The 144,179-nt window shown below is 45.1% G+C and overlaps 2 protein-coding genes and 1 long non-coding RNA gene across 4 annotated transcripts in view; 1 reads left to right on the plus strand and 2 right to left on the minus strand.

Moving 5' to 3' along the window:
- Positions 1-8,501: 8,501 nt before the first annotated feature.
- YAE1 (YAE1 maturation factor of ABCE1) lies at positions 8,502-38,640 on the minus strand. 2 transcript variants are annotated; one of them, XM_030193890.1, is made up of 3 exons: positions 38,560-38,640; positions 25,066-25,187; positions 8,502-10,234 (listed from the first exon to the last, which is right to left on the minus strand). In XM_030193890.1, the coding sequence occupies exons 1-3, from the start codon at positions 38,578-38,580 to the stop codon at positions 9,799-9,801; spliced, it is 579 nt and encodes a 192-aa protein (XP_030049750.1). In that variant the 5' UTR covers positions 38,581-38,640; the 3' UTR covers positions 8,502-9,798. The 2 variants fall into 2 exon arrangements, with proteins under 2 accessions (XP_030049750.1, XP_030049749.1); XM_030193889.1 differs by lacking the exon at positions 38,560-38,640 and adding an exon at positions 37,872-38,409.
- On the plus strand, positions 38,404-66,649 carry LOC115463421. Its single transcript, XR_003941031.1, has 5 exons — positions 38,404-38,470; positions 63,378-63,446; positions 63,539-63,589; positions 66,077-66,141; positions 66,613-66,649. It is a non-coding gene; the product is annotated as an uncharacterized LOC115463421 (long non-coding RNA).
- A 73,296-nt stretch (positions 66,650-139,945) lies between these two features.
- LOC115463419 (transcription cofactor vestigial-like protein 4) overlaps positions 139,946-144,179 on the minus strand; it is an 11,254-nt gene continuing 7,020 nt past the window's right edge. The window contains exons 3-5 of the mRNA XM_030193888.1: positions 143,716-144,013; positions 143,117-143,237; positions 139,946-141,203 (exon numbers count right to left, since the gene is read on the minus strand). Coding sequence (XP_030049748.1) covers positions 140,980-141,203; positions 143,117-143,237; positions 143,716-144,013 — 643 coding nt within the window. The 3' untranslated portion in view covers positions 139,946-140,979. The remainder of the gene's footprint in view (positions 141,204-143,116; positions 143,238-143,715; positions 144,014-144,179) is intronic.

Genomic DNA, 144,179 nt, shown 5'->3' on the forward strand with positions numbered 1-144,179 from the left:
TATTTCCCTCTGCAGAATGCAAATAAATTCATATACTTTCCACAATGTGATTTTCCGGATTTAATTTGTGATGTGCTATCTCTCACTGTTACCAATAACCTACCCTTCAATTATGGGCTGCTCATGTCTTTGTCAGTGGGCACACTTACAAAATCAGCAAGGGATCAAATACTTATTTCCACCACTGTATGTCCCAAGGTGGCCCCAGGCTCCACACACTTGGGGCATTCCCCCCAGGGAGAGAGCCCCTCCATTTGAGTTTATAAGAAAATTAAGCCAAGTGTACCTTTCATCTGCTAACCTGTACTTCAAGTTGGCTGCATCCCATAGGAACAACGTCACAGTGGAGGAGACAAGATGGATGATGTAAAAAAACTTCTTCTGGACTCAAAAAAGTTCACAGCAAAAGTTTATTGAAACAATCTGGACTTGGCACAGTTACAACAGTACAGCTTGGCCATGTGCTCGCTCTTAAAAGCGTGTCTGTACGTGCCAGCGCATATGTGCGCGAGAGGAACATAATTGGACCATCATTGACCGAATAAGTACCAAAGGGAATCTTGAGGCAGGCCGGAGTGGCTGAAACACGATTCGTGTCGAGTCCAGACTGTTTCAATAAACTTTTGCTGTGAACTTTTTTGAGTCTAGTAGAAGTTTTTTGACATCATCCATCTCGTCTCCTCCGCTGTGACGTTGTTCTTTGGATTTTCCAGTGCGGAGGTTTGTTTTCTTCTGGGTTTGTTGCACCCCATAGAAATAAGTTCACATCTGTGAACACTGTTTTTTCCAATTGATATTTCTCATGGCTCCAGCAGCAGCAAATGCCTGTCTTCCCCTCACCCTCAATGACAGAAATCATTGCATGGAAATTGAGATCGTTCATGTGCTTGTGTACTTATGGCCTCCCTGCGGTTTCCAGTTTATATTTACTCTACCTTCTCAATTAAGACCACATTCTAACACTCAAGTCACTGCAGTGGGCTGTCAGAATGGAAAGCTTCAACTGTGCCCTTTCTAGGGCAGAAGGCATTGCACAGAGGAATCATCTAAAATAGTGGTTCTCAACCTTTCTTCTGTTGTGACACACCTGACAGATTGTGTTTATGTGCCAGACACCACTAAACACTAGTTTTCAGCTGAACGAGAAAAAGAGCCCAAATATCATTTTACTGTAGTTAAAAATGATAGAGAAATATATACTATTCTTAACAGAATTCTTTTTGTAAATTATTGAAATTTAGTTATTACATTTTGGGGCCCATTTTCTAAAGGGCGTTAAGCATATAACGCATGGTTAATGCACTGAAACAGGCTACTGTGTAACCGCATTAAGGGGTGTTGTGTTAGTTTGCTTGTTTCCACGCGTTTTGCTGCACGTTACAGAATTTTTCAGAATATTTCTGTCGGGGGTGCGACATAGACAGAGTGGGCATTGAAGGGTTAACTAGCTAGCTCATGATACCACACGATAACTGGCTAACACACTGTTAACACAGGAGCACTTAGGGGCGAATTCTATATATGGCGTTAAAAAAAGCATTACTCCATAAGCCGTGCTTAAAGTTTGGTGTGGTTTGTACAATGGTGCTTACGTCCGGGACTTCAGCCTAACTTTAGGCGTGGCCATTTGCACCAAGTGTACATGCCTAAATTAGGCGCGTAGCCCCATTATCCTATAACAGTGCGCATGAGTGCTAGAAATAGCCCCATTGCGCCCAATGACCCTCCCATTTCTGTTATTTTTTTTTTACTTATGCGTAAAATTTAGGCACGGATCCTGCGTCTAAATTTATGCACTTCAGTTTCAATTAAATCTAATTAGTGCCAATACCTGCTTGTTAAAAAGTAAATCATTGGCACTAATTGGCTCATTATTCAATTAAATTGTGCGTGAAAATTGAGTGTGCACAAATTGGCGACTTTTATAGAATTAGGGGGTTAGTGTCTTAAAAATAGAAGGTGCTAAGTGCTTCTGTGTTAATCTGAACATTATCATATGACCTGCAATAAAAAATAGTGGGAACATCCCTTCTTGATGCAGCGTTAGTTCTGAGCTTGCTGCATGTTAAAATTCTGCGCTATAGTGTGTTAAACCCAAAACAACAAGTTTGAGTAGAAGGACCCCCTTTATTTTTTCTCATGAAACAATTTTAATGTTCAATTCATTAGTGAGAAATCTGGGACTGATGTATTGCAGTTTTTCCATTTGTAGTTAAATAGTTGACAAATTCACAATAAAATTATTGTCAAAATGTCTCCTTGTACAAAGCGGTGCTCCCGATTTAGCACGCACTAAATGCAAAGAAGTCCATGAAAACTGAATGGGCGTCTTTGCATTCAGCGCACTAATTGATAGTGTTGCTTTGTAAAAGAAGCCCAAAATCAGTAATTTTTTAAAAATCTTTCTGGGGTCTATATAGAGTAGACCTAGGACGTTTCTCCTAACAACCTGCCACACAAACAATTTTCTGTTTATCACCTCAGTAGCACCAGAACAAAATCTCTCCATTAACAGACGCTGTACTTGTCCCCACCTCATCCTAAAGTCCTCTGGGGGACACTCACCTCCTCTTTTACCCCCCCCCCCCCATCCTTTCCTTTTCAAAAACTCCTGTCCTGCCAGTTCTCCTTTGAAAATTTACTTTCTCTACCCAATAATTAGAGTTGGCAGGAGGAGGAAGAGTCCAGCAAGGGGAGGGAGGGGTGTCGCTGAGGCCATCTCCTTCCCCACAGCCAGCAAAGCCAGTACCCTAGTCCACAGGGGAGGGTTGGAGGACTCCATATTTCTGGATCAGGCTGGCAGCAGTGATCACAGCTACATGGGAGAGCACAGGAGCAGCACTTTGCCGATTGTCAGTGGGGAGGAGTGGGAGAGGAAACCTACATTTCCAGCTTGGGCTGGTGAGGGGTGAGGGAAGCAGAAGTAGGGAACAGGTCAGGGCCGGCTGAACACAGTAAGCAGGGTATGCATGGCGGGGGGGGGGGGGGGCGCAAACATTTGAGGGGCACCAGAAACTACCATGCTTACCCTGCGCTACGGCATTCCCACCACACACTGATCACCGCCACACGTTTTCTGCAACAGAGGTTACCATAGAATGTGGATGGAGCAGTAGCAGCCCAGCACATGGAGTAGAAGGCCACCACAGCTCCTTTCCTATGACCACTTCTGCTTGCGCCTTGATGTCATGTTCCTCGTACTTGTGTGCCCCCACCATCCATTCCTGAGTCGCTGCTGCTGTTACCGCTACCACCAGTTGTGTGCATGGGGCCAGAAGGAAGCTGGTTTGGTGCTACAAGCTGGCTATTGCTGCCACCCTGGCCATCTTGCTCATCCAGGGCCTGGTGGTGTGGAGCTTAAGCAGTCTGGAGGATGAGAAGGGGGAGATGAGGGAGACTCCTGGGCAGCAAGGACAGTTCGGGGTGTGGGGACCTGGGGAAGGTAGTCAATGCAGGTGAAAGCTGCAGAGTTGGTAAAACTTTGAAGCCCTTTACTTATTCCCAAATGAGTATGGTACAGGGCTGAGAGGGTTAGTTCATTACCCCTGCTAACTCATCCCTATGGCCTAGATTTACCAAAACGCAGTTCTGCTTCAATGTGGGTTATTTCCCACAAGCCCATTTTCTGCAGTAGGTTCTATTACTAATCCTGCATGTTAATGGTATTACTATGTGGTAATGCAATAGCACACTTTAGTAAATCCAGTCCATGATGATCAAGTTGGATGATAGCAGAGTGGCAGGGGGAGGAACAGGAGTCTGGTTTATCAGCTTTCTTTTTCTTGTTTGGGTTTTTATGTGGGAATCTATATGGCTGCAGCAACATGAGCCTTCATAGCCAACTAGCTGGAGATTTTCCCCCTATAGTTCCCTTCCCCCCCCCCCCCCCCCCCCCCGCCCCAATCTCACAGCACCAGTGCTTGGCTGTGGGGGTGGAGTGAAAGCCCACAAAATGACTTTCTGGGACCCACCTAAGTTAGACCCTGAGTTTAGCCACTAAGACAGACGTGGACAACCACAGTCCCTGAAGGCCACAACCCAATCGGGCTTTCAAGATTTCCACAATGAATATGCAAGAGATTGATTTGCATGTACTGCTTCCATTGTATGCAAATCGATCTCATGCATATTCATTGTGGAAATCTTGAAAACCCGACTGGGTTGGGGCCCTCAAGGAATGTGGTTGCCCACCCCTGCACTGAGTGGTGCTACGATGATTGAGAGTCTCTTTAGAATCTGTATAACACCAGACTTCCCAAGGCAAATTACAACACTTAAGATGAACCCATCAGGAAACAGCATATCCTCACGAAATTTGGCCATGTATTACTGTATTGTACAGAACAGTGTAGAAAAAGGAGTATAAAATACAGCCTTTATTAGTGCTGTTTCCATCAGCTACAACAATGTTAAGCAGTTTTAGTGATATTCAATTTTATTTCATGACTAGTGCAACAAAGCCCGTTTCATCAAAAATGAAACGGGCCCTAGGAAGGCTCTCGTCTAAGCGATTCTTCCCTCCCCTCCATGTCCCATGATTCTGACCTCCCCTCCATGTGCAGCTATTCTCCTCTGCCCTGCCGTCCCCTCCATGTGCCACAATTCTCCTATGCCCTGCTGTCCCCTCCATGTCCAGCGATTCTCCTGTTCCCTGCTCTCCCCTCCGTATCCCAGGATTCTGGCCCCCCCTCCATGTCCAGCGATTCTCCTCTGCCCTGCCCTCCGTGTCCCACGATTCTGGCCTCCCCTCCATGTCCAGCGATTCTCCTGTTCCCTGCCCTCTCCTCCATATCTCAGGATTCTGCCCCTCCCTCCATGTCCAGCGATTCTCCTCTGCCCTCCCCTCAGTGTCCCGCGATTCTGGCCTCCTCTCCATATCCAGTGATTCTCCTCTGCCCTCCCATCCATGTCCCGCGATTCTCCCCTCGCCACCCCTCCCCTCCATGTCCAGCAATTCTCCTCTGCCCTGCCCTCCCATCTGTGCCCCACGATTCTCCCCTCTCCTCCATGTCCAGCGATTCTCCTCTACCTTGCCCTCCCGTGTCCTGCGATTCTCTCCTCTCCTCCCATCCATGTCCATCGATTCTCCTCCTGCCCTCCCCTCGATGTCCCGCGATTGTCTTCCCCTCCATGTCCAGCGATTGTCCTGTGCCCTGCCCTTCCATCCGTGTCCCGCAATTCTCCCCTCCACTCCGTGTCCCGCGATTTTGGCCTCCCCTCCATGTCCCGTGATTCTCCTCTGCCTTGCCCTCCCCTCCCATCCGTGTCCCATGATTGTCCCCTCGCCTCCCATCCCTTTGAAATCCAGCAATTCGCTTCTGCACTTCCCTCCCATCTATGTGCAATTGTCCTGTGCCCTCCCCTCCATGGCCAGTGACTCTGACCTTCCTGCCGCCCTGCCTGTAAGCCATCTTACCTAAGGTCGGAGCGGCAGTAGGCAGGCTGGGCTTGCGTCGCCTCCAGCGTTCCCTCTCAGTGTCCCGCCCTCCTCTGACGTCATTTCGTCTCTACACAAGGGCGGGACACTGAGAGGGAACGCTGGAAGTGAGCTGACGTCACCAACATGTTACGAACCCAGCCAGCCAAAGAACCTTGAGGTACAAATTATTATATATTTATTTCTACATAAGGGAAGCTTTCAAATAAATTAAAAAGCCGTCGAGTAAAAAAAAAAATCTTTTGTTCTTCACCTTTTAAGGCACTGGGCTGAAAAACGGGGCGGGGTTGCAGAAGGGGGAGGGAGAAGAGAGAAAGAAGATTCTGGATGGGGGGGGGGGGGTGGCAACTGATAGTTTGCAGGGGGGCGTCAGAGACCCTAGCACCGACCCTGGAGCAGGTAACAGGGATTTCAAGTACCTGGCTCCTTGCTTTGCGCTCTTGCCCAGCCTGTAGGCACACATGATTGTTAAGGAAAGCAGGGGCTTGCTACGTCACATTTTTGATGTCGCACCTCTCAGTTCATAGTGACACACCAGTGTGTCCTGATCCACTGGCTGACATTCATTGATCTAAGAAAACAACAAATCAAGCAAAAGATATGCAGAATTCCAGACTGAAGTCATAGATGTTAAAAGCCAAAATAATTTATTAGGACCCTACACGGGCCGTGTTTTGGCCAAAAAGGCCTTCTGCAGGGGTCTCTTCCCCGCAAGGCTTCCTGCCGCTCCTCCAGCTCCCGCGACGCGTCCACCAAGCTCCGTCCACAGCTTTCGAAAAGGACTTTTTTTTTTAAAACTCTCCCCTTGCTTAATTTTAATTAGAATATCTAAAGCAGGGGTTCTCAACTCAGTCCTTGGGATATCTCAAGCCAGTCTGGTTTTCAAGATATCTGCAAAAAATATGCATGAGATTAAATTTGCATAAAATGGAGGTAGTGTATGCAAATTTATCTCATGCATATTCATTGTGGGTATCCTGAAAACCAGACTGGCTTGGTGTATCCCAAGGACAGGGTTGAGAACCCCTGATCTAAGTTAATTTTCCTGACTCATTTATTAGCAATTCAACATTGGGACCAACTCTCCTCACCCTGTAATACCAAATGATGTTTTCCACTCTGATCCAGAAGTCATTGCTCAGCACTCATTTTAGTAGTGCAACCCCAACAGAAATCTGAACATTATTTCAAAGTCAGCGTGTGCTAAGAGCACTAAGATCCCTTTCTGGCTGCCTGCAGCGCTTTCACAAGGAGGTGAGAGGTGCTGTCAGGTCAGTGCAGGGGGCCCGATACAGAGGGGGGAGGGAGCGGCGGCGAGGAGGGTAGCTGGAAATCTCGCCTTTTTTAACGGGCTTAACAGCTAGCTTTTCCATAAAAGAACACAGTGAGTTCACGGTCTACCTTTCGTTGAGATTACTTTGAAGTTGGTTGAGAGCCTTTAATTAGCTATTAAGTAACCTCAGGTACAGTGGGGGAAATAAGTATTTGATCCCTTGCTGATTTTGTAAGTTTGCCCACTGACAAAGACATGAGCAGCCCATAATTGAAGGGTAGGTTATTGGTAACAGTGAGAGATAGCACATCACAAATTAAATCCGGAAAATCACATTGTGGAAAGTATATGAATTTATTTGCATTCTGCAGAGGGAAATAAGTATTTAATCCCTCTGGCAAACAAGACCTAATACTTGGTGGCAAAACCCTTGTTGGCAAGCACAGCGGTCAGACGTCTTCTGTAGTTGATGATGAGGTTTGCACACATGTCAGGAGGAATTTTGGTCCACTCCTCTTTGCAGATCATCTCTAAATCATTAAGAGTTCTGGGCTGTCGCTTGGCAACTCGCAGCTTCAGCTCCCTCCATAAGTTTTCAATGGGATTAAGGTCTGGTGACTGGCTAGGCCACTCCATGACCCTAATGTGCTTCTTCCTGAGCCACTCCTTTGTTGCCTTGGCTGTATGTTTTGGGTCATTGTCGTGCTGGAAGACCCAGCCACGACCCATTTTTAAGGCCCTGGCGGAGGGAAGGAGGTTGTCACTCAGAATTGTACGGTACATGGCCCCATCCATTCTCCCATTGATGCGGTGAAGTAGTCCTGTGCCCTTAGCAGAGAAACACCCCCAAAACATAACATTTCCACCTCCATGCTTGACAGTGGGGACGGTGTTCTTTGGGTCATAGGCAGCATTTCTCTTCCTCCAAACACGGCGAGTTGAGTTCATGCCAAAGAGCTCAATTTTTGTCTCATCTGACCACAGCACCTTCTCCCAATCACTCTCGGCATCATCCAGGTGTTCACTGGCAAACTTCAGACGGGCCGTCACATGTGCCTTCCGGAGCAGGGGGACCTTGCGGGCACTGCAGGATTGCAATCCGTTATGTCGTAATGTGTTACCAATGGTTTTCGTGGTGACAGTGGTCCCAGCTGCCTTGAGATCATTGACAAGTTCCCCCCTTGTAGTTGTAGGCTGATTTCTAACCTTCCTCATGATCAAGGATACCCCACGAGGTGAGATTTTGCGTGGAGCCCCAGATCTTTGTCGATTGACAGTCATTTTGTACTACTTCCATTTTCTTACTATGGCACCAACAGTTGTCTCCTTCTCGCCCAGCGTCTTACTGATGGTTTTGTAGCCCATTCCAGCCTTGTGCAGGTGTATGATCTTGTCCCTGACATCCTTAGACAGCTCCTTGCTCTTGGCCATTTTGTAGAGGTTAGAGTCTGACTGATTCACTGAGTCTGTGGACAGGTGTCTTTCATACAGGTGACCATTGCCGACAGCTGTCTGTCATGCAGGTAACGAGTTGATTTGGAGCATCTACCTGGTCTGTAGGGGCCAGATCTCTTACTGGTTGGTGGGGGATCAAATACTTATTTCCCTCTGCAGAATGCAAATAAATTCATATACTTTCCACAATGTGATTTTCCGGATTTAATTTGTGATGTGCTATCTCTCACTGTTACCAATAACCTACCCTTCAATTATGGGCTGCTCATGTCTTTGTCAGTGGGCAAACTTACAAAATCAGCAAGGGATCAAATACTTATTTCCCCCACTGTATGTTGCCATCTTTACCAGGTACAGAGGTCTCTTTGCACACAATTTGGCAGATGCTTGTAAAAATGGACTCTGGAATTACTAAATGTTCTTCGGAATTATCCTCTTTGGTTATTACTGTTGGGCAATTGTTTCAGAAACAAGAAACTACAACTCAAAAGCTGCAGCATGATATATCAGAGGTGCAGATCAAGATTCAAGAAAGAGAGCACGTGATTAGTGGGCTGCTAAAGAAAAAACTTATGATGCACAGAAAATTGGAGCAAGTCACAAATGACCTCAGACATTTAAATTTACAAATTTGAATTTCCTTAAGGTTTATGGACAAACTTCAATGATTACATGGAAGAATTTTCTGCTACAAGTTTTTGGGATGGAAGATACATTTTTTTCCTCCAGTTAATATGGATTACTATTTGCCTCAGAGAAGTATCAGGTCTGAACTTAACAATCAACAAGTTCTTGATATTTCTGCAATATTGGAATCTTCTGTTGAGGAAATATAGGAAAGAGCTACCTTAGTGGTGAGCTTCACCTTTGCGCAAGATTTAAATGCTGTTCTGAGACTATATTTTCACAATCCGAATTTGCAGTATCTGGGACAAAGAATATGGATATATACCCTGATGTGGCTAGAGCCACACAGGAGAGACATAAACTGTTTCTAGCCATGTGGCAAGAAACAATTTCCTTGGGTGCCTCATTCTTTTTACGATATCCCTGTAAATGTTTGGTAAAATATTTGAATGTTCAGTATATATTCTTTTTACCAGACCAAGAAGTTGTCCATAGCAACCACTGTACCAGTTGTTGAAGCTTAGTGAGGGAAGTAGGTAGCTGTTAATGCCTTTTTTCCTTTCTCTTTTCTTTACTTAAGTACTCCAGTTATACCAACTCTGCCCCAGTTTGTATTGTGGGCTAAAGAGAAATACCAAGGATTTTGGATTTTTTTCCTGTGATATTATTATCCTTTTGGTTATTACTTTTTCCTGTAATTTCTATGTTTCTGTAAGCAAGATTACTTGTGATGATTATGTTTAAACTTTGTAAATAAAATCATTAAAAAAATAAAAATAAAAGGCACAGTTTCCTGAACTGTTTGCTACATGCTCTGTAATGAAGTCAGGTATCTATTTCTGAGTGGTTTTAAAAAGGATGCTTGTAATCCAGAACCCCTGCCCCTTCCCCACAACTACAGCTCCTGAGAAACATTGACAGTGGTTTCAGATGCTGACCATGGACCAGTGTGATGTACATTTTTAGACAATGCTCTCTCTCCCTCCAATCTTTAGAAACACGAGCGTTAGTTTTCTAGTTGTTGGACTTGCTGTACTACATCCGCTGATATGCTCAGCTGCTCCATTAAGCACGCAGTCTGCTGAATGAGCCAGTTCAGATTCTGCTCGGCACCTTTGCACTCTTCCGTCATCTTGTGACTTTCTGAATTGGGAAGCGCAGCCTCGGCACTGCTCTTAACAGAGTCCGCAGCAAGGGCAGGAGCCTGCTCGTTGAGCACTCTGTCTTCAGACCCAGTGCGCTCTTCCTGCTGTGCAGTGTCATTGCTCAGGTCCATATCCTGGACGGCATCCAACAACTCCGCAGGCTGAGGCTGCTGATTAAAGGAGCTGAGACGCCGTAACACTTGCTCCTCATACCGTCCAACAGCTTCCAGCAGGCTGCTTATGCGGGCTAGAAGAGCACAGCCAGTTTCTTGAAGGCGACACCAGGATAGCAAGGCACTGAGGAATCAAAGATAAAGATGAGTGTGAAAATAATACTGACATGATGCTAAAAGTTAATCTTCTGTCAAAAAAAAAAAAAGAGAAGGGGGGGGGGGGGAATAACTCAGGCAAAACAATTCAATAAAATAAATAAAATATGAATCCACAGCAGCTCAGAAATCTGCACAGCAGAGGCCATATACTTTCATGGGGAAAACAGTGCTATATAAAGGTTACAGAACTGGCTGCTGCTTTTTGGGGACATATCACTACAAGTATGTAGCACTTACATTTGATGGTGAAGATAGGATACCCCTCCAAATATCATTATCACGGCAGTTTTGCACTTTAGATTTCTTCGCAATTCCCCATACAAACAGACCTGGTCTACCATATCAATTGCCACAATTCAGGCTTCCAGATGGAAGACCAGAACTGAACCCACAGGTATATGGGAGGGCAATTCTGTGAAAGGTGCCAAGATGGCACCTATCTGGAGCCTGTTTTATAAAGGAAAGTAGATGCTTACTTTCCTATACAGAATATTATTGAAAAATTATTTCTTACCTGATAATTTTCTTTCCTTTACTCACAGCAGATGAATCCAGAGACTTGTGGGTTGTGACCATCTACAAACAAGTTCATCTAAAATATAAAAATGCAGCAACAAGTTCCAACAGAAAGAACTAACTGACAGGAACCGCCAGAAAAACGGTGGGCCTCTGGATTCACCTGTTGCAACTAAAGGAAAGAAAATTATCAGGTAATAAATAATTTTTGTTCCTTAGCATCAGCAGCAGATGAATCTTGAGACTTGTGGGATGTAGCAAAGCAGTCCTAAAGAAGGGTGGGAACCTGTAGTTCCCGCGGATGGCACCGATACTGCAAAAGATGCAACCGACCGAGTGGAGACATCCAAACAGTAGAGTCTGGAGAAGGTATGCAAGGAAGACAATGTCACCACCCTATGTATTTCCTCCAGGGAAAACAGATGGGCTTCCACCCAGGAAGTCATGACAGCTTGGGTAAAAGGTGCCCGGAATCCGTCCGAAAGAGGTTTACCCATTAGTAAACATGCAAACTAGCCTCCTTCACCAAGCAAGCTAGCATGGCTTTGGAAGCTACATTACCTTCCGAGGTCCCGAGCAAAACATGAATGAATGATCTGACCAATGGAGCTCGTTGGTCACTTCCAAATACTGTAGGAGTATATGGCGAACGTCAAGGAAGTGGGAAGAAACAAAGGTTGGTTGAGATGAAAGGCAGAAACTACTTTAGGAAGAAAAAAAGGTTGGTTGAGATGAAAGGCAGAAACTACTTTAGGAAGAAAACATGAGATGTGTGCCCCGTCACCCCTTCAGGAGAAATCTGGAGGATCTCAACAGGATGAAGGCTGGAGTTCCAAATTATGCTTGGACTGATACCTGGATCTCTGATTAAAACTAGGCTGCCCTGGACGATAGCACCTGGTATCTTTAAAACAAGGGCGAGCCTGACCCAAACGGAAAGACAGCTTAGACTTGTCCTCAGGTAGACGCTGAGTCTTTGAGTCACCCAGATCTTTCACCAACTTCGCTAAGTCCTCACCAAAAGGAAAGACAGCTTAGACTTGTCCTCAGATAGACGCTGAGTCTTTGAGTCACCCAGATCTTTCACCAACTTCGCTAAGTCCTCACCAACCAACAGCTTGCCTTTAAAAAGGGAGCTTAACCAGTCGTAGGTTGAAGCTGCATCTGCCGCCCAGTGGCACAACCACAGCAAATGACAGGCTGTGACAGCCAAAGACATCTGCTTGGTCGACGCCTGAATCAAGCCATACAAGGAATCTGCCAAATATGCCAGCTCCATCTCCACATCTGGCAATTCAGGAGGAGGCTGACTGTCGAGACTTCTGGAAGGAATCTGAAATCTGTTGCACCCAGCTAAGGCACGCCCTAGCAGCACACGAGATGCAGATAGCCACCTGCAGAGAAAGAGAACTTCTGAATTGTCAGAGGAAGGCTGTGTTGCATCCACCAGTTAAGGCTGAGTTTGACTTGGAGGGTCCAAGAAAGATGGAGACCAACAGCTGAGAAGGAACCCCTAAAGTGGTCTGATGTGGAATCTAGTCCATGGAAGAATATCCAAGATAGAGGCCATTGCACCCAGAACTTGAGCATATTCCCAGACTCCAGGACCTGGTAGGGAAAGTAGAATCTGACTTGGGTGTAAACCTTTTGCTGATGAACAACAGGAAGAAATGTCTTCCCTAAGCCTACGTCGAATATCACTCCCAGATATGCCAAGATTTGTGTTGGAAACAACTGACACTTGGTAAAATGGAATACAAATCCTAAGGACTGAAGAAGAGTAGCTACCTTGGATGAAACTTGCAAATCAAGCAAATTGCGAGGTATGGATGAACCTATGATCCATCCTTGCGAAGGAAGGCTGCCACTACCACCATGACCTTGAAATAATGTCCTTGATGTGGAAAGGCTGAATGACAGGATGATAAATTGATAATGTTTACCAAGGATTGCAAATCACAAAGTTTTTTGTGGGAAGGTGAAGTAGGAATATGAAAGTACACTTCCTTGAGATCCAGGGAGGTTAGAAACTCTCCCTGATGGTCTGAAACTATTACAGACTGCAATGTGAAATGTTGAACCTTTAACACTCTGCTGACTCTTTTGATGTCCAAACCCAGGTGAAATGAAGCTCCCTTCTTTGGAACTACAAAGTAAATGGAATAACTTCCCTTTCCCTAACTGCAACTGGGGACAGTCTCGACTGTGCCTAAATGAAGAAGTGTTTGCAAGGTGACTTGAACTGCTTGATATTTGGGCTGGAGTTTGCATGGAGATTCCAAGAAAAAAGCTGCAGTGAAATGGGAGAACTCCAGTTTGTAACCTTGCTTTAGTATTTTCAAGACACATTGGTCTGAGGTAATTCTGGTTCACTCCTCATGGAACCTGGAGAGGAGTCCTGCTATTATAAAACCTGAGGAATGAACCAATACCCCATCATTGGGAGATGCCGAAGGCAATAGTAGACCTAGAGTTGGAAGCTGAGTTCTCTCTGTCAGCATGAAAGGCAACTTGTCTTTGTTGAAGTGGAAAATGTGGGAGAGAGGTTCTGGAAGCCAAATTTAGGCTCTTAGGTAGAAAGCTCAAATCCAGATCCTCTAGGGTAGCATTTTCTGAAATGCTACCTGTTCCACGCACAGGGCCGAAGAGACAGGCAGAGCTCTGGAGTCTCAATGCGTGGATAATGGTGCAGGGAGGAGGGTTTTAGATTTGTTAGGAACTGGGCAACATTCTGGGGAAGGGGGAGCCTATTCCTAAAGGATGGGCTCCACCTTAACCAGGGTGGGACCAGGCTGCTGGCGTCGGCTTTTAAAAAGGAGATAGAGCAGCTTTTAAACTAGAAATGGGGGGAAGGCCGACAGTCGCTCAAAAGCGCATGGTCCGGGATAAGTTATCTTGCAAAGATACCTCACAAACAGGGAAGATAGGGTTTCTGGATAGTGAGGTTGCGCAACAGACCGTGGTAGGCCAGGTGCCCTTAAATACAACTAAAGATCAGACAAAAGATGGCAAATCAGTAGTGTCCAGTACTAAGCATCATGCAAATAGGAACAACAAACATACTTTGAAATGTCTATATGTAAATGCTAGGAGTCTAAGAAATAAGATGGGAGAGTTGGAATATATTGCACTAAACGAAAAATTGGATATAAACAGGCATTACTGAGACCTGGTGGAAGGAGGATAATCAGTGGGACACTGTCATACCGGGGTACAAAGTATATCGTAGTGATAGGGTGGACCGGACTGGTGGAGGGGTAGCATTGTATATTAACGAGAGCCTTGACTCAGATAGATTACAAATTCAGCAGGACACAAATCACACCCTTGAATCATTGTGGGTTGAAATTCCATGTATAAAAGGGAAAAGGACGGTGACAGGAGTGTACTACCATCTGCCTCGCCAGGATGAGCAGGTAGACGCAGAAATCATAAAAGAAATCAGAGACGCTAACAAAATAGGCAATGTGATAATAATGGGTGACTTCAATTATCCAAATATAGACTGGGTAAATGTAACATTGGGACACGCTAGAGAGGTACAATTCCTTGATGAAATCAAGGACAGCTTTATGGAGCAGCTGGTGCAGGAGCCGACGAGAGAAGAAAAAATTCTAGACTTGGTCCTTAGTGGATCGCATGATCTGGTGAGGGATGTTATGGTACTGGGGCCGCTTGATAACAGTGATCATAATATGATCAGTTTTGATATCAACCTTGAATTAACTATATACAGGAAGTCAAATACGTTAGCGTTTAACTTTAAAAAAGGAGACTATGATAAAATGAGAAGAACGGTGGAAAAAAAACTTAGGGGGACAACTGAGAGGGTAAAAACTGTACAACAGGCATGGACGCTGTTCAAAAATACCATCCTGGAGGCCCAGGCCAAACATATTCCACAAATTGGAAAAGAAAGACGGAACTCCAAAAGACAGCCGACCTGGTTGAAAAGTGAGGTGAAGGAAGCTATTAGGGCTAAAAGAAATGCTTTCAGAAAATGGAAGAAGGAACCGTCTGAAAATAACAAGAAGCAGCATAAGGAGTGTCAAAGCAAATGCAAGGCGCAGATAAAGAAGGCCAAGAGGGATTACGAAAAAAAGATAGCATTAGAGGCAAAAAAGCATAGTAAAATAATTTTTCGGTATATTAAAAGCAGGAAGCCGGCAAAAGAATCGGTTGGGCCGCTGGATGACCGAGGGGTAAAAGGGGCGATCAAGGAAGACAAAGACGTAGCGGAGAGATTGAATGAATTCTTTGCTTCGGTCTTCACCGAGGAAGATTTGGGTGGGATACCAGTGTCGGAAATGATATTTCAAGCGGACGAGTCGGAGAAAATTACTGACTTCACGGTAAACCTGGAGGACGTAATGGGGCAGTTCAGCAAACTGAAGAGTAGCAAATCTCCTGGACTGGATGGTATTCATCCTAGAGTACTGATGGAACTGAAAAATGAGCTTGCGGAGCTACTGCTAGTGATATGCAATTTATCCTTAAAATCGAGCGTGGTACCGGAAGATTGGAGGGTGGCCAATGTAACGCCCATTTTTTAAAAAGGTTCCAGGGGAGATCCGGGAAATTATAGACCGGTGAGTCTGATGTCGGTGCCGGGGAAAATGGTACAGGCTATTATTAAAAACAAAATTACAGAGCACATCCGAGGACATGGATTACTGAGACCGAGTCAACACGGCTTTTGTGTGGGGAAATCTTGCCTGACCAATTTACTTCAATTCTTTGAAGGAGTAAACAAACACGTGGACAAAGGGGAGCCAGTTGATATTGAGGCATATTTTCAAAGCACTTAGCCTTCCAAAGTTCCATAGGTTTCTATGGAACTTTGGAAGGCTAAGTGCTTTGAAAATATCTGGATTTTCAAAAGGCGTTTGACAAGGTACCTCATGAAAGGCTACAGAGGAAATTGGAGGGTCATGGGATAGGAGGAAAAGTCCTATTGTGGATTAAAAACTGGTTGAAAGATAGGAAACAGAGCGTGGGGTTAAAAGGGCAGTATTCACAATGGAGAAGGGTAGTTAGTGGGGTTCCTCAGGGGTCTGTGCTAGGACCGCTGCTTTTTAATATATTTATAAATGATTTAGAGATGGGAGTAACTAGCGAGGTAATTAAATTTGCTGATGACACAAAGTTATTCAAAGTCGTTAACTCGCAACACGATTGTGAAAAATTACAGAAGGACCTTACGAGACTGGGAGACTGGGCAGCTAAATGGCAGATGACGTTTAATGTGAGCAAGTAAGTGCAAGGTGATGCATGTGGGAAAAAAGAACCCGAATTATAGCTACGTCATGCAAAGTTCCACGTTAGGAGTTACGGACCAAGAAAGGGATCTGGGTGTCGTCGTCGTCGATTATTATTATTTATTGCACTTGCATCCCACATTTTCCTACCTCTTTCCAGGCGCAATATGGCTTACAAAACATCATGGATAATGGAAATGAGAAGAGAATAGATATTTGGTGTTACAGAAGGATGTTGGATTGCATGGTAATGGAATGCATTAAAGTAATATAATAGAAGGCATTATTAACATTTCTGGATATATGTATGAGTTTCACATGATTTGATCTTTGTGGTATATCTTGTCAAAGATATGGGTCTTTAGTAGTTTACGGAAGTTGGTCAGTTCATAGGTCGCTTTTAGGTTGCGTGGCAATGCGTTCCAGAATTGCGTGCTCATATAGGAAAAGGTTGATGCGTGCATTAATTTGTATTTTAGACCTTTACAGTTGGGGAAATGAAGAGTAAGGAATGTGCGAGATGATTGTTTAGCATTCCTGGGTGGTAGGTCTATCAAGTCTGACATGTAGGCTGGGGCATCGCCATGGATGATTTTGAGGCATATTTTCAAAGCACTTTGGGAGGCTAAGTTCCATAGGTTTCTATGGAACTTTGGGAGGCTAAGTGCTTTGAAAATGAGCCTCTTTATGTACTAGGGTACATACGTTCTTTGAGTGGGAGCCAGTGTAGCTTCTCTCGTAGGGGTTTTGCACTTTCGTATTTTGATTTTCCAAATATGAATCTGGCCGCCGTGTTCTGGGCTGTTTGGAGTTTGAGTATTTGCTCCTTGCAGCCAGCGTAGAGTAAATTGCAGTAGTCTAGATGACTAATGATTGTACCAGATTACGGAAGATGGTTCTTGGGAAGAATGGTCTTACTCTTTTTAATTTCCACATTGAGTGGAACTGAAACCTTCTGCTCAGTGTGCTGCTGCGGCTCGGTAAGCGAATAGAATGTTGGGTATTATTAGGAAAGGTATGGAAAACAGGTGTGAGGATGTTATAATGCCGTTATATCGCTCCATGGTGCGACCGCACCTAGAGTATTGTGTTCAATTCTGGTTGCCGCATCTCAAGAAAGATATAATGGAATTGGAAAAGGTGTAGCGAAGGGCGACTAAAATGATAGCGGGGATGGGACGACTTCCCTATGAAGAAAAACTAAGGAGGCTAGGGCTTTTCAGCTTGGAGAAGAGACGGCTGAGGGGAGACATGATAGAGGTATATAAAATAATGAGTGGAGTGGAACAGGTGGATGTGAAGAGTCTGTTCATGCTTTCCAAAAATACTAGGACTAGGGGGCATGCGATGAAACTATAGTGTAGTAAATTTAAAACAAATCGGAGAAAATTTTTCTTCACCCAACGCGTAATTAAACTCTGGAATTTGTTGCCGGAGAACGTGGTGAAGGCGGTTAGCTTGGCAGAGTTTAAAAGGGGGTTAGACGGGTTCCTAAAGGACAAGTCCATAAACCGCTACTAAATGGACTTGGGAAAAATCCACAATTCCAGGAATAACATGTATAGAATGTTTGTGGGAGGGGGGTGCGACTGCGAGCATGGGTGAATGTGTGTGAGATTGTGGGGGTTGTGGAGGCCGTGGGTACTTGGACTGAGAGGGGTTGGGGATGGTGGAGGGAGAAAACTAAAAACAAGAACAGGAGGGAGTGACGCAGATGTTATGCTCTGTTATGTAGTGATAGGTCACAGAATTTGTACTAGAATTTAAGAAGTTAAGTGGCACTGATGTGCTATACAGATAGAGCAATGGATTTGTGAGATTTTGTATATTTTTATGTATGTATATATATGTATGTGTGTATATATATATATATATGTATATATCTTGTGGTGTGCTACTGTTGGTTTATGATTATATGGTTGCAGGCTGTGTTTATTCCTCTTGTCAATAAAAATTATTATAAAAAAAAAGAATGTTTGTACATTTGGGAAGCTTGCCAGGTGCCCCTGGCCTGGATTGCCCGCTGTTGTGGACAGGATGCTGAGCTCGATGGACCCTTGGTCTTTTCCCAGTATGGCATTACTTATGTACTTATGTACTAAATGGTAACCCTGAAAGTTAGATTTGCCTGGCCTGTAGCACTTGGCCTCAAGAAACCTAAGACAAGGCTGAGAGGATTTAAAAGTATCTTTAGACTTGCCCTCTGGCAATTTCTGAGACTTGGAGTCCCCTGGGTCTTTACCCAACTTCACTAGATTTTCTCCAAACGGAAGTTTATCTCTAAAGGTTAGCTTGCTAAATGTGACTTAGAAGTCACATCAGCTGTACAATGCCTAAGTCAGAGCTATCTTCTTGCTGAGAAGGTCAATTGGCTGGTGTGGCCATGCACTAGAACTGGCTGGCATATTGGAGCTAAGTAGTGTGGCAGAAAGTCAGAGCTAGATGGTATAGCAGAATATGGCTGTTTGTACCACTGTGAATTACTGATGGCAAGCTGCAGTGGGACTTGAACCAGCAACCTCTGTGCTTTCTCAGCTGGCTGCTTTAACCATTAAGCTATTCCTCTACATTGAAGTAACTCTGTAATATCGCTAGCTGTCCACTACAGTGAAAAGGTGCAAAAGTGCAACAGAAGCATTTAGAGACACTACAGCTAGTGGTACCACTGATACAGCAGTGAGGGGCTGGAGCTGGTATGAAATAGTTTGGGCCAGTGACAGTGTGTAATATCAGAGAGCAGAGCTGCTGTGGCAAACCAACACAGCTAACATTTAGCACTGTAGCGTAGTGTTAGCTGACCCAGCCATGCAATGGAGCTGCTTATCAAGACAAGCAATATGGGAGAGAGAAATAAAATAAGCCCCAATTTAAATGGAGCCGACTTCCACAGCTTTTAATATGATGCACAAACCAGCCTTGAACCTATGACCATCAGGTTGAAAGCCAGCCACCTTCCAGAATAAAACTATTTTGCTGTAAATACTGCACCTGAAGAAAATGCCACCATGGCAGCACTGAGGTTCCATGGTTACCATGGCGACCAGGAGAGATATGGGAAAAGTGTACTAACCTCAGAAAATAACTCAATATGTAACATTTCTCACAGAAACATGGAGCCAACAGCACTAAGCCTAACTCTAAACGCCTTTGTAAAGGTGCTAAAAAAGGAATACCTGTACTGTCAATATAAATAGAGTTCTGGTAACAAACAAAATAAAAGTTCCACAAAAGAAGTGAGGGAAACTTTAAGGATGTTGGTTTTTTTTTTTTTAAATAAGTAACTGCCTTCTGTGAAAAAAAACTAAGGGGACTCTAGCTCTCTAAATGAAAGGTATTGAACAATATGAGAACACCAAATAGGCCCTGTCACAAAATGCCTAGCCACCCGCCTAGGGTTACCCCATGGTCACTTAGGGGGTCTATCCCCAACACAGCTCAAGTCTACCTGCACCTTGTGCTCTACACTAGCACCCTCCTCCCACCAACTGGGTCACAACTGCCTCTGGGCAAGTCTCCCGCTCTCCAATTATCCTTAGTGATTTCTAGGTTACTGGAGCCACACTCCCAGTGGTCCCACAGTTCCCAGAAAGCACTCACAAACCCAGCACACAAATCACCAGGATTTTTTTTATCAGTCTAGACAAACAGGGCGAACAAACAATTGTTTATTCTCTTATAAAATATTGAACAGTGGAACAAAATAGTGCAATTGGCGAACAATAACAGGTAACTGAAATATGGATCATTTATAACACAAACTAAACACTTCCATACTTCCTAGAAAGTACCTGGGGAGATCAGGACATATATCTGTTCAGAGAGCTTCAGCAAACAGATCTCTCTCTCCTTCTCCCAGGCTGAAAATGAAGCAACAGCCAGCATCTGCTGGGTAATTTCAACCTCCTGGCCAATCAGAGCCCAGAATAGTCAAGTTTCAAATAAAAACTGGTTATATCACTACAGGAACTTCCTATTATCTGTTGGCCAACTAAAAGAAAAAGAAGTCTGTCTTCGTCATATTGTCATATTTCCACTGGAGGTTTTGACAGCCATTTTGGATGGCTTGAGGTATGTGACAAAGAATGAGTGGGCATCACTTCTGCCTCACTAAACACCAGAGACCTCTGGTAAGCCCAGGGACTGGGTTGGGGGGTGGAGGGGAGTGAAGTGGCCAGTCGGGGAAGAGTTGCCTTAAAGATTTGGGGCAGGAAGGGGAAGTTTTAACCTTAGGGAGGCTGCCATATACCAGGCTCTTGCACATACATGAAGGACTCCCCTGCCGGGGGATAGGGAGTGCTGCTTGGGCAGGATTTGTGTGCCTTGAAGGGGGCTGGTGTCAGAGGGGGTGGGGTGACGGTACTGGGGCCTTTAGGAGAGGAAGTGGCAATTTTAGAAAGCTGCTGCCACGTGTTCAGGGGAGGGGTGGAATCAGTGGTGTGCTGGAAAATTTTAACAACAGATTCCCTCTCCAGATGCAGCCAACCCTGCAATTTGGGGGGGAGGGGGGAGGGCTGGGGTGGACTAGGGGGGGCAATTCATTCCTCTCTCTCCCTCCTGTGCGGGCACACTAGGCATACCTTTGCTGGTAGGGACGCTGAGCCCCACCAGCCAAATAAATGGACTACCGTGTTTCCCCGAAAATAGGACATCCCCCGAAAATAAGACCTAGTAGAGGTTTTGCTGCAATTGGTAAATTAAGGCCTCCCCCGAAAGTAAGACCTAGCAAAGTTTTTCTTTTGAAGCAGGGCCGCCGAGAGCCGGACAAGACCGCCACCCCCACCCGAGGTCACCCCTCCACCCGAGATCGCCGGGCCCCCCTCCCCCCGCCCTCCCGGAACTAACCTGAAGCGCCTCCTTTCACCTTCGCAGCAAGCAGCAGCAGGGCAGGCCACTCCTTCCTTCCGTGTCCCGCCCTCGCCTGACATAACGTCTGCGAGGGCGGGACACGGAAGGAAGGAGTGGCCTGCCCTGCTGCTGCTTGCTGCGAGTGCGAAGGTGAAAGGAGGCGTTTAAGGTTAGTTCCGGCCGGGAGCGAAGGAGGGCGGGTGGAGGGGGGGCGACCCCGAAGTTTCCCCGAAAAATAAGACATCCCCTGAAAATAAGACCTAGCGCGTCTTGGGGAGCAAAAATTAATATAAGACAGTGTCTTATTTTCGGGGAAACACGGTTACCAACACTCCCTGCTGTTTGCTTCTGGCTCTGAGCAGCATGCCAGGAATTTTCACACATACTTGCACGAGAAGTCCTGGCATGCTGCTCAGAGCCAGAAACAAGCAGTGGAGAGCAGTGGTTGCCCATTTACTTGGCTGCTGGGGCTCGGTATCCCTGCCAGCAAAGGTAAAGCATTTCTGAGATACCAAGGGAGGCCCTTCTTAAAGCTGGAGATTTACCATCACTCTGCTAGAGATTGAAGGCCAGTGAGTGAGGTTTTTCTTGTGGGTCCCAGCCATGTCTAAAACCAGTTGTGGCAGACGCACATTCCAAAAACTGGCATATTCTAATCAATAAATAGAAAATACAATTCTATTTTCTACCTTTGTTATCTGGTCATTTTATTTTTCTTATTATGTTGGTCCCAGTCTCTGGTTTCTGCTTTCCTCTTTCTTCTCTTAACTGTTTTGTCAGAGTCTCCTTGTCCATTTGTCACTTCCTTTCTCTTCATGCCCACCATCATTCTTATCTCTGCATTCCTATCTGACCCAGCATCACCCCTGTGTCTTCCCACCATTTTGAGCATCTCCCTATTCTTGCCCTGCCCAACATAACTCTTTTGTGTCCCTATGCCCCCCGCCACATACCAGCATCTCTCCTTCTCTCTTCCCTCCCCCTGCACCCCACCCAGGGGTCTAGAAAGTATTCCTCTCTCTTCCCTCGCTCCTGTTCTGTCTCCTCTTTGCAGGGCCAGCATCTCTCAGTCTTCCTGCTTTGTGGGTCCTGACACCACTCTCCTGTCTTGTCCTTCCAATCCTCTCCCCAAATCCAGCACCTTGTCCTCTTCTCCCTGCCCTCTTTCTTCCTCATTCTCCTCATTGAATCTTTCTTCCCTACCTAACCTCTCTTCCTCCTTGCTCCCCCCCATGCAGTACATCTCTCCCTCCCTACCCATCCTGATGCAGCACCTCTCTCCCTCCCTACCCATCCTGATGCAGCACCTCTCCCTCCTTACCCCCCCCCCCATGCAGTACCTGTCTTACTTGTGTCGTTGCCCATTCCCCCAATGCAGCACCTCTCTCTTTCTCTGCACCCCATACAGCACCCGTCTCCTAGCCCCCCCCCATGCAGCATCTCCCTCGTTGCCGCTCTTGATGCAGCACATCTGTCCCTCCCTCCCCCCATGTAGTATCTGACTGGCTGGCTGGCTCCCTTTTTGCCCCCCCTTCCTGAAGCAGCTCCTCTCTGCTCTCTCCCTCTCTGTCCCCCCCCCCCCCCACCCCGCACCTCCTTTTTCTAAGTTCTGCAGCCGCCGCAATTAATTTTTTTAAAGCAGTGTTGGCACACGTCAGCAAGAGCAAGCTGCTTCAGCCAATCCTAGGGGCCTTCCTTCAGCATGTCTCTCCCCCGAGGGCTGAAGGAAGGCACCCAGGATTAGATGAAACAGCCTGTTCCTGCTGACCTGTGCCAGCACTGCTTTAAAAAAAATAATCGTGGCAAAAGAAGATAAGGTAAGGAGGTGTAGAGGAAGATAAAGAGAGAGAGTGTGTAAGTGCAGAGAGAAGCTGCATGGAGGGCGATGGTGGGGATGATGCCCGAGTGAGCCACAAGGGAGGAGGAAAACGCCGCCAGGAGGGGACCCGAGTCACCTGAGTCCAAATTTTGGGAGCTGGTTGAAGTAGCTACTTTAACAGCCGCTTCCAAAATTCTTAAAAAGCTAACAAATGGCTCTCGTGAGCCAGCTCCAGCACACCACAGGGTGGAATGTACATTTTGTTCCCCATGAGCAGCTTTCTAAAATGACTGCTCCCTCAGTATGTGGAGGGACTTTAACATGCAGTCCTCTTGTAAAATTGTTTGGGAATTCCCACATCCTGATTTGAATGTGTGAATTTCCCTCTCCACATTCTATCTAAAATCTGCCTCCAAATCTATGAGTGCTGCAGTTTTCTTCACTGACTCCTATGAAGACAAGGTGGAATGTGCACCGATGTTCCAGGTTTCTTAATCTTAGTTTCTGCCTATACCCTGCACATTTTTCGATAGGGAACCTGGGTGACTTTACAGGTCCAAAGTAGGCTAATGAGCCTCATGCAGTGCAAAACAGTAGCTAATGCATTTAGGAGCTCTGGGTTGGTGGGCCTCAAATGCTTCATTGTCCAATGTGTTGCTTTTTCACACAGCTCCTGCTCCAGCTCTGAATGGTAGATATTTAACATATGTTGAGGGGCGTTTTCGATATGATGTCTAAATCCAACTTTGGACATTTTGCTGAAAATGCCCAAACATCAAGTAGTGAAAATGCCCATTTTCAAACCAGAAAAACGTCTTTTTTTTCTTTGAAAATGACCATTTCCTAGATGTTGTTACACTTATAGGCTCATTTTCAAAGCACTTAGCCTCCCAAAGTTCCATAGAAACCTATGGAACTTAGCCTCCCAAAGTGCTTTGAAATATGCCTCTTAGTATGTATATCTTTATGGACCATTTTCCAAAAAAAAAAAAAAAAAAAAAAAAAAACAGTCCCAAGCGAAAAACACACAAAATCAAGCCATTGGGGTAGGAGGAGCCGCTTTCCTAGTGGGGTACTGCAGTAGACTTCACATAAAAGGTCCTAGGGGCACATCTTACCATTACCCCCTTATATTGTATGATGAGCCCTTCAAAATCCATGAAAAAAAACTACTGTACTCAACTATACACCACTACAATAGCCCTTATGGCTGCAGGTGTCACCTATATGTGGGTACAGTAGTTTTGGGGTTTTTTGGTGGGGGGGGGGGGGGGGGGGCTGACACTTTCCACCATAAGTGTAATAGAATGGATAATGGGGGCTACCTTCTCTACAGTGCACTGCATCCACCACTAGGCCCAGATCCTGCCCTTGACATGCCCCCTTGTGACATGAATGCACTTCTGACGGACTTCATAGAAAAACATCTAAAAATTGTTTTTGCAAATATCAATTTAGATGTTTTTGTGAGAAAAACGTCCAAATGCAGATTTATGCCACTTTTTGGAAGTTTTTCTCTTTAGAAAATGAGCCCCATCCTCGAATATAAACCAAGATTTTCTGGCCAAAAATTGCATCTTAGTTTATATTCAAGCCTTCCTATGGTGTCCAGCATTTCTCCCCTCCCCTGTGACATTCCTCCATTCCCTTCCCCTCCCCTCCCCATGCTGTCCCTCCTCTGCCACCCCTCACTGAACCAAAAGAGAACCCACTTCCTCCTTCCCTCCCTAAACTGAGGAAGCCCCCAAGCCTACCGTATAATCCTGGTGGTCTAGGAGAGTTGGGGCAGAAGCAATTGCTCCTGCACCTGCGATCTTCCTCTGTAAAAATGGCTGCTGTGACTTCCAGTGGCAGTCTTGCAAGATTGCCACTAGAGATCATGGCAACCATTTTGGGACTGGAGCCGGAATGGGCAGGACTGCTGCTGGAAGTCACAGCAACTACTTTGTCTGAGGAAGACAGTATGGACAGTTGTGAGTGAGGATCACTCCTGCATCAACTCTCCACTAGACCATCAAGACTACACGGTAGGCTTGGGGGGATGGGTCTGAGATGGAGGCTTTCTCAGTTCAGATACCATGGGAGAGGAGAAAATAGTTAACATTTTCCCTTTTTTAAGGGGAAAAATGTTATTTTGGTTAATATTCAAGTATATATTGTAACTAGACGGTCTATTTTTTTTTTTTTTTACAGTTATTCATCTCTGTCTCCTTTATAGCCTCAAATCAGATTAACAGAGGCTGGAAAGGAAATAACCTGCCCACCTTTTCCACTTAGCAGAATAATTTATGCTATACAGGGTGATAAGGTACAAAACACTAATATTCCACCTTCATCTCATAAATCCGAGAGACTCACCTAAGGGTCCCTCGCAGCTGTCCACTTTTAACCATCAGCTGTGCTCCCTGTTTGTAACCCTGATTAAAGCCTTCCTGAAGTGAAGCCTCCTTTCCAGCATCTACTCCATCTCTGTAGCCTTCCTGTAATTCAGATCACAGAAGATGGCATTAATGCTTTCTGTAGTGTTTACACAGAATAACAAACTTTTGATCCAGTCCATGGAGTATTGTGAGGTGGTACTATATAACTTTGTAAGTCTAAGTGCTTTGCATCTTGTATTGTCTGCATTTTTATTCTTTCTAACCCAACATATGTTGAAAAGAAATTATACATAAACAGTCAAGAAATTTCCAGTTGGTAGCCCAGAGTTTAGAACAATTGAAACCGGACTATTGTAATAGTTTGTATCTTGGTGTCTCAAACACACAGTGTAAAGCGCTCCAAGTACTGCAACGTTCTGCAGAGCATTTATTTTTTTGGGCCAAGTCATTTTGATCAGGTTTCTATTTCTGTGAGCTCGCTACACCGGTTCCCTGTTTTGTACTGGGTGCATTTTCAGCTTTTGGTCCTTATTTTTAAGGCTTTGAATGGGATGGCACCTGATTATTTTAGACCAGTGCTGTAGTTTTCTGTACCTCAGCATTTATTGAGATCAGGAAATATATGGCAGATTGTGTAGGGTTACCATATTTGCAGAGACAAAAAAAAGAGGCCACAAAAAATAAAAATGGTTGCTACTTTTGCTAAGGAAATATTTAATCATAGCAAATGTGTGAATGGCTTTTAGTTAATAAACACACATCAAACAGAGATTGACTTACAAACTTCCGGATTTGAGTTTGACCGAGTCTGAGCCCAAGCGTATTTATCAAAAGAGCGGATATCCCTCAACAACTTTGGCTGCATCACATGTAAAAAATGTATGTGAAAATCCTGTGATGTAGCACAACCCACCGATCCATTACATGGCTGCTGGATGACATCACAGTGTTTTAGACTCACTAAGGGGTTCTTTTATAAAGCTGTGGTAGAAAGTGGCCTTAGCGAGCCCTTACGTGGGTCTTTCCCACGCACTAAGACCATTTTTACTACAGCTGATTTTCTATTTTCAGAATTAATGGCCACGTGCTAATGTGCACCACCTATTTTGTAGGTGGTAAGGGCTCATGCACTAATGTTAATATATGGCTGTGTAGATGTGCTGATTGATTAATACAGAAATGCTCACTCTCCATCCCCTCTGCCAAAAATAAAAATATTTGTGCACATTTGGAACTTACTATGGGGACGCTTTAGCGTGCCCCATGGTAAGTCCTTTTAAACCCCAATAAGAACATGCTAATGCTTATACCACGTGCTTAGTAAAAGGACCCAGATGTAATACTTGGTTTTTTTTTCTTTTTTTGAGGGGGTGGAGGGCACGAACATGAGTTAATGACAGAAACTGTGCATGTATTTGGTTGTGTGTGTGTGTGTGTGGGGGGGGGGGGGGGGGGTTGGGGGTCTGCTTAAAGAATAAAATGCTTGAATTGAAAAAAAAAAGTGCTTGCCGGGGATAATACGAATGGTTATTGCTGAAGCCAAGAAGTGAGCATATTTAAGATTTTCTAGCAGCATGAGCCACTCCAGATGTTTCTAAGGGATCTTAATTAAACATCCCTGAATCTTTCATCCATAAGGGCATCAGTAGCAGGCTCAGGAGATTAATTAAACTCATCATGCAAACTGAAACGTTTTAAGAAAGCCAAGGCCAAACTGGGAAACATAAAGACCTGCACCAGTGCGCTTCCCAGTCGTGCACAGAAGGAAAGAACGGCATCTTTCTCCCTACCTAGATCTACACAAGCGAGTCTAGTTTGTATGAAGCAAGGAAGTTAGATAAAACAGCAGATGAAGTGATGGCAAAACATTGAAGCCAATTAGGTCAATTTCTGTTTCCCCTTCCCCGCACAGGCATCATCAAAGTACACTCAAAACAAAGTAAAAAAAAAAAAAACAACAACCCTATGAGCTGATGCATCCACGTTGTCATTCTTTATTGCTAGTAGCATTTTAATTTAATCTCACTTATATTTTCAAACATGCCAGCTTGTGCAGTATATGGATGTACAAAGAGGAAGTATAATAGTAACTTTTCCTAGGTAGAGTAGTAATTTACTACTACTACTACTACTACTATTTAGCATTTCTATAGCGCTACAAGGCATACAAGGCATATTTGTTATAAAATCGTAATCAGTGTGTCATTTGGAGGGGCTGGTAATAAGGACCCTAGAACTGTTATATTCGTGCAGAGATTTTTTTTTTCTCCTGGTAAGGGGCCACTAAAACAGATATCATGTTATGAGAATCAGCTGCTCAACATTTGAGTTTCCATCTATTTATTTACATATTTATGACATTTATATCACACATTAAACATGAATTAGGTTGAAATTTCCCGTGCCTACATCAAAAGAAAAAGATGGCATGTGAGAACTTGCTCCTTTTGTTTTGTGAATTGCAGTAGTATATTACAAAAATGCACTTGATATTTTTTATTACTACTGTTTAAAAAACAGATATTGAACAAGGGCAGAGCTATCTTCATGCAGAAATCCAGAGTCAGTCTAAATGTGCCAACATTGTCCAGTTCAGCACACTGCCATCAAGTTCATACAAAGTTAATTATGTTCAGTAGAAAATAAGGGTCCTGTTTACTAAGGTGCACTAGCATTTTTAGCGCATGCTAATGCTAGAGACACCCATATATTCCTATGGTGTCTTTAGCATTAGCGTGTGCTAAATTTTAGCGCACACTAAAAATGGTAGCGTGTCTATAGCACAGCTTAGTAAACAGGGCCCTTAATCTGTTGGCTCAGGCTGCTCGCTACATGAATAGTCCATCATTATTGCTACCACATATTACATATTACGGGCATTTGCTTTAAACTTTGATTGTTTTAATTTGTTTATCCAGACCTTGCATGCACATGGTTTTGCTTTTTAAACCCAAGGGTGAATCCTAAGGGTGATTGAACGATTAGGTATAAACTGTGTTTCTGAGTTTAGTTGTTTTGGACTGCTTTGGGTCCTGCTGATCTGTACATCTGCTGTCTGGAATTTTGGAAGATGGAAATAAGAAAATAAAAACTAAATTTTGGATGTACACTGTAGAAGTTGTTTACTTTTGCAATGTGATGGATGCTTGTTCTGGTGTGTGCATGTGATAATCTTTAAAATAACTGCCTATACTTATGGCTATGATTTCTGAACATGTGGCATTATTAAAGGACAGACTTTTAAATGCCCAGTTGGGTATATATGCTAATCTCAACTTTGTTAAATGTTTCAGACATATCCATCTATTTGTTCCTATGATATAATTGAATTATATTATTCTGTCTCACTGTATTTTGAAATGTAAGCCACATTGAACCAGACTTTGCTTGGGCTAATATGTGATATAAATATAAATAAATAAAAACTTTATCCTCCACATTTTAAGACACTGCCTGTCCAGCTGGATGGTGATGGCACAAGGAAAGCAAGTTTGGTCCAGTGAAGACTAACTTAAAATAGCCTGTTTCTTAGCTGGGCTCTAGTATTACAATATTGAAAATGTGATCATACCATGCCTCTGTGGTCATGTTCCACTAATAAGTTAAACAAATAATTGGATTTCTTGAAAGGATTATATAAACTTTGGAACACAAACATACATACTTGTTTATTCAATATCACAATTCCTCATGTACAGTCACAAAGGAATGTTATAGGGTGGATGTGCTCACAATGAGCTCCTTTTATTATTGACCAGATAGATATAAGAGTTTTCATTTTTGGCACAGTATAAGTCATCACAAGAACAAAATATAAGAAAACCAATGGACTACATTAGGGGTTTATAGCCCATTAAGTTATTTTTAAACAAAAGAGATCTGAATGAAACAAAATACTGTATTTTTATTTTGACTTAGAAAAGCACTTGCCCCTGAAACATGTTCAAAAAACAGAATAAAATATTTGTGTATCTAAAAGATAAACTTCTACAAAACAGATGAAGATGTGATTCCATGTGCCCCAATGAAAGAAGAGTTTAATTCTACTTCCATTTAATTTCAATATATTCCATAATTTTTATAACACCAGGCTTTCCAAGGCAGGTTACAACCACAGTTACTACTACTACTTAGCATTTCTATAGCGCTGCCAGGGTTACGCAGCGCTGTACAAGTTTAAAATGAAGCCATCAGGAAACAGGATATCCTCACTGAAATTTGGCCATCTGTATTGTATACAACAGTGTAGACAAATGAACACAAAATACCGAGTTTATAATTGCTGTTTCTACCAGCTAGAATAATTTTTGAAGCTATTTTAGTGATATTCAATTATTTCATGATATTTATATCTACACATGGGACACTTTCAAATCTCTATATATAAAAGGCACCACCAACCTACGTTCTAAATGAAGCCTCCAGCCGGAAGTGTGAAGGGGGAGAGATATCCGGTTTCCCCATGAATGTCTGCCCCGCCCTAGCTCTCTCTGTAACACAAACAGTGAAGGAAAACACAGCAAAGCACGAAATCAAATCGCTCTCTCTGTAACAGTGAAGGCCTCAGAGGGGGGAGGAGAGAGAGGGCAGAAGCCCTCACTATCTCTGTAACACAAACACAAGAAACTTAACACTGAAGGATTCGACTCCCAGGGGGGAGGGGACAGACAGCACAGGGGAAGGGAGAGAGGGCAGAGGGCAGGGACACACACACACTCCCACATGCACACAGAAGAAAACCTTGCTAGCCCCCGTTTCATTTGCATCAGAAACGGGGCTTTTTTACTAGTTTATTATTAAAAAGCTGTCCAATAAGTACAAAAAAAAAAATATATATATATATATATATTTTTTTTGTCCTCCACTTTTTAAGGCACTGCATATCCAACTGAAACAGCTTTAGACTTGTTACAGATGGACCACGCACAGGTAGTCCCTTATTTCTAATAATCTTTTGTTCTCCGAAGACAAGCAGGCTGATATTCTCACAAGTGGGTGACATCACGTCGGCCCCGGAGTATTTTAAAGCAAAATCTAAAAATCTCTTTAACGGCGTTCCGTCACACGAGCGATCGCACCGCGCATTTGCGCACACATCTTCCCGCTCGCCGTGCGGACACGCCCCTCAGTTCTTCTTTTTCCGCGTCTGAGGAGACACGGAGTTCGTTAGTGCTTCGTGTTTTCTTCAGGTCCTCGGAGTTAAATCTCTTTTTTATTTTACCCTTTTGGGTGTTATTTTTTTCATGTACTTTCTCATGGCAGGCTCATTATGGCTTACATATACAGGTACTTTTTGTACCTGGGGCAAGGAAAGATTAAGTAATTGCCAGAGTCACAAGGGGCTGTGCCTGAAATGAGAATCAAAACTTATAGGTATTTCTTTTTTCTTATTAAAGAAGAGTGTGCTGGTAAATTGTTATCTGTGGGCTCTCTCTCGCCAGCAAAGTAAAAGAGAATTTAGGAGGCCAAGCCCACTTTTTAGGATCCATTTGTTAAAGTCCCAAAATTCTTAAAAGCTTAACAAATGGCTCTCGAGAGCTGTGAGAGCCTGCTCCAGCACACCACTGACTTTAAACCTTGTACCCGCTGCAACCGGATGCATCGAGTGAGTGTCCACCCGCCTCGGCGCCTCCTGCTTTGCAGGTCATTCGGGCACATCGGCGGACATGTCTTGGGCCGGATCATCTCCGTGAGAAGTGCAAGTAGTGTCTCAAAATGACTAGACGTATGCTACTTGCCAGGGATGCCCAAAGGAGATCAAATTTTGAGTCCAATAGAGACCGATGCACGCTGGGTACAGTGATGCATCGAGTGGGTCTCCACCTGCCTCGGCGCCTCCTGCTTTGCAGGTCATTCGGGCGCATCGGCGGACGTCAGTACCATCGGTGCCCAGAGCTTTGCTCCCTCTGTTATGGAGGTATCCTGGCATCTGACTTCGGTCAGTGCCGAGAGTGTTGCTCCCTCTGTTATGAAGGTATCCTGGCATCGGACGTCGGTACCATCGGTACCATGGGTACCATCGGTACCAGATGTCATGGGTACCATCGGTACCGGGTATCATGGGTACCATCGGTACCAGGTATCATGGGTACCATGGGTACCAGGTATAATCGGTACCATCGGTACCAGGTATAAGGTACCAGGTACCATCAGTACCATGGGTACCATTGGTACCTGGTATCATGGGTACCATCGGTACCAGGTATCATGGGTACCATCGGTACCAGATGTCATGGGTACCATCGGTACCATGGGTACCATCGGTACCAGGTATCGTGGGTATCATGGGTATCATCGGTACCAGATATCATGACTATCATCGGTACCAGGTACCATCAGTACCATGGGTACCATTGGTACCAGGTATCATGAGTACCATCGGTACCGGGTATCATGGGTACCATCGGCACCGTCGGTGCCATGGGTACTATCGGTACCATCGGTCTCATCTCTGTTATGGACACGCAAGTCATCTGGCAGTCTGGTATCGATTCCCCAGCATTTCCAGATTCTGCCCTCGGCTTCGGTACCATGGGTACCATCGGGTGTCATTGGTGCTAGCGCCTCCTGCGGCATCTAGCTTTTCACCTGGGATTAGATCTCCTTCACCGATGCTGCCTCCGGTATTGGTGTTCGCAGCCTACTGGGTCGATTCTCCTTCACTGGAGTCGTCTGGAGAGTCAATTTCTCGACCCCGTCGTAGAGGTTACCGCGCCTCCATGTCGGACGGGTTTGGATCTGAGCTGCTCTGTTTGAGTTGTTAGCTCAATTCAATGATGGCTCATCTGATGAACCCCAAATAAGTTCTGCAGCCCCAACTGCCCAAACCGACTGTCGCGTCGGCTATCCTGCTGAAGGCAGTAGTGAGATGTGAATGTGTGGACTGATGACCACGCCGCAGCCTTGCAGATCTCTTCAATAGTGACTGATCTTAGATGAGCCACCGACTCAGCCATGGCTCTAATTTTGTGAGGTGAAGGTCATGGGGTTTTCTCTGCTGAGAATTCTCTAGATCTTCTATCTGTCTCGACATTACAGTGGAGATTGTGAATCAGCCCAAGGCCTCAGATGCTTGAGGTCCTGGACTATCCATCTTCACCTAAGTCTTCTACCACAAGAAGACTGAATCCCAGTATCGGATCCACGAGGAACCCAGTTTCATTAGGCCTCAGTTACCTCATGATTCCGCGGTGGTGGATTCTGCTCTCAGAACATATAGGAGTTCTAAAAACTTGCCCCCGGGGCCAGAGCATACATCCTTAGCCTCTTTTGGGAGAAAGGCATACCAGGCTGGCATGATCGCGTCCAAAATCGAGTCCTGCCAGATCTTTATGAGCATTCCCACCGGAGTAAGCTAAACCTTTTCACCAGGTGGTCGCAGGTTCCTGTCCAGGGGCATTTTCGACACTTGTAATGTAACATCTAGATTTCTGCTCTGGGTATAGTGATGCGCAGACTCTCATGACTGCGTGCCTCTCACCTGGAAGAGGGGACTCAGCAGAAAATTGTAGATATTTTGTGCATACACTTCCTCATCTCGGAAGTTCTTTAAAGGGAAGAGAAGTTTTCCTTGTGCCTTAAGGGATCGTACGTATACTCCTGCTTCTCGACAGCTGGTTCAGGCTATGCCACAGCACGCTCTTTCTAGTCAACGGCGTGCACCTAATCAGGCCCCTGCAGCTACTCCGCAAAAACCAGGGACGGGTTTTTGACTGGCTCCAATTCAGCATAGCCACCATTTTAAAAAAAAATGTCCGTACCGGCCAGTCTGCCTGTCCTTTAGCTTCCATCACAAGTGGGTACTTGCAGAGGAACTCTCCGCCTTTCTCAGCGCCAATGCAGTCGAGCCCGTTCCACCAGGGCAAGAAGGGTTGAGATTCTATTCCAGGTGCTTCCTTGTGGGTTGCTTCCCATCATAGACATAAGGGGCCTAAACAGATATTTGGTTCAGGATGCTTTCCCTGGGCATCCTTCTTCCCATACTTCAGGAAAACGATTGGCTATGCTCTCTGGACTTACAGGATACTTATACCCAGTTTGCGTCCAGAGTATGTTTTCCTAGTGCCTGGCTGTTGTTGCAGCGTCTCTTCATGGACTGGGAGTGCATGTTCCCTTATCCCAATGATTGCCCGTCTCAACAGATTACAGCTCAGTAAATATTGAGACTTCTAGGCACATGGCTTCCACAGTTCAAGTAACTCCTGTGTTTTATCACATTTTGCATAGGTTTGGGGTTGTTTTTCACTGCACTATTTAACTCCACTGCTAACAGAAACCTTGCTGATCATTGGTTCACACTCAGTGCTCTCCCTCTGGCAACTCTACCTTGCCCGTTGGAAACACCACGGTACTTGCAACTACTCCTGTACTTGCAACTACTCCAGCAGCCTACACAACGCCCCAACAGAACACCACATTAACACGTCTATTTGGAAGTACATCCCTCCACACAATCAAAAGGATCAGTTCCATTGCCACCAGTAATACCACCCCCTTGGCAGACACACCTGCCGCGACAGACTTTTCGGCTGGCAATCTTACAGTGCCAATTGAAAATTCTGCGACTACTCCTGTCCTCACTGATTCTCCTATTCTGCATCCTACAAGTGTTCCCAATAATAACAGTAGCTCGGACCATATTATCCCCATTTCTACAACTACTTTTGAGGATAATATTACCTTGCCTGAACTGCGACCCACCCCTCCTCCTTATCCTCGGGTGCCTAATAGTGACGTTCCTCCTCCCACGAATACTACCTTAACCACTCCAGATATCAAAGTCCCAGCTACACGCCCTCCCAGATAGCATTGCCGGTTCATTACCTTCAGAAGGTTTCCCACTTAGTCCAACACCCCTATTAATTGTTACAAGCCCCCATATGAGCCAGATTGACCCCCTGCATAGTTTGCCTGGATATTGGGATCCAGCGCCCGACGATTGTATTCTTTGGGATCCCAATTACAGATATCATTTGTTGTGTGAGCCATTATTACACGCCTCAGGTCCTGGACCCGCCAGAATTGTACAATATCTTGCCTCAATACTTCACAACGCAGTGACAGTAAAGGTTGCTCGAGGTACTCTTCCATTTATTAGACCTCAGACAGGTGAAGAAGTTATCTTTTGGATTGTCACTTATAAGCTCTATTGTACGGATTGGTTGCCTTGGCTTTTCGTTAGAAAAGTCGGGAACAGACTTCTTGAGAAGTATTGCATTTCACCAGACGGCAAAGGTTCATTTGCCGCAGTCCATTTACACCCGTGACATATCAATATATGTCCCATAGAAGACTAAATAACCAGCGTTCACCGCCACAAACAGTCCCTTCCCTTGAATCCCCACCGCTGTCACCTTTCGATTTAGGAGATTCAATAGTCCCTGAACCCCCGAACCACTTTTCAGATCCTCGAGGATTGAGATATCCCCACTGGGACCCAGCTCCAGAAGACGATCCCAGTTGGGATCCTTTCACCCGGTATCATACGTTGTGTGAACCCTTACTTGAGAGTTGGACGTTTGGCCCCAGCCGAATTGTTATTCATATCCTGGAATTGTTTGGAGGACGTTTAGGTTTACAAGTAGAGCAGACTGAAGTGCCCCTAGTGAGACCAGAAACTGGTGAAGTAGTAGATTTTTGGTTAATCACATACGCTGTGCTTAACACCGATTGGATACCTTTTCTACTCATTAGAGAGGTAGGATTAGGACCTTTGGAAGTTTTCGCCCTTTTTGAAATAAGTAGTTCCACCGAAAAAGGAGCTATTAGAATTTACCCCCCTTATACAAGTGACCCCTAATGATATATCAAGCCTTGGTGTATTTTGGAATAGTGATTGTTGTAATTGCAGCTCTTGCCAAAACCCTAGGATTAATTTTGTTACTTACTTTAGTGATTAGCCGTCAATTGCCATTCTTACAGTCCTGATACAGTGTTTAATCATGAAAACTACCAACATGATGTGCCTAGTCCTCCTGCTGTGTGTGTTCACCATGCCCATTGTACAAGGAACACAGAGTTTAGAAAGTTTTCTGCAGAAAATAATACCCAACTACAAAATAACACTCCCATGGCACATTTACACATGACATCCGCTCAGTGCATCCTAACTTCCCAGTGGTATCAAGTTCAGGGTATCTAGAGGATGTGACCCAACTGTTCACCAGTTTTCGGAATTCCCTTCAGAGGTGGTCAATTCTCTCCATTTTGATTCTGGGGCGTCCCGTCCAACTTCCTCAGCCACAAAAGCTGCTGACGAAGGTTGCATCCCTCCTGGGGTCGGCAATCCAACCAAATTATTCTAATTCAACCAAACAATCGGGTTGCGATGTACTCGATAACAAAGGGGTACTGGATCTTGCCCTCTGAGTCAGGATGTCATGCAGATGTAGCGGTGGGCCCGCCAACGCGGCATGTTTTCTCCAAGCCACTTATCTAGTTGGCGTAAACAGCAGTCTGGCCGACAGGCTGAGCAGAATAATGCTACAGTCATGGTTGTTGAGCATGGATGTAGCTCGAAAGATCTTCCGGGAGTGAGACCCCCTCAGTGGATCTTTTTGCCACTTAGTCCAATCACAAAGTCCCTCAGTTCTGTTCCAGGCTGCAGGTTCATGACAGGCTAGCATCGGATGCCTCTCTCCTTCTTTGGGGGACAGGCTTTCTGTATGCGTATCCTCCCATACCTCTGGTGGAACAGTCTTTGCTGATTCTCAAGCAAGATTGTGGAGCCATGATTCTGATCGCTCCCTTCTAGCCGCGTCAGATATGGTTCCCTCTTCTTCTGGAGTTGGAATGTTTTCCACTTCTCTTTACGCAGAACGAGGGGGCACTTCTACATCCCAACCTCCAATCTCTGGTTCACACGGTCTGGATGTTGAGAGTGTGAATTTCGTTGAGTCTTCCAGAGAGTGTCTCCCGAGTCTTGCTTGCTTCCAGAAAAGATTCCACGAAGAGGTGTTATTCTTTTTCATGGAAGAGGTTTGCCGTCTGGTGTGACAGCAAGGCCCCAGATCCTGCCTCTTGTCTTTTACAGACCTTGCTTGAGTTCTTTCTACACCTGTCTGAGTCTGGTCTCAAGACCAACTCTGTCAGTGTTCATCTTCGTACAATAAGTGCTTATCAACGTGTAGAAGGTCAGCCTTTAGCTGTCCACTTCATGAGAGGTTTACTTCTCCCCCAATATTGAGAGAATTCCTTGTATGTGTCTAGGGGGGGCATTTCTGTTGGGCTCTTATGCTTCGATCAAAGCCCCTATCAATCCTTCTCCAGTATCTTGGGGTCTCAATGTCGTTTTCATCCAGCTGCTGAAAGCTCAATTCGGGCCACTGGATTCCTGCCATCTGAAGTATTGGACCTGGATGGTCATTTTCCTTGGTGGCTGCTCCTTCAACTCATAAGGTCGGTGAGCTTCAGACTCTAGTAGCTCAAGCGCCTTACCTTGCTTTTCATATTAACAGAGTAGTTCTCCGCATGCAGCCAAAGTTCTTACTGGCGGTGGTATTGGAGTACCATCTGATCCAGTCAATTGTCTTGCCAACATTCTTTCTCCCTCATCTTACAAGCCCTGGCGAAAGCAAGCTGCGCACTTTTTACGTGGAGCGGACGAGCCCCCTCAGGTAGTCCGCCCAGTTGTTTATTTCTTTTAATGCCAATAGAGAGGAGTTGCTGTCGGAAACCGCACCATTTCTTCTTGGCTAGCAGACTGCATTTCCTTCGTTTTTGTCCAAGCTGGACTGACTCTAGAGGGCCATGTCATGGCTCACAAAATTAGAGCCATGGCTGAGTCGGTGGCTCATCTAAGATCAGTCACTATTGAAGAGATCTGCAAGGCTGCGGCGTGGTCATCAGTCCACACATTCACATCTCACTACTGCCTTCAGCAGGATAGCCGACGCGACAGTCGGTTTGGGCAGTCGGGGCTGCAGAACTTATTTGGGGTTTAGGATCCAACTCCAACCCTCCTAAGCCCATTTTTGTTCTGTTCCAGGCTACACTCATTTAGATGTTTCTTCTTTTCAGGTCAATTTTTATTCTGGCCTCGCCGTTGCGAGACTCAATTGACCACTGTTTGTTGTGTTGTGTAACCCTGGAAGCTAGGGATACCCCACTTGTGAGAATATCAGCCTTCTTGTTTTCGGAGAAAGAGTAGTTACTTACCTGTAACAGGTGTTCTCCGAGGACAGCAGGCTGCATATTCTCACAAACCCTCCCACCTCCCCTTTTGGAGTTGTCTCCTTCATCTTTTGGATTTAACTGAGGGGCGTGTCCGCATGGCGAGCGGGAAGATGTGTGCGCACATGCGCGGTGCGATCGTTCGCGTGACGGAACGCCGTTAAAGAGATTTTTAGATTTTGCTTTAAAATCCTCCGGGGCCAATGTGACGTCACCCACTTGTGAGAATATGCAGCCTGCTGTCCTCGGAGAACACCTGTTACAGGTAAGTAACTACTCTCTATTGTTTTGGGTGTACTAAAACGGCGGCAAGCTCCGCCTACTGGCTTCAGCTCATACACTGCACTAGATAGTTTCACTTCGTCTCCTGTTTTATCCAACCCCCCTAGGCATGAAGTATCAACATTCCTAAATTAAACTTTGCCTAATCCCGTCCAAATGCATTTCGTGCACATAATGTCACCGATACACCCAGACGAGGGCATAGGAACAGCCCAATAAAACCTCCTTTCAGTCCTTTGGGAACAGCTTCCCGAATGCTCGACGGCGCAACACAGGGAGAGCGGGACACAGACATCTGGGGTACGGGGCGGGACTTCCGGCGCCGTTTACCTTGGCGCGTTGTTCCATGACGTTCGTCCATTCTCGCTGCGCTACCTGTAACTCGTTCGCTTCCTCATCGAACACCTCGTCCCTGCACGTGCCTATCCCGGCAGCACCAACCCAAGCCATGGTGGATGCAGCAGCCAGTAGCGGCGGAAAACCGTACGGAGCACAGGAGGGAGAGACAGCTGGAGTGATGCCTTGCTTTGCTGTTGTCACTTTCCTAATTCCTATAGGTCTACTCTTGACTCCTCCTGCTGCAGGGAGGGGAGGGGTGGGCTTGGAGGCGGGTGAGATATAGACAGAGTCCAGCCAGCCCACTCCCTGCCTCTCCTCCTTGGTTACTACGTCACAGGGGCCCACTGTTGAAGACTTACAGTGGCTGTGGTGCTGCTGATACAATAACAGGCCTCGTTGTACGATCAATGAATCCAAAACATGAACCACTTCTTCCCTATTCACCCTAAGATTGCATGGCAGCCACAAAAATACGCATTCGAACCCTGTGCCTGCAGCCAATCAGATGTTTCTGAGAGTTCAGCCCCGCCCCGGGACAACGCTGTCGCTAGGCAGGAAAATGATGGAGTGAAGCTTGCAACGCTCAAGGGGTATGTTGAAAAGTTTGTAAAAGAGCTCTGTGTCGGCTGCTGGTACTTCTTTTCAAAGTATAAATCGGCATCCCCCCCCCCCCAACTACCTTCCAGTTCAGTATTTCCATTTCCTCCAGAGAGAAGTAGGGGAGATTCAGGTACACTTGGTGACATCTCCTTAAGGATAGTGGATGTCAGAGCTGTTCACTAACAGAGGATTTTGGCTTATGGGCACTGGCAGGAGTTCCTCTGCTTGGTGCAGCTTGTTTCTGGCTTCTTAAAGCGGACACGTGCTATAATATCCAGAGAGTATAACTTCAGTACATCAGCACACACCAGAAGTCTCTTTTCTTTCTCTGAAAAGTAATTTTATTGGATAAATGTAGCTAATTTACTCACCTTTCATAGATTCTCAGAAGTTGTTGCCCCAAGGCAAGAGACATTGTAGTTTTGAAAACTGGGGGTGGAGGTGGAAATTTGAAGAGAAAGAAGCTTTATGGCAGAGTTGTTAGAGGAAGCTCAGGAAGATTGTTCAGAGTTGTGTAATATTGCCAGGTAAAAAGGCAAGTTCACGGAAGCAGAAAGCTGCACCTGAGTAGGACAGAGTGACCAAGAAGAACACACACTAGGCCACAGGGTGAGGTAAAGGGACCAATAGGGACAGAGCCTGAGATCAGGTTGCAGAGGAGGTCATAGAGGGCAGGATTTGATTGGAGAGAAAGGTCATACATATCCTTGCTGACCCATCAGAGCAAAGAGATAGAGATCATCAGGAAGTAACAGCAGATAAACAACTCAAACAAACTGGGCTGAGAGAAAGAGGACGTCTTTGCAAGAAAAATGAGCACTTGTAGCAAACCTTATACAAACAAGCAGAGGTGGCTGCAGTATATATGAGACACTACATTATGCACAATGCATTGCTCATGTATCAGAACAGGAAGTGACTACATCACTAAAATCTTAAGGGGAGTGTCATTAAAGGTATTGAACATTTTAGAGCTATGCTGTAAAAACTAGTATAAGGCTGTTGGTGCTGGGGGCAGAATACAGCTGTTTCTGCTTATCTCAGCTTTACCTTCTGTTCCTAGGCAGTCGTGCTCTCTCCTTCTTACACTCTATCTAGGCCTGGCTACTCCGCACACTTGACTACAGTAAAAAAAAAAAGTGAAATGAAAGATAGTCTCTTATATTTATTTATTTATTTGTGACATTTCAAGCCCACATTATTCCAAAAATTCTTGAGTTCAATGTGAGGAAATCTGAGGAAAGTATTTATTTCTTGAAAGGGCCCACAGAACACACCATTATCTCAGCCTACACCCTGTGCTCAGAACCTGTTAGCAGGGCTCCTCAGTCAATGTTGTGGACTTTGTTCCCTATGCCTTCACAGCCAGCCCTGGATCACTCTGGCACTACTCCTCTGAACTCCATCTAGAACATCATTGGGCACCCTACCCTTCAGTGTATTCCTCGCCCAGCTATTGCCCTGAGTCAATGCACTCCGACTCTCCAGATGTATAGTCCAATCACAAGAATGATGTGGGCTCCTGGCGTGTGGCCCAGCTCTTTCCATAGCGGACAGAAGAATACTTGAACCTTTGCTTCCTATCAAAAAATCTCCAGAGTGCTGGAACTGATGCCAGTTCTGAACTAGGAAACAAGTGTGATTTCTTCACCATACTCAAGTCATGTTGGACACCCACTAAAGAAGTCCTCGCTCTCCCAGTTCACCAAATCCTCCAGGATCTGTAGCTGACAAATTGGCTTATGGTCAGAAGCAGAGATACACAGAGCATAAGCAAAATGCATCCTCTCGACTTACCATTAGGGCTGTACCAAATATTCGTATTCAATTCAGCCCTGAATAATGCCTCAAATACATTATTTGTGATTTAAATTTCAATATGAATAACCAGGGCTCTGGCAAGCAAGCAGTCACATCTGAATAGTGGGTTCCTGAGGATCATCTCCACAGGATACCAACTGAACTTCACTCAAAACCCACCCAGTTAGTGTTTTCTACCCTCAGCGAACACCCTCCACATTACATTCCCATTCTGACTGCGCTCAACAATACAGTCAAACAAGTGCCCATCCACCAACATAGCACAGGGTTTTATTCCAATTTCTTCCTCATCCCCAAGAAGACAAAGGGACTCAGACCTATACTTGACTTTCAGGTACTCAACCACAAGTAAGAAAAATTCAGGATGACTACCCTTGTTAATATTTTGCAATTTCTTGAGATCAATGACTAACTAGCCTCCCTCAACCTCAAGGAAACTTCCTTAGCGTCCCTCTGGACCGGCCCAGAATTGGACTGATGGGTTGTGTACGCCTTCCAGCAGGTGGAGACTGAGAAAAAAGTTGTGACTCTAGCCAGCCAATAAGAGCCCTTGCCAGCTAGAGAAAGATCCAGTAATCTCAGTCTCCAGCAGGTGGAAGGTGGTGAGCCCTTCAGTCTCAGTCTTTTCTATACTTTTTTCTCTTTTGGTTAACTTTTTAAGTGTTGATATGCTTTTTGTAGTCTTTTTTTGTATGATCAGATTCATGCGCTAGAAGCTGAATGGGAATATAAGAGCATAACTGGTTGTCTTTCTTGGACAGACAGTAGGTCCATCACGCTCAGAGTCCCGCCTCCAATAGTAGCCACTTCTGCTCCCAGGCAGTCCATTGAATATCTGGGTTTTGGTTTAGACACTTAGTGCTGATTTTTGCAGCACTATCCAGTTAATTCTCTTTGATTTCTGATTCCTTTGGGGGGTTTTCCCCAACAAGTCGCCTACCAGTAAGGTTCTGTATTGACGCAATTTCAGGTGTTATAGCATTTTGGCATACCTCTGTTTTTATATGTCTTACTGCTGTCACACGCATGCTAATTAGTACTCCTGCTCACAGCAATGAAGTTGTGCAGGTTTAGTCTCTTCTCCCTGTTGGCGCTTCTTGATGGGCCCAGACTTCTTCGGCTCAGTGGGTCTTGGAGAGTATTCAAGTAGGGTACGCGTGATTCGCTCTCCCTTTGCTGGTGGTTTTCCGCAGAATCTCCTTACCGGGTGGCAGCAAATTCCGGGGCCGTCAGAGCTTCTCTCTGCAGGGTTCTGCATTTTCAAACCATTTCTCCTGTCTCTTGGGAGGATCAGTGTCAGATCTTTACTCCATTTGTTTTCTAGTTCACAAGAAAGAGGGTTCTTTCCGTCCAATTTTAGATCTCTAGGCGGATAAGCTAGACCTTTAGGTGCTCTCTTATCGATTGATACCTTTATGGCTCGTTTATTATTTTAGTGCAGTCAGGGGAGTTTCTGACCTCTCTCGATCTTACAGAGGCCTACTTTCACATTCCTTTCGTCCTGCACACCAACGTTTACTTTGTTCTTTTTGTTTTGCAGGGCTAGTCCACCATTTTCAGATGGCGTCTGTTCCTCGTGCCTTTTCTAATGTCAGAGTAGTTGTGGTGGCGGTTCTCTCAACGGAGCCCATTGTAGTGTATCTTTATTCGGACGATTGGTTGCTGGTACAGTCCTTGCAGTCCCTAGGTTGGGTAGGCGATGTACAGAAAAGCAGTCAATGTGCAGAAAAGCAGTCGTCTTCTTTCTCAGTTCATTGAGTATTTCGGGGTCAGGTTTGACACAAGGCAGGTTCGCATGCTTTTCTGTCGGCCCCAGTCACCAGGTTGCAGACTCAAATTTGTCATTTTGGGCTGATTTCCAACCCGCCAGCAGTAGGTTCTCTACAGGTTTTGGTAGCGATCTAGGCGGTGACTGGACCTGGACTCAAGTGACGTATTGTCAGCTCACTCTTGGTCGAGGTGGATTTCAAGGCTTGCTTTACAAGAGATCAGTCAGTCTCGTCGGCAGAGGGTTGTCTGCTGCCTTTAGAAGCTATTTGTAAGGCAGCGTCTTGGTCGTCTCTGCATTCTTTTTTCTGAGCATTACCGTTTGGACGTTCTCGGTCGTTGTCAAGTTGTTTTAGATCACGCATTGGTCCCTCCCATATTTTCACTGCTTTCATACTTACCATCAGTCACATTCTGGGCCGGTCCGGAGGGACGCTAAGGAAGGGTAAATTAGACCTTACCTGCTAATTTGCTTTCCTTTAGTCCCTCCGGACCCGCCCAGATCCCTCCCTTCAGATATCGGTGTTTGTTTGGAGCGGTGTTGTTAGTTTCTTGATCTATATAGTAAAACAAAAAAACAAAAAAAAAAGAAGAAAAATCTTTCTGAAATGTTCTCTATGAAGGACCATGATATGTTTGAAGGCACTCACCCGTTGTTGGCAATGTGCCGGTGGCTGCTCAGGTTTTTGGATGCACAGGTTCTGTGTTTTTACTATGGTTTTCCTTCTGCTTTGGTACTTTATTACTGGATCTTTCTCTAGCTGGCAAGGGCTCTTATTGGCTGGCTAGAATCACAACTTTTTTCTCAGTCTCCACCTGCTGGAAGGCGTACACAACCCATCAGTCACATTCTGAGCCGGTCCGGAGGGACTAAAGGAAAGCAAATTAGCAGGTAAGGTCTAATTTACCCTTATAACTACATCCCCATTCACACTAGCCACTTGATAAAAGCTTTTACCACTTTTGGAAATGCAATCAAGCTGTTTGTGGAAGAAAGTCTGAACATTCCAGGTAATGTTCACTCTCTTCCTTTGTTCCAGATTCGACTACTGGAAGGTTGTTCTTTGCAGTAGACAGAAAATCAAAGAAGTCTTCACCTCTAGTAGCAGTCTTTTCCTTGGAAACTCACTGTAACTCCTTTGCAAATGGAACTACACCACTAGCTCTGACTTCAATCTCTGTTGCAGCCACAGCACAAATGAGCAGCTGTATCTTCTTATTAGAGAGCTGCACAGGAATGGAAGAAATTGCCATGGGATTCCCATGGGAATGTAGTCAAAATCTCTTGGAGCACCAGAATGTGTCTGGGAACATAAGGAGAGAGACAGTTGGAGTGCTAGAATGAGGCTTGGAATGCCCAGAGAGGCAACTGGAACACTAGACTGAGGCTTGGAACACTCATTGGTTGAATAGTGAATGCCATCCAAAAAACATCAGGAGGCTGTTTGGATTGGGAGGAAACAGAGGGCTGTGTGCAAGTAAATAACAGTGTTGACTCCTGCGGGTACGGGTGTGGATGGAGGGGAGTAATTGTAGGGATAGGTGTGGATGGAATGAATCTTAGAGGGTATGGGTGGGCTTGGGTTAGATTCCATTGGGGATGGGCGGGAATGGGTGAAATTTCTGTCCTCATGCAACTCATTTCATTTTTGTTCTGGTAGATATTGCAACTTGATCTTCGGAACAAGTTGCAAGTCATCTTTGAATACTGGACCAAACTTTGAAGCAATTCCTTTTGTCAGAGTTGTGATTAGTGGCTACGTTGTCTTTCCAAGTTGACATCATCAGCCAATCCCTGTAATTTTGATCAGATTCCCATTATTGTGGGGATTACACGTCCAATACAGCAGTTATTTTCAACTTGAAGAATATCAATTGCGGCTCACAGTGGCTTCATGACACTGACATAGTTCCTCAGCAACACCATCTTAGTGTCAGTCATCAGTTCTAGTCCTATATTTTGTGGATGCTGTCATGTCTTCTCCACTCCAATTGTAACTAGTCGACTGATGGTTCAGAAATCTGAAACCTACCTTGTTCAGGTTGGATTGAGGAATGTAAGACCAGTCACCTCTTCAACAACATTTGCATGTTTGGTACTTCAGTTGACTACGTTGCCAATGGCCCTGTCAAACATTTTGTGGAAAGCTTTTCGTGCTTCACAGCTCTTGCTTTAACAGCACAGATGTGGAAAGTCTCCATTAAGGAGGTGGTAGAGACACAAATGATGATGGAATTCAAAAAGGCGTGGGATGAACAAAGAGGATCTCTAATTATTTTATTTATTTATTTGTTGCATTTGTATCCCACATTTCTCACCTTTTTGCAGGCTCAATGTGGCTTACATAAAGCTGTAGTGGCAATCGCCATTTACAGAATGAGAAATACAAGGTATTATAAGGTTTAGGGTACAAACAGTATTAAGATAAAGTAAGTGTATAAACAGTTCATAGTAGGTGTAAGAGAGTTCACTTAGTGACAAAGTAATTGAAGTAAACAAGTATAAAGAGTTCAATGTTATCGTGTTCTGGTAGAGTTTTGAAGTCAGGTCATTTATGAAGGATCATTATGATAAGTCTTTTCGAACAGGTTGGTCTTTAGTAATTTCCGGAAGGCTATCAAGTCGTACATTGTTTTTATGGCATTTGGAAGTGCATTCCATAGTTGTGTGCTGATGTAGGTGAAGCTAGATGCATATATTGATTTATATTTAAGTCCTTTACAACTGGGGTAATGGAGGTTCAAGAATGTACGTGATGATCTTTTTGTATTTCTGGTTGGTAAGTCTATTAGGTCTGACATATATAACGGGGCTTCGCCATGAATAATTTTATGAACCAGGGTACAGACTTTGAACATAATTCGTTCTTTTAGTGGAAGCCAATGCAGTTTTTCTCTAAGGGGTTTGGTGCTTTCATATTTCGCTTTTCCAAATATGAGTCTGGCTGCAGTATTTTGGGCAGTTTGGAGTTTCTTAATGACTTGTTCTTTGCATCCAGCGTAGATGGAATTGCAGTAATCCAAGTGGCTTAACACCAATGATTGCACCAGTCTGCGGAATATTTCCCTAGGGAAGAAAGGTTTTACTCTTCTGAGTTTCCACATTGCATGGAACATTTTCTTTGTTACATTTTTCGTGTGATTTTTTAGTGTAAGATTTCGATCAATTGTAACTCCCAAAAGTTTCAGACTGTCCGAGACAGGGAGGGTGTGGACTGGGGTATTTATAGTGGTGTATTTGAGCTTGTAATATTGCGATGAAAGTATAAGACATTGTGTTTTTTCTGCGTTGAGCTTTAGTTGAAATGCATCCGCCTAAGAATTCATTATTTGAAAGCTGTTATTGATTTCATTTTTGATTTCTGCTAGATCTTGGTTAAACGGAATGTAAATCGTGACATCATCAGCATAGATGTATGGATTGAGGCCTTGATTGGATAAAGATTTGACCAGTGGAGTCATCATTAAGTTGAAAAGGGTAGGTGAAAGCAGTGATCCCTGGGGTACTCCACATTCAGGTTTCCAAGGTGATGATGTAATCGAATTTGAAGTCACTTGGTATGTTCTTATGGTTAGGAAGCCATTAATCTAGTTCAATACGTTTCCTCCAATACCAAAGTATTCTAGAATGTTCAATAGTATATTATGGCTAACCATGTCGAACACGCTTGACATGTCAAATTGTAAGAGGAGAATATTATTGCCTGCTGTAAAATGGAAGTTATAAAAACCTAAACTGAAATGGCTGCATGTGTGTGGATGTGTCGAGTGATCTTAGATGGCGACTCCGGCTGTGATGAACTACGGCTGATAAGGGGCGACTTGTATTGTCTGTGTCTCATATGTGGCAATCTGGTTTAGGATGGGCTGGAAAGGGCTTAGACAGAAACTTCAGTGGCTGGAACATGAGGACAGTGCTGGACAGACTTTTACGGTGTGTGTCCAACAAATGAGTATAGACTGGAGTGGGCTTCGACAGCACCTCCAGCTGTTGGAGTATAAGTATAGGGCCAGGCGGACTTCTATGGTCTATGTCCAAGAAACACCAAAGAAAGACCATAATCAAGTATATAATATCACTTACTATGTTATTATTAATCCTTGCTGCTCCCGGGCTGATGCGCAGATCTCAGCTCTGACACAGGCATGAGTATCAGATGTCACCTGACCTAATGACGCATGCACGTGGCAACCTCTCAGCACACAGTGCCAGTGAATCAGAGAAAAGTCTTACATGTGCGCACCAGAGTGTTCCAAGTTCCAGCTTCCATTCCTTCCTTACCTGCAGTGCTGCAGCTCGGAGACTGAGAGAGCTGTCCAGAATTTTTTTAATGTAACCATTAAATTCTTGTGGGACTGAGTGGGGACAGGTTAAATTCTTCCGGTGATGGGTGGGGACAGGTTAAAATCTTGTGGGGATGGGTAAGATTCCAGCGGGAATGGGCGGTGATGCGTAAGATTTCTGTCCTCATGCAACTCTGTAGTTGGAGTCAATGTCATCAATGCATGAGTCATCTTCGACTGCATCAAACAGATTCAACAGCAGCTTCAACCACTTTTGACTCAGGAAGTGACTGGGTGGACTCTGTTGAGCATGCACTGCCATCCTCTTCATTGCCACCAGCGTAAATATTCAGAAGATGCAAGGCTTTTGTAATATTTGCTGCATCGTTACTAACGCAGCAAATAATCTTAGTTGTTATGTGGAATTTCATGAACAGTTCAGCCATCATATCAGCAATCTTCTCCCCAGTGTGGAAATGTTACAGTAGTGTCTCCTTGCTTATGTAATAAATGGTCATTCCAAAAAAAACTGTGCTTGTGGCTTCAAAGATCTGCTGTTGCTGAAACATATTCTACCTGTTGTAATTCTGTAATAAGCAAGTTCTTGTGAATGTCGTACAGTTCATTTAAGCTTTGTTGTTAGAGTGTGTCTAGTTGGAAGTTGGACATCAGGGATATATTGCTGGCAAAACTTTAAGAAGCCGCTTCATTCAACTGTTGCAAGCAACATCAGCTGGACTTAATTATCAAACTGATTCTATGAAATAGTTCCTTGTATGGGCAGAGTGCTGTTGAATGGAACTTGAATAAATGTTTTCGCTGTTTGCTTTGATTGCTTCGATTGATCACCTCCTTCAGCACTCCACTTCTTGCCATTCTTTCTTTCTATTGTTGACTGCATGGCCTTGAACCTTACATAATATGACTGGGACGTTGTTCCTGTTTTAATGCAATGTTTTGCACATAAGTTAATTTATGGAAGTTAGACTAAACATTCTTAGTCTCACTGAAGAGAATATAATGCATATTTCACTGAAGAGAATATAATGCATAAATGAAAGCATGCAATTAAGGGAGAGATTACGTGATTTTAAATTTCATTTTTACTTTAATTTTTACATAACAACTGAATTGGAACAGGATTAGACTTAGATTTTTAAATCATTTGTCAGTTAGTTATAAATCACAGCAGCATTTTAACAAATTCAGCAGTTGGTGAAATATGTGCTGCCTTCACATTTTAACCTGCCATACCACTGCCATATAAATTAGGGCTACATGTTAATCACGGTTAATGCCACAATTAACACAATTATTGATCACAATTTAAAAATTTAATAGCAGGGAGTGCTGACAAGTATGGACGCCTGGTCCTTCAGCTCTTGTCTCCTTGCTTACAAATCCTGGGATTACAAGCTGTCGACTTCCCTTGGATTTCCAATTTCCTCCTAAACATCTTGGAACCAACATGGCAAACAAAAACCTCAAAGTAGACGCTAGCAGCGTCCCTCTTCCTGCATCCAAGGGACTCAAGCAGGCACCACAATCTCTGACAAAATTGCCCTCAGACCCAGACTCTGACATCACCCATTACACTATAATAGATTAACTCCTTTTGATGAAGGAACTCCTTCACGACAACCATGACTCTATTATTGAGTGAAACAAGACATCTCAGAACTAAAGGCTTATCTCGAGCACTCGCCTTGATGCTGTTGAATCCATGTGCACCATGAACGCAGTGGCCATTTCTTCTTTTCAGCGTAAATCCCGGGAAATTGAATCCCTGCATAAACAGCTAGAGGACCTCAACAATCGGTCCTGAAGAAACAACCTCCTCATACTGGACATTCGCGAAGAAGCAGAAGGTAAAGACTTGATTGCTTTCCTTGAAACCTTCCTCCCTAAACTCATAGATATTACCTTTGTTAAGCCCATAAAAATTGAATGAACTTGAGATCTGTCGACACGCTCCACTAATAAAAATATCCAAGATCAATTGTACTCAAAATGCTTCGTTACCTGCACACTTTGGCTATTCTGCAACAAGCAAAGCTGAAGTCCCCACTTACTTACGACAGGACGAAGATCATGATTTTTCCAGATCTTAGCAAGACAACTGCCCAGAAACGCAAAACGTTCCTGGCAATGAGAGACCATTTTAAACACTCTGGTGCCCAATTTGGCCTTCATTATCCCGCCACTATGAGAATCACACTAAATAATTTCACCTGTTCCTTCGACAAACCGAAAGCCCTCCAGGGATACCTTGAACTATCAACCATATTATCTCCCTGTTTCAACTTTGTGCCTTATTTACTTTTCATACCCGGATTCTCTTCTGCTTTGTTGGTACTTTCTCATTCTAGCATGCTTAATTTCATCATATTGCACGTATTTATCAGCATGTATGCCGATAAGGATATGAATCTTTTGTTAATACTGACCTGTCTAATAATGTTCCTTTTGCAATTGTTTTATATGTGCCTCTTGATATTTAAATACATTCAATTTGTTATCATTCTTAGCATTGACAAATGTTGCATGTGTTATTCATTTTGCACGTCCTGTTATGCACACTTAGATCATGGGCACTATGTCATCATAAAGCATATGTCTCCTTTAGTCAACTTTTTGTTTGTGTTATATATTGTTCTGCTTGTTCCCTTAGTATAATGTGTTCAGCTGAAGGAAGTCAGACTCTCCATTTCTTTCTGGCCTCTGCCAAATGGTAAAGCTCCTGGAAATGATGACCTCAATGTAGAATTTTATTTAGCATTTTCAGATATTTTAGTTCCAAAACTATCTCAACTCATTAATCCTTCATGACTCCTCCCCTAAAGGTTCTTTTTTAGAATCCAACATAGTGGTTATCCCTAAACCTGATAAAGATCACACCAAAGTCGAAAATGATAGGTCTATCTCCCATATTAACATTGACAATAAAAGCTATGTAAAAATCCTATCCCTCAGACTCCAAAAGGTTTTGCCCCTTCTTATACACTGAGATCAAAATGGTTTCAGCCCCAACTGCCTTCCTAACAATAACTCCAGACTATTCTGGAATATCCTATCATATGCCATCTCTTCCGCTGATCCGTATATTACTATTTTTTTTTTAGACATGGTGAAGGCATTTGACAGGATAGAATGGGGTTACTTATTTCACTCTCAAATAGTTTGGTAACAAATTTCTCTCTATGGTGCAGTTCCTATACAATAATCCCCAAGCCACCATATCTGTTAATGGGACAACTTCTCTCCCCTTATCCCTTAAAAGAGGTACCAAACTAGGATGATCACTCTCTCCCCTATTATTTAACCTGGCCTTCCATATCATCAAGCTGATCAATCCATAGACTGGTGGGTTGTGTCCATCTACCAGCAGGTGGAGATAGAGAGCAAACTTTTGCCTCCCTATATGTGGTCATGTGCTGCCGGAAACTCCCCAGTATGTTCTCTATCTCAGCAGGTGGTGGTCACACACAGCAGCAGCTCTGGCTAGGCCTCCAAGCCTAATTTTTAGGTTTTGTTGAGTGCCTGGGGTTGAGGGCTCTTTTGAGCAAGTGCAAACCTGGTGGTGCCAGGTCCCTCCTTTTCTCCCCCCTCCCGCTGGCTCCGTTAAAAAAAAAAAAAAAAAATTTTGAACGTCTTTAAAGGCGTTTATTTCGACGTTTATTTAAACGTTCATTGCAGCTACTCACTGGGACACCAGGTCGTTGCAGCTCGGAGCGGCAAGCAGGTAATTTTTACCTTTTTATAGCGGGCAGGGGGTTCCCCGATTCTTCTCCTCGTGGCATATGGCGTCGGAGGGCGAGGGCGCAAAGGGTCGCTCCCCGGATCGCTTGAGCGCTTCTAGAGGGGATGCGGGGGTCTTAAAGCCTGATTCGCCCTTGTTGGGTGACAGTTTTGTGACCGATGAATGTCCCGGTCCTTCCTCCGGCATGGCGGTTTTTCCCGCCATAAACGCCCATCCCCCGCTCCTCGCCTCCGCCATCTTGGCCGGCCACGCGGCTCGGACGGCTTCTTCGTGGGCCGCCCTTGAGGTTGGAGACAATGCCATGAACGCCCTTAATTTGGGCGACGGCACAAAAGCGGCTAAAGTTAAGCGCCGTTCTTCCCGCGCGGCTCCTTCGCGGAGTGTCGCGCCGGACGCCATTTTGGATGCGCAGCATGTATCTCCCCCGCTCTTGCGAGCGCCGGTTGAGGGTGCGGCTAGGGCTGTGGCCCAGGCTGCGGAAGTGCACAGTCTGGGGGGTTTCACCCCCGAGTTTGTTTTGCTGCTGCATCAGGCCTTCCTCATGCAAAACGCTGCCCCTGCTCCCTCGTCTGGTAAAGAGGTTGAGGTTCCCAGAGGTAAACGCCCTCGGGTTGATTCCCAGGCCTTGGAGGACTTTGTCTCCTCCAATGTAGATGAGGGCAGCGTGTCTGAGGTCTCCCAACGGTCCTTTGCGGATTCCTTGGAGGAGACGGATCCCCGCTCGGATGGAGCGGATGACCCCTCTGCAGCGCGGCTTTTTAGCCCAGAGGATTTGCCCAACCTGTTGATACAGGCCATGGACACTTTGAAGATTTCCTCTCCGGAGGACGTCTCTCCCTCAGCCCCTGTTGGCTCTGCCATTATGCTGGGGACGAAGCGCCCGCCTAGAACCTTCCACGTGCATGATGCCATGCACACCTTAATTTCGGCTCAATGGGATGTCCCGGAAGCGAGCCTTAAAGTGGCTAGGGCTATGTCCCGCCTCTATCCTTTGGCTGTGAGTGAATGTGAGGCCTATCTGTGGCCTACCGTGGATTCTTTAATCACTGCGTAGACTAAGAAAACGGCGTTGCCGGTGGAAGGTGGCACGGCCCTAAAGGACGCCCAAGACAGAAGATTGGAGGCGACCTTAAGGTCGTCCTTTGAGGCGGCTGCTTTAAGTTTGCAGGCCTCAGTTTGCGGCTCCTATGTGGCCAGGGCGTGCCTGACTATGGTGCAGCGGGCTTCCCCCTCGGATCATTCCTTGAGGGCTGATTGGCCGGCCCTGGAATCGGGCTTAGCCTATTTGGCAGACTTGCTGTATGATGTCTTGAGGGCCTCAGCTAAAGGCATGGCTCAGACAATCTCTGCGCGGCGGTGGCTTTGGCTGAACATTGGTCTGCTGACCACGCCTCTAAATCCCGCCTGGCTAGATTGCCTTTTAAAGGCAAGCTGCTCTTTGGGGTCGAGCTGGACAAAATCGTGACCGATCTCGGCACGTCTAAGGGCAAGAAATTACCAGAGGTCAGGGCTCGGGCTAGTACTCGTCCCGGTACCTCCAGAGGACGGTTGCAGGAAGCCCGTCGGTACCGCCCGGGCAAGTCGGGTTCCTCTGCCCCCTCTTCCTTCAAGAGGAATTTCTCCCCCAAGCAGCATTCCTTTCGCAGAGACCGCCGTCCCGGAGGTGCTCCCTCCGGTCCTTCCCCAGGGTCTCGTACCCAATGACGGGACCTTGGTCCACCCCCCAGTGCAGATTGGAGGACGGCTGTCCTCGTTTCTGGGCGAGTGGACCACAATAACTTCAGACGCGTGGGTGCTGGAAGTCATCAGAGACGGCTACAAGCTAGAGTTCTGCCGACCCTTAAGAGACGGGTTTGTACTCTCTCCCTGCAAGTCTCCGGTCAAAGCTGTGGCAGTGCAGCAGACCTTGGACAATCTGATCCGCCTGGGCGCGGTCGTTCCGGTGCCAGAAAGTCAGCTTGGCAAGGGACGTTACTCCATTTACTTTGTGGTACCAAAGAAAGGAGGTTCTGTCCGGCCTATCCTCGACCTCAAAGGGGTCAATCGGGCCTTGAAAGTGCGGCACTTTCGCATGGAGACTCTCCGCTCTGTTATAGCAGCAGTGAAGGCAGGAGAGTTCTTGGCCTCCTTGGACATCAAGGAAGCGTACCTGCATATTCCCATCTGGCCTCCTCATCAACGCTTTCTGCGTTTTGCAGTCCTGGGACGACACTTCCAGTTCAGAGCCCTCCCATTCGGGTTGGCTACTGCTCCGCGGACCTTTTCCAAAGTAATGGTGGTCATCGCGGCCTTCCTACGAAAGGAAGGGGTACAAGTCCATCCTTATCTGGACGACTGGTTGATCCGAGCCCCCTCTTATGCAGAGTGCGGCAAAGCTGTGGACCGGGTAGTTGCTCTTTTGAGCTCCCTGGGATGGATCATCAACTGGGAGAAGAGCCAGCTGCGCCCGACTCAGTCCCTGGAGTACCTGGGAGTTCGATTCGACACCCAAGTGGGCAGAGTGTTCCTGCCAGACAATCGGATTGTCAAACTTCAGGCTCAGGTGGACCAGTTCCTAGTAGCCTCTCCTCTTCGGGCTTGGGACTATGTGCAGCTGTTGGGCTCTATGACGGCCACGATGGAAGTAGTGCCCTGGGCCAGGGCTCATATGAGACCACTTCAACACTCTTTGCTGCAGCGCTGGACTCCGATGTCGGAGGATTATGCTGTGCGCCTTCCCTTGGACCCAGCAGTGCGCAAGGCGCTGAGCTGGTGGATGCAGACAGACAAGTTGTCTGCGGGAATGCCTCTGGTGACCCCAGAGTGGATTGTCGTCACGACGGACGCCTCTTTGTCGGGCTGGGGAGCCCACTGCTTGGGAAGGACAGCGCAGGGGCTCTGGTCTCCTGCAGAGGCAAAGTGGTCTATCAACCTCCTGGAACTCAGAGCCATTCGGTTGGCGCTTTTGGAGTTCATCCCGGTACTGGTGTTGAAGCCTGTACGGGTCCTGTCGGACAATGCCACGGCGGTGGCCTATGTCAACCGCCAGGGAGGTACCAAGAGCGCCCCTCTAGCCAAGGAGGCTATGAATCTTTGCCAGTGGGCGGAAGCGAACCTGGAGCAGCTTTCAGCGGCCCACATTGCCGGAGTCATGAATGTCAAGGCGGACTTTCTCAGTCGCCATACCTTGGAGCCCGGAGAGTGGCAGCTATCTGCTCAGGCGTTCTTGGACATCACGAAGCGCTGGGGCCAGCCGAGCCTAGATCTGATGGCGTCATCGGCCAATTGCCAAGTGCCGCGCTTTTTCAGCAGAGGACGGGACCCTCGATCCCTGGGAGTAGATGCTCTTCTCCAACAGTGGCCGACACAAGAGCTCCTCTATGTGTTCCCGCCCTGGCCCATGTTGGGCAGGGTGCTAGACCGGGTGGCAAAGCATCCCGGCAGGGTAATCCTGGTGGGTCCGGATTGGCCCAGACGTCCCTGGTATGCGGACTTGATCAGGCTCTCAGTCGACGATCCTCTGCGGCTGCCAGTGGAGCAGGGCCTGTTACATCAGGGTCCCGTGGTGATGGAGGATCCCTCCCCCTTTGGTCTTACGGCCTGGCTATTGAGCGGCAGCGTCTGAGGAAGAAGGGCTTCTCAGACAAGGTCATCGCTACTATGCTGAGAGCGAGGAAGCGCTCTACTTCTACTGCTTACGCCAGGGTTTGGCGTATCTTTGCAGCGTGGTGTGAAGCAGGCTCACTTTCTCCCTTCACTGCTCCAATTTCTTCAGTGTTGGCGTTCCTGCAAGAAGGTCTGGAGAAAGGCCTGTCGCTCAGTTCCCTTAAAGTCCAGGTAGCGGCTCTGGCTTGCTTCAGGGGCCGCCTGAAGGGTGTTTCCCTGGCTTCGCTGCCAGATGTGGTGCGCTTTCTCAAGGGAGTTAATCACCTGCGCCCTCCTCTGCACTCAGTGGTGCCTGCGTGGAATCTCAACCTGGTGCTAAGAGCATTGCAGAAGCCGCCGTTTGAACCCTTGTCGAAAGCAGTCTTTTTGGTGGCTATCACTTCAGCCAGAAGAGTTTCCGAGCTCCAGGCGCTCTCATGTCGAGAGCCTTTTCTGCAGTTCACTGAGGCAGGAGTGACTATTCGCACAGTGCCTTCCTTTCTGCCCAAGATTGTTTCTCGCTTCCATGTGAATCAGCAGCTCTGTCTCCCTTCCTTTCGTAGGGAGGACTACCCAGAGGAGTACTCTGCTCTTAAATATCTGGATGTGAGACGAGTCATCATCAGATACTTGGAAGTGACCAATGATTTCCGGAAATCGGATCATCTGTTTGTCCTGTTTGCAGGTCCTCGTAAGGGTCTGCAGGCTGCTAAGCCTACAGTGGCAAGATGGGTCAAGGAAGCCATTGCAGCGGCTTATGTGGCCGCGGGGAAGGTGCCGCCTATCCAGCTGAAGGCTCACTCCACGAGAGCTCAGGCGGCCTCGATGGCAGAGGCCGGATCCGTCTCCTTGGAAGAGATATGCAAGGCGGCAACTTGGGCTTCGGCTCATACATTCTCCAAGCATTACCGTTTGACTGTGGCTGCACGGGCGGAGGCCCGGTTTGGAGCTTCAGTGTTGAGGTCAGGGATTTCAGTGTCCCGCCCTGGGTGAGTACTGCTTCGGTACATCCCACCAGTCTATGGATTGATCAGCTTGATGATATGGAAGGTAAAATTATGTATCATACCTGATAATTTTCTTTCCATTAATCATAGCTGATCAATCCATAGCCCCTCCCAGATATCTGTACTGTTTTTATTCTGGTTGCATTTCAGGTTCAAGTTTAGTCTTCAGTTACTTCAGTAAGACTTCGTGTTCAAGTTTTTTCACTTGGATTCTTCAAGAGTTGAGACGAGTTTGTGTTACAGTGAGCTGCTGCATTCCTCTCCCCTCCGTTTTACGGGGCTGGATTGAGACTTAAAATTCTGCCGGCACTCCCTCCCGCTTCGTGCGGTTGTAGGGCAGCTTTGTACCCCTCCCGCTTCGGCGGTGTTAGGGTCAGTCAGCTCCTCCCGCGGTTGCGGTTGCAGGATAAGCCAGATCCCCCCGCATCGGCGGGTGTGGTGTCCCTCCCCCGCTCCGCGGGGATGAGCTGGACGGATTCCCCTCCCCCACTTGTGTGGGGATGAGCTGGGTTAATTCCCCTCCCCCGTTTGGCGGTGGTGAGCTGGGCAGAGTGTCCCTTCGTGGGTGTAATTCTCTAAGTGCTGAGTCCTGCGGATGGAGCTTTGATATCGACATACTGAGGAGTTTCCGGCAGCACATGACCACATATAGGGAGGCAAAAGTTTGCTCTCTATCTCCACCTGCTGGTAGATGGACACAACCCACCAGTCTATGGATTGATCAGCTATGATTAATGGAAAGAAAATTATCAGGTATGATACATAATTTTACCTTAGAGCCTCTTGCAATGGCCATTAGATCTAACCCCTCAGTATGGGGAGTCTGTATATTTGATGACAACTTTAAACTCTCAATATATACAGATAATAGATCCTTTATACCACAGTGGACTCCATCTCCTACCTACTAACTTGCATAGACTCCTTCTCAAAAATCTCAAGATACAAAATTAATTGGACCAAATCTGCAGTTATGCCCCTATCCCCCTACGTTCTTAAATATCATCTCTCTCTATTTCCCTTTACTTGGGAACTATGGAAAATTAAATACTTAGGTATTTGGTACAGCAGCACTACTGATAAAACGATCAAATTAAATTCCTCCACCATACTGAATATCACTTCCTCCTTGCTAGAAAAATGGTCCCCTCTGTACCTCTCTTGGTGGGGCAGAGTAGAGGCAATCAAAATAGATTTAGCTCCTAAATTAAATGTTATTTTCAGTATGGTCCCCTTCTCCTTTGCACCTAAGAAAATGGATAGCAAAATTTCTAAATTCTTATGGTGTAACAAGTCTCCTCGCATTGCCATACAAAAATTTAATATGACCAAAATCAATGGTGGCATTAATTTACCAAATTTCAAAACCTATCACGTTTAGATTGTCTCAAGCAGTACTCTGGTATCATCATGCAAATTGATCTGATCCCCCAAGATGATTACTTTTTGAAAAGCATATAGCACATCCATACCCTCTCCCCCTTCCTACCTCCATGAACAAATATAAATATCCTGAGCATTTAGGTTTGCTTCAGTCTACTGTTTCTGCTCTTAGAGAATGTAGCAGTACTCTCAAACTGACCAATATGTCTTCTCAGTTGACTTCCCTCTGGTTTAGTTCCCAAATTAAAAATAAAGAGTCCTTTATTAACTGGCCTACCTGGCGTGACTGTGGTATCAACTTCTTTCAAATGACATTTTGCTACCCTTGGAAGTCTTGAACTCTTCACATGCCCTACTCCTTGATCAGCATGAGTTATGGTCTCAGCTTACTAAAGAGGTGTCCTCCTTCCTTAGCACACCCTCAGAACCCCTTCTTAAACAAGATCTCTCCTCCTTTTGTCAGCTAATATGCATGTGTAATAAAATGACCTCCAAAATTTATATACAAGAATGTTTATTTAATCCCTCCAAAAAGATTGGGAACGCCTGGGAATCCCAATTTTATTTGTCTGCAGATGCTGTGAACCGGAACCTATTTTGGTCCAAAGCAAATCAACCAACTCTGTCTACTAGAATCTCACAATACTCCTTTTTCATCCTTCACAATACATACTGGACTCCAGCTAAAATATCTAAAGTTACACGTGGAGTTGCATTTTAGAAAGAAACGTCCAAGTTGCGATTTGCACGTCTTTGCAAAACAGTGAAATCCAGGGGCGGGGAAACCCATATTTTTGAAAAAAAGATGGACGTCCATCTATCGTTTCAAAAATACTGTCAGAGATGTCCAAATCCTTAAATTTGGACATCCCTAGATTTGGACGTCCCTAGACATGGACGTTTCTGACTTTTGGCGATTTTCGAAACCAAAGACGTCCATGTCAAAAATGCCCAAATGCAAGCCATTTGGAGGTGGGAGGAGCCAGCATTTCTAGTGCACTGGTCCCCCTGACATGCCAGGACACCAACCGGGCACCCTAGGGGATACTGCAGTGGACTGCATAAAATGCTCCCAGGAACACAGCTCCCTTACCTTGTGTGCTGAGCCCCCCCCCCCCCCAAAACCCACTACCCACAACTGTACACCACTACCATAGCCCTTACGGGTGAAGGGGGGACCTAGATGTGGGTACAGTGGGTTTCTGGTGGGTTTTGGAGGGCTCACTGTTTTCTCCACAAACGTAACAGGTAGGGGGGTATGGGCCTGGGTCCGCCTGCATGATGTGCACTGCACCCACTAAAACTGCTCCAAGGACCTGCATACTGCTGTGATGGACCTGAGTATGACACCTGAGGCTGGCACACAATATTTTTAAAGATGTTTTTTTGAGGCTGGGAGGGGGTTCGTGACCACTGGGGGAGTAATGGGAGGTCATCCCCGATTCCTTCCGGTGGTCATCTGAGGCATATTTCAAAGCACTTTGGGAGGCTAAGTTCCATAGGTTTCTATGGAACTTTGGGAGGCTAAGTGCTTTGAAAATGAGCTTGCTGGTCATTTTGGGCACCTTTTTGTGCCTTATTCATAATAAAAACACGTCTGGGTGAAAACATCCAAGTGTTCGTCAGGGACGGCCTTGATTTTTTTGATTATGAGTCAAAGACGTCCAAGTGCTAGGCATGCCCAAGTCCCGCCTTCACTACGCCTCCAACACGCCCCCTTGTAATTTGGACGTCCTTGCGACGGACTGCAGTTGGAGACGTCCACATTCGGGTTTCGATTATACTGATTTGGATGTCTCTCAGAGAAGGACGTCCATCTTCCAATTTATGTCAAAAGATGGATGTCCTTCTCTTTCGAAAATGAGCCCAATAGTCACCTTCCACCTACCTGTTTGTCCTGCTTGTCCCCAGAAGGTTCTCTCAAACACCTACTGTTCCACTGTCCTAATGTCAGCACCTACTGGTAAAGAATATCCTCTCTCAATAGACTCCAAAGGGGTCTTTACAAAGGTGTGCTAGTGTTTTTAGCGCACACAAAATGCTAGAGACACCCATAGGCATATATGGGTGTCTAGCATTTAGCGCATGCTTATTTTTAGCATGTGCTAAAAACACTAGCGTGCCTTTGTAAAATGACCCCTTTCACTACAATCACAGCGTTTTTATGAGATCCCAGAATCTAGCTTGCATACATTTTAACAGTTTCACCAGCCAAGCTCTTTTTGGAATTTTATATCAGTTGGTGACCCACTGCCCCTTACGCAGCCATTTTATACTGACGAAACATGGCCGTGTCCGGCATTATATATTAAATTTCTGGGAGCTTTTAATCTATTAATAAAAACTGTGTTTTTTTTACAAGGTCTGCCTTGATGTTTTATCTTCCATATTGGATTTGGCAGACCACCTGCCTTGCTGCTTTTTGGAATCATCTTTTTGCCATCTGGTTATATGAAGAATCTGCTGCACGCAAATCCCATTGCTTTTCTCACTTCCAGAAATTATAGATACCTTTTGGTAAAATTCAGAGTCTATATTCTCTCAGCTCTGGTCCTGCCCTCATTTCCTTTCGGAAACAGGAAATGAGGGCAGGACCAGAACTGAGAGAAGGGAAGACAGAAGCGCCAAGCCTGCACGCTTTTCACTGCTGCTGCCGCCATAACCCCGATGAGGTAAGATGACTTACAATTCAGAGGGAGGGGGGCCCTGGAACTCGGAAGGAGGGGGGCCCTTGAACTCGGAGGGAGGGAGGGCCTGGAACTCGGAGGGATGGGCCTGGAACTTAGAGGGGCAGTCCTGGAACTCGAAGGAGGGGAGGAAGGCCTGGAACAAGGAGGGAAGGAAGGCCTGGAACTCGGACGGCGGGAGGAAGGGGGGGGGCCTGGAACTGGGAGGGAAGAAGTGGAGGGGGACGGGGGAGGGGAGAATGCACCACCTGTAAAATAAAATGCCAGCACCCCCAATCATTTTGAAAAGTTGGCTCCTATGTCTCTGAGACCTGGTGGAAGGAGGTTAACCAGTGGGACACTGTCATACCCGGGTACAAATTATAGTGATAGGGTGGATCGAATTGGTGGAGGGGTAGCTTTTTATGTTAAGGAGGGCCTTGAATCAAATAGATTGAAAATTCTGCAGGAAACAAAACACATCTTGGAATCCCAATGGATTGAAATTCCATGTGTAAAGGGGAAAAAGACAGTGATAGGAGTGTACTATTGTCCGCCTGGCCAGGATGAACAGACAGATCTAGAAATGTTATCAGAAATTAGGGAGGCTAACAAACTGGGCAACATAAGTACATAAGCATCGCCATGCTGGGACAGACCAAGGGTCCATCGAGCCCAGCACCCTGTCAGCGACAGCGGCCAAAAGAATAAGCAATTTGTCCCGCCCATCCTAGAAATACTGTATTCCCTCGTCCATTCAATAACATTCTATGGCTTTTTCCTCCAGGAAGCCGTCCAACCCTTTTTTGAAATCCGCTGTTAACCATCTTAACCACCTTTTCCGGCAGCGAATTCCAGAGTTTAAGCTTTGCGTAAAGAACATTTTCCTCCGATTCATTTTAAATTTACCACACTGCAGCTTCATCGCATGCCCCCTTGTCCTAGTATTTTTGGAAAGCGTAAACAGATGCTCCACATCGACCCGTTCCATTCCACTCATTATCTTTTAGACCTCTATCATATCTCTCCTCAGCCACCTTTTCTCCAAGCTGAAGAGCCCCAGCCTCTTCAGCCTGTCCTGATAGGGAAGCCGTCCCATCCCCTGTATCATCTTTGTCGCCCTTCTCTGCACCTTTTCCAATTCCACTATTAGGCATATTTTCAAAGCACTTAGCCTTCCAAAGTTCCATAGAAACCTATGGAACTTTGGAAGGCTAAGTGCTTTGAAAATATGCCTCTATGTCTTTTTTGAGGTGCAGCGACCAGAATTGAACACAATACTCAGATTGAAAAAGAAAGAACTGACTTTGATAATATGACTCCTAGAATTGATACATTGGAACAAGGATTAAAGAAAATAGACAATGTTCAATCTTTAATTTTGAAAGATGTTTCTGAGACTTAAATCTGAAAATTTTGAGAATTACACTAGAAGCCAGAATCTTCGCTTTATCAATTTTCCTTTTATACCAATGGTAAAACCTGGGGATATGTTAAAAAGATATCTACAAGAAAATTTATGTATACCAGAGTCAAATTTACCACCTTTCACAAAGGTATTTTATCTACCTCAAAAATTAATGGAACAACAACAACCACAAGAGGGAAAAAATTTAGATATTTCTGCTCTCTTAGAGACATCAGATACTGAATTAGCTACGGCTGCGACCTTACATAAGTACATAAGTAATGCCACACTGGGAAAAGACCAAGGGCCCATCGAGCCCAGCATCCTGTCCACGACAGTGGCCAATCCAGGCCAAGGGCACCTGGCAAGCTTCCCAAATGTACAAACATTCTATACATGTTATTCCTGGAATTGTGGATTTTTCCCAAGTCCATTTAGTAGTGGTTTATGGACTTGTCCTTTAGGAAACTGTCTAACCCCTTTTTAAACTCTGCCAAGCTAACTGCCTTCACCACGTTCTCCGGCAACGAATTCCAGAGTTTAATTATGCGTTGGGTGAATAAACATTTTCTCCGATTTGTTTTAAATTTACTACACTGTAGTTTCATCACATGCCCCCTAGTCCTAGTATTTTTGGAAAGCGTGAAAATACTAGGACTAGGGGTTGCAACCAGTGGCGTTCCTAGGGGGGCTGACACCCGGGGCGGATCGCCGATGCGCCCCGGCCCCTGGGTGCAGCGCCCCCCCGGAACAGTGCGACGCCCCCCCTGGTGAAAGGAACCCCCCCCCCGGGTGCACGCTGCTGGGGGGGAGGGTGCCGCGCGCCTGCCGGCTCTTCGTTTTCATGCTCCCTCTGCCCCAGAACAGGAAGTAACCTGTTCCGGGGCAAAGGGAGCATGAAAATGAAGCGCCGACAGGCGCGTGGCACCCCCCCAGCAGCGTGCACCCGGGGCGGACCGCCCCCACCCCACCCCCTTGGTACGCCACTGGTTGCAACCGTAGCTTTACCTCCAGATAAACAATGGCTATTCCAGATGTTTTTCAAACATAAGGAGAAACCATTTTTGGATTTACGTATTTCCTTATTTCCAGATTATTCAAGAGTGAGCAGAAGTTTTCAACGTATCATCAACGACGACACCTAGATCCCTTTCTTGGTCCGTGACTCCCAACGCTGAACCTTGCATGACGTAGTTATAGTTTGGGTTCCTCTTTCCCACATGCATCACTTTGCACTTGTTTACATTAAACATCATCTGCCATTTAGATGCCCAGTCTCCCAGTCTCGTAAGATCCTCTTGTAGTTTTTCACAATCTTCCCGCGATTTGACTACTTTGAATAACTTTGTGTCATTGGCAAATTTGATTACCTCACTAGTTACCCCCATCTCTAGGTCATTTATGAATATGTTAAAAAGCAGAGGTCCCAGCACCGATCCCTGAGGGACCCCGCTAACTACTTGCGAATATTGACCTTTTAGTCCTACTCTCTGTTTCCTATCTTTCAACCAGCTTTTAATCCACAGTAAGCCACTACCTCTGATCCCATGTCCCTCTAATTTCCTCTGTAGTCTTTCATGAGGGACCTTATCAAATGCCTTCTGAAAATCTAGATACACAATATCAACGGGCTCACCTTTGTCCACATGTTTGTTCACCTCTTCAAAGAAATGCAGCAGATTGGTGAGGCAAGACTTCCCTTCACTAAATCCATGTTGACTTTGTCCCATTAGTCCATGCTTTTGAACGTGCTCTGTAATTTTGTTCTTGATTATAGTCTCTACCATTTTGCCCGGCACCAACGTCAGACTCACTGGTCTATAATTTCCTGGGTTTCCTCTGGAACCTTTTTAAAATATCGGCGTTACATTGGCCACCCTCCAATCTTCTGGTACCACGCTCGATTTTAAGGGATAAATTACAAATCAATAATAGTAGCTCTGCCAGCTCATTTTTTAGTTCTGTCAGTATCCTAGGGTGAATACCATCCGGTCCAGGAGATTGCTACTCTTCAGTTTGCAGAACTGCTCCATTACGTCTTCCAGATTTACAGATATTTCAATAAGTTTTTCCAACTGTTCAGCTACGAATACCCTGTCCGGCACCGGTATCCCACCCAAATCTTCCTCGGTGAAGACCGAAGCAAAGAACTCATTTAGTTTTTCTGCTATTTCTTTGTCTTCCTTGATCGCCCCTTTTACACCTCGGTCATCCAGCGGGCCAACCGATTCTTTTGCCGGGTTCCTGCTTTTCATGTATCTAAAAAACTTTTACTATCAGTTTTCGCCACTAACCCCCTCCCACCCTCAAAAAACATCTTTAAAAATCTTTCATGCCAGCCTCTATGCCAGCCTCAAATGTCATACTCAGGTCCATCACAGCAGTATGCAGGTCCCTGGAGCTGTTTTAGTGGGTGCAGTGCATTTCAGGCAGGGGACCCAGACCCATCCCCCCCTACCTATTACACTTGTGGTGGTAAATGTGAGCCCTCAAAAACCCACCAGAAACCCACTGTACCCACACCTAGGTGCCCCCTTTCACCTGTAAGGGCTATGGTAGTGTTGTACAGTTGTGGGTAGTGGGTTTTGGGAGGCTCAGCACACAAGGTAAGGGAGCTATGTACCTGGGAGCAATTTCTGAAGTCCACTGCAGTGCCCCCTAGGGTGCCCGGTTGGTGTCCTGGCATGTCAGGGGGAGCAATGCACTACGAATGCTGGCTCCTCTCATGACCAAAGGGCTTGCATTTGGTCGTTTCTGAGATGGGCGTCCTTGGTTTCCATTATCGCCGAAAATCAGAAACGACCAAGTCTAAGGACGACCATCGCTAAGGACGACCTAAATGTTGAGATTTGGCCGTCCCCGACTGTATTATCGAAACGAAAGATGGACATCCATCTTGTTTCGATAATACGGGTTTCCCCGCCCCTCCACCGGAATGTTTTGCAAGGACGTCCTCAGCAAAACTTGGGCATCCCTTTCGATTATGCCCCTCTTTGCAATTAATGTCTTTTTTCATTTTTTAAATTTATTTATGCTTATTGTTAATGCGGATATGGCATTCCTATTCATATGTATGGATCATATTATATTGTGCTAAGTAGCAGTGTGGTGACTTTAGATTTTTAATTTTTATGCTGTGACCTTTGACCGCTTCACGCTTTATAATTGGTCTTTTAGTGACTGGGTTTTCATGCTTTCAAGCTTATAAGCTGTCTGACTGACACTGCCATCGTGTGTTTTTTTCTGGTAAGTTTTGTACTTTATTTGATACTTTGCTGCCATCTTCTGGCTTGTTGTACTTGGTCTCAAAGGCTGATTCAGTTTTCTTTTTGTTTCAGGTAAATCATGGTGGTGATACTTGGGATATGTCCAGGTCTCCACACCATTTGGTATGCATGGTGTCTTTTCATTTATTTTATATAGACACTAGTAAAAAAAGGCCCGTTTCTGACTGAAATGAAACGGGCGCTAGCAAGGTTTTCCTCGGAGTGTTTATGTTTGGGAGAGTGTATGTGAGAGTGACTGTTTGAGAGTCAGAGTGAAAGTGTGAGTGTGTGAGAGAGAGAGTGAGTCTGGGTGTGAGTGTGTTTGTGAGAGAGTGTGTGTGTGAGAATAAGAGTGTTTGCAAGTGTGTATGTGAGACACAGTGTGAGAGAGAGTGTGTGTGTGTGGGCGAGAGAGAGAGTGTGTGTGAGACACAGATTCTCTGTGAGAGTGAGTGTATGAGACCAAGCGAGTGTGTGAGTGACTGTGTGGCACATAGAGAGTGAATGTGATACAGTGTGAGACAGAGTGTGTGAGAGTGAGAGTCAGAAAGAAATTGTATATGAGAGAGAGAGTGTGAGCCGTGGCCTCCCAGTCCATGGCCATCTGTCCCCTGCCCCCTCCATTCATCCTTTTCCAGCAATTCCCCTCTCTCCCTGAGCCCTGCCCTCCCAATCCATGGCTATCCATGTTTCTCTGTCACCTGCCCCCTCCATTCATCCCTATCCAGCATTTCCCCTCTCTGCCTGAGGCCTGTCCTGCAATCCATATCCATCCATGCCCATCTGTCCCCTCCATTCATCCCTATCCAGCAATTCCCCTCTCCCTGAGTCCTGCCCTTCCAATCCATGGCCATCCATGCTCCTCTGTCACCTGGCCCCTCCATTTTTCCCTATCCAGCATTTCCCCTCTCTGCCTGAGGCCTGCCCTGCAATCCATATCCATCCATGCCCATCTGTCCCCTCCATTCACCCCTATCCAGCAATTCCCCTCTCCCTGAGTCCTGCCCTTCCAATTCATGCCCATCCATGCTCCTCTGTCACCTGGCCCCTCCATTTTTCCCTATCCAGCATTTTCCCTCTCTGCCTGAGGCCTGCCCTGCAATCCTTATCCATCCATGCCCATCTGTCCCCTCCATTCATCCCTATCCAGCAATTCCCCTCTCCCTGAGTCCTGCCCTCCCAATCCATGGCCATCCATGCTCCTCTGTCCCCTGCCCCCTCCATTCATCCCTTTCCAGCAATTCCCCTCTCTCCCTGAGCCCTGCCCTCCCAATGCATGCACATCCATGCTCTTCTGTCCCCTGCCCCCTCCATTTATCCTTTTCCAGCAAGTCCCCTCTCTCCCTTCCATGACCCCCCCTCGCATCCATGCTCCTCTCTCTCCCATGTTCCAGCCTGGGCCGCCCTCTTCCCCCCCCCCCCCTTCGCATCCATGCTATCGTTTCTCCCCTGCCCTTACTACTACTACTACTGGCCACCCTCTTCTCTCCCCCCAACATCCGTTTTTGTTTTTTTTCTTCATTTTAAATTTACCTCCGTGGCGGTTCCGGCAGCGAAGCGTCAGGGAAGGAGGCGGCGCTCCCGACGTCTAGCTTTCCCTTCGCTCTGTTCCGCCTTCTTTTGACGTCATCCTTGACGTCAGAAGAAGGCGGAACACAGCGAAAGGAAGGCTAGAGGTCGGGAGCGCCGCCTCCTTCCCTGACGCTTCGCTGCTGTTTTTTTTTTCCGCCCTCGACGTCATGACGTTTGACGCGAGGGCGGGGCAGCGAGTCTTCGTCAGTGGCTTCACCACCACGAACTTACGAACCGTTCTGAGAGTCTGAGTGACTTCAGAACGTTGTCCTCAGAACGTTGAGGGAGCGTTTTATTATATTAGATTTGTGATTATATTTCTACTTGTTGTATATCTAGTTATTATATTTTATTGATTATGCATGTCATAGTTTTTATGTATTATATATATCTTTAGACTTGTGTTTTTTAAATTGCATTTTTATACATGTGTTAGTAATATGTATGTATGTATTTATGTTTGATTATAGCCCCTGATGCAGCCCATATGAGGGCAAAGCACAGCCTGTGTCGGGCATTGTTGGTTTATTAACACTACAGTACAACAGGGATACCTATATTTTTTTAAAGATATTTTTAGAGGTGTATGGCGCAACGAGGTCATTTTTAATGCTGCCTTCTATGTTACAATATTGTGTAATGCTTTTTAAAGATGTTTTTTCTGCATTGGAACCTTGTATATTTCCAAAAGAAATTCTTTTACACTGTCACATTGCATGGGAAGTTGTCTATTTATTTTTTTTCATTTTGTATTAATTATTAATCATTTGTTTTTCTATGTAACACTACAGTCACCTCTTATAAACTTCCTTTATAAGTAAATGGGCAATTTGGAATTTCTTGTGGCAGTCTCTGCACTGAATAAAGGAAATAATGTTTGCATTGACTATGGCACATATTTTACTGATGGATTCATTTTATATTTTACCTAAGGGAAGTTTTTTGTGCACACTATATTTATTGATATCTGGGGATAGGATACTCTCATGTTTTCATCTTCATAAAATGATTAAATAATCCTCCTTTGTTTTATACTAGGCAATATGCCATAACTTCGTGGTTCATTTCCATTATTCCATATTAAACACATAAGAACCATTCTGGTAAGATCATTTCATTATCGCTTCTCTGATCAGGCAGTAGATTCTACTTTCTACAATATTTCAGTTCACAATCTAATCAACTTGTTTTAGTTTTTTGTCTAATAGTACTGTTTTTTGCTATTGATTATGAATTTGATGAGATTATTGCTTTTGATTGGTTTTATTTGACATGCAGATGATGTTATCTGTTTTTTTGTTTTATTTTGTGAAATTGGCAACTTGCCTGATCTTGCTCTAAGTATGTTATCGTTTTTTTACGTGATTTTAATTATCAAACCATTTAACTTGTTCTAGTCCTCTATTGTCAAATTTTAATGTTGTTTTGATTCTTTTGTTTTTTTATGAATTTGATGACTTGCCTGTTGGTTTTATGTAAATGTTTGTCAGCAATATATATACATTTTTACATTTTTATATATGTAATGCCTGTTTTAATATTCATGTTCATTTTTTATATGTTTTTTATGTTAGACCCCTGAAGCAGGCATTTGTACGCTGAAACATGGCCCATGTCGGGTCATTTTCAGATTAAAGGACGACCGTTATCTCTATCCTGAAGGCCCAGTGTTGATTTTTTTTCTGTTTCTGTTTATGATTGTTGGTTTATTAACCATTAATAAACTTATTTTGGACTTTGTTTGTCTGTTTTGCTCCTTTTTGTTGCCATCAGAGTTTGCAGAGAGATCCTGTCTCCGTCCCCGCTCCTGCAGTTTCTGTCCCCATCCCCGTGGGCTCTGTCCTCATCTGCAGAAGCCTTGATTTTATATTTAAATCTTTTCATTAAAGTATAAAAAGGAACAATATGATGTGCAACTGTTGTTTATAAATCACAAATAGAAAACAATAATAACAATGAGCAACTATAATAACCCCACCACCACCATCACCTTCTACCCTTCCAACCCAACAATAGCTGACTTCTACTACCCTAAGGAATCCTAATCCACCCTGTTAAAATATCCAGGAGTACAAAATACAGCCCGTTCTGCATGCCCTAGCAGGGGAAAAATATGCCCTATGAAGCACTGTTATGATTTTTTAATCTGTAAATGAATAAGTTAACAATCTCAGGATTCAGTCTAGCTCTCCTGTCTTCCACAGTCCTTTCTGCAATAGAAGATGTCTTCTTAGATGATGTGCTGGTAGCAGGAATTTCTCCGAGGACAAGCAGGCTGCTTGTTCTCACGACTGGGGTTGACGTCCGCGGCAGCCCCCACCAACCGGAAGAAGCTTCGCGGGACGGTCGGCACGCAGGCCACGCCCACCGCGCATGCGCGGCCGCCTTCCCGCCCGTGCGCGACCGCTCCCGCCAGTTCCTTTTTTTCCGCGCCTGGAGAGAGTCGTGCTTTGCCGCTCTCTCTACTTCAGCCGCCGGACTCTTGCGATCGCGTATACGCGGATCGCGCTTCGTTAATTTAATTTAATTTCCTTTTATTATCTTTTCTTTTACAAAAAAAAAAAAAAAGACTGCGCGTGTGGAGCACGCGCTCCCCTTTTCCCTCGCTTCTAGCGGGGACGCCTCGTTGCGGCCTAGTGGCCGCTCGGTCGGCTAGTTTTTTCGTGGTGTGATTTTAGCCACCATTGCCGACTTTGACTTCGCCGACGCGATTTTTCCGTCGATGTCCTCGAAGGTCCCGAGTGGATTTAAAAAGTGTGGTCGCTGCGGCCGGCCGATCTCGCAGACCGACACCCACGCTTGGTGCCTCCAGTGCCTCGGGCCGGAGCACAATCTCAAGTCGTGCGCGCTGTGTCTCGGTCTCCGGAAACGGACTCAGGTTGCGAGGCAAGTTCTGCGGGACCGTCTTTTTGGAACTTGCGCCGGCCCCTCGACGTCGACCTCGACGGCATCGGTATCGAAGGCCGGATCTTCGGTACCGGTATCGATGCCCGAGACATCGGCACCGATGGCAGCGACCCCAGGAGAACAGGTCCCGTCGGCCCGCCGGTCCGCCGGTGAGAGTGGGGTTGAGAGGCCGCGTGGGCTGTCGGCCCCGGTCACTCCCTCAGCTCGTGAGCCACGGGACCGAACCCTGTCGGACCCGGTACCTCGAGACCGAGGGGGATCGACCTCCTCCTCCTCCATGCCCTCCGGCGCCGGTGACGTGCACCGGAAAAAAGACAAGAAGCGCCGTCACCGGGAGCCCTCGGTGCACCCTGAAGGGGAGTCGACGCCGAAGCGTCATCGCAGAGAGGAGAGATCTCCGTCGGTGGTGGAGGTACCGACGCGTCGGGGTTCCGGCACCTCGGTGCCGTCTCCTGGCCCCCAGCAGCTTCTGGCACCGACACCCTTACCGGCCCCACCGCCTTTCCCGGCAGCGGGCCTGGACGAGTGCCTCAGAGCCATCCTTCCGGGGATCCTGGAAGGGCTGATGCGCCAGGCTGTGCCGGCGTCGGGGGTGCTTGCGCCCCCGGCGCCGATGACTGTGGCGCCGGCGAGCTCTAGCCCGGCGCCGGGGCTGTCGACACCGCCGCCGCTTGCGGTGCCGGTCTCGACCGCCACGCAGGTGGAGTCCCCGTCGACGTCGATGGAGGGAGCTCCGTCCCCGCCGGCGCGGGAGTCCACCGCTCGACGACACCGAGGCCTCGGTGCCTCGACGTCGAGCCGGGCCCGGTACCGGACTCAGCTACATGAGCTAATGTCCGATACCGAGGATGAGGACTCGTGGGGGGAAGAGGAAGACCCGAGATATTTCTCCTCAGAGGAGTCTACGGGCCTTCCCTCGGACCCCACGCCGTCACCGGAGAGGAAGCTCTCACCTCCTGAGAGTCTCTCCTTTGCCTCCTTTGTGCGGGATATGTCTATAAGCATTCCCTTTCCCGTGGTCTCTGTGGAAGAGCCGAGGGCCGAGATGCTCGAGGTCCTCGACTATCCATCACCACCTAGAGAGTCCTCCACGGTACCGCTGCACAATGTCCTGAAGGAGACGCTGCTTCGGAACTGGGTGCGACCACTAACTAACCCCACCATTCCCAAGAAAGCAGAGTCCCAGTACAGGATCCACTCTGACCCAGAGCTCATGCGGCCCCAGTTGCCCCATGACTCAGCGGTCGTGGATTCTGCTCTCAAGAGGGCACGGAGTTCGAGGGATACCGCCTCGGCGCCCCCGGGGCGGGAGTCTCGCACTCTGGACTCATTTGGGAGGAAGGCCTACCAATCCTCCATGCTCGTGACCCGCATCCAATCTTACCTGCTCTATATGAGCATCCACATGCGGACCTATGTGCAACAGCTGGCGGACCTGGTCGATAAGCTCCCGCCGGAGCAGTCCAGGCCATATCAGGAGGTGGTCAGGCAGCTGAAGGCGTGCAGAAAGTTCCTGTCCAGGGGGATTTTTGACACCTGTGACGTGGCATCTCGTGCTGCGGCCCAAGGTATAGTGATGCGCAGGCTCTCATGGCTGCGTGCCTCTGACCTGGACAACCGCACCCAGCAGAGACTGGCTGACGTCCCTTGCCGGGGGGATAATATTTTTGGCGAGAAGGTCGAGCAGATGGTTGACCAACTGCATCAGCGGGAAACCGCTCTCGACAAGCTCTCCCACCGGGCGCCTTCAGCACCCGCCCCCGCGGGCGGGCGTTTTTCCCGGGCTCGGCAGGCTGCACCCTATTCTTTTGCGAAGCGTAGGTACAACCAGCCGGCCCGAAGGCCTCGTCAGGCACAGGGACAGCCCCAGCGCGCTCGTTCCCGTCAACAGCGTGCGCCTAAGCAGCCCCCTGCGCCTCCACAGCAAAAGCCGGGGACGGGCTTTTGACTGGATCCACGGGAACATAGCCGCCCTACAAGTGTCCGTACCGGACGACCTGCCGGTCGGAGGGAGGTTAAAATTCTTTCACCAAAGGTGGCCTCTCATAACCTCCGACCAGTGGGTTCTCCAAATAGTGCGGTGCGGATACGCCCTGAATTTGACCTCCCTGCCTCCAAATTGTCCTCCGGGAGCTCAGTCTTTCAGCTCCCATCACAAGCAGGTACTTGCAGAGGAACTCTCCGCCCTTCTCAGCGCCAATGCGGTCGAGCCCGTACCACCCGGGCAGGAAGGGCAGGGATTCTATTCCAGGTACTTCCTTGTGGAAAAGAAAACAGGGGGGATGCGTCCCATCCTAGACCTGAGAGGCCTGAACAAATTCCTGGTCAAAGAAAAGTTCAGGATGCTTTCCTTGGGCACCCTTCTGCCAATGATTCAGAAAAACGATTGGCTATGTTCCCTGGATTTAAAGGACGCATACACTCACATCCCGATACTGCCAGCTCACAGACAGTATCTCAGATTCCGCCTGGGCGCACGGCATTTTCAGTATTGTGTGCTGCCCTTTGGGCTCGCCTCTGCCCCACGAGTGTTTACAAAGTGCCTCGTGGTGGTAGCGGCCTACCTACGCAAGCTGGGAGTGCACGTGTTCCCATATCTCGACGATTGGCTGGTCAAGAACACCTCGGAGGCAGGAGCCCTCCGGTCCATGCAGTGCACTATTCAGCTTCTGGAGCTGCTGGGGTTTGTGATAAATTACCCAAAGTCCCATCTCCAGCCAACCCAGTCTCTGGAATTCATAGGAGCTCTGCTGAATACCCAGACGGCTCAGGCCTACCTTCCCGAAGCGAGGGCCACCAATCTCCTGGCCCTGGCTTCGCAGACCAGAGCGTCTCAGCAGATCACAGCTCGGCAGATGTTGAGACTTCTGGGTCATATGGCCTCCACAGTTCATGTGACTCCCATGGCTCGTCTTCACATGAGATCTGCTCAATGGACCCTAGCTTCCCAGTGGTTCCAAGCCACCGGGAATCTAGAGGATGTCATCCGCCTCTCCACCAGTTGCCGCACTTCACTGCTCTGGTGGACCATACGGACCAATTTGACCCTGGGACGTCCATTCCAAATTCCGCAGCCCACGAAAGTGCTGACGACGGATGCATCTCGCCTGGGGTGGGGAGCCCATGTCGATGGGCTTCACACCCAGGGTCTGTGGTCCCTCCAGGAAAAGGATCTGCAGATCAACCTCCTGGAGCTCCGAGCGATCTGGAACGCACTGAAGGCTTTCAGAGATCGGCTGTCCTGCCAAATTATCCAAATTCGGACAGACAATCAGGTTGCAATGTATTACGTCAACAAGCAGGGGGGCACCGGATCTCGCCCCCTGTGTCAGGAAGCCGTCGGGATGTGGCGTTGGGCGTGTCGGTTCGGCATGCTTCTCCAAGCCACGTACCTGGCAGGCGTAAACAACAGTCTGGCCGACAGACTGAGCAGAGTCATGCAACCGCACGAGTGGTCGCTCCATTCCAGAGTGGTACGCAAGATCTTCCGAGAGTGGGGCACCCCCTCGGTGGATCTTTTCGCCTCTCAGACCAACCACAAGCTGCCTCTGTTCTGTTCCAGACTTCAGACACACGGCAGGCTAGCGTCAGATGCCTTTCTCCTTCATTGGGGGACCGGCCTCCTGTATGCTTATCCTCCCATACCTTTGGTGGGGAAGACCTTACTGAAGCTCAAGCAAGACCGCGGCACCATGATTCTGATAGCGCCCTTTTGGCCCCGTCAGATCTGGTTCCCTCTTCTTCTGGAGTTGTCCTCCGAAGAACCGTGGAGATTGGAGTGTTTTCCGACTCTCATTTCGCAGAACGACGGAGCGTTGCTGCACCCCAACCTTCAATCCCTGGCTCTCACGGCCTGGATGTTGAGGGCGTAGACTTCGCTGCGTTGGGTCTGTCTGAGGGTGTCTCCCGGGTCTTGCTTGCCTCTAGGAAGGATTCCACTAAAAAGAGTTACTTTTTCAAGTGGAGGAGGTTTGTCGTTTGGTGTGAGAGCAAGGCCCTAGAACCTCGTTCTTGCCCTGCACAGAACCTGCTTGAATACCTTCTGCACTTATCAGAGTCTGGCCTCAAGACCAACTCAGTAAGGAATCACCTTAGTGCGATTAGTGCTTACCATTATCGTGTGGAAGGTAAAGCCATCTCTGGAGAGCCTTTAGTCGTTCGATTCATGAGAGGCTTGCTTTTGTCAAAGCCCCCTATCAAGCCTCCTACTGTGTCATGGGATCTCAACGTCGTCCTCACCCAGCTGATGAAACCTCCTTTTGAGCCACTGAATACCTGCCATCTGAAGTACTTGACCTGGAAGGTCATTTTCTTGGTGGCAGTTACTTCAGCTCGTAGGGTCAGTGAGCTTCAAGCCCTAGTAGCTCATGCTCCATATACTAAATTTCATCACAACAGAGTAGTGCTCCGCACTCACCCAAAGTTCCTGCCGAAGGTGGTGTCGGAGTTCCATCTTAACCAGTCAATTGTCTTGCCAACATTCTTCCCCAGGCCGCATACCCGCCCTGCTGAACGTCAGTTGCACACATTGGACTGCAAGAGAGCATTGGCCTTCTATCTGGAGCGGACACAGCCCAACAGACAGTCCGCCCAATTGTTTATTTCTTTCGACCCTAACAGGCTAGGGGTCGCTGTCGGGAAACGCACCATCTCCAATTGGCTAGCAGATTGCATTTCCTTCACTTACGCCCAGGCTGGGCTGACTCTTGAGGGTCATGTCACGGCTCATAGTGTCAGAGCCATGGCAGCGTCGGTGGCCCACTTGAAGTCAGCCACTATTGAAGAGATCTGCAAGGCTGCGACGTGGTCATCTGTCCACACATTCACATCTCATTACTGCCTCCAGCAGGATACCCGACGCGACAGTCGGTTCGGGCAGTCGGTGTTGCAGAATCTGTTTGGGGTGTAAATCCAACTCCACCCTCCAGGACCCGAATTTATTCTGGTCAGGCTGCACTCTCAGTTAGTTGTTCTTCGTAGGTCAATTTCTGTTGTACCCTCGCCGTTGCGAGGTTCAATTGACCTGGGTTATTGTTTTGAGTGAGCCTGAGAGCTAGGGATACCCCAGTCGTGAGAACAAGCAGCCTGCTTGTCCTCGGAGAAAGGGTATGATACATACCTGTAGCAGTTGTTCTCCGAGGACAGCAGGCTGATTGTTCTCACCTACCCTCCCTCCTCCCCTTTGGAGTTGTGTGTTTCATCTTTTGCTAGTCATTCAACTGGCGGGAGCGGTCGCACACGGGCGGGAAGGCGGCCGCGCATGCGCGGTGGGCGTGGCCTGCGTGCCGACCGTCCCGCGAAGCTTCTTCCGGTTGGTGGGGGCTGCCGCGGACGTCAACCCCAGTCGTGAGAACAATCAGCCTGCTGTCCTCGGAGAACAACTGCTACAGGTATGTATCATACCCTGTACAGGATCCCCCATGCAAATTTTGTTAGTTGTGACCATCATGTTTGCTTGTTTTTCCAAAAAATCAAAATGTCGTCATCTGCATCACGCAAACATAAATAACAGTCCAGTTCATTAACAGGCTTCAAAGTAGAAAATGACAAGGGGACAAAGTTTGTCCCCGTCTCCACAGGCTCTGTCCCCATCCCTGCCCCGTCCCCACGGGATCTGTCCCTGCCCCCCCCCCCCCCCCCCCCCCGCAGTTACCCTGGGTCCTTGTCCCTTTGTCATTCTCTATACCCAGCTGTGAGTGGCTTATGGGGGTTGGCATGAGTGTGATGGTTTCTGTGGCAGGCCCTAGGTGGGGTGATGTTGCCAGTGCCACCTGTGACTGTCCCAAAGTAATAGAAAATAGAGTCAATCAGAGATTTACATCAACAATTGAATAACCCATAAATCACCTTCTGGCTACCTCATTTTGTATGTGTGTGTGCGCGTGTGGTCAGACACACCCTGATCCCTGCGGACAAGTGTATAAAGTGGGTTTTTGCAGATACAGATTCTCATGAATCATCTTCTGAGGAATTTGCAGAAACATCAAATATTGAAAGTTTCATAGCTGAAGATCAGAATAAGCTAGTTATTAACATGCTAAGTAGTAAGGAGGTATGAAGTGATACTGCCAAGGCTAAGAGCACCCCACAGATAGAGGAAGTAGTGGAGCGTATAAAAGATACCGCTGGCCTTTCATCTTCTTCTTTGCTCTCAGCCCTGTTCTAATAGCATCAGCAGTCCCAAGGAAGCAGAGTGGACATCTCATAAAAAAAATAAAAAATCTGTGATAATGAGAGTATTTTCAAGTTCTTGAGAATCAGCATTATACAGAATACATTTCCTTTTCATGCTTGCCCTCCTCCCTGCAGGTAAAGACAGGGCAAATCTGCTCACCTTCTTCATATATGTTGGTGCAGCCAGGCAGCCAATTAGCATTACTCTTTCTCCATGGAGATCTTTGCACAGCTGAAGAGTTCTGCCAGTGCAGACTGACTTTTAGTCTAGCTCTGCAGTTCCTGTGGCCTTGAGCCTTAGAGGGTTCTGTCTGGAAGTCAGCTAATGGTGGAATGTTTCCTCCCACCCCTCCTGGAGTCCTTTCAGTAGGGGCCCTGAAGGAACTCTTAAGCTTTAGGACTTCCATTCTGGGTAAATACGGTAGAAGACAGCAGGCAATGCATAATGCTGTTGCAGGTCCCAGAAAACCGCAAAGGCAGGAGCTTCTATCTCCCATGGAAAAGCTGGTGGGCTACCAGGGCATATCATACATGAGACCAGTTTGGCCACTGCAGGACATATTGCAAAGAAGAAGAACCAGAGCCTAGTGGCGTGAGAACTGCATTCCCTCCTGAAGTGTTGAGGCTCTCTTGACAGGTAAATGGACTCAGGAATTTGCCACTGGTGCTTCCTGGTAATAGGTGTTGCTTTCAGAGGAAATGCAGCAGCAGGAGACCTTCGCATAGGTGATAATGCTTTTGGCTTTCTGCTTGATTGCAATTAGACCTTCTCAGCAACTCTTAGGTCTGAGATACATATAGAATGCCGCCTAGATCCTTATGGTTTTAGCAGAATATGTATGAAAGAGAATTACAAACAAATCAAGGGTACGGCGTTGTGCTGTACACTGGCCCCCTTCTGTTGCTGATTTGTATATGGCCGAGTTTGAGAGTAGATTTTTAACGGGCATTTCTTACTCCGGACAATTACTAGCTTTGAATAAATATATAAATGATGTTTTTATAATATGGGAGGGCACAAGGGAACAACTATTGGAGTTCCATGAATGGATCAATCATCTTTATACAAACTTAAAATTTAAACTAGAGTATAATGAAATGAGATTCCATTATTAGATAATAAGAAAGGACAAAGGGAAGATATAGACCAGTATCTATAGAAAACAAAGATGGACGTTAACAAACTGTTACACTTTGAGAGCTGCCATGGCATCCAGTTTTTCCTACATAAGCACACAACTGTGGAACGCATTACCAAAAGCCTTGAAAACTACGTACGATCACCTAAACGTCCGGAAAACACTAAAAACTAACCTGTTTAAAAAGGCATACCCTACCAATCCAACATAAATGCCTGATCTCTGCAACACAACAATACTAAAGTACGTAATGGACATAACACAACTCTTCCGTTATACGATGCCCTAATGTGGCTGTGCCACATGAACTTTATCTTACCACAACATCACTTTGTATTTGTTCACACCGGAGTCTGCAAATACCTCTCCAGTACTATGTAAGCCAAATTGAGCCTACAAATAGATGGGAAAATGTGGGATACAAATGTAACAAATAAAATAAATAAAGTTTAAAAAGGAACTTGCCATACAGCCAATTCTTAAGGATAAGAGGCCTCTGCTCAGAAGTTTCTGAATTTATCAAACAGGCAGATGGTATGATAGGGAGAATTTCAGAAAGGGGTTACACGAAGAAATGCACTGAAGAATGCCTGAAAAAACCCCACAATCTTCTGATAGAAAGAATTACTGAAAAAGAAGAATAGAAAGGAAGAATTCAACTAGTTCTCCTGAGATATTGTGCAAATTTTAAGTAAACATTGGCCCCTAATAAAGAGAATGGGCTCTTTCTCTAATAAAGACTTTCTAGTAGTAGCACATAGCAGAGGTAGAAATTTAAAAGATCTCCTTTACCCTTAGCATTTCAGAGTACGAGAGACACATATGAGCCTCTTGGGATATTGTCCTTGTGGACACTGCTCTGTCTGCTCAGTCAATGCCACTATTAAAACCATAATATAGCCAGCCACAGGGAAGCCATATCATTTGAGACACTTCTCCATTTGTAGAACTGAGAGAGTAATTTATGCAGGATTTTGCCCCTATGGCTTGATGTATATTGGTAAGACCAAAAGGGCCTTCAGTGCTAGACTTATTGATCACCGCAGTGCGATAAAAAAAAAAAAAGAAACACCTAGAAAAACCTTTAGTTGAACATGCACTTCAGTTCAAACACCTGTGTTAGGATTTTACATTTTTTTGTTTTGAGCAAGCTGCAGATACCGTGGAGAGGGGGGATATAGACAATATTTTGCTGAGAATTGAACAAAGATTTATCTTTCAATTCAGTGTGTATTTATAAAAATTTACTGTGGGAGATCATGTGATACAGTGAGAGGATGACATGCTTTTTCCTCTCTGAAGACCCCGTGCTCCTTTCATATACTTTCTCTTGAAATTTCCCCCGGTAGTGGGTCACAAATTTATCTCTCTGCAGCCAAGATCGCATGGACAAATATTTTTACTGGCAAATGGCAGTGAATTACTGCTCGCCTTCCTGTGCCTCTGGCCTCTCTCCATGAGCAGAAATGTAGGTTTATGCTACTTTATCCAGCAACATTAAAAAATCTTTGTTAATAGACGATGGCAAACCTGTGAATCCTTAGAAGCAGCACACTTTGTCGACCACATTGCTGTGTCCACTGAGGAAGGCAACTGACTTGTTTTACTTTTCCACAATGGGCCTACTCTGGAGGGCAGGTTATGTGCTCTTGTTTCATACTTGGAGATGGGGAATCTATTGCATACCTTTCATTTTTCTTGTCTTTCCTGTTGTATTACTTGGAGTATTCAATTATTGTTTGTAGGGGGGGGCGCATGCAGGTAACCGATGCAGATGGTCTCTACATCTCAATTACATGTATATGTGGTTGAGTCTATACTGGTTACTGGAGGATGGCTGGGTTGGGAGAGGGGAGAGGTATGGGGTTGACAGGGTTGGGGATTGATGAAGGAAAATACAAAATGCGGTCTCGCATTGAGGACCAGGATGTTTTAAAGTCGATATGCTAAGAAGTTTCTTGCAGTTACTCTGGTAGCCTTCTCCTTGCCTTGTGGTGCCTCCTCGGAAGCAAGGAACATACAGTTTGCAAAAGGATCTATTCATTTGATCACAACATCTGCTAATGGACCTTTGACATGCTTTAAGCATAGGATAAAGGACATTACAAATTTACTGATATTTAAAGAAACATCGTGGAACTGTGGTCTTATAGTTAACTAACATATGCTCAAAATGATATGATCTAAATATATCTCACAAAATATTACCCAGCTCTCAATATACTTCAACCGTACTTTTATATTTGTAAAAGGATATTATTGCATTTTTTTAGGATCCATCAGATTTTCCTATCACCATCACACAGGCTAATAACGTGAGCCAGGCACTTTTGTGATGGGTAGGTATTCCTCACTTGATCCATTTTAATTAAATTTCAATTTTAGCAATTTTTAGCAAATTTTTCTCTTATACTTTATAAAAATCAGGTTCAAATTTCAGTCAGAAAAAAGCACTTAGCTTCAAAACTGGAACATCGCTTTACATTTCTTCTTTCATTTCAAATGATTTTAACGACTGATCACTCATCTCGGAGATTTGCACTGACATGAATTCACGTTTCGCAACTAGTACTATATCAAGGTATATCTCCTGGGATTAAAAAAACATATGTTAGTCACTAATATTTTAACAATCCTCGGTAACAATTTTGCAATAAGAATACCTCAAACGAGTCTGGAAACAATTCTCTGCTTTCTCCATCATGTTTCAAAAATGGCCGCGGCGTTCTAGCTATTTAAATATGGGATTTCTCAAATCTTACGTCAGTAATTTACTCGCACCAATCACAGAGCTCCACACTCTAACTCCTCCCCTTACACTAGATGACTGACATCCACTCAATTTCTCGATTTAAACCCTTAGGGTGTACAGAATTTAAAGAGAAAATCCATGATTGTTCTTTATAATTTAAAACATTTTCAATATTACCACCCTCCCACCCTACTATAACATGATCAATAATTCTCCATTTTATATCCGTAATTTTATGGTCATATTCCATCCAATGTTGTACAAGTGGAGCTTCCTCCTTTTTATTTTGAATCCGAGATTTATGTTCATTTAACCGTATTGTTATGGGGCGCTTACTTCTACCCACATAAACTTTTTCACAAGGGCATATTATTATATATACTACCATAGACGTTAAACAAGTAGTGGAAGTGCGTGATCTTATTACTTGTTTAGTTTGCGGATCAGTCCATTCAGAATCTGACAAGGTTTGATCGCACCATTGACATTTATTACAGCTATTATGCTGTGGATATTCCGTCTCATCTTCAAATATCCTTTTCTTCTTTTTAGAAAGTAATTCACCTATATTTTTTGATCTTGAAAAAGCAATCAGTGGTTTTTCTAAAAACATACCATCCAGTTGTAAAATATGCCAGTTAGTCTTTATAGATTGAACCACGAACTTGGCTAAAGAGGAGAACGGGAGAACACAGATTAATTTATCATCATTTCTCTCCTCATCCCTTCGTTCTTGAAGTAATAATTCCCTTTGTGCAAAACGTGCACGCAGATAGGCTCTTTTTAAGATCTTCTCTGGATATCCTCGCTCTATAAAGCGGCCCTTTAATATTTCTGCTTGTATCTTAAATTCTGTTAATGAAGAACAGAGCCTTCTCAGTCTCAAGAATTGTCCAATAGGTAGATTACTCCTTAAATGATATGGATGAAAACTTGTGAAATGAAGGTAGTTATTACGATCCGTCTCTTTTCGAAAAATAGATGTAACAATTTTTCCTGTCCTCTTTACAATATGAATATCCAGGAAGTTTATACTCTTTAGATCATACAAAGCAGTGAACTTTAAATCTGGATTCAACGTATTTATCCATTCTATAAATTCCACTAGCAGTTGTTCCGTACCAGTCCATATGATGAAAATATCATCCAAAAACCTCTTCCACATACATATTAGTGAAAATTTACAAGATGTATATATTAAATTCTCTTCAAAGGCTGCCATATATAATGCAGCCACTGAGGGCGCTAATGTAGCCCCCATCGCTACACCATACTGTTGACCATAATATACACCATTATCCCAAAAGTAATTTCTTTTAATCACTAATGTAGCAAGCTCCATCAAAAAATCAGTTGAAATCCGTGGTGAGGGGGAACGCTTATCCAAATTTTCTCTAATAATATCTAAAGCTGCATTTTGAGGGATGTTAGTATAAAGAGCAGAAACGTCCATAGTAACAAAAAATGCATCATCAGCAATATCATCAACCTCATTTAAACAGCGTAGCATATCTGACGAATCTTTAATATACGATTTAATTTCTCTAACCATGGGTTGAAGAAAAATATCTACTAATTTTGACAATGGTTCAAGAACCGAATTTACTGTGGAAATGATGAGTCTATCAGGTGGGTTTCTGCAATTCTTATGCACTTTTGGTAGAAAGTAGATATATGGAACCGAGGGAGTCTTATTAACCAAATACTCAGCTTCTCTTTTCGTAAGCATACCTCTCATCAATGCATTCTCCACAATATGTGCAATATATTCACCAATCTCCCTCGTTGGATCTTCCATTAGAGGAATATAAAATTTAACATCATTCAGATGTCTTTTAGCTTCCATTTCATACATATCTTTTGACAAGAGAGTAACTCCTTCTCCTTTGTCCGCTCTTTGTATATATATGTCCGGATTATTACGCAATTCCTTAAGAGCTGAAGATTCATCTTTTGACAAATTATACATCATCCATCTCGTAGACGGGTCATTCTCGATCTTCAATAAATCTGAGAGCACCAATTTTAAAAAAAGTGTGAATAACCGGATCCATTTGTTGCGGGTACCGTTTAGATTTAGGTTTAACCACTGAAATATCCACATTTGAGGCATGGTCGAAAAAATGTTTTTAAATTTGCAATACCCTAATAAATCTGTAAATAGCTACCCTGGTTTTAAAGGGTTCATATCTCACCGCAGGTACAAAGCCCAGTCCCAAATTAAGGACTGCCTTTTGGTCATCTGTAAGAATAGTATCCGTAACGTTAATGATAGAGGTATGAGTATCTAATAAGTCTCTCTGTTGGCAGATCCTCTGTCTATCTGATTCTTCAAACGGCCCCTCCGTGATCCACGCCCTCGTCCCTGATCTAAAGGGCGTTCATTAATTCTAACCATTCGTCTCTCTCGTCCATCATCGCTACTTCCTTCTGAGTCACCCGATGAATTTTCAAAGGACTGTTCCATTCTTCGTTCTTCCGGAACCGAGTATTTATTTTTCCAAGAATATACTTTGTTCTGATGATAATCTCTCTCATCTCTCTTATATTTTTTTATTTTAACTTGTCGAATGGAATCTTTCCACGTATTGATATTTTTTTGTAACTCAGTATGTTGTTTATCATATTCCTCCGTTGAGTAGGTCTCCTTTAATTGCTGTTCCAATGTATTTATCTGTTCTTTAATTTCAACTTCTGCCACGCTGGTTTTCTCTACTATCAGCACCATCAAATCACGGCTGCACTTATTAAGAATCGCTATCCATTTATCAACAAACTCTTTATCTGATGAAAACATTTTAGGTTCTTTGATGATCCTTAAACCTCTTGGAATCATGGATTTTTTCAAATATTGCACCAGTGTGCTTCCATGTAATTCTGCCCTAGTCAGTCTCTTATATTGATTTAAACACTCTGTCCATGAGCTCTGTGAGGTACCCCCAGCCTCATTATCTAATAAGGCTGGTCTTTGTAAAATCAGGGAGATTTGCTCCTCTGTAAATCCTTCAAACATTATATCGATACCAATTTCTCAAGTAATCCACCTACTATGGTATCTCTTTTATTTATACTTAATAGAGGGGGTATTACTATATCTCACAAAATATTACCCAGCTCTCAATTTGCTTCAACCGTACTTTTCTATTCGTAAAAGGGTATTATTGCATTTTTTTAGGATCCATCAGATTTTCCTATCACAGGCTAATAACGTGAGCCAGGCACGTTTATGATGGGTAGGTATTCCTCACTTGATCCATTTTAATTACATTTCAATTTTAGCACTTTTTAGCAAATGTTTCTCTTATACTTTATAAAAATCAGGTTCAAATTTCAGTCAGAAAAAAGCACTTAGCTTCAAAACTGGAACATCGCTTTACATTTCTTCTTTCATTTCAAATGATTTTAACGACTGATCACTCATCTCGGAGATTTGCACCGACATGAATTCACGTTTCGCAACTAGTGCTGTATCAAGGTATATCTCCTGGGATTAAAAAAACATATGTTAGTCACTAATATTTTAACAATCCTCGGTAACAATTTTGCAATAAAAATACCTCAAACGAGTCTGGAAACAATTCTCTGCTTTCTCCATCGTGTTTCAAAAATGGCCGCGGCGTTCTAGCTATTTAAATATGGGATTTCTCAAATCTTACGTCAGTAATTTACTCGCACCAATCACAGAGCTCCACACTCTAACTCCTCCCCTTACATTAGATGACTGACATCCACTCAATTTCTCGATTTAAACCCTTAGGGTGTACAGAATTTAAAGAGAAAATCCATGATTGTTCTTTATAATTTAAAACATTTTCAAAATATATGTCATTTTTTGTGATGATTTTGAGCACAAATTGAAAATTATGATCCTTATATAATGACTTTGTAATAAGTATGGTTGTGCGGGCTGACCGAGTGTGTGTACATGCTTGATGAGTAGATGAGAGTTCCATAGTAACTGCTGTGTTATTTAGAAAAAATGTGAGCACTTGTGGTGGGAATGATTTGAACAAAACAATACAGTATTAAAGGTAAAAGAGTACTTTTTGTGATTGAATTAAATTTTAACTGCCAGACCCTTGACCATTCTTCTAACATTCGGAGATCCCTTCACATCGTTTCTACTCCCTCCAGAGTATCTACTCTATTGGCTATTTTTGTGTCATCCGCAAAAAGGCACACCTTGCCTTCCAACCCTTCAGCAATATCTCCCATAAATATATTAAACAGAATAGGCCCCAGCACCGACCCCTGAGGAACTCCACTGCTCACCTTCCTTTTCTCCGAGCGGATTCCATTTACTACCACCCTCTGCCACCTGTTGTTCAACCAGTTTCTTACCCAGTTCACCACTTTCGGTCCTAAGTTCAACCCTTTCAGCTTATTCACAAGTCTTCTGTGGGGGACTGTATCAAAGGCTTTGCTGAAGTCCAAGTAGATTACATCTAGAGCACGTCCCTCATCCAGTTCTTTGGTCACCCAGTCAAAAAAGTCAATAAGATTCGTTTAGCAGAATTTTCCTTTGGTAAAGCCATGTTGCCTCGGGTCCTGTAACCCATCGGTTTCTAGAAAGTTAACTATCCTTTCTTTCAGCAGCGACTCCATTATTTTTCCTACCACCTACGTGAGACTTACTGGTCTGTAGTTTCCCAGTTCTTCCCTGTCTCCGCTTTTGTGAAGAGAGATCACATTCACTCGTCTCCAATCTTGCAGAACCTCTCTCGTCTCTAAAGATCTATTAAATAAATCTTTAAGAGGTCCCGCCAGGACCTCTCTGAGCTCCTTCAGTATCCTGGGATGTATCCCATTCGGCCCCATAGCTTTGTTCACCTTCAGATTCGCCAGCTGTTTATAAACTCTTTCTTCCATAAACGGCGCAGTATCCACTCCATTCCCAGACATTCCCTCGGCAGCCAACCACGGTCCTTCTCCAGGGTTTTCCTCCGTGAACACCGAAGAGAAATAATTGTTTAGCATGTTCTCTTTATCTTCATCACTCTCCACATAGCCATGCTCATTATCTTTCAGTCTCGCAATTCCATTCCTATCTCTTCTCCTTTCTCCAATATATCTGAAAAAAGTCTTGTCACCTCTCTTTACATCTTTAGCCATTTTTTCTTTCGCTCACGCTTTTGCTAGCCGTATTTCCCTCTTTGCTTCTTTCAGTTTAATCCGATAAAATGAAACTGGAAAGGAAAACCAGGTTTTATGTCAGCTGCAGGTATTATGGCCATTCTGAACAAGGCGGCAAGCAGGTCAGAGGAGTAGCTTAGTGGTTAGTGCAGTGGACTGTAAACCAAGGGACACAGGTTCATATTCCATTGTAATTCTATTAATTATTTTCTTGGGGCTCCTTCCAGGAATAGAAAAATGCTTACTGTACCTAATGATATAAAACACCTGCAAGCCTAAAGGCTATTGAAGTGGTACACATATCTAGTGTACCAAGGGCAGGGCACTAGGGGCAGTTCACCCCGCGTGCAGGCAGCAAGGGGGTGCACTGAGCAGTTGCTCGGCTGTCAGCTCTTCCAGTCCTCTGCCCTGGAACAGGAAATTGACATCAGAGGGGCAGGTCACTGGTAGAGCTGACAGCCGCATGACTGCTTGGCACCTCCTCCTGTGCTCGGAGGAGGGGGTGCTCCGCCCGGGGTGGTAACTATGGTAGGTACACCACTGGTGTACATTCAGGTGCAGTAAGCATTTTTCTGTTCCTGGAGGGATCACATTTACAAAAAAAAGAGCTACAGTGGGACTTGAACCTGTGTCCCTTGGTGAACAGTCCACTTGTCTTTATAAAATACCAGCTTAAGTGACTGAAAACATGCCATCATATAAGGCAGAATCAGTAATGCAAACTGTATGGCTGGAATAAATGCTCAGTAGCATAGCCAGGAACTTTTTACAGGGGGTGCATCTCCCCCTGTGCCACCCCCTCCCCCACCGCTCCTTCCTTCACTGCCCTACCACTGCCACCCCCACCTTAAAATCCTCTCTGGGTTCTTCACCCGACAGTGACAGCAGCAGCACTCATAGGCTGCCTGTGGCCTATGAGTGCCACTGCCACTGCCGGGTGAAAACATCAAGAGGATTTTAAGGGGGGGGGGCTGGGTCTGACACAAGGACAGAGGCTGCGTACTCCATGAAGCACCTACCCTAAATATGACATTCTAAATGCCTGCATCTAGATAGGAGCAGTAACATGCATAAATAATAGTATTTTATAATTTACCCACATATACATACACTGTACCTATGTTCTGCCCAAACTCTGTTCATGTGCATGCCCACAGTAAAAGTATGCTTTTTTATTGGCTCTCTCATAGGTGCCAGGTCTGTGGGTGCAGTACGTGTTGGAACACCCCCAATATTGAACAAACCCCTGCACTGTGTCCAGGGAGGGGTAATTTCTATTGAATTTAGCACCCTCAATCAAATTGAAAATGTGGTTCCTATGGATTCTGCTGATTTCCTTTTGTTCCCTACTTCTTCTCTTTTTTTTTTTTAACCATGTCATCATCAGTTAACCATCCTCTACATCTGAGTTTTGTCTCCCAGATATTTATTACATCATCATGCCAGTGCAGAATGAACTAGGATGATACTCAGACACTATCATCCTGTCTGTGCATGCTCTTTTCTTTGTTAGTTTTATTTCTTAACTACATGATGTTTTTGTTTATGCTCTGATGCTCTGTTCTTGAAGTGGACTGGGATTCAATCTTGTTTGTATTAGATATATTTCTTTTTTTGTGATGTCTGTTTTTTTCCTGAGAATGTTGTAATGTATTCTCCGAGGACAAGCAGGCTGCTTGTTCTCACTGATGGGTGACGTCCACGGCAGCCCCTCCAATCGGAATCTTCACTAGCAAAATCCTTTGCTAGCCCTCGCGCGCCAATGCGCACCGCGCATGCGCGGCCGTCTTCCCGCCCGAAACCGGCTCGTGCCGGCCAGTCTTCTTTTGTCCGCGCTCGGTACGGTTGTGTTTACGCCGTTCGCGCCCCGAAAGTCAACCTCGCGCGTCTTTTTTGGACTTCGCTAAGAAAAAAAAAAATCCTTTCGGAAGGAGACCTTTTCAGTCTGTTCCCCTTCCTATATTTCTAGTTTTTGCCCCGTCAAGTTTTCTTTCGTCGTCGGGGTAGGCCCCTTTGAGGCCTCGGTTCGAAGTTTTTTCTTCCCCTTTTGGTGGTGCCATCTTCGCCATTACGAGTTTTGATCTCGCCGGCGCGATTTTTCCGCCCTTGACATTGAAGTCTCCCAGCGGCTTCAAGAAGTGCACCCAGTGCGCCCAGGTAATCTCGCTCACTGATAGACACGCGTCGTGTCTGCAGTGTCTGGGGGCTGGGCACCGCCCGCAGGCCTGTAGTCTGTGCTCTCTTTTACAAAAGCGGACTCAGGTAGCGAGATTGGCCTAGTGGAACGTTTTGTTCTCGGGCTCTTCGTCGGCATCGGCACCGGGAGTATCGAGTGCATCGACGTCGCCAGCGTCCAGACCTTCATCCTCGGCCGCGATTGCATCGAGTGTATCGAGGCATCGACCCTCTGCATCGGGGCTGAGACATCGGAAGGCTGCGTCGGCGTCGGTGGTACCGGGACCTCCTCGTCTGCTGATGTCGTCGGACGGTGGTGCTTCGTCTGGAGTGCAGGTGAGGGCTGTCCATTCCCCTGCTGGTGGCGGTGAGCCTTCGGGTGGGTCTCCCCCTACCCTGAGGGCTCCTGCGGTACAGCCCCCCCGAGACCGACCTTCTTCGGCCTCGGCCCCGAGGAAGCGACGGCTGGATTCTACGTCCTCCTCGTCGGTGCCGGGAAGCTCCGGTGACATGCGGCTAGAAGATTGCTAGGCTGTATAGGGAGAGGTGTGACCAGCAGAAGAAGGGAGGTTTTAATGCCCCTGTATAAGACGTTGGTGAGGCCCCACCTGGAGTACTGTGTTCAGTTTTGGAGGCCGTACCTTGCGAAGGATGTCAAAAAAATGGAAGCGGTGCAAAGAAAAGCTACGAGGATGGTATGGGATTTGCGTTCCAAAACGTATGAAGAGAGACTTGCTGACCTGAACATGTATACCCTGGAGGAAAGGAGGAACAGGGGTGATATGATACAGACGTTCAAATATTTGAAAGGTATTAATCTGCAAACAAATCTTTTCCGGAGATGGGAAGGCGGTAGAACGAGAGGACATGAAATGAGATTGAAGGGGGGCAGACTCAGGAAAGATGTCAGGAAGTATTTTTTCACGGAGAGGGTGGTGGATGCTTGGAATGCCCTCCCGCGGGAGGTGGTGGCAATGAAAACGGTAACGGAATTCAAACATGCGTGGGATGTGCATAAAGGAATCCTGTGTAGAAGGAATGGATCCTCAGAAGCTTAGCTACAATTGGGTGGCAGAGCAGGTGGGGGGAAGAGGGGTTGGTGGTTGGGAGGCGAGGATAGGGGAGGGCAGACTTATACGGTCTGTGCCAGAGCCGGTGATGGAAGGCGGGACAGGTGGTTGGGAGGCAGGAAAAACTGCTGGGCAGACTTATACGGTCTGTGCCCTGAGAAAGACAGGTACAAATCAAGGTAAGGTATACACATGAGTTTATCTTGGGCAGACTGGATGGACCGTGCAGGTCTTTTTCTGCCGTCATCTACTATGTTACTATGTCCCAAGAAGTCGAAGAAGCATCGACACCGGTCCCCTTCCCGCGTCGGCACCGAGAGCTCTGGGTCGCCGAGGGAGTCGGCACCCAGCAGGCATCGGCACCGAGAGGACCGCTCACCCTCTGTTCAAGAGGTGTCGATGCGCTCCACTATGGACAGCCCGGAACAGCCTCCACGCCCGGAACAGACTCTGACATCGACACCTGCATCGGCTTCCATGTCTTTCTCCACAGCCGCTCTGCACGAGAGTCTCCGGGCCGTTCTCCCAGAGGTTCTGGGAGAGCTGTTGCGCCCTTCCCCTCCGGTACCGGGGGTGCTTGCGCCGCCGGTACCGTCGAGTGAGGCGCCGGCTGGCCCCTTGCCCAGGGTGAGGTCTCCGACATCAGTACCGCTTGCGGTACCGACTGCGGTAGCCTCCCAGGAAGGCTCCCCGACGACGTCGGCGGAGGGAGCTTCGCCGGTGCGGGCGAGGGAGTCTACCTCTCGACACTCCCACCGTGGCCGTGGTTCCACGGAGTCGAGCGGGGCACGGCTTCAGACACAGGTTCGTGAACTTGTGTCTGATACCGATGGTGAGGCCTCGTGGGAGGAGGAGGAGGACATCAGATATTCTCTGACGAGGAGTCTGATGGCCTTCCTTCTGATCCCACTCCCTCTCCTGAAAGGCAGCTTTCTCCTCCCGAGAGTCTGTCTTTCGCTTCCTTTGTCCGGGAGATGTCTACGGCCATCCCCTTCCCGGTGGTTGTGGAGGACGAGCCCAGGGCTGAAATGTTTGAGCTCCTGGACTATCCTTCTCCACCTAAGGAAGCGTCCACAGTACCCATGCATCATGTCCTCAAAAAGACATTGCTGGCGAACTGGACCAAGCCACTAAGTAATCCCCACATTCCCAAGAAGATCGAGTCCCAGTACCGGATCCATGGGGACCCAGAGCTGATGCGCACTCAGTTGCCTCACAACTCTGGAGTTGTGGATTTGGCCCTAAAGAAGGCTAAGAGTTCTAGGGAGCATGCTTCGGCGCCCCCGGGCAAGGACTCTAGAACCTTAGACTCCTTTGGGAGGAAGGCCTACCATTCCTCTATGCTCGTGGCCAAAATTCAGTCTTACCAGCTCTACACGAGCATACACATGCGGAACAATGTGCGGCAGTTGGCGGGCTTGGTGGACAAGCTCCCCCCTGAGCAAGCCAAGCCTTTTCAGGAGGTGGTCAGGCAGCTGAAGGCGTGCAGAAAATTCCTGGCCAGAGGGGTGTATGACACCTTTGATGTTGCATCCAGGGCCGCTGCTCAAGGTGTGGTGATGCGCAGACTCTCATGGCTGCGTGCCTCCGACCTAGAGAATAGACTCCAGCAGCGGATTGCGGACTCGCCTTGCCGTGCGGATAACATTTTTGGAGAAAACGTCGAGCAGGTGGTAGAGCAGCTCCACCAGCGGGATACCGCTTTTGATAAGTTCTCCCGCCGGCAGCCTTCAGCTTCTACCTCTACAGGTAGACGATTTTTGGGGGGAAGGAGGACTGTTCCCTACTCTTCTGGTAAGCGTAGGTACAATCCTCCTTCTCGACAGCCTGCGGCCCAGGCTAAGCCCCAGCGCGCTCGCTCTCGTCAGCAGCGTGCGCCTCAGCAAGGCCCCTCGGCTCCCCAGCAAAAGCAAGGGACGAGCTTTTGACTGGCTCCAGCAGAGCATAGCCGACACCCAAGTGTCAGTGCCGGGCGACCTGCCAGTCGGAGGGAGGTTGGAAGCTTTTCACCAAAGGTGGCCTCTCATAACCTCCGATCAGTGGGTTCTCCAAATAGTCCGGCAAGGATACACCCTCAATTTGGCCTCAAAACCTCCAAATTGTCCACCGGGAGCTCAGTCTAACAGCTTCCAGCACAAGCAGGTACTTGCAGAGGAACTCTCCGCCCTTCTCAGCGCCAATGCGGTCGAGCCCGTGCCATCCGGGCAAGAAGGGCTGGGATTCTATTCCAGGTACTTCCTTGTGGAAAAGAAAACAGGGGGGATGCGTCCCATCCTAGACCTAAGGGCCCTGAACAAATATTTGGTCAAAGAAAAGTTCAGGATGCTTTCCCTGGGCACCCTTCTCCCCATGATTCAGGAAAACGATTGGCTATGCTCTCTGGACTTGAAGGACGCCTACACACACATCCCGATACTGCCAGCTCACAGACAGTATCTGCGATTTCAGCTGGGCACACGTCACTTCCAGTACTGTGTGCTACCCTTTGGGCTCGCCTCTGCGCCCAGAGTGTTCACGAAGTGCTTGGCTGTAGTAGCAGCGGCACTTCGCAGACTGGGGGTACACGTGTTCCCATATCTCGACCGATTGGCTGGTGAAGAACACATCCGAGGCAGGAGCTCTACAGTCCATGCAGATGACTATTCGCCTCCTGGAGCTACTGGGGTTTGTGATAAATTATCCAAAGTCCCACCTTCTCCCAGTGCAGAAACTCGAATTCATAGGAGCTCTGCTGGATTCTCGGATGGCTCGCGCCTATCTCCCAGAGATGAGAGCCAACAACTTGTTGTCCCTCGTCTCGCGGGTGCGAGCGTCCCAGCAGATCACAGCTCGGCAGATGTTGAGGTTGCTGGGCCATATGGCCTCCACAGTTCATGTGACTCCCATGGCCCGCCTTCACATGAGATCTGCCCAATGGACCCTAGCTTCCCAGTGGTTTCAGGCTGCTGGGGATCTAGAAGACGTGATCCACCTGTCCACGAGTTTTCTCAAATCCCTGTATTGGTGGACGATTTGGTCCAGTTTGACTCTGGGACGTCCTTTCCAAATTCCTCAGCCACAAAAAGTGCTGACCACGGATGCGTCTCTCCTGGGGTGGGGAGCTCATGTCGATGGGCTTCACACCCAAGGAAGCTGGTCCCTCCAGGAACGCGATCTGCAGATCAATCTTCTGGAGTTACGAGCGGTCTGGAACGCTCTGAAGGCTTTCAGAGATCGGCTGTCCCACCAAATTATCCAAATTCAGACAGACAACCAGGTTGCCATGTATTACATCAACAAGCAGGGGGGCACCGGATCTTGCCCCCTGTGTCAGGAAGCCGTCAGCATGTGGCTCTGGGCTCGCCGTCACGGCATGGTGCTCCAAGCCACATATCTGGCAGGCGTAAACAACGGTTTGGCCGACAGGTTGAGCAGGATTATGCAACCTCACGAGTGGTCGCTCAATTCCCGTGTAGTGCGACAGATCTTCCAGGTGTGGGGCACCCCCTTGGTAGATCTCTTCGCATCTCGAGCCAACCACAAAGTCCCTCAGTTCTGTTCCAGGCTTCAGGCCCACGGCAGACTGGCATCGGATGCCTTCCTCCTGGACTGGGGGGAGGGTCTGCTGTATACTTATCCTCCCATACCTCTGGTGGGGAAGACTTTGTTGAAACTCAAGCAAGACCGAGGCACCATGATTCTGATTGCTCCTTTTTGGCCGCGTCAGATCTGGTTCCCTCTTCTTCTGGAGTTGTCCTCCGAAGAACCGTGGAGATTGGAGTGTTTTCCGACCCTCATCACACAGGACGAAGGAGCGCTTCTGCATCCCAACCTCCGGGCTCTTGCTCTCACGGCCTGGATGTTGAGAGCGTAGACTTTGCCTCTTTGGGTTTGTCAGAGGGTGTCTCCCGCATCTTGCTTGCTTCCAGGAAAGATTCCACTAAGAGGAGTTACTTCTTTCTATGGAGGAGGTTTGCCGTCTGGTGTGACAGCAAGGCCCTAGATCCTCGCTCTTGTCCTACACAGACCCTGCTTGAATACCTTCTGCACTTGTCTGAGTCTGGTCTCAAGACCAACTCTGTAAGGGTTCACCTTAGTGCAATCAGTGCATACCATTACCGTGTGGAAGGTAAGCCGATCTCAGGACAGCCTTTAGTTGTTCGCTTCATGAGAGGTTTGCTTTTGTCAAAGCCCCCTGTCAAACCTCCTACAGTGTCATGGGATCTCAATGTCGTTCTCACCCAGCTGATGAAACCTCCTTTTGAGCCACTGAATTCCTGCCATCTGAAGTACTTGACCTGGAAGGTCATTTTCTTGGTGGCAGTTACTTCAGCTCGTAGAGTCAGTGAGCTTCAGGCCCTGGTAGCCCAGGCCCCTTACACCAAATTTCATCATAACAGAGTAGTCCTCCGCAATCACCCTAAGTTCTTGCCAAAGGTTGTGTCGGAGTTCCATCTGAACCAGTCAATTGTCTTGCCAACATTCTTTCCCCGTCCTCATTCCTGCCCTGCTGAACGTCAGCTGCACACATTGGACTGCAAGAGAGCATTGGCCTTCTATCTGGAGCGGACACAGCCCAACAGACAGTCCGCCCAATTGTTTGTTTCTTTTGATCCCAACAGGAGGGGAGTGGCTGTGGGGAAACGCACCATATCCAATTGGCTAGCAGATTGCATTTCCTTCACTTAAGCCTAGGCTGGGCTGGCTCTTGAGGGTCATGTCAAGGCTCATAATGTTAGAGCCATGGCAGCGTCGGTAGCCCACTTGAAGTCAGCCACTATTGAAGAGATTTGCAAAGCTACGACGTGGTCATCTGTCCACACATTCACATCTCATTACTGCCTGCAGCAGGATACCCGACGCGACAGTCGGTTCGGGCAGTCAGTGCTTCAGAATCTGTTCGTGGTTTAGAATCCAACTCCACCCCCCTAGGCCCATGTTTATTCTGTTCCAGGCTGCACTCTCAGTTAGTTGGATAAATTGTTAGGTCAATCTCAGTTATGTCCTCGCCGTTGCGAGGCCCAATTGACCATGGTTGTTGTTTTGAGTGAGCCTGGGGGCTAGGGATACCCCATCAGTGAGAACAAGCAGCCTGCTTGTCCTCGGAGAAAGCGAATGCTACATACCTGTAGAAGGTATTCTCCGAGGACAGCAGGCTGATTGTTCTCACAAACCCGCCCGCCTCCCCTTTGGAGTTGTGTCTTCCCTTCTCTTTGTCTTGCTACATATGAGACTGGCCGGCACGAGCCGGTTTCGGGCGGGAAGATGGCTGCGCATGCGCGGTGCACATCAGCGCACGAGGGCTAGCAAAGGATTTTGCTAGTGAAGATTCCGATTGGAGGGGCTGCCGTGGACGTCACCCATCAGTGAGAACAATCAGCCTGCTGTCCTTGGAGAATACCTTCTACAGGTATGTAGCATTCGCTTTATCAAAGATTGCAGAAAAAAAAAAAAAAAGACAATATCATCCCAAGCCCATGTGATACTGACTTGATGAAAGAAGCATACCGGCCAATATTCAAATTTATTTATTTATTTATTTATTGCATTTGTATCCCACATTTTCTCACCTCTTTGCAGGCTCAATGTGGCTTACAATACATCATGAAATATATAAGAAAATATACATTTAGTATTACATAAGGATCTTGGGTGGCATGATAATGATAAAACATGATAGTAGTGTAGCAAGCAAATATTGTGATACAGTTCTGGATATATGTGTATGAGTTCACATTTGTTGATCTTTGTGGTATGCCTTGTTAAAGAGATGGGTCTTCAGTAGTTTGCGGAAGTTAGTTAGTTCATAGATCGTTTTTAAGCTGCGCGGCAGCGCGTTCCAGAATTGTGTGCTCAAGTAGGAAAAGGTTGACGCATGCGTTAGTTTGTATTTTAGACCTTTACAGTTGGGGAAGTGAAGATTGAGGAATGTGCGGGATGATTTTTTAGCATTCCTCGGTGGTAGGTCTATCAGGTCTGACATATAGGCTGGGGCATCTCCGTGAATGATTTTGTGAACTAGGGTACATAATTTGAACATGATGCATTCTTTAAGTGGGAGCCAGTGCAGCTTTTCTCGTAGGGGTTTCATATTTTGTTTTACTGAATAATAGTCTGGCTGCTGTGTTCTGAGCTGTCTGAAGTTTCTTGATGATTTGCTCTTTGCAGCCAGCGTATAGTGCGTACCATTGATTGTACCAGGTTGCGGAAGACGGTTCTTGGGAAGAAAGGTCTTACTCTTTTTAATTTCCACCTTGAGTGGAACATCTTCTTGGTTGTGTTTTTCGCGTGACTCTCAAGAGTTAGGTGTTGATCAATGGTAACTCCAAGAATGATTTAACTGGCTAGAAATGGCTGCCAAATGGTTTAATCGCTTGTTCATGGCTTTCTGTTCATTTTCTGCGGCACTTAAGCAGTTATCTCCGTTGAAAATGATCGTTTAGCACCAAATTCAAAACTGGCTAACTCATGGCATTCCAGGGTGGAGTTGGGTTAAGTGGGTTCAGCCCCTCACCTTGTAAGTAAACTACTTAAATTGGGCCGCATAAATAGCAGTCCTATGTTTAAATGGTTTGCCATATGTGGTGAGGGGCTGAATATTGACGTGTGCTAGCTAACTCAAAAGAAAAACGCGTATTCAATATTGAAGCTTGGACAGGGCCCGACATTGAATATCCAGGAATATTGCAAGTGGCAGTCAACAAAATGCACACTGCCACCAGATGAATATTGTCCAGATAATTTCTAAAAGTCAGTTACAAATATATTAACTTAATCCAGTGAACAATCTAATTTGTTTAATTATCTTGCACTTCTTATATATGGCCAACAGAGGGCAGGTGTTGATCAGTAATCCATAGTCTACATTGGATAGGCAAATGGATGGCAGCCATATTATTTATTTTAGATTTAGTTTTTTGCTCACACCTTTTCAATAGTAGCTGAACAGAAAGAAAAAGAGTAGTAGAATAAACAGAAAAATTGGGACGAATGCAGGAAACATGTTCAGGTAGGGTTACCATGTTGCAGGAATTGAGATAGGAATTTGTGATGCTTCAGGAGTCAGACAGCACACACCAGAATGAGAGAGTAATCTTCTTTATTTGCCAGCAAACAAAGCAGGACATCAGTTCTAGCTCTCTTCTCTTCTCTTAGCTCTTTATGTCTTTCTCTCAGCTCTCTGGGTCTTTCTCTCAGCTCTCTGTGTCTTTGTCTCCTTCTTCTGTCTGTTCCTTCTGTCCTTCTCTTTCTTCTGAGCTCCTTCTGACGTAAACTGCTTCTGCTCCCACTTAAATAGGGTCCTAAGCCCTCCTCCTAGCCTAGCCCCCTTTACTCCCAATTGGTTAAGAAACTGATTGGCTACCTTGCCTCAACCAATCATTACTTTTGAAATATCAGTTACATAGGTTCCAGACATCCTAAACTGACCTGTGACCTGGGGCCCCTCAAGCCAGACATTTGGTCTCCAGTCTCTTACATTCCTCATTATGATTGATGTCTCATCTATAGCTTAGACTGGATTCCCTTAGAGACCAAGAGGCCCCATCTAACATTGGTTATTCTCATATCCCTAGTCTGGTTCATACTAACTGCTAACTAAACTCTGGCATTCATTAAAGAGGTCAAAAGTCAGTCTTACTTAATAGCATACATATCAGGCTATTGCTTCCAAGACCATTTCTGCATTTTACCTATAATTAATCAAGGAGAAGAGAGCTGACTAGTCCTGACCTTTTTCACCTATCAGCTCCATACACAGAACTAGCTAAGACCACAGAAAACTCAAAACACATGTTGATCTCCTCACTGCAGCCTTAAACAGCAGACAAAGGATCATTTTAAAAGTAACACAGAGTTGAACAAACATCCTACATAGAAATTACAGAGAATAAAACATATTCTAAATAAGCATTCTTATAAGACATATCCTAAATATAAACAGAACTTCTAAATACTAATCTATTGCCTCTCTCTAAATAGTATTTTCTATCTTGTAAACTACAATATATCTAGCTCATTCCTTTGTTCAGTCATAATAGTTTACAGCTGTGCCAGCTAGCATTGGCAATTCACAAGGGACAGAGTTGCATTTCTCACTGACCTTTCCTAACCTTAGCTCGGCAGCTAGACATTGAAATAATATGAAACATCTGGCATACCTTCACTTCAGTTGCAAAGTAAAAACCTGATTTTGAAATAGGAATTCAAACACCACTTTTAAACCCCAGATTTTAACAGTTAATATCACTTCTTATATATATAATTTCTTTGTCCACTGCCTCATTCCCCCCTTTGAGACTAAAATCAGCTTATGCAGAGATAAGTCTCACATCTCAAACTCTGGAGACTATAGTGATCCTAACTAGGAATAGACTTGTGAATTACCATTACCCTACTTGTTAAGGTCCGACGGCATACTGCCGAAGCACATGAGGCCAGGAAACAAAACAAAAACCCTGCTAAAACTAAGACTATTAGGGAAATGAACAAGGGACGTATCCAGGAGGTCAATGACCACCACCAGGAGGTAAGGTCTAATCCTCCTCGGTAATCCTCCACATTAAGACTGGCCAACTGTAGGACTTTATCCATGGCATGCCTAACTACATGCGTCCTATTTATGACAATAGTACAGCACTCTGAAGAATTTAGCACTGTGCAGAGGCCACCCTGAGCTGCAAAGAGATAGTCAAGGCCCATACGGTTATATCTAGAAACTATACTTAATTCATTAATTTGATCCTGCAATGCATTGACTACCACGTTCAGCTCATGAACTAAAACATGGAGTAGGGATTGAAGTCTCCGGGTAGCCATACCTAGTTCAGTAATACCCGCTACCGGGCCTCCAATTGGAATCCAGGCCGTGGCAGAAAGGGCTACAAGTCTCTTTTTAGTCAGAGGATAAGTAGAATTAATATACTGGAGGGCTAATTCAATCGCCTCATCCTCTGTGGCAACGGAGGAGGGTAAGGACAAAGCCTCTCGCTTAGAGCGGTGCGGGGATAGTGGCTTAAGAGGAATAACTTTAGGAAAATAATTCAAGGTTACCAATACACAAAAATCATATGTGGAGGGAAGAATCATGTGGAGGACATTATCACAGAGCCAGTAATGACCAAGGAGAGGGCGACGAAAGTTCCCAATAAATGTAGGCACAGGATGGAGATTAGGATGCCCATAATGCGAGCCCCTATCCCAGGGGGAACGAAGAAGAAATGGAGACTTTGCACACCATAGGTGCCAATCCCCAATTGTAACAGACCGCTCATATGATGCAACCCCTTCATCCCCCGGGGACTTATGAAAGTAGAAAATAGGATGGGACACTATAGTCTTCTCAGTAGTATAGTTAGGAGCCAGATAATCACCTTGGTCATAATCTACAGGTATGGTAGTAGGGCACATAGGAGTACCTGGAGAAACTACCCACACAGGTTCCTCCTTCTCTAGGAGAACATTAGTATAGTTACAGGGAATGGGAAGAACAGTTGAGATGCTTCTTGTTAAACAAAACACTCCAGAAGCTGGATAGGGAGACGTAAAAACTGGCCTTAGAGAAGAGTCAGAGGGGGAAGTAGCATTATAAAAGGACCACCAAGTATAATCCTGGCTCCAAGGGCCTGAACTCGAAAAGTAGGGAGGTATAAGAGCTGGGAGTTGCACAGGGACAGGAACAGCTGGGACATCTGTAGTATAAGGAGAAAATCGGGAACACACAATACAAGGGGAAGTAATCTTTGCCTGGCTAATTAGTTCCTGGACTGAGTGTAACCAAAGGTTGGAGCGAGTTGGGGTATTAGGAACAAGGAGGCAAGGAGTAGAAAACAACAAAAGCATCCAAACTACTAACATTTTCTTTCTTCCTAATCTAAAACAAATACAGCAAACTAATTAAGCAATAATATTTCAACAGTCTGTGCTAATCACAGATTACTCTAATATAGTGTTCTCAGTCTTTGAGTTCTTATACCAGTTGGGATAGACCCTCAACTGACAAGGATCAAGCTTTCAAATTCCAAGAAAGCCAGAATCAGGCAAGAAAGAGTCTCAGTGTGAAGCCGAAGTTCAGCCGCTCCTGCAGTATGCAGTTGACCCTTCTTTTCAGCTAGTAGATTCTTTGGTTCGGGTCAGGCGCAACTTCAATGGCTCCGCTGGATCTCTTTCTGCTCTCCACTGTCTAGGCTCCGTCTGATCCGTGCTGGGCTCAGTCTGGTCAGCAGACTTAATTCGAGACCAATGGACCCATGGAGTTATCCCTGCGACCTTCACAGCTGCAGGGGTAGAAAGCAAAACAGTAAAAGGTCCTTTCCATCGGGGCCCCAAAGGCTGGAGCTTCCAGTCTTTCACCCAAACTCTATCCCCTGGCAGGAAGGAATGTACCTGAGCCTGGAAGGGGACAGGGTTTATTTCTCTCACATAAGACTGAAGCTCAGAAATTATCTTCCCCAAGAGGGCTACCTGCTCCTGCACCTGGGCAGACCCTAAAATCCCTATGTCTCCCTTAATTCCCTGTAAAATGGCTGGGGGCTTCCCATACACAATTTCAAAGGGAGAGAGGGCTGTTCCTTTAGTTGGGGTGCATCGGAGGCGGAAGAGGGCTAGTGGCAGTGCCTGTGGCCATTTCAGTTGGGTTTCCTGACAAATCTTTGCTAGGCTATTTTTCAAGGTTCTGTTTGCTCGCTCAACCTGCCCTGAACTCTGGGGACGATAGGCACAATGCAATTTCCAGGTAATGCGCAATGCGCGGGACAGGGCCTGAAGTGTAGCTTCAACAAAGGCGGGACCATTATCTGAACCTATGGCAAGGGGCAGTCCATACCTGGGGATGACATCCCTAAGGAGAGCTCGAGCTACTTCTGTGGCTTTCTCAGTGACTGTAGGATATGCTTCCACCCACCCAGAAAAGGTACAGACCATGACTAAGAGGTATCGGAACCTACCACTCCTGGGCATTTCTGTGAAGTCTATAACTAGGGACTCAAAGGGTGTTAGTCCTCTAGACTGAACTCCTGGTGGAATACGGGGTCCCTGACGGGCATTATTCTGGGCACAGAGAGTACATCGGGCAGAGGCAGTGGCAACCAGACTATCCAATCCTTCCAGCACCACTACTCGACTGAGTAGACGGGCTAGTGCTGTTTTCCCTAAGTGTGATAGGTCATGAGCTTGAGACACTACAGGCCAAGCTAGGTGGCGTGGCACCAGAACTCTGGTATCAGGGAGATGTAACCAGCCATCAGGTCTCCTTACTGCACCTTCTTCTTGAGCCCATTTCTCTTCCATTTGGGTATACATAGGTGTCCATTCTTGCAATCGGATTTGGAACAGGGGGGTCACAATACTTGCTGGGGGTCCTCGAGCAGCTTCCTTGGCCACCCGATCAGCATGGCGATTCCCTCGGGCCACTGGAGTATCTATTCTTTGGTGTCCCCTGCAATGAATGACAGCTACCTTCTTAGGGGCCCACACAGCCTCTAGCAGCTGAAGTATTTCGGGTCCATACTTAACAGGTTGGCCTGCAGCATTTATGAGTCCCTTTTCCTTATACAAAGCTCCATGAGCATGTAGGGTTGTGAAAGCATACTTAGAATCAGTATAAATGTTGGTCACCAGTCCTGCTGCTAGCTCCAGAGCTCGTATGAGGGCCACAAGTTCTGCTTTCTGGGCTGAAGTTCCTTGGGGCAGGGCTCTTGCTTCTATCACCTTGTCCTCTGTCACCACAGCATAGCCTGCCAATCGCTTGGAGTTCTCCACATAACTGCTTCCATCTGTGAAATAAATTACATCTGGGTCCCTCCACGGAACATCTTTAAGATCTGGTCGACTGGAGTACACTTCATCCATAGTTTGGATACAGTCATGATCCGGTGGTCCCTCAGATGCTGGCAAAAGAGTAGCAGGATTGAATGTAGCCACTGTTTCCAGGTGTATCCGTGGATTCTCACACAAGCTAGCTTGGTACTTAACCATGCGGTTATTTGTAAACCAGTGGTTGCCCTTATACTCCATGAGGGTAAGAACTGCGTGGGGGACTTTAACAACCAGTTCTTGCCCCAAGGTCAACTTATCAGCTTCCTGGACCAGTAAGGCTGTTGCTGCAATGGCCCTCATGCAGGCTGGCCATCCTTTAGCCACTCCATCCAGCTGTTTAGACAGGTATGCAACAGGCCTCTGCCAGGATCCCATCATCTGGGTCAGCACACCCAGAGCAACCCCCTGTCGCTCGTGGACATACAATGAGAAAGGTTTCTCCACATCAGGAAGGCCTAACGCAGGGGCTTGGAGTAGGGCTTTCTTTATGGCAATGAAGGATTGTTGAGCAGTAGGTCCCCATTCAAATGGTTCCTTTTCACCCCCCTTTGTGGCTTGGTAAAGGGGTTTCGCCATCAATGCAAAATTTGGAATCCAAATTCTGCAGAATCCAGCTGCTCCCAGAAATTCCCTAACTTCTCTTCTGGACTTGGGTTGGGGGATTGCAGCTACCGCTTGCTTCCTACTAGCATCCAGTCTCCGACTTCCCTGGGAAATACAGAAACCCAGATACTTCACTTCTGACTGACAGAGTTGGGCCTTTGAGCGTGAGACCTTATAGCCTGCATCCAAGAGTAGCTCCAGCAATTCTCTAGTAGCCTCAAAACACTCTTCCTGGGTCACTGCTGCAATCAGGAGGTCATCTACATACTGGAGTAAAACTCGCCTGGAAGGCTCAGATTTAAAAGTCTTAAGGTCTTGCCCTAGGGCTGTCCCAAAAATAGTGGGGGAATTCTTGAACCCCTGTGGCAGGCGAGTCCATGTATACTGAAGCTTCCTTCCTGTTACTGGGTTTTCCCATTGAAAGGCAAAAAGCAATTGACTGGCGGGGGCCACCCGAATACAAAAGAAGGCATCTTTTAGGTCTAGTGTCGTGAAATGGGTAGCTCCAGAAGGTATCAATCCTAGCAGGACATATGGATTAGGCACTACAGGATGTAATGAAATAGTGGATTTGTTGACCACTCGTAAGTCTTGGACTGGCCGGTAGTCCTCAGTCCCTGGCTTCTGAACTGGCAATAGTGGCGTATTCCATGGAGACTGGCAAGGTCGAATAATTCCATGGGATAACAGACGATTCAAATGTGCTTGAATCCCTTCCAGAGCCTTTCTGGGAATTGGGTATTGGCGAAGATGGATTGGCCGGGCACTTGGAAGTAAGTCTACATGTACAGGAGGAATATTTCGGGCCAACCCTGGGGGATTATCTTCTGCCCATACCCCACTGACCTGAAAGCTGTCTGCCAGGGGTAGGTCAACTTGGCCCTGCGACTGATGCAGCCGCCATTCTTCTTCAAGAGGGCAGCAGAAACTCAGTATACCCTTAGGGCTGGATGTTGGGGGCCGAAAGGAGACTGAAGTCTGGCCATCAGAGTCAAAAGAAATTTGGGCCCTAAGCTTGGACAGCAGGTCTCGACCTAACAAAGGGATTGGACAGTCTGGCATATACAGGAATTCATGAGTGACTATGTGTGAGCCTAATTGGCATCTACGGGTTGTCAGAAAGGGCCTCCGGTTCTGCACCCCCGTGGCTCCCACCACTCGGACAGTTTTTCCAGACACAGGCGCTAATCGCTCCGTCACAACAGAATGTTCAGCTCCTGTATCAATCATGAATGGAATTGAGCGGCTCCCTATAGTTAGCTTGACCATAGGTTCCTGGGAGCCCAGTTTATAGGAACCCGGTCTGTCCTATTCGTCCCATTCTGCCATCTCGGCTATCCCGATGATGTCAGATTCAGGAGGCTCATATCTTCCCTCTCGAACTCGGCCTCGGCTTCCTCGATCTCCTGGTCCCCTTCTCAGTCCCTGGCGCCTCTGGGGCATTCATCTTTCCAGTGCCCTCTTTCCTTACAATAGGCACACTGATCCCTCTCCAATCTTGGTCTGGGATTCTCCCCCCTTGGCCGGGATTGATTGAAGGAATCTCGGGCCCTGGCTGGTGGTCCGGGGTCCCACTTTGGCTTCCCATTAGCTAGAAGTCGACCTCGGTTAAGGGTGGAATTAGTAATGGCTGCCGCTAAAAGGTCGGCCTTCTTCTGCATCTTCCGGTCAGCCTCTCGGCGCACCTCCTGATCTCTATTAATGAAAACCTTGGTTGCGATCTCAATTAGCTGGGTGGTATTCATCCCTGCGAATCCCTCCTGACGCTGCAACTTCTTCCGGATATCTGGCATACTCTGGGCCACCAATGCGCTATTCACCATTCTCTGGTTTTCTTGGGCTTCAGGGTCAAATGGGGTGTATGTTCTGTAGGCTTCAATTAGTCGCTCTAGAAAGGCCCCAGGGGATTCAGTTGCCCCTTGGAGAATTTCAGAGACCTTTGCCAGATTAATGGGCCTCTTTATGCCTTTCCTCATACCTTCCAGTAAGTCCCGGCAATAGCCAGACAACAGTTCATAGTGCTGCCCATCATTTGGATCCCAATCTGGAGCTGCGCGAGGAAACCGAGCTCTAACCCACCCCTCTAGGTCCGGTGTCCTCTCGGGAGCACGCTCTCGCGTGATGGCCTCAGCATTTTGCAAAATCTTCCGCCTCTCCTCAGTTGTGAAGAGGGTCAGGAGAAGTTGTTGACAATCAGTCCAGGTTGGGTTATGGGTGGCCATAATGCTAGTCACTAGGTCCACCACTGCCTGAGGCTTTTCAGTATAAGAGGGGTAATGCGTCTTCCAATTCAGGAGATCGGTGGTTGTGAAGGGTACATACTGGTAGGCCTGTGCCTGTATAACCTGACCCTGATTATTAGGATCCGGTCGAGTGGTAGTTACCTGACGAAGTGGCAGAACTCTCGAGGAAGTGGGGATGGAACCTGAGGTAGAGCTAGGAGCTACCCTCCTATCATGCTCAAAGGTGATTGCAGCAGGTCTAACCCATTCAGTGGAGGTGTGTTGAACCCCTGAGGGATGGGGAGGGGTACTCATAGACTGAGAGGTGGTCACAGGTGAGTCAGTCCATTGAAAGGGATGCCGGGCCCCTAATGAGTGGGTAGGGGTACTAGAGGGAGAGGCTGGGCTGTCAGGAGTTGAGGAGTCAGGGAGTGGAGCCCAAAGTGGGTCTTCGGAGGTTAACAGGGGAGGATGTGGCACAGAAGGGTAGAGGCCAGGTGAAAAGTCCAACCTAGGGTGTGGCAGGTTTGGCACAGGAGGGGAAGAACTATCCGGAGAAGCCTGTGCTGGAGAGGCTTGGGCTGGGCGGCGTGGATCTCTAGGGGTGGCACGGAACCCCAACAATGGGCCATAAGGTGGTGGCTCAAGGTCTGAGGGGTCATCAGAGAGTATGGGTTTCTCAGACAGGGTAGGGGCGGAAGCCACCGATTGGGTGGTAAGCTTCCTGGGGCTCTTTCCCTCTTCTAGTTTAGATTTTCTAATCTTTCTTTGAACACGGCCTAACATGAATTTTACTGGGGATCCCATATAAGTTTTCAACCAGGAGGGAGGGTCAGTCACAAGGCTGTCCCAGGAATCTATATAAGGGAGTTGTTCAGAATATTCTGATTCTCCTACTACTATGCTATAGACCTTCCGGATTACTTCAATATCTAAGCTGCCACTAGGGGGCCACCCCACTCCCATAGATGGCCACTCAACTTCACACAAGGTTCTTAAAGTACCTGAGCTTAAAGTCTGTCCATAGTCATTAATTAAAAAGCCTTTCTTGAAATTTCTAAGCATACAATCTAGGGGGGTAACAATTTGTCTAGATGATGTCCCACCCATAATGCTTACAGTTACAACACACAAAAAGGGAGGGAATTTTTGAGAGTGCAGTAAGGGGTCCGCACTCTCGAGACACTAGGTAGACAGACAACAATCGCTTCCTTCCGTTGCTGACCAATTGAACTCGCGTTAATTGGAAATGCAGCTATAAGAAGTCCACACTCAGTTAATCATTCACGCATCACACATTCCATACAGAAAATCCCACCCAACAATTTCAGATTTCTCAAATACAGATAAGCTCAAGCGTTTTCGCTTCTAGTCCCCGCGACTAGAAGGTACTAGGGCCTTTGCTGAGAATTGATCAGATTCTCCTTCCCTCCTTCTTGAGGGGCTGGTTTACAATTTCCTAGCTAGGATTACAATACAAAATACAGAATACAAAATACATACCCGGCGAATGTTCTCCAGTCAGTTGGGTGCTGGGATTAATGCAGGATTCAGGATCCCACCGCTGCCACCAAGAATTGTTGCAGGAATTGAGATAGGAATTTGTGATGCTTCAGGAGTCAGACAGCACACACCAGAATGAGAGAGTAATCTTCTTTATTTGCCAGCAAACAAAGCAGGACATCAGTTCTAGCTCTCTTCTCTTCTCTTAGCTCTTTATGTCTTTCTCTCAGCTCTCTGGGTCTTTCTCTCAGCTCTCTGTGTCTTTGTCTCCTTCTTCTGTCTGTTCCTTCTGTCCTTCTCTTTCTTCTGAGCTCCTTCTGACGTAAACTGCTTCTGCTCCCACTTAAATAGGGTCCTAAGCCCTCCTCCTAGCCTAGCCCCCTTTACTCCCAATTGGTTAAGAAACTGATTGGCTACCTTGCCTCAACCAATCATTACTTTTGAAATATCAGTTACATAGGTTCCAGACATCCTAAACTGACCTGTGACCTGGGGCCCCTCAAGCCAGACATTTGGTCTCCAGTCTCTTACATTCCTCATTATGATTGATGTCTCATCTATAGCTTAGACTGGATTCCCTTAGAGACCAAGAGGCCCCATCTAACATTGGTTATTCTCATATCCCTAGTCTGGTTCATACTAACTGCTAACTAAACTCTGGCATTCATTAAAGAGGTCAAAAGTCAGTCTTACTTAATAGCATACATATCAGGCTATTGCTTCCAAGACCATTTCTGCATTTTACCTATAATTAATCAAGGAGAAGAGAGCTGACTAGTCCTGACCTTTTTCACCTATCAGCTCCATACACAGAACTAGCTAAGACCACAGAAAACTCAAAACACATGTTGATCTCCTCACTGCAGCCTTAAACAGCAGACAAAGGATCATTTTAAAAGTAACACAGAGTTGAACAAACATCCTACATAGAAATTACAGAGAATAAAACATATTCTAAATAAGCATTCTTATAAGACATATCCTAAATATAAACAGAACTTCTAAATACTAATCTATTGCCTCTCTCTAAATAGTATTTTCTATCTTGTAAACTACAATATATCTAGCTCATTCCTTTGTTCAGTCATAATAGTTTACAGCTGTGCCAGCTAGCATTGGCAATTCACAAGGGACAGAGTTGCATTTCTCACTGACCTTTCCTAACCTTAGCTCGGCAGCTAGACATTGAAATAATATGAAACATCTGGCATACCTTCACTTCAGTTGCAAAGTAAAAACCTGATTTTGAAATAGGAATTCAAACACCACTTTTAAACCCCAGATTTTAACAGTTAATATCACTTCTTATATATATAATTTCTTTGTCCACTGCCTCAACCATACATCTGGATCTCCCTGGACATGTCTTCCTTTTCAGGAGACTGTCGGGGGGTCTGGGCAGTTTTCTTCAGCCAGCCCATCTGTCCGGGTTTCTGGGCCGGCAGGCGGGCTGGCTGGCTGGCTGGCAGACAAGTTGGCCTTCTGCCCCCACCCCGAACCTACCATAGCACTCCCTGGTGGTCTACTGACCTCTTTGGGGCAGGAAAGAACCCCACTCTTTTACTACGCTCTGCCACTGACCTCCCCACTACCACTGCTTCTTGAAAATGGCTGCCGAGACTTCATGCAACGGCCTTGCGAGACTTCTCAGAAGACTTTTCAAGAAGCGGTGGCAGTGAGCAAGTCATTAGCAGCGGGCAGGCAGAGGGGTTCTTTCCTGTCCCGAAGAGGCCACTAGACCACCAGGGCTGTAAGGTAGGCCCGGGAGGGGAGGGGGAGGGAGAGGGAGAGAAGGGGAGAAGTTGCACACGGATGAGAAGTAGAGAAGGGGGAAGCTGCTCATGGATGGAGAGAAGAGGACAAGCTGTATATGGTTGGGAGGGAGAGAAGGGGGCAAGCTGCTCATGGATGGGAGGGAAAGGAAAAGGGGACATGCTGTTCATGGATGTTTGCTTTATTGGAAGTGTACATCTTTTCTAATTTTGCATTTAGACCATGGAAGAAAATGCATTTCTGTTACTTTTACCGGTATTTTCACTGCTTATAGAATCTGGCTTTCTTGGGGGGGGTCAAGGTGACTGTGCGGCGGGGCGGCATTTTAAAATCCCATCATCCTTGGTCACTGGGACCAGATATTTCAAAGGACTGGCATAGAGTTACAGAGTATATCACTTCTGGATAGGCTCAGGGGACTGGAAATATAGAGTCTGTTATCTGAAGGTCACTGGTTTTTGGGAACTGGCACAGAGATACAGGATTTTGCTTATGCAGACAGCAGTGTAATGAACATACAGAGAGGGACTGAGGAGGGTATTTGAGGTGTTTCCTCCTTATAATGTGAACTTTTCACATATTTTATGGCAAGGAAACGACCTTTGCAAAATAATAAAACTGTTGAAAAAATAAATAAGAGATGTGAATGGAGAGGAAGGAGAGTGTTTGTACCCTGAGGCTCCTCTGTTTTATGTTCCATGAAGCATGTGGTTCTCCTGTGTCCAGGCACGCTGCTGCTGACAGACATCCAGTAATACAATAACCCTGCCCTCCGGGCCTACATTTTTTTCTGCTTGAAACCTGCTGGACTGGTTTTACCAGGCCTAGTCTGTGGTAGACTTAGAAAGCTGAGCTGCCTTTGATCCAAGGTCCACGAGCCAAGGCACGTACCTGAAAAATCCACCCAAGGACACTGAGCCATTAGCTCTCAGCATAAGGGGAGGGGAAGTAGAGAAGGAGAGGAAGTGAAGAATGGGGGTGGAGGAGGGTCATAGTCAGAACCATTGATTAGCACCACAAAAAAAAAAAAGATTAAAAGGCATATTTCTTTGTTTACTTTATTTTTTTCATAAGGCTCCGATTACTGTGGTTACAAGACCTGTTCTCACAGGCTTCCAGATGGGCAGCAGGCAGCGCACCTGCCCAGACTCTGTGGAAGTCTCCTACATTTAAAACCTGTTTCCTGCCATCCTGCAAATGCAGGGGAAATTCCCGTGCCCTTGGCGGCTGATTCATGCTACCCTAACTCTGAGTTTGATCCCAGGTCTGCTGCCTTCTAATTTTAAACCCAGCTTATGCTCCCTTTTCCCCTCACCAACAGTGTGATTCCCAGTCCTTGCTCTCCACCCCTACTTACCCTCTAGCTAGCAGGAGAGTGGTATATCATAGCCCCACTAGTCTCCACTAAACTGTAAGCCTTATCAAAATTGCTATCTCTGTGCACTTCATTCTGGAACTATAGGGTAAAGTATGCTGAAATTGATTAGGAAGCTTGTAAGATTATCAGACCTTTTTGTGGGCAAATCTGAGATATTTGGTTTCCAAAATTGGGGGGGAGGGTCTGCTCTTAGACTGAGAGGCAGGACGAAGGGTCTTCCAGTGTTGCAACAGAAGACCAGTTACATCCAGTCTATGGTAGATAGAGACAGCCTTCACAGGTGGACAGTTTGGTACTTAGATCACTGCCATGGGGCAAGCAAAGACATCTTATTTATTTATATTTTGCTCACACCTTTTTCAGTAGTAGCTCAAGGTGAGTTACATTCAGGTACACTGGATATTTCTCTGTCCCAGGAGGGCTACAATCTAAGGGAGTTTTAAAAAATCTTCATGAGCTATTGGAGAGCATTTCCATCCAGGGGGAGCCGTCGGACGACGACACCTATATGTGACTGTCGCATCCTACTTGTCCTAGGAAAAAAAGCTGTTGTGCAGAGCACATGGTCTTTGGTTACCACCAGGACCCATGAGAATGGGTGTCCTGGATAGGCCCAACAACCCAAGGCTGAAGTAAGAGGAGGTTTTTGCCAATAAAATAATTAACTGGACTGTGAGGAGTGTTCCGGGTGGGTAAAAGGGTTAACCCAGCCCAGGAGCAGAACAGGAAAAAGCCTGTTCAGTACCAGAGGCAGCAGCTCGAAGAAGTGCACCTTTGGGCGACAGGACAAATAGGTAGGTCTGATCTTAAGTGGGTCCAGCAGCAGGATAAAACCCAGTGGGACAGCTTGCTGCAAACAGTGCTGCAAGCACAGCCTTGGATTATTCTGCCCAAAAGGATGGGATTGGACTGGTGGAGCTGTGTAAATATGTAAATAGCTTAAGATTTATAAGTGGACTATTAAATTACACCAAGAGTCTTGAACTGGCACTTAAACCTCTTTCAACTATAAACAGTTTGGATGTAAATTGAACTGTTTACATTGAGAGAACAGTTACCAGAGAATATAAAGTTTGTATAAACTGCCTGTTGCAACATTCAAGTAAAGTTTATGTTTATTTCATAAAACTTGGTGTGGAGGAATTTCTTTGGCGTAAGAATGAAGTCCATTTAATCCCAGACTATTAAAGAAGCCCAAATAAAGTGTGGTTTAAAAACCTACGGCCTACTGGAGTAAGTCTGGCCCCAGTTTGCGCCTAGCTCAGATAGAAACTAAAACTTTTATTTATTATTTATTGGGATTTATTACCCGCCTTCATGAAGAGATTCACTTTTGTAGTGACCCTGGTAAGGGTGCCGACCCAAAGAGCTAGCCGGTGCCCTGAACTATGTGGTGAGACCAGGGTTACACATACATGTCTCCTTACCTTCTGTTGTCCCCAGCACTTCCCCCTACACACACATCCATTACCCTGTCTGCTCTAGTTCATCTCCTCTCCCACACATCTCATTATTCATTATGCCCCCACCCCCACATTCCCTAAGCCCTTTGTCTCCCCAGTAAGTCCCTTCCTCACCTTCTAACCCCAAAGGCTGTATCTTCAGCCTAACTTCCAGCACTGCAACCACTGCACAGCGTGGCTTTCTGACATCAATTCAGATGCAGTTGGTGCCACGGCCCTAACATAGTGCGATCAGTGTGGCGCTCAAACTCCTGTGGCGTTCAGTCTTGCCAGAACAGCACAGAATTGTGGCACCATGCTGACAGCATCCTAGAAGAGTTGTGTGATGCAGGAAGGCTGATGGTACCAGCTGCATTTGATTTCAGCAGCTCCATCTCCCACTGGTTTGAACAAATTTATGCAAGATTCTTTCTTTCTTTCTTTCTAGGGATTTATTAATTGCCTTTATGAACAGATTCACCCAAGGTGGTGTACAGCAGATGCAGCTTCCAATTTTGTTGACAGCATAACAATAATAAAATGACCAAATATAAACATAAATACAATCAATGAGGTAAACTTAGAGATGACAAATTTAATCCTAGTAATAGGACAAACACGGCACAGTATCAGCACTGCAGAACAATCATATAACAGATATAGGATAAATGTCAGCAGAATATGAATGATACCATAATAGGCAGCATGGAAGAGCATTAATATATATAACATAGTGCCCCACCCCTGGGCCTGCTGCAGCCATTTTCAGGATTTCAAACTCTCTCCGGATGGAAGCCATGGAACACAGCCTTCCATCAGCGCCACACTCCTCACTGCCACTGGCAACAGTCCAAGTTCCTGCAGGACCCCTGATAAGGAAATTTAATTTATTTGTATTATTGGAATCAACATGATCATATATCCTTTCAACATCTGTTGCAGTGAACAGATTATAGAGTAAAGGCAAATTATTGGTCTGTAGTTAAGTTAGGATGTTACTTGACTCTCCCTTTGGAAGGAAAAGTGTTCTTCCTATTATTAACTATTGTGATGTGATCAGTTAGGTAGACCTAATCGATTTTTGCAATTTGCCAAAAGTTGGGCACTTCATCCAGGTCAGAACTTTTTAAAAGCTGGTATCTAGCTCTTTTGTTTACAGCCTGGGAAATTATGTGATAATGTGTGTAATTTTTCACAAAACATTCAAATCAGTATTTTCTAAATCTTTTTTCAGACATTTTTCTATGCTATTTGTCTGCAGTGCATCCAAATCTCAAGGGTGGGTGTCGGGGGCATGTTAAGGGCGGGATCTGGGCTTTCCTTAGACTTTTTTTTTAGCCATAATGGAACAAAATAAAACTAAAACTGTAAATCCATTAATATCTAAAGGAATTGATATAATTAACTGGATGTTTAAACTTATATTGAACAGTGATAAAACCAAATTTTTGGTTTTAAGCAATACTTTTTCGCCTTTTATGGAGCAAACCCTCTGTGTTAACCATGTTGAGTTTAAACTAGAAAAACAATTGAAGATTTTAGGCGTTGTATTTGATGAATTTTTATCATTTGAACCTACACAAAAAACTGAGAACAGTTAGAGCTAATTTTGATCTAACTGCATTTAGGATTACTACACAATCTTTAATCTTAGCTCATATATATTACTGTAATGCATGCTATTGTGGTGGGGTTATCAAAGAGCCTGCTGAAAAATCTTCAGATACTACAGAATCAGCTCGCCTGATTTATGGTCGTTTGAATCAGCTGCAGTCAGGGGCGTAGCCAGACACCCAATTTTGGGTGGGCCTGGGCCCAAGATGAGTGGGCAGAAGAACTCTGCCTTGTCCCACAAGTGATTTGGTCTCTCCCTCTCCCACCTGCATGCCATATGGTCTCTCAAACATCCCCCCTCCTTCATATACCTTCTAAATAGCAGATTTTCATCGGCAGCGAGCAGCAGCTAATACACACTGCTCATGTTAGCCCCACAGCCTTCCCTCTGATGCAACTTCCTGTTTCTGCATAGGCGGGACTACATCAGAGAGAAGGCCGTGGGGCTGGTGTGAGCAGTATGTGTCAGTTGCTGCTCGCTGCAGGCGAAGGTATGCAGGAGAGACAGCTGTTGGGAGTTTTCGGCTGGTGGGGCTTGGGGATCCCTGCCAGCCACATCATAGGTGTGCTGCTACTGGGTGGGCCTGAGCCTAAAGTGGGTGGGCCTGGGCCCACCCTTGGCTACGCCACTGGCTTCAGTTCTTTTGAAAGAACTGCATTGGCTTCCGATTAGATCTTGAAAGATATTCAATATCTAGAACAACCTACAAAACGGAAGGCCAATTTGTCCCAAGGAGAACATAAAGCTATACAGTCTTTAAGATCTGATACTAGTATAGTAATTCATCGCGCCAACAAAGGAGGCACTATTGTTGTACAAGATCAGGAAAAATATGTACAAGAAGCTTATTGTCAACTGCTGGATGCTCAATATTATAGACCATTGAATAATGACCCAACGCCAGCTTTACAAGACTATGTTCAGCACATGCTGTTGACAGCATTAGAAACAAAGGTGATCACTGAAAATGAATATAAATTTCGTTATCACCAATATCCTGTTTTACTGGTCATCTACTTAGTTTCTAAGATTCATGTCACATCAAACCCCCTAGGACATCCAGTTGTTTCAATAATTACTGATTGGTTTCTATGACAATTTGAATAAACATTTATTATATCTAATACTTATTTAGTAGCCAGAGTTTTTTCTTGCCTGGAATTCTGCCTCGGGGGCATGGGTCCACCCTCCAGGAGACCTCCAGAAGGTTAATTCTGTCTCAGAGGCAAGACAGAAAGTAGACAAAGGGTATACTGCACTTCTGTGTGCTTGCAGCCCTGAGCACAAGGGGAGACCAAGAAAAAAATCTACGACACAACAAGAGAACTCTAATTTGTACCCGTCTCGAACCAGATCAAGACTCACTAGTCTGTAGTGATTTTGGCCCACTCCTCGTAAAAGAAGGATAGCCTTCCTCCAATGGCGGGAAGCTCATGAGCCAAGACACCATCATTGGGCAATGTGAGGGGCAGCAGCAGATCTGGGAAACTGTCCTCTGGGACGCCTGTCTGCTCGAAAGAACTGCCTTTGCTGGGGACGGGCCTTCTGATTAAAGCCCCGCTGCCTGGCCGATACTTCCTAGCATCCTGAAAATGCTATCGCTTTCCCTCAGACACTTGACCAACAGCCGAGGAACCCAAAGATGAGACTGAAATCCCCAAAACTGGCTCAGGACTAGGCTGTGCCCATTTAAGCAAATATGCTCTATGTAAATCAGGAGAAAATGATACATCCCCGTCTCCCTGCTCTGTGCCCACCAGGACTGCTCCAAGCTCCGTATCCAGATCAGCTGACCGCTCAACCTCCACCGCAGAAACAAAGTGCCCCCCTGCCGACACCACGGTATCCGTACTGCAAAGCTCCAAAATGGCCACCGAGGCCACGTCTGATTGAGGGGAGACCAGCCGTATGTCACACATGCGGGAATCCGACGCACCTAAATCCAAAGCCGCCGCCATAGCCAATTCCGGGTCCGAACACCCACTCGGGTAGGTTCCCGACGCTGCTCTCCACTTCGCACAGGGGGCACTGTGTTTCACAGTCTCTGCCACCATCAACAGAGCCACGAGGGAAAAGTAACAAAAAGGAACACACTCACCCCTGCAGACCAGTAGCCTGGGAAGATCGGCAATGTATCCGAGAATGGAGCTCACTCTCCCTCAAGCCTGCCAGCACAACAGTGCCTGACAGCCAATGCCCCACTCACGGACTGTTTTTTGGTTTGTTTGTTTTTCTTTCAAGTAGCTGTGTGGAAGGAGTACAGGCAAAGGCAAATGGCTGGAGAGAAGACTGGGGTGGGGAAGGGATCTGGTATCACTGAACCATAAACTGGAACAGGAGATTATGCAGAAGAATCCAGGAGCTGAGAGAAGTCTGTCCTTCCCCCTGCTGGAGACAGAGAATACTGAAACTGCCAGGAGCGAGCTGTCCAATAAGAGTTCAGTTCAGTGATCTCTATCTCCACCTGCTGGTAGATGGACATAACCCACAGGTCTCTGGATTCATCTGCTGGTGATGCTAAGGAACTTCAATTTAGAGGAGCTTTCAGCAGTTTCTTTTTTCTTAGCAATTCAAAAAGATTCTATTTCAGTCAATAGAGATAAACTGCACACTGGAAAATTAATGTGGCTGGTATTTCAGCATTTTTAATGTCAGTTCATTTTTTCTCTCCCAGTGTTTTGGAATCCTCTCATACAAATTCATACATACTCTGGAGAAAAAAGGTATGCAGACTGCTCAGTTTTACTTCTAAATTCCACACATGCTTTCTTTCACTCTTTCTACCCTTTTTAACAATATTTTCTAAATTTTCTGTCACACTCACTAACTGCACATTTCTACATGCCTGCATCCTTATTCCTTCAGCAGTCAGCAATAATCTCCCAACTGAAACCTTTGGTTACCATGGAAATTCACTCATTCCTCCATCCCCTATCTAGTGGGTTTCCATGGAGTTGCTACGGTTACTCAAATCAGATGCCTCTGCTTGGCTTGAGTTTTCAGTACAATTTTGCCAATTCCCTTCAAGTGATAGCTGATGATTTACAGTGAATCTTTAACCTATTCATATACTCTGCAGCCTGTTAAAAAAAAAATCACATACCCCATTCACATACTATCTGTTTCACAAAAAATATTTCCAGGGTTCTACACTCTAGTCCATATTAATTCCCTCACTCTCAGGGTTCTCATGGTCTCTCTCACCCCCTTCACCAGCATTGTACAGTGAATAATAGTCACATCAGCATTTTTTTACTATTAATTTTTCTCACAAGCATCCACAAAGCACAAACCATATCTGAGCCTTCTTCTTTAAATTTTACTGGTTGAGGTCACGTGACGTCATGAGCTGAGCTAGCAGCGTGGTGCCTCGGCTCCGGGATCCTCACCCCGCAAACAGCCTATTTTAACACGTAAAAGCCCTTCAAAATTCGCTGAGCTAAGCAGCAAAAGCGTATGGAAAAATACTTCGCGAAATCGCCAACAGTAATGACCCAACGGCTGGCTAATAGGGGGAAAAACAAGGCGAACACCGCAGAGGGCAAGATGGCGGAGGTAGGCCCGGAAGCGGCGGGATCGAGTTTTACGGAACAGCAGCTCTCCCAGCTGACCGGCGCAATGACGAGCGCTTGGGCTCTGAAATGGACAGCGCTAAATGATAAACTAGATAATCTCCAAATGGCATTGGACGGTCTGGGAACGCGAACAAGTGATTTAGAAACGCGAGTCTCTGCAATTGAAGACGACACACGCAGTTATGGCCCCGACTTGCGAAACTTACAACAACAACTGAGAGAACAGGGGCTAAAACTTGAAGATTTGGAAAGCAGATCGCGAAGGAACAATGTTCGCATTGTGGGACTTACGGAACAATTGCCGGAGCGCAATCTGGAGCCATGGCTGGAGACTTGGTTGACAAAAGAGCTGGCATTGACGGATTCGGCGGGCCCGTTGGTAATTGAGCGCGCACACCGCGTGGGAAGGAAACTGGAGATAAATGCCAGGCCCAGGGTAATAGTGGCAAAAATCTTAAACTACAAACATAAGTTGGAGATTCTTCAGGGCTTTAAGATACGTAGAGATTCATTGAAGTACGGAGGACAAAATATACTGATTTTTCAGGATTATACCCAAGCAGTACAGGAACAGAGGAGAAAATTTCATCCCATATGTTCCAAGTTGGCGGAAAAAAAGATAAAGTTTGCTCTACAATTTCCCGCGAAACTGCGGGTGCAAGTGCAAGATCGCTGGCAGACCTTTCAGACAGCAACAGAGGCTGAGAAAAAGCTTAATGAGCACCAATTACTGGCAGAGTCTTAGCGGATGATAGGCTCTCAAAGTGGAAGTGTGGAAAGTTGTTTGATTGCTGGCCTTCTCTTGCTGTGGACGAGGCATGGGGGCTGGTGGTGGCAAAGAGTACAGAAGCAGTGGAGAGGGGCAAAAGAAATGGTTGGATTAATTTGGTTCTGATGAAAATCATGGATTGCCTACTGGTCTAATATTATCTACTAGAGTGTGAACCACCCCCCAGCTTAAACAGAGTGAAACAGAGCCTTATAGTCCATTTATTTAATACTGGGCTTCAAGCTGGCTGGCAAAATAATGGTTGGACACTACCTTAATGACGACCCCTTGAATAACAGGGGCAACAAATATTTCAGCTTGATGTAACCATTCTGCTGATGGAAGGTAGCAATGTATGCGCCTCCACGAGGGATCAGGAGAAAACATCTCTTACTGGGATAGCAGGAGGCTGACAGGTTCAATTTGAGATTGGACGTTGCAGAATGAATGTTCATTATTAACAAAGCAATGGTAGTGAGATGAGATGTTATAAAATGTTTAATTTGTTTTGGATTTATAAATATAATGTATTGGTCGCCATGAAAAGGTTTAAGAAAATTAATGGCGATCAAAGTTTGCAGAGTTGCAGGTATTGAGACATGACGTTTGTTCACTCACGCTCACTCTGGCTTAAGTCGGGGAGGGCGAGAGTCCTGATAAAAAGGTTAAAAATTATTACACCTGCTAAATTAGGTAAAGCGGGATCTATGGGAGGTTCCTTACAGAATATATTTTGCACAATAAGTGAAGTGGAATGTTTGAGGGGGTGAGCCAATGTTCTGGTTTAATTGAAGAGCTCACATTTATGTTCAGGTTGGTTGGTTGGTTGCGGGGTGAGGGGGAGGCGTCAATAGTGACTAAGATCTCGCAGAGGGATAGTAGGGGAATGAAGGGGATTTGGGAGGGGAAGTATTGGGGAGGGACGGGAAGGGGGATAGGTGGGATATTTAGTAATGTGTACCAGATAAGAAGATTAGGACTGAATCATTTGCAGAAGCGACTTAATATGAGGCATATATTGATGAAAACTTTGAAATCCTGGAGGGGGGGGACCAGAGGCTGGGCAGGTTTCCCCTCAGGCACGATGGTAAATAAGAGGGGTCAAGTAATATTCTTTTGTAAGGAGCATGGTTAAGATAGTTACGTGGAATGTGGGGGGTATTCACTCCCCCATAAAAAGATCTAAAATATTGCAGTATTTACAACGTATTAAGGCAGATATTGTGCTTCTGCAGGAGACGCATCTGACAGATAATGAACACGCCAAACTAGCAAAATGGTGGGTCGGGGACTGTGTGGCCTCAGCGGCAGTGGGACGGAAAAGAGGAGTAGCCATTTTATTCAGAAAAGGGGTGGCATTGCAAATTAACAACATTGTGAAAGACCCAGAAGGTCGTTTTATTTTCTGCCGAGCAACAATAAACAGACAACAGTTGCTCCTGGGTAGTATATATGCACCAAACCAACTTGACCAAAAATTCTATAAAAATTTAATTACAATTTTGTCCCAAATTGAAACTATACCTTTGGTACTAGGGGGAGACTTTAATACGGCTTGGAATCCTCAGATGGATAAATCAAGCCCCCCGGCAGGGCAAGGGGTAACGAAAATGAGGGGACTGCCAGATTTCTGCTCAATGTTGGACCTGATAGATGTATGGCGAGTCCTCCATCCATCAGACAGGGAATATACACATCAATCCAGAGCACATGAGACTCATTCTAGGATTGACTACTTGCTAGCCTCACGTGCAAGCTTCTCAGATGTAGTTGAAGCGGAGATTGGCCCGTGTATAATTTCGGATCATGCAGTAGTGTCGATGACATGGAAAGGGGGGATCCAAGGGAGAAAGGGAAGAGGTTGGTCCTTCCCTAGCTATCTGTACAAAGACGGGAAATTTGAGGAGTTCCTTGTAAATAAGTGGAAGGACTATTCACATAATAACGACGAGATGAAAGATAGGGCTGGTTTATTTTGGGAAGCTGCAAAAGCGGTACTAAGGGGGGACATAATCAGTTACGTTAGTCACCATAAGAAAGCCAGAGATAATGAAATCTTACGCCTGGAAAAACACCTAGCTGGTTTACGGAGAAAATTTGGGAAACAGCCTACTTCTCAGAACAGACTTGACATAATAAGTGCTCAGACTGCGCTGAATACTTTACTGCATGATAGGGCGGTTAAGTCGCAGGCATATTACAAATTTCAACTTTATAGACATGGGAATAAAGGGGGCAAAATGCTAGCGAAATTGATTAATTCTAAGAGTGTATCTAGACATATCTTAACTATTAGAGATGATGCGGGTAAATTATGTCACGCAGATGAAGAAATAAGAGATGTTTTTCAGAAATTTTTCCGACAACTGTATAAGCCAGGAGATGAGAGTGGAATTAGCGAAGCCCTTTATTTAGACAATGTCTCGCTACCACATATATCACAGGAAGAATGTAAATTCTTGAATGCTCCTATTAGTAGCGATGAGGTGAGCTGGGCCATAGGAAGCTGCAAGCTTGGTAAAGCTCCGGGCCCGGATGGATTAAGAGCAGAATTTTACAAAGTATTGGGGGATTCTATAGTTTTACCTTTAACTGCAGCGTTTAATTCCTGGGTAGAGTGTGGTCAGATGCCAAAACATCTCAATTTAGCTCAAATAATAGTATTGCCTAAACCTAAAAGAGATCACACCCTAGTAACATCTTATAGGCCAATCTCGCTTCTAAATCACGAGGTTAAGCTTTTTGCAAAGATCTTGGCGAATAGGTTGAGACGCGTACTCCCAGGTATTATACACGAGGCACAGGTGGGGTTTGTTCAGGGAAGGTCGGTAACTAGGAATCTTAGATGTATCTTAGCTTCCCTAGAACGTCTAGAGAACACGGGTGACCCAGCTATTATGATCAGCTTTGATGCTGAAAAAGCATTTGATCGGGTGGAGTGGCCTTTTTTGTTTTCTGTCCTAGGAAAATATGGATTTCAGGGGTGGTTTACGAGGGCGATAACAGTTTTATATGAGGCACCGCTGGCTAAATTGTGGGTGAATGGGTTGCAATCCGAAGTATTTCAAATACAGCGGGGAACTCGTCAAGGCTGCCCACTTTCACCCTTACTTTTTGCACTATACATGGATCCTCTGATCCGTGATATCTACTCATGTGCGTCAATTAGTGGGGTGAAGTTTGGCGATCAAGAATTTAAAGTGGCAGCCTTTGCTGATGATCTGCTAGTGGTGCTCACTAAGCCTCGGGAATCACTGGCAGACTTATTGGAAATATTCTTAGAATTTGGAACATACTCAGGATTTAAAATTAATCATGATAAATCAGAGGCACTGGCTATAACAGCAGAGACCCGTAGTACATGGGTGGGACAGTTTCCCTTACGTTGGGTGGAGGGCTCTTTTCGATATTTGGGGGTCCTGTTGACTACAAGGACAGGGGATATACAAAGATCCAACATGCAATGGCTGCTAGAGAAAACAAGACAGCAGTTGGACGCCTGGAGGGCGTTGACACTGTCACTGTCAGGACGACTGTGCTTGATACGCATGGTAATTCTTCCTAGATGGCTATATGTCATGCAAATATTGCCAATAAAATTAGTACAGAAAGATATACGACTGTTCTATAGATTGGTGACGAGGTTTTGTTGGGCTTATAAAAAGGCAAAGATACGGTTGCCCTTACTATTGGGGGGATGGAAACAAGGTGGTATAGGACTGCCCAATATTAAATTCTATAACATAGCATGTAACTTGAGACAGGTACGCGATTGGATTTGTCTTTCTGAATATCACACACCATTGGGCATAGAAAGGGAATTGTTTAAACCATTTCATTTGGTCTCGCTGCTGCATGGGGATGGTCCATCATTGACACAACTGAGAGGTAACTCTGTTCTGTTGGGACCTGTACGAGATGCATGGAGGTTTTTGGGGAAACTTCTGGGAGGGGACCCTCAGGTGTCGGAACTCTTAACGATTAGAGGGAATCTGATGTTTGGACCCGGTCAGGAAAATTCAGTTTTTGCGCGTTGGGAGGCACAGGGCTTTAGCAGTCTGGAGACAGTGGTAAGCCACACAGGAGAGCTTCAACTCTTAAATCATCTGATCCCTCAAGAATTAATTCGATGGGGTGACACCTTTGCACATTGTCAGTTGAAACACTATGTTAATTCGCTTAATAAGGTGTCACTTCAAATCCGTTTGGGAGAAAAAATTTTAAACTTTTTTGCTGAAGTTTCAAATGAGGCTCCCTCCATCTCGAATTTGCAAAAGAAAATTTGGTCCCTAGTACCTGGGAAAGATCTAGCTCAGCTTAAGAGGCGTTGGGAGGTAGATGTAGGCCAAGATTTAACATCATGGGATATAGCAGCACATCTTAAGAATGTAACACACTTAATTACTGGTGCAGGGTATAGGGAGTGTGCGTACAGAGTTATACATAGAGCATACTTTTCGCAAGTGCAGCTCTACCGTGCGGGGGGAATAAGGACGCCCACTTGTTTGAAGTGTAACTTAACCGACAATTCTCTATATCATGGGTTTTGGGGATGCCCGTATATAAGATGTTTTTGGAAGAGGGTGGTGGCTTTTCTTTCTCTCATGATGCCAAATTGTATACAGGGTACACCTGCTCAAGTAGTGCTTGATTGCCCGGATGCTTTTCGTGGGTTCAGAACAAGTGAAGCTTTGCTATGCCGTAAACTTTGCTTAATTGCAAGAAAATGTATTTTGCAGCAATGGACCTCACAGAACAAACCAGAATATTGGCATTGGCGAAATCAAATACATCAGGTACTCACTTGGGAAGTGCAAGAGGCCAGAGGGTCTTATAAACGTAAGCTGCGATTTCTTGGGATTTGGAACCCTTACTTGGCCAAGTTAACACAACGGGGAAGAAGTCTAATTCTTAATAAACTATGATTAATAGTATATTTCAAGGGGGTACACGGGAGGAGACATATTAGAGGGGTATACAAGAAGGGAGGAGGGAGAGGGAGGGGGGGGAAGGGGAGGGGGAGGGGAGAAAAGTTATAAATACTGGATGGCTACATGAAAGTATTAAGTTTGAAATGTTACTTTATTGAGTTCTGTTGTTTTGTATTGAAACAAGCTATGTTAAAATGGATTGTGCTTTTCTATGTGTCACCAATAAAAACTATTGAAACATAAATTTTACTGGTTCAACTTCTGTGCTACCTGGGCAGGTCAGATGGGGCTTTCCTATGGCAATTTTCCACCATAAAAATTATAATCTACGAAAAATAAATATTTTGTTTCTTCAGTTGCTTAACACAAAATATTTAGGAACTGGTACGAAAGTCTTATGCTACGAGATATGTCCCACATAAAAAATAATTAATTATGCAATGAAAAGCCAAATCAGATGAACAAAATCCAGCAGTTCAAACATGTAAACATTATGGGGCCATTTTACAAAGCAGCAGTAGAGCTACCACCACTTTGTTGTGTGCCAATCCAACACTACTGATGGCTCACCATGGGCAGTGTTGCCAGTTACCCGGTCCCCAAACCTGCCCAAAAAATTCACACCCCCGCCGTCATCAACCCCGTCTCCGCTGTCATCAGCTCCACCCCGCCGCCATCAACCCCGCCTCCTCCGTCATCACCCCGCCCAAAATGTCATCAGCCCTGCCCAAAACGTCATCAACCCCGCCCAAAACATCATTGGCCCCGCCCCCGCACAAAAACCAGCGGAAAAACCCCCAAAATAGCCCAAAAATTTCCCGCAGCAGGTTGCAGAAAACCGCCCATTTGGGCGGGAAAACCGCCCATCTAGCAACCATGACCATGGGAGCCAGTAGAAGTGCTGCCCCCACCGCACACCATTTCCAGTGCGCTGATTTTTTTTCCCCACCGGGTTAGCAGTAAGGGCTCCCCCAGGAAATGGCTGCGTGCCAAATATACTTACCATACAGCCATTTCCTTTTTTTTCACAAAAACTCTGCTGCAGTAAAAGGGGCCTTGGCGCACAGTAAATCCACGCGCCAAGGACACCACAGGCCTCTTTTACTGTGGGAAATATGTTCAGGTTCTGAAGTTTTTAATGGGGGTCTCAAGACCTTGTCCCCAAGATTTTATATAGTGTGACTTGAGTTGTGCATTCAAATCTGGTCATATTCTGGATTTGCGCATGCAACGTAATTAGCTTAACAAGCCTGTCAGCATCAATAATCAAACTTAACAAGCAATTATTGATGCTAATTGGCATTAATTAGAATTTACATGCACAAATATCTAAGCTTATTCTATAAAGTGATGCATATAAATTCTAAGATGCAGATCTGAAAAGGGGGCATGGTCATAGGTGGGTTATGAGTGGGTCGTGGGCATTCTTAGAATTTACACGCACTGTTACAAAATATGCCCAGTTTATACACACTGTTACAAAATATGCCCAATCTGTGTATAATTTAGGTGTCGGCATTTACACCAGATTTTCATTGGCGTAAATGGCTGCAACTAAATATAGTTGCAGAAAATGGGTGTTGGGTGTATTCTATACACTACGCCTAGATTTAGGCATATTCTCTAAACCGCACCTAAATTTAGGCGAGGTTTATAGAATACATCTAGATGTATTTTTCTCGGCATGATATATAGAATATATCCCTGTGTGCTGAAGAGTTATCAGACCTGTGGGGTAACTCTACAGGGGGCCTTGGGGGCACAGCCCCCCCCCCCCATTCTAGCCTCAGGTCCCCCAACCCAGATGGCCAATGAAGTGCCTATGTTTTAGGCAATGCTGGCTGCCCTCCCGCTCCTTGCACCACTGTCCTTCATCACTCCCTACACCACTGTACTTCAATTTTCCAGGCTGTCGGCAGCATCAGTGAGGTAAACACACTGCTCTCAGCAGCCTGGAAGCTTTCCCTCTACTAAAATTTCCTGTCCCATGTAGGTGGGATGCTGCAACAGAGGGAGAGCTTCTGGGGATGACGAAGACAGTGTGTTTACTTCACTGACGCTGCTGTTGGCAGAAAATAGAAGAAGGGCAGTGATGCAAGGAGCTGGAACAGGAGACATCAAAAAGATGAAGCCAGTTAGGCTGGTGTCCCTTTCCCCCTCCTCCACGCAGCTGTTGGTCATCCCCATTCACCCAAAACAAAGCAAGTAAACCTATGAGCCGCTGTATCCACGTTGTCGTCCTTTATTGTTGGTAACGTTTTTATTTGATTTCACTTATATTTTCAAATGTGCCGGCTTTGCAGCATTAGTTCTAAATTGTAAATCATTATGTCATTTGGAGGGGCTGGTTATAGGGACCGCTTGTATTCGTTTCGTGTAGAGATGTTTTCACCTAGTAAAGGACCACCAAAACAGACATCATGTTATGAGAATCAGGTGCTTAACAATCATACTTACTATTTATAAGTACAATTTTTTAAAAAACCCACATTAATTAGGTTGAGACATGGGAGCATTTAACATCTTTTTTTCCTGTGCCTACATCAAAAGAAAAAGATGGGAACTTGCTCCTTTTGTTTTGTGGATTGCAGTGGTATATTATAAAAATGCAGCTGCCTTATTTATTGATACTATTTCACAGAGAGGTATTGAATAATGAGGGAAGGGCTTCCTTCATGCAGAAGTCCTGTCCAGAGTCAGTCTGAATGTGGCAACATTGTCCAGTTCAGCACACTGTTAGCCACCAAGTTCATACAAAGTTAATTATGTTCAGTGAAAAATAAATCTGTTGGCTCAGGCTGCTTGCTATGTGAATATTCCATCACTGTTTCATTATTGCTATCAAGTATTACATATTAAGGGCATTTGCTTTAAACTTTGTTTTAATTTGTTTATCAAGCCCTTATATGCATGTGGTTTTGCTTTTTTAAACCCAAAGGTGAATTCTAAGGGTGGTTGAACAATTAGGTATAAACTGTGTTGTTTCTGACTACTTGTTTTGGACTGCTTTGGGTCCTGCTGATCTGTACATCTACTGTCTAGAATTTTGGAAAATAGAAATGAGAAAATAAAAATTAAGCTTTGGGTATACACTGTAGAAGTTGTTGTTTACTTTTGCAATGTGTGTGTAGATGCCTATTCTGGTGTGTGCATGTTTATACATATGGTTATTATTCCTGAACATGTGGCATCATTAAAGGACAGGCTTTTAAATACCCAGTTGGTTACATAAGCTAATCTCAACTTTATTAAATGTTTCAGACATATCCATCTATTTGCTCCCATGATATAACTGAATTCTATTATTCTGTCTCACTGTATTTTCAAATGTAAGCTGAATTGAACCCGACTTTGCTTGGGATAATATTGATATAAATGTAAAAATCCTTTATCCTCTACTTTTTAAGGCAGTGCTTATCCAGCTGGATGGTGATGGCACAAAGAAAGCAAGTTTGGTCCAGTGAAGATTAATTCAAAATAACCTGTTCCTTAGCTAGGCTCTGGTATTACTATATTGAAAATGTTACCATACCATGCCTCTGTGGTTATGTTTTGTTTTTTTTTGTTACATTTGTACCCTTCGCTTTCCCATTCATGGCAGGCTCAATGCGGCTTACATGGGGCAATGGAGGGTTATTAAGTTGGCTGGAGTCACTGGGGCTCATTGTCAAAGCACTTAAAGTTCCATAGGTTACTATGGAGGTCATTTTCAAATGAGAAAAATGTCCAAAAAGTGGCATGAATCTGCATTTGGACGTTTTTGTCACAAAAACATCCAAATTGGTATTTTCCAAACCAATGTTTAGACGTTTTTCTATGAAGTCCACCAGAAGTGTGTTCAAATCACAAGGGGGTGTGTCAGGGGCGTGTTAAGGGTGGGATCTTGGCATTCCTAACACTTGGACATTTTTCAGCTATAATGGAACAAAACTGTCCAAGACTAAAACTAAGACATTTTGAGCTAGACCTGTTTTTATAACGAATAAGGCACAAAAAAGTGCCCTAATTGACCACTGGAGGGAATAAGGGATGACCTCCCTTTACTCCCCCAGTGGTCACTAACCCCCTCCCACCCCAAAAAATGTGATTAAAAACATTACTTGCCAGCCTCAGATGTTATACTCAGGTCCATTAGAATAGCATGCAGATCCCTGGAGTAGTCTAGTGTTGGGTGCAGTGCACTGCAGACAGGTGGACCCAGGCTCCTACCTCCCCCTACCTTTTACACTTGTGGAGGAAAGTGTGAGCCCTCCAAAACTCACCAGAAATTCACTGTACCCACATATAGGTGCTATGGTAGTGGTTTACAGTTGGGGTAGTGGGGGGCTCAGCAGTCAATGTAAGGGAGCAATGGTGAGATGTGTATCTGGGAGCATTTTATGAAGAGCAACACTGGGCCTTCAAGACTGAGACAACAGGAGTATTTTATTGACAAATGACCCGACACGGGCCATGTTTCGGCGTTAAACAATGCCTGCCTCAGGGGTCAGGGTCTGGATATAATTTGTTTAAAATTATATATGTGTCCAATGTCTCCGAAAGTAAAAGGAGAAGATCTTTACAACCAAACTCACCTGTCAGAATATACAACGGCGATGTAGAGTGAAGGCGCCTTTTTTACTACTATAAAGTTCGCTTGTAGGCTGCCTCGCCAATTTTATACTTTGCTTTTGCTAAAGAAAAGGCTTATACAATGTGATCATTGCCTCAGGTATAAAATTAGATTGTGAGCCCTCCAGGGACAGGGAAATACCCAGTATACCTGAATGTAACTCACCTTGAGCTACTACTGAAAAGGTGTGAGCAAACTTTAAATAAATAAAATAATATGGGATAGAAAGTGATCTTGTATTTTGCTCTCTACAGTAGATAATCCCTTTTTTTAAAATTATTTCTTCTATGCTGTACTGCTTACAGAGAATGTGATTTCTCATTGTTTCCTTTTATAATTTTGGTTCTTTATTCTGTAATTGGTAAGAATTGGTCTGTGAGTGACCAAGGTGAGAGATTCTGCTGGCATGTAATTTGTGCGTGGATCCATAGGAGTCTGACTTGTCTGGCTTTTCCAATAGGAAGCATATTGTGATTCTGTATATTCACTGCTTCCTTTTTAAAGGTACAGTTACTGTTCAGAAATTGGTGCTGTTAAGCTTGCTACATAGGCTCTGAGAAGCTTCTTTGCAGGATTTAGTGTTACTTCACAAAGTAATTTGGCAGACAATCCTTTATTTGTCTGCTCCTTCCTAAGGAGAAGGGAGTGGAAGGAACACTGTCAGGAACTTCAGGGACTCGAACTGGTTCATGTCAGCTTTAGAAGAGAGAAAGCAGTAGAACCAGAGGAAGGGACAAAAAGACGTATTTATTAATACAGCTTAAAAAGGTATTTTATATTTCTTATAAAGTAAAGTTGAGGGATATATGCCACTGTAGTAATTATTTTCCAGGATATTGTGATGTTTGTTGAGAGGTTGACCAGACTCAAGTCTACTATAATGGCAAAGTTATGAGATAATGCAACTTTATCTAAAAAAGTCAGTACTTCCAAGGTTTCCATAAGTGTGTAAGTTGTTTATGTTGATGCAGGACAGACTTTTTACTTAGAAAGCCGTTATCAAGTGCACACTAAGGCACTACTCACGTCTATATACCTAGTGCCCCTGCAAAATGTCAGGTCTGGCTATGCCCCTGTATCAGACAATAAACATATCCAGCCTTTGGTGTCTGTGGCTTGGTTTTATTGTTCAGCATCCCTCTCTTTTCTCACTCTGATCTCATATGTTTCTTTTGTTTTTCTCTCTGCTCATTTTTAAAGCACTTAGATGTCTCAAAATGGCCAAAAAAAAAAGGTCCATCTGCTGAAAATGTCTAAATCATGACTTTCAAAACACAAAATTAGGACGTGTTTCACTGCAGTTCATCCAAATAGTAAAGGGGCACATTGGAGGCGGGCTCAAAATTTGGATATCTTTCAGCGATAATGGAACAGGAAGAAACGTTCAAGGCAAAAAAGAAGGACATGTTTATCTAGACTTGTTTCAATTACATCTAAGTTACAAAAAAGTGTTCTGACTGACCCGCTGAACCCTCCATTATCCCTCATTGGATGCTGTCTCCCTCCCACCCCCATAAGAACTGAAACTGAAAGGGGCTACCAGGCTGTATGACAACCGAAGGTATGATGGGCATACCCAACAGAGCAGCAAGCAGCTCCCAGGAATAGCCTAGTGGTCAGTGCAGTGGACTGTGAACAAGGGGATCCAGGTCCAAATCCTATTCTACCTAGTACATTTGTGGTGGAAATTGTGAGCCCTTATAAACCACCAAGTTACCTATGTAACTTGGTGGTATGTATGTAAATATAGGAGACACCTGAAGGATGGAAAGTGATTGTAAAAGTATACAGTTAGGTACAGTAGATTTTATAATGTTCCTGGAGGGCTCACAACACAAAATAAAGGAGTTATGGTGGGAATTGTACCCAGGTGCTATTGTTTAAAATGCACTGACCAATAGGCTCAGGGGTGGCCCGACCATTAGGCCACCTAAGGCAGGGGCTTCAGGCGGCACTTTTCAGGGAGGGGCATCACCCCGTTCCCCAAGATTTAACTTCTTTCATCAAAGAAGCCAGGGGTGGCAGTGATTCTGATCTGCTGCCCTGCCGCTGGCACCCGCCTCTTCTCTTTACTGCTGCCGCCTCTCTGATGTAACTTCCTGTTTTGTCAGAGGCAGCCACAGTAGAGAAGAGGCCGGTGCCGGCAGCAGGGCAGCATATTGGAATTGCTGCTGCCGTCAGCTTTTGGAACATGAAGAAAGAAGGTAAACTTGGCCAGTTGCATTTCAGCCCGTGAGGGGCAGTGGCATCTCAGCCCAGGAGGGGGGACTACGGCATCTCAGCCCTGCCTCAGGCCGTGGCATCTCAACCCTCTTGCCTTGAGCCACCCCTGACTAGGCTACCCCTATAATCTGCAGGGACGTCTGTGTGATCATTTCTCTCATAATGATGCCAGACAGATGTTCTTGTGCCTGGTATTTTGGCGTTTATAAGTTGGACGTGTAAGTATGGAAAATGGCTCTTCTTTTTAGATATCTTGTGTGGGAAAACATCCATCTTATAGTCATTTATGAAAGGGAAATCAAGACATATTTTTCAAAAATAGCTCTAAGATGGTTGGGGGTTTTTTTGGATGTAATGAGCTAAACGTCCTAATTCTGACTTGGACATTTTTTTAAAAATGCCCCTCTAAATGAATTCTTTGCTTCAGTCTTTAAAGAGCGTGTAAAAGATCTACCTGTGCCAAAAATGGTATTCGACGGTAACAATATAGAGGAACTGAAACAAACCTGGAAGACATACTGAGGGAGGCAGGGATAGTGCTGAGCAGACTTATACAGTCTGTGTCAGAGCCGGTGGTGGGAGACAGGACTGGTGGTTGGGAGGTGGGGATAGTGCTGGGCAGACTTATACGGTCTGTGCCCTGAAAAGCACAGGTACAAATCAAAGTAGGGTATACACAAAAAGTAGCACATATGAGTTATCTTGTTGGGCAGACTGGATGGACCGTGCAGGTCGTTTTCTGCCGTCATCTACTATATATGTTACATACTGAGCCAAATCGACAAGTCAGAGCAGCAAAGCACCTCAGGATACTGAAAGAACTGAAAAATAAAATTGCTGATCTACTATTAGTGATTTGTAACCTGTCATTAAAATCATCTATGGTACCTGAAGATTGGAAGATGGCCAATGTAATGCCAATTTTTAATAAGGGTTCCAGGGGTGATCCAGAAATTACAATCTGGTAAGTCTAAAATCAGTGCTGAGCAAAATGATAGCTTCTATCATTATGAATAAAAATACCAAACACCTAGACCAAGCCCCCTCTGGTTTACACTTCCTGTTGCCATGGGGACAGGACCTGCACAGACCTGCAGTGTGCTTGAGTAGAGGCTTTGCATTGCGCCGCTGTACTTTGTAGTGCTGACACCGGAGGGAAGGAGCCGCAAAGGGTAGTTTGAGGGAACCCCCGAGGGTGGTGGAAAGAGAAGGAGATGCTGGACCACTTGAGGGGAGGCAGGTGGGGCAATACCAAAACTACAATACAGCACCAAACAGGAAGGAGTCAGGGACAGGGGTCTGAAGTCAGGGACAATCTCAGAAAATCAGGGACGTCTGGTAACCTTAGTGCACTACCCCTGCTCATCTGGACTCTGCTGCTTTAATTAATGCAGCTGTTGTCAGCTATAGGCCCCATCCAGGCTTTCTCCATACTCTCAGTGGTATCCCCTCAGCAACACGTCTTATTTTTCACATCATGCTCAGTACTGTCTCCCACGAGCTGCTTTATGGACTCATGAGCCGTTTCCTGCACCATCTCTGCAGGGCTGCTACTCCCTAGCACTTCCACATCTATCACAGTGGGTGAGGCCTGCATCAGCAACTGACGACTGGCATTAGAGCATCTAGAACAGTGTTCCCTATGGTGTCAGCTCCGATGAGTCCTGTGTTGATCCAGAGAGCTATGATGTTGGCATCTAGATGCCAACTCCTGAGAGCTTTGATGGTCTGGAGTGTCTGGGCACCATTATTATACTGTAAGGCTTACATCTTGCAATAACCCACTACAGTTTTATGTGGTTTACAAGATCAATGAAATTGGACAATTTCCAGGAATATACAAGTAATTAAACACAAATCAGAACTCAATCCTCATAGAACAATTTAAAAGATAAGACCAGAGCTTTATTAAAAACCTTAAAATTATCCAATCTGCAATGATTTGATGTCAAGACATTCCAACAGTTTGTAGCTTGATAGGAAAAAAGCCCATTAAAAATCTCTCTATATAAAGGCAACACCAACGTTCTATGAAGCCTCCAGCCGGAAGTGTGAAGGGGGCGAGATATCCGGTTCTATATAATAGGCAACACCAACGTTCTATGAAGCCTCCAGCCGGAAGTGTGAAGGGGGCGAGATATCCGGTTTCCCTATGAGTGTCTCCCCCGCCCTCTCTGTAATACAGTCAGTGAAGGAAAACAGCAGAGCACGAAATCAGATCGCTGGCTTTGTAACAGTGAAGGACTCAGAGGGGGGAGGGGAGAGAGGGCAGGGACACACACACTCCCACATGCACACAGAAGAAAACATTGCTAGCCCCTGTTTCATTTGCATCAGAAACGGGGCTTTTTTACTAGTAGTTTTATAATGGACATTTTTGGGACAAGGATAGTGTTGGAATGTAATTGTATTTTACATGCATTGCCTGTCACCTATTATTTCTCTGTGATTACTCTGTGACCTCTGATGTGAATTACTTAGTGAGGTCACACAGCTATGCAACTTCCTGTGGGGGTTAGATGCAGCAGATGCAGCACATGGAGCACATGGAGCTCATGATCTCTCCTAACCTGAGAGGATCTATGGTGGTGTGAGCATCCATTACCATCTAAGCACATGGAAGGAGCTGATAAGACAAATGTATAGTAATATGTAAATATAAGCCTGTCTGATTATAATCTAACTGCAAACTGTGAGTAAACAGATGTTTTGTTACTTCAACTTTAAAGTGACTCAGCAGTGAATTATTCAGGGGTGAATGAGAGAGAGATGAAGAAAGAAATTAACATTTCTAAAGCTGAAGCTGTGTGTACTAAAATCTGCTAATTATTTACTACAAATAATCCAACAAAAGGGTTATGGGCCCAGGGTCCAGGAATTGAAAAAGAAGAGAAATATTACCAGGCAGAAAAAAAGGCCACATTTTTCTCTTAAGTTTTAAAGGAAAGATTCAGTCTGTCTCTCTCTCCCCCCACACAGCAGACAGAAGGCTAAGAAAATGGCTGAGGGAGGAAATTCACCATTTTTCTATTCTCTCAAGGTGCCTAAATTAACTGAGTTTAATTATCGGCAGTGGGAACTAAGATTCATATGTCTCCTTCGAGCAAAAGGATTAAATATATGCTTAGACCAAGACAGAACAGCTGAAAATATGGCTGAATGGGACAATGCAAACTATTATGTGAAGTGCATGCTTTTGGAAGCTCTCTCAGAGAAACAAGCCATATTAGTGGAGGGAAAAGATACACCAAAGGACATTTTATATAAACTGAGAACTATGTATGCAACTACATATGCAAAGCAGCAACCAATTTGGTTAGCAGAGTTGAATGAAACCAAATTAAGGGATAAAAGTAAATGTAATGATCACATTATGCATCTTATGTCTTCATTTCAAAAGTTAGAACTTTCTGGAATTCCCATGTGTGATGCATTGAAAAGAGCATTTCTTTTTACCTCACTATCAAAGAAGTTTGATGTTTTTAGGTCTGTAAATGAGGCCATTGAAGGGCAATCTTTTGAACAGGCAACATCAAAACTAAGGCAGGAATGCATAATAAATGATTCTGAGGAGATGTGTTCTCAAAGCAAGTCAGAGAGAAATGAAACAAATTTCTTGGCAAAGAACAGAGGAAGGCGGAGCTATGGGAAAACTCCACCCAAGGGCAAGCTGATTTGCTACTCATGTGGAAAGGAGGGACATGTATCTAAATGGTGTAAGGAAACACAAAACACTCCCTCTAGCTCACCTAAGCCAATGGAACTAAAGAATTTTCAAACCAGGAAATGTATGAAGGACAAAGATAAACACAAGGGCTTTCTAATGGCAGAAAAATCTTTGACTATGGTAAATAATAATTCAAATGAAAGTACTTGGATTTTGGATTCAGGGAGCACATGCCATTTAACCAATTGTAAAGATTTCTTTCAGGAAATGTGTCCAGAGGAAGGTATTCTTAAAACTGCAAACGCAGGGACTGCTAAGATCCAAGCAAAAGGTATTGGATTCTTAAAATGCAAAGTGTCTAATGAAGTTAAAGAAATTCCTGTAAGTGATGTCTTGTATATTCCCCAAGCAGTTTGCAATATGCTTAGTGTATCTACATTAGATAAGAAGGGATTTGTGATTCATTTTGAAAACAGTAAGTGCACAATCTCTAAAAATGATGAAGTGTATGCTGAAGCTTTTATGCATAATGATGTTTATAAGCTGAACATTTCAGGTGAAGCCTCACATATGGCGCAAGTAAGGAAGAATGATGGTAAATGTAGTCTGGAAATCTGGCACCGCCGCCTGGGACATCGTGATTCTAAGGTGATCCAGGATCTTTACAGTAAGCAACTGGCCACCGGCATTCAGATAAGTGCAGATGCTGGTAAAATGGAGAAATGCATAGACTGTGTTACTCAAAAAGGTGTGAGACCCTCATTTCCTGCATACACAGGAAATAGGAGTAATAAAGTACTGGACTTAATACACAGTGACTTATGTGGACCGTTTAATATCCCATCATTGGGAAATAACAGATTTGTGCTAATATTATTGGATGATTTCTCTAGATATTGTGTGGCCTATTTGCTGAAAGAAAAAAGTCAAGTCACAGACATGCTGAAGAAATACGTAGCCATGGTGAGCAACAAATTTGAAAGAAAACCAAAGGTTCTTCAGACCGACAATGGTGGTGAGTTCACTTCACAAAGCATGCGCACATTTCTAGAACAAGAAGGCATTCAACATATCACAACAGTAGCTTATACACCAGAGCAAAATTCTGTTGCAGAGAGAAAATTTAGGTCACTTGTGGAAATGACCAGGTGTATGCTGTCAGATAGCAATCTCCCTAAAAGACTATGGGGAGAAGCCATTCTCACAGCAGTGTACCTACAAAACAGAATGCCAACTAAAGGCGCTGAGCGCACACCACATGAGACATGGCATGGTAGGAAGCCAAACCTGTCACACATAAGAACATTTGGAAGTACAGCATATGCTCATATACCAAAGCAAAGAAGGCATAAGCTGGATTCCACAACAGAAAGGGGCATTTTAGTTGGCTATACTCCAGGACACAAAGGATATAGAATTTTGAATCTGAAAACTGGCATTGTTGGCATAAGACATGTTACATATTTTGATGAAAACAAAAGGGTTGATAAAGGCTGGATTATCCCAGATGAGCCTTATCATCCAGAATATGAAACTAGAACAATAATAGACATGCCAGTGTATATAAATGCCATACCAAGGCAGATGTCTGAAAGCAACTCATCTGTATCTAACGAGGAACAGACAGAGGAAGCAGACACAGAAAGGATCATTGAAGAAGACAGTACAGTTGGAGAAGGGGAATCAATTGGAGAAGAACTCTCAGATTTAGAGGATGCGGAAAGGTCAGACCAACCTGTTGTCAGACGCTCATCCAGGGAAAACAAAGGTGTTCCACCCCCAAGACTGTCTTACCTAACAAAGTCAGCAGAAGCTCAAGAGCCCTTAACATGGGATGAGATTGAGAAAATGCCAGCAGAAGAAGCTGCTGAATGGCGTAAAGCTGCACAAGAAGAAATTGATGCATTGGATAAAAATAATACTTGGATTCTTACAAAATTACCTCCTGGCAAGAAAGCTATAGGATGCAAATGGGTATTCAAGTTAAAAAGGAATGCACAAGGAAAAGTGGAAAGGTATAAAGCCAGATTAGTCGCAAAGGGATATCTTCAAAAATATGGAGAAGATTTTGATGAAGTGTTTGCACCTGTAGTGAAACACACGACAATAAGAACACTTCTGAGCATTGCAGTCTCAAAAGGCATGCAAGTCAACCACATTGATGTGAAAACAGCATTTCTTCACGGAGATATAACTGAAGACTTGTACATGGAACAGCCAACAGGTTTCATAAATACAAAACAAAGACAGCTAGTGTGTAAATTAAACAAAGGTCTTTATGGATTAAAGCAAAGTGAAAAATGTTGGAATGAAAAATTGCATGAAATATTGACAAATTTAGGATTTAAGCAAGGTGAAGCAGATAAATGCTTGTACACTAGGTGCAGAAATGGACAATATGCATACATTTTAGCTTTTGTTGATGATCTGCTCATTGCAAGCAAAAGTGAGCAAGAGTACAAGGACATTGTAAAGTGTTTAAACCACAATGTTGAGATAAAAGAACTTGGTAATGTGTCATACTATCTTGGTATAGAAATTGAGAAACAAAATGATGGTTCTTATCTTCTAAGCCAGAAGCAGAAAATAAATGAGCTTATTGAAAGTTTAGGTATGCAAGATGCCCAAGTTGTAAGCACTCCCATGATCACTGATTTTCTGAAGGATGAAACAGTAAGAGAACCTTTACCAGATAACATCCAATATAGATCAGCCATAGGTAAACTTTTATACCTAACTACCACATACAGGGCTGATATAGCAAATGCAGTAGGAATTTTGAGCAGAAGGGTCAGCTCACCTACCAAATCAGATTGGACTGCAGTTAAAAGGATGGTAAGGTATTTAAAGGGTACCATTGATTGTAAATTAAAGGTTTCAGCCAATAGTAATCCAAAACTAATATGTTACTGTGATTCAGATTGGGCAGGGGATCATTCTGATTATAAATCCACAAGTGGATATGTGTTTATGTATGGAAATGTACAAATTTCATGGGCCAGTCATAAACAAAGTATTGTGAGTTTGTCTTCTACAGAAGCTGAATACGTGGCCGTATCGGAAGCGTGCAGAGAACTGATGTGGATTGAAAAACTTTTGCTGGATTTCGGAATAGCTGAAAAGAGACCAATCCAGTTAATGGAAGATAATCAGAGCTGCATCCGACTGTCACAGAATGACAAGGTTCAGTCACGCACCAAGCACATCGCAACGAAATACCACAACGTGCGAGAGTTGGCAAAAGAAGGGGTCATCAGTCTACACTATTGTCACACCAGTGAGATGACAGCTGACATCATGACCAAACCGTTACCCAGAGAACATTTTGTGAATCTGCGTATAAAGCTTGGACTTTGTATGAATAAATAATTGCATGACAGTTATGCATGAGAAGGGGTTTGTTGGAATGTAATTGTATTTTACATGCATTGCCTGTCACCTATTATTTCTCTGTGATTACTCTGTGACCTCTGATGTGAATTACTTAGTGAGGTCACACAGCTATGCAACTTCCTGTGGGGGTTAGATGCAGCAGATGCAGCACATGGAGCACATGGAGCTCATGATCTCTCCTAACCTGAGAGGATCTATGGTGGTGTGAGCATCCATTACCATCTAAGCACATGGAAGGAGCTGATAAGACAAATGTATAGTAATATGTAAATATAAGCCTGTCTGATTATAATCTAACTGCAAACTGTGAGTAAACAGATGTTTTGTTACTTCAACTTTAAAGTGACTCAGCAGTGAATTATTCAGGGGTGAATGAGAGAGAGATGAAGAAAGAAATTAACATTTCTAAAGCTGAAGCTGTGTGTACTAAAATCTGCTAATTATTTACTACAAATAATCCAACAGATAGAGCAACAAAAATGGGAGTCTCTCAGAATAACCCCATGTCTTTGCGTCAGAATGACTAATTTAGATAAATGCTCTTGAGACATACCATGTATGATGAGAAAAACCATGGAACAGACATGGTGAACCATACTATTCTACTACAGCTCCTTGATTATTTCGAAACCAGCGGCAATGTACTAAAATGGTTAAAAGGCTTTCTAACCTCCAGATCCTACCAAGTCAACTCCAAAGCAAGTTTGTCACCTTGGACAGCTGGCTGTGGTGTGCCACAGGGCTCGCCTCTTTCCCCAACACTATTTAACATAATGCTAATTCCTCTGGCCGTAGCTCTTTCCAAACTTGGTCTCAATCCATTCATCTACGTGGATGACATCACAAACTACATTCCTTTTAGAAATGACAACCGAAATAGCTGACAACATCAGACTTGGATTACACACCGTGCGTGCTTGGACGAACTCCTTTAAATTGAAGCTCAACACAGAGAAAACTCATTGCCTTCTTTCTACTCACCTCACTCTATAACAAGTTCAATCCCTCCACCTTAATTGCACCTGAGCTTGTCCTACCAATCTCTGAGTCTCTGAAAATTCTAGGAGTAATACTTGATAGAAATCTAACACTGGTGGAACAAACAAACGCAACCGTCAAAAAGGTATTCTTCACTCTTTGGAAATTAAAACGTATAAAACCTTATTTCCCTAGAGGAGTATTTTGCAATTTAGTGTGGTCGCTAGTTTTAAGTCATCTTGATTACTGCAATGGAATCTATGCAGGGTACACGGAAATGCTTCTCAAAAAATTACAAACTGTCCAATAGCTGCAAGATTGATCTATGGTAAATCGAAGTTCGTCAGTTCCAGACCATTACGTGAAAAACTGCACTGGCTACCTGTCAAGGATTGTATAACATTTAAAATTTGCACCCTGGTGCATAAAATCCTCAGTGGCAAAGCTCCGGCTTATATGGATAATCTTATCATCTTACCACCCAGGAATTCTTACAAATCTTCTTGTTCTTACTTACATCTCCACTACCCCACATGTAGTGGCCTCAAGTATAAAACCAGCTACACATCTACCTTTCCCTATATCAGCGCACGATTGTGGAATGGTTTACCCAAATCAGTTAAAACTACTTCCGAACAACAGGCTTTCAGAATATCACTGAAGACCACCTTATTTAGAAAAGCTTACGCTACAGTCCCGCATTGCATTAGTGACTCCTGAACTGTTACTGTTATGTGACCATATTGAATTCTTCTGCACCTTTCTCTTTTCTTCCCCTCTGTCATTACTCACCAACTACTTCACCCTTAATGTATCTGATTGTTTGTTACAAGATTGATGTAAGCCTTTTTACACTGATGTTAGCCTTTTTAAACTAATGTAAGCCACATTGAGCCTGCCCATGGGTGGGAAAGTGTGGGATATAAATGCTATAAATAATAATAATAAGGAAAACATGTACAATGATTAGTAGCCTGTGGACAATATAAGACCAAGTTGGTCTGTGCTGGTCCTTAAGAAAATCTATGAGCACATAAAAAATATTATTAATTCATCAATTGAAGATGTTTGCACAAATTTTGTCAAAATTGGAATATATGGGAATTGTATTACATGGTCCCTTTCCTGCTGGCATAGGTGTTCCCCACTAAGGTTTTTAACTTAGCCCACCCCACCTTAGTCTCCCCAAACAGTTGAGTCACCGACCGCCTGTGCTCCTCTTGTTTTTTCACCCTTAGGCAGATTTGTTTCATTCACAGTTTGTTAGAACAGTCATCTCTTCGTATTTTAGTGAATGCCTTGGTCATTTCCAAGCTTGATTACTGTAACTCGTTGTTTATTGGACTTCCCAGTTCCTGTTTGCACAGGTTGCAACTTGTGCAAAATACAGCAATTAAACTCATTTATGATCTTCGGAAATTTGATCATGTCATACCACAATTCATTGCTGAACATTGGCTTCCTGTTTTCTAGAGAATTCATTACAAAATTCTTATTATTCGTCATCAGATTAAATCCTCCGGTTTTCCTTCTTTTTTGGCCAGTCTTTTGATGCCATATCTTCCCATTAGGGTACTTAGCTCCTTCCAACATCTTTTATGCATACCTTCTTTTAGGTCAGTTGTCTAGGATCTTACCAGATCAACCTGCTTCAGTGTACTTGCACCCACCCTTTGGAATGGTCTTCCTATTTACCTTAGATTGAAAAGTTCCTTTGAGAAATTTAAATCCCAGTTAAAAGCTTATTACTTTTCCTTTGAGAAATGTAAATCCCAGTTAAAAGCTTATTATTTTTCCCTTGCCTTTTCCTGATTCTAGTAGCCATTGTTGAATTTTCTGGCTCCATTATCAATTAATATCTTAGGGCACAAGTCACTGTCCTTCCCTTGTTTGCCTAAAATGTTTTGTTTTCAGAAATTGTACTTCTTTCCTAAATGTTTCTCCCTTTCGTTCCAATCTAGTCATAGGTTTACTATATATTGATTAATTTTGTATTATTTTTAATGTTTGCTATTTTGATTATACTCTTTTATTTTACTTATTCCCCACCCCTTTTAAAAAATGTATTGTTAACTATTTACCCCCCACCCTTTTACAAAGCCACGCTAGCTGCAAAGCGAATGGGCTGTTGGCATTACCACACAGCAGCCGCTAGCTTAGCTTTGTAAAAGTGGGGAGGGGGGGTGATTTTTATTATATTAGCGGTATATCTCCTTTCTATTTCTTCTCACTCATCCTGTTGTCCTCTTCTTTCTTTCTTGATCTTTCATCTCTTTCCCCCCCCCCCCCCCCCCCATCATTTCTCTCCTCTGCTTCTCTGACCATTCATATCTAGATTTTAATCCTCACTCCCCTTTCCTCTCACCCTTCAATCTTTAGTCTCATATTTGCCTCTTATCTACCTAATAAACTTTCCATCTACCACTGTCACTCCCTCTCTAGTGCTCCCATTGCCCTCTGTCCTTCTCCTTGCTCAGCCTCCTATACCTTCTGTACTTTTCACCTAGTTTGCTATTTTTACCCTTATACTCACCCTCTCAACCTCATCTATAATCCTCTTCCTTTCATTCCACCAGCCATAGCTCCTTGTTACTGATTTCCTCCCAGCCCATTATTCTGTCTCTCACCCCTACTCAACCTTTGACTCCTCTTTCACCATCTTCCCGGCCCCATTTCTAGCCTCTCTCACGCCCTTTACAGATCCATCTCTTTTCACACCGCTCAACCTCTCTCCATTCTTCTAGACCATTCACATCATTTCTCAACCCCCATCCCAACCTTTCGCTTCTATTTTCTCACCAGCATTGCACACCCTTTGTCATATCTATCAGTTACTAGGTACAGGTCCCCATTTCCTTGCTCTGCCTCACACTTTGTCCATGTTTCCATTCTTTCACCTAATCTATGCTTTCTTCTACAATCACCAAGTTCTTCCTTTGCTTGCCCCCACCTCAAGTCCCTTACTCTTTATTCTGCCTTTGCTTCGCCCCATTTTTCTTACTCCCTGATTGTGATTCAGTGCTGTTTCTTGTGGTCCCATCCTTTCTCTGCTCCCATCCAGCTCTCTTCCTTTCCCCACTACCAGTCCCTGCTTTTATTTCACCTTAAATCTCTAAAATTGTTTCCCTCTGTTCCATGACCATCTCTTATGATGTTCCAAGCTCAGTACCTGTTTTCAGTTTTCATTTGTCTAATGCTTCCTCACTCCTGCAGCACTGCATCGGCAGTTGAAACTCTCAGCATTTGAACCACAGGGCTTTGTATCTACGGAGTCCTGCATTGTTCAAATATCAGCTGTTGGAACCATGTGAGGCCTGCTTAAGGCACCACATAGATACAAACCCCACAAACAGTGATGGTTTCAATGGCAAGGCTGCATTAGGGATTCTACTCCTGGGGCAATTCTGTACACAGTTTTTTAAATTTGGCAAATTTTTGCACTTTTATTTGTAATATTTTTTGAGTAAAATTATCCCATTATAAAAGGTGTGGTTCCTCTGGGCCCCAGGCCAGACCCCCTTCTAGTTTTCTCCTTGCACAGGTTCCAACCCCCTCAACAGTCTCACTCCGCAACTAACTTGAACCCCCACCTTGGACTTGATCTCCTTCCCCCATGAGCCCTGGCAGGTTCGATCACTAGTATACTCTGTTCCTTTTCTAGAATAGACACCACTCAGCATTCTTTCACTCTCCCTGTCCCCTGGCAAGAATCTGCCACCCCCATTCTCTTTCTCCATCCCTTTTTCTCAAACTTTGATCCCATAGCTCTCTTTCTGAAACCATTCTTCCCCTGCCCAACACACACACACCTATAAGCTCTCTTGCAAACATCCTGCACTGACCCTTTCCCCATAGCTCTCTCAGACCCCTTCTCTGACACGCCTCCCAAACATCTCAATCACCACCCCTCTCTACACACTCTCCACAAAATATAGTCCCGTAGTTCTCTCAATCACCATCTTCTTGCATTCATCTATGACATACATCCCCCCCCCCCATTGCTGTCTGCTAATCACCACCCTTCTATATGCCCCCCGGCATATACTTCCCCATCTCTAAATCCCCCCATACATCTCCACAGCTCTTTCCTCTGACATACTGATACCCAAACTCTGTCTCCTCCTATTGCATCATCTTCCCTCTCCTAAAACATAGCTACACAGCCCCTCCCCCTGCAGCACAGAGGCACCCAGATCCCACTCCCTCTCCCAAGCACTGCCATCAGAAGGCAGCTGTCAAGCCACATCATCCTCTGCTGCCAAAATTTGAACCATGGTTCAAATTGTGTATTTCAGTGCCAGATAGCAGAGGAGAAGGATGCAGCCTGACGCACAGCAATTCTCCTCCTCCTCTGATTCATGAGGGCTGGGGTGCTTTGAGTGGGGGATGAGGATAGATGATGAGAACAAGAGGGGAAGACAACGGGATCCTACAGACAAAATGAAAGAAGGCTCCAAGGGAAGCAGCCAACTCACACACCACCACCCCACTAGAATTGTGTCTGGTGGTCAACAGAAGACTGGTGCTTACATTAGTTGTAGGACCAAAAAAAACCCCCAAAACTACAAGTCATCAGCTTCCTTACATCAAAGTGGCCAGGTTGGCCAAATGCAAGCTGGTTTGCAGCTTTTTCACTGTGACTGAACACAGCAGGAAGAACCTAAGACAATTCAAAATGACCCTTCCGACCACACAGTTACATTGGTATGAACTTTAAAACACAGAGCTAGAGTTAAGGATGAAGCACTTATTCCATTCGACATATTGGCTGCAACTTATGCAATTTCCCCATGGGAATCTTTTGTGTATACTCAGGTGAAGCACTTTCTGTCTGCAGCTGCAATAAAGGACAAGGTGTTCAGAGGGGTCTCTTTTTTGGAGGATCTGTGTGTTGCCTCTAGGGGAATGAGGGGGCTTATTACTTGCCTATACTCCTATCTGCGTAAGCAGGTGCGGCCTACTGTTGAGCATCGTTTGCTTTGGTGGCGGGAGCTGGGTGTGGCCTTGGATGATGATGATTGGAATTTTATGGAATCTGCCTTATCGAGAATATCTATTTCTGTCCCTTTTAAAGAAAATGCTGTAAAAGACCTTTTGAGGTGCTACTTAACTCCAGCTCGCCTTCATCACGTTTCCCAAGATTTCCCCTCTGTGCTGGAAGGAGTGTGGGCAAAAGGGTACTATGGGTCACCTCTGGTGGTCATGTGTTAAGGTTCGGGCTTTCTGGAAGGCTATTCAATACAGACTCCAGAGTTGGCTTTCCAAGCCTATAAAGTGGTCACCTGAATTTTTTTTGTTCCCCCAAAAAAACCCCACCAGGCCTAATGACATCTCAGTCCCTGTTGGTTAGGTATGCCATGTTAGCAGCTCAGGTCACTCTGGCTGCTCATTGGAAGTCTCCTCAAGTCCCTTCAGTGGTTAAATGGTTAAATAAGTTGTGGTACATATGTGAAATGGAGAGGCTTTGGGCTGGAAGGCGCAATACTATGTCCAAATGGGAAGCTATTTGGGAACCCTTTGGTGTCCAATTGTTCGTGTTGAGACCTATGGTTGGGGTGGGGGTTTGTTTGTTTTCTTTTCTCCTTTCTTTCTACAGTGGGGTGGGAGGGTGAAAGGATAAAATATGTTATAAATTCTAGAAGTATTTTGTTAGCTGTCTCTTTAGTTTTGAGAGATTATTATACTGATATTTTGTTGTTGCTGTTTGCGCAATATGCTTCAGGGGAATCTACCCTTGAGTTGTACTAGTTCATGTTAATGGATGTGATTTTGCCTATGCTATTGTATTGGTTCTCAAAACCTAATAAAGACTTCTATAAAGTTGGAAAAAAAAAACACAGAGCCAGATTCCATTCCTTCGCTTGTATGTGTGTGTGTTTTATATTTGCCGTTACAGTAAAAAATACAATTATTATTCAACAATTCTTCTGAAATCACAGAATTCCCAATTAAGCCTTTTCTACATATATTACTTTCACAAGAAGTTTCATTCCTCAGACTAAAGTACCATAGAAAAGACAGAGCAAACCAAGAATAAAATCAGTTATAGCTAGAAAAATAATAAAAATGTATCATATTAATTTATTTAAAAAGATAAGGTAGGGAAGCAGGTGACCACAGTGAGAGGGAGGGAGGGAGAGAAAGATAGAAAAAGAAAAGGCAAAAAGGGATCAGAGAGTAACCAACAGAAATGTTAAAAAAAAAAAAAAAAGGTCAAAGAAAGAGAGAGCTCGAAATTTAGACCAAATCTGACAGATACTTGAATTGTAGGGTTTTTTTTTTTTTAATAGTTAGGACCCTTATTTAACCTAAAATACTTTTCAAACATTGTGCTAGCCATTAAAGAACATACTCCATCTCCTCCTTTCCACTGCAGCATGCGACACTAATATCTTTTATAGAAAAAATACATCCTGGCCTTCACTATCCATTGTATCTCTGCAATAACAGTGTACAATGATTCATTTGATTATAATTACAGTATTGTGCTAGTAAATTCTATTGCAATGCATTGTTATGAAAAGGTGAAATGCAGGCTGTGAGGTTTGTGATGGGGCAGGCAGCACCGGTGCCATGGGAAGGTCTTTCAATAATAGACCACATTTGATTCCTCTGTTAGAGGGAAAGACAGAGCCCTTCTCAACTATAATTATAACTATTTCTTATCCAATAACCTATGTCTGTTGTGCATAAAACCCATCTGCACGTTTGTCTGTCTATAAATAAAATATCTAGCTGAAGGAATTCAGTTTTGTACTACATGATTAGAAACAATGGTATACCACGCTATATCATTCCATATACCATAAGAATAGCTATACTGGGTCAGATTGATGTTCCATCTAGTCCAGTATCCTGCTTCCAACAGTGGCCAATCCAGGTCACAAGTACCTGGCAGAAGCCGATTCCATGCTACCAATCCCAGGACCAGCAGTGGCTTTTAACATTTCTTTCTCAACAGCAGACTATGAACTTTTCCTCCAGGAACGTTTTTAACCCCAGATATGCTAACCGCTGTAACCACATCCTCTGGCAACGAGTTCCAGAGCTTAACTATTCACTGAATGAAGAAATATTTCCTCCTATTCATTTTACAAGTATTACCATGTAACACCATCGAGTGTCCCCTAGTCTTTGTACTTTTTGAAAGAGAACACAACTGTTTACTTTGTTTCTGTCAGTACCTTCAGTATCAGATGAAAGGCTAGAATCCACAAGACACAGCACATTTTTCTTCACTGCCCTGTTGCTGTGGAATACTTTTCCTCCTCCTCTCCAGGCCAACCCATTGCACAAAAAGCTCAGGGCAGGCCTGAAAACGTATTTATTTATTCAAGCTTTCAACAGCTGAAGGACCTACAGGGTCTGAAAGTGATTGATTGCCATACCTACAATTTCTATTCTAATGTCTTGTTTTACTAAACCTATTTTATCTGATTGCTATGCTGTCCTAGCAGATAATACTTCTATTTCCTTTCTGTTTTATTAGATTGTAAATCACTTTGACGGGCGTGTCGGGAAAGGCGATATAGTATATCCAAATAGACCAGAAACCTTTCTCACATCTGAAACGGTACCTGCACTGGAGCTCAACTACAGGGGAATCTGCAATAGATACTACCTGGCAATAGTACGGCCGACCCCATTTGTTGATCAAATGTGCTTGCTGCAGTTGTGCACAAAAGAGGTATCATGGCTCTGGATGAATGCTATGGCACAGCAACACTTCCAACTTCACACTAGCGTACTTGGACTCACACTGAGGTCGATATTCAGCACTAGTTAACTAGGTAGGAGAGGGTCCTAGCTGGTTAACTAGCACTGACCAGGCCCTGTGCCGATATTCAGCAGCACATAAGATAATGCCAGCAACTATCAGCGTTTTAAAGCTTTTGTGTCCCTCACTGATGTTTCACCATAAAAGGGGTCCAGTTATTCCCTGAGAAAAAAAACTATGAACAATAATTATTATTAGAAAATGTTTTTCTCGTGGCAAAGTATGCTATCTCTGCTGAGAGAAGTCCTTAGAAACGCACACAGTGACAAATGTCAGTTTGCAGGTCATGAAAAACTGAAACACCGCTTCACGGAGGAGAAATGCAGTGAATCCCTCTTCAAGAAGCATCGGTGGTCTGGCGGGTGGGAGAAGAAGGGGGTGAGCTGGGTGTGGAACGGATAAGGAGCCAGCTGGAACCCAGAGCCTTGGAGAAATGATCGTCTACACAACTTGCAGTAGAGAAGGAGTGGGCAGAGTCCAGAGCAGCGTATCGTCTTCCTAGACTGCGCAGGAAGTGCTCCTCTACCCCAGGGTCACAGTTCAAAGTCGAGATCCTACAGCCTGGGAAAAGAGAGAAGAAGAGATAAAGGAAGATGGAACTGGTGACATTTCTTTGTGCTCAGCACACTCTTGCATGGCCAATTGGCAAGCAGCTCCTGCAGGGCTCCTATATTTTTCTGACACTGTCCCCCTGTGCTAGGAATTCACAGATGGGCTTCAGCACTGCCACTTCCTCCCCGTCACTGTCCTTATGTGCTGGAGATATACTACAGAGCTTTAGTCTCCAGCACTGTCCTTCTTTCCCTCTCAGTGTCCCCCTGTGCTGGGAATTCACAAATGGCTTCAGCCTCCAGCAATGTCACTCCCCCCCTCTACTGGGAATTCACAGATGGACTTCAGTTCCCAGCACTGTCACCCCCTCCCTGTCACTGTCCCACTGTGCTGGAGATATACCACAGCGTTTCAGCACTGTCACTCCCTCCCTTTCACTGTCTCCCTGTACTGAGAATTCACAGATGGGCTTCAGTATTCAGCGCTGTCACTCCCTCCACGTCACTGTCCCTTTGTATTGGGAATTAACAGATGGGCTTCAGTTTCCAGCACTGTCACTCCCTCCCAGTTTCTGTCTCCCTGTGCTGGAGATATACTGTAGAGCTTCAGTCTCCAGACATACTTATAATCATTGGTCAAAAAAAAACTTTCAAAAAGTGCAATAGTGCCTAACCAAAATCTCTTTATCACTGCAAAAACATTAATGTTCATTAATATTTGAACCTAGCACATATTGAAGCATATTTTCAAAGCGCTTAGGCTTACAAAGTTAAGACTAAGTGATTTGAAAATGAGCCCCTTAGCTTTACTTTTTAGCTGGGATGAATATAGAAGAATACATCTAAAAAAATAAACCTAAATGTGCTTGGTTCAAATATTAATGAAAGTGTTTTTGCAGTGATAAAACAAAAAGATTTTTGGTTAGGCACTATTGCACGCTTTTTGGAGGTTTTATGACCAATGATTATGAGTAGTCTGTTGGGACACAGAGCATAGAAGCTCCTTTAGTCCACAGACTGTCTGGTAAGATATTAGTATTAGAAAATTTTCCCTGTCTACAGACACTTCTGAGGTCTTTTCCTCCATTAGCACTTTTTTATTTAGTAAATACATTTTTATCCCATCCACTTTTTAGTTGAGTTTGCACTGTTTTGGTGGATGTGTCCTCATTTTTGTGATTGACTTTGCTCTCTTGATGTGATAGGAGGCAATGTCCTGTGGAATAAGAATTATTATTGGACAGAAAACAGAGGGTAGGGTTAAATGGCCATTTTTCTCAATGGAGAAGGGTGAACAGTGGAGTGCCGCAGGGATCTGTACTGGGACCGGTGCTGTTTAACATATTTATAAATGATCTGGAAATTGGAACGACGAGTGAGGTGATTAAATTTGCATCTTCTTTTTATCCCCAGCATTATGGAACTCTCTGCCACAGTCAATTAGTTAAAACAATCATACTCTCTTTTTCTGTAAAGCTTTGAAAACTCATTTTTACCAAACAGCCTTCGATATTTAACACTACATTTTCATGGGAGGACCATACAGATGCCTAGAGTGCTTCAGACTGTAGCAAGATGTTAATATTAGGTAATTATGTATGACTGTTATGTAGTGTTTATGCTACCATCTTCAGTATGGAAGATTTGTTTGTTCTTTCCTATCATTCAATGGAATTCCTAGCTTAAATTAATTTGTGTGTTATTGTACAATTGTTTTGACTTGTAAACTGTTCCGACTTGTTATGCAATAAGTAACAGTATGGTAAATAAACGATAAGCAATGTGACTGATATTCTTTCCTATAAAATTTATTGTAGTCCTTTTCTGATGTTTTACACTATTGTAAACCACCTGGATCTGCTATTATATATCTGACGGTATAGCAAATTTTATAAAATATAATCTTTCTGAGTTCATTCTCACCTGTTTTGTTGGATTGCTGACATGAGATGGCTGAAGTATTCTCAGTCTGAGGTACATTGTGTGGTTGTTTAAGAGATGTTTTATTCTGGTTGGAGACACAGGTGATCACTGATGGCCTCATCTAAAATAGAAGCAGAAGGTTTCTTATTACTTTCCCCACATCAGATGAAAATAATTATTTGGGTGCAAGACAGAAAGTGTCCCTTCTAATCCAATTGAAAATAATTATTAACGTGTGCTTTGATTCTATCAATGTAAGTGTACATACACACAGATCCCTCTGGGTTGGATGGCCCAAAAGCATACATACGGCCCTCAAACTGCACAACAGATTCCAATGGGAGAAATATTGGTGTCTTTTCCCAGTTATAGGCAAGACTGAATGCCATAGCTAGGGATTAGAATTTAGGAATGGAGAGATAAAGTAACTTGGACAAAGTCACACAAAGAGTCAGTGACAGAGCTGGAGATTTGAATTTAGGCCCAAAGAGCTTAAGCACACAGAGTTAGTAATAAGAGCCGGGATTAGCACAGGGAGACAGAGTGACTTCCCTGAGGAAACACACGTAGTCAGTGGCAGAGCTGGGAACTGTTTGTACCTGCTGTAAAATGGCAGCAGGCAGAGATCTGGTGGTTGCACTGTCCGGTGTTGTCATGCTGTGATTTTTTTTTGTCAGTTCAAGTGGCTCATCGCTGGACTGTTGTGGGCGGCTCTCTTTACTCCCGTGGCATGGCAGCAACGAAGCCTGTGGTTGGGTGGTGGACAGACAGATCCTGTGTGGGAGGAGGTGGTGCAGGGCTTTCTCCAGAGTCATCTGCTGGAGATGGCTTTGCATGGGGACATCTGCTGAATTTGGTCTGGTATCACGGAGCTTTGCACAGGAATGTGGTGTATCACTGTAACCAGAAACCATTGAAAGTGAAAGTCTACACTTAATTTGTGCTCTGTTCAGAGGGAAATATAGCCTACAATATCAACAACAGTAATAAATAATAATAAAAATACATTACTAGCAACATCTGAATCAATTAAATATTTAAGTTACAGTGTTCTGGGCTGCGT

The sequence above is a fragment of the Microcaecilia unicolor genome, chromosome 2 (genome assembly GCF_901765095.1).
Source record: "Microcaecilia unicolor chromosome 2, aMicUni1.1, whole genome shotgun sequence".
Classification (NCBI taxonomy): Eukaryota; Metazoa; Chordata; class Amphibia; order Gymnophiona; family Siphonopidae; genus Microcaecilia; species Microcaecilia unicolor.

What these genes read in the sequence shown, in the direction of transcription:
- YAE1 (XM_030193889.1), bottom strand. Translation starts at nt 37,991, where the DNA reads ATGGCTTGGGTTGGTGCTGCCGGGATAGGCACGTGCAGGGACGAGGTG. An exon ending in TCATGGAACAACGCGCCAAG is followed by an intron (nt 25,188 to 37,871) that starts GTAAACGGCGCC and finishes TCTGAATTACAG; the next exon opens with GAAGGCTACAGAGATGGAGT. An exon ending in CAGCTGCGAGGGACCCTTAG is followed by an intron (nt 10,235 to 25,065) that starts GTGAGTCTCTCG and finishes TTGATTCCTCAG; the next exon opens with TGCCTTGCTATCCTGGTGTC.